Below are 135,313 nucleotides of genomic sequence, written 5' to 3'. Positions count from 1 at the left end.
AGCCGGTTTGGTAAAGTAGATAATGTTTACTTTTCCTGAATAACTGAGTGAAGTATGGGAGGGCCAGCACCTATGTTAACTCATTTAGGCTTCTATCTATTTTGAGCAAAAAGTTTTGCCTTAAAGAAACATAATGGATACGTTTGTTCTGCTAAAACTGGTAACATATTAATGAAATACAATTAGGTCAAATGTACACGTGCAAATATGCTTCATCGTGAAGTTGAAATCAGACAGAAACGTAGCGGACTAAGAGGCATCATAGCCGAGCCTATTCTTGTCCTTCCCCAGTGTTCACACCAACATGCTTTCCTGCAACAGTCATTTACCTGCCTTTGCTCCATATCCCTTGTTACATTTACTTAACAAAAATCTATCGATCTCAATGTTGAATATTTCAATTGACCCAGCATCCAAATGCATGAACCTTGATGTATAGGCTACTCGACTATACGGGGCATCACACCCAAGTTTGATTCTGCCCTCACCTGGACACATGCACACTTCCAGTAGAGGTTTGCTGGATAGTGATCAGGAAATCCTGGTTGATTTTTCTTTCCTTAATGCAGGGGGCTGCGATCAATTGTAGAGTCCTACAGGTTGCCTGGCTGGTGACAGCTAATTCAGCACAGACCAGAGACTGAGCCTGGGTTTTTCCTGGTCTTTATGGCTCAGACACTCATTAGATAAGCATGCTAAGCCATGAGGGGAAGATTGTATAAGGGCTTTATTGAATCTAAGCCTGGGTATGGGAGCGCTCTCTCCTGCTGGGATATAGTTCCACTCATCTTGTCCACCCTTTAATATCTCACTCAAGTGACATGCACACTTCCAGTTGTAGTGCTCCTATAGTTGTCACAGTTCAGATCAGCTAACGTTGTACAGTCCAAGGATCAAACCTGGTGCTTTCTTAGTCTGGGTGGCTTTGTATCAAACTGAGCATTTCATTTACTCATGTTGCTAATTTCATAAGTCCAGGGGACAAACACTGAGTTACACTGGGCTGACAGAAATAGTAAGAGGAAGGAAGTTGTATATTTGCATTCAGCATCACATTGTATCACCTGGGTATGAAGGCTTTGAATCCCACTCAATAGATTCTATAAAAAAGTCAGCAAATATCTCCATCACGCAAGAGATCGGGCCCAGTGCCACATGGGAACAATGATCCTGACTACAACAAACTGTACAGGAGCCCAACACTGAGACTGCAATTTGTAATTTAAACTTTTGTCTAGTCACAGACTAGGAAACACATCTCAATTGACTATGAATACTGTACTGACAGTGTTGCCTATAGAGTGGTCTGTCAGAGAGAGATGATCACAAGATAATTATGAATGAGGAAGATAATTTGCCCCATCTTAGTTCATCCATCCAGAGAGATTCTAATGCCCCAATTGCTTCTTAACTGATTCAGGGTTTTTTGCCTCCACTGCTCTATCTGGATATTAATTCCACACATTGATCACTCTGTGTGAAGAGGAATTTATTGATACCAGTCCTAGAATTACCTTTTTCTAGTTGCACCTGTGTCTCTTAGTTCTACTTTCGCAATTCAACTTAAAGTGACATTCCAGGAATACTTTTCCTATATGGTATTGTATTATGGTGCTAGACTAGCAACCCAGAGGTCATGAGTTCAAATTAAATTGAATACATCTGGTAATTTGTGGGCTAGTACCAGAAAATTACCATGCAAGCTGCTCTGTAATTGTTGGACATGTTAGCATAAAATCTATTGGACTCCTAACTCTCTTTCAGCTTTGTCCTTAGCTATTTCAAAACCATTCATGTTTATTTTTCTTTCTATGTGTAATACTTTACACTTTTGTGCATTGTTTCTTACCGTCAGCCAGTTTCTGACCAATTCCAAGGTTTACCCTGAATCCCCACAGCGTTGGGTACAAAAGAAAATTTAAAAGGCTAATGGAATGGTGGCCTTTATCTCAAGGGGGCTGGACTACAAAGGGGTGGAAGTTATGCTACAGTTATTTAAAGCTCTGGTTAGACCCTATTTAGAGTACTGCATTTAGTTCTGGGCGCTGCATCTCAAGAAGGATATATTGGCCTTGGAGGGGGTGCAGTGCAGATTCACCAGAATGATACCGGGGCTAAAAGGGTTAAATTAGGATAGTTTGCATAGACGAGGCTTGTATTCACTTGAGTATAGAAGATTGATATGTGAGCTAATTGATGTGTTTAAGATGATTAAAGGAGTTGATTAGGTAGATAGAGAGAAACTATTTCCTCTGGTGGGGGAGTCCAGAACAAGGGGGCAAAACCTTAAAATTAGAGCTAGGCCATTCTGGGGTGATGACAGAAAACACTTCAACACAAAGGGTAGTGGAAATTTGGAACTCTATCCCCCAAAAAGCTATTGAGACTGGGGGGGGTCAATTGAAAATTTCAAAACTGAGATTGATAGATTTTTGTTAGGCAAGGGTTTTAAAGGATTTGGAACCAAGGTGGGTAGATGGAGTTTACATACAGCCATGATCTAATTGAATGGTGGAACAGGCTTGAGGGGCTGAATGGCCTACTCCTATTCCTATGTTCCTTCCTATGTTCCCATTGAGCCTTTCATGTGGAACATTTTCAGAAGTCTTTTGGAAGTTAAGATAAATCTTGTGATGGGGCTTCCCCCAATCTGCTTGGGTTGTGACTTCCGCAAAAAAGTCAAGGAGATTGATCAGGTAGAATCTACCCCGTCTGAATCCGTGCCGACTGCTGATGACTAGGCTATTGTTTAATCCTGATAATCGATTCCATGATTTTATATGGAATGGAAGTGAGACTAATGATTCAGAAGTTGCCTGTGTCTGTTTTGTCATCATTTTTGAATGTGGGCCTGTTTCCAATCTACTGGTCCCTCTTCAGTGATTCCCTCATAATAATTGTCGGTGTCTTACAGATCTCCTCCCTAGTCTGTCTCAGCACTCTGAGATGATACCATCTATCCCCGAGGATCCATTTGTTTTGCGCACATTTAGCCTGTCTAGGACTTCTAACTCATTTATGGTGAAGTCATTGATTTTACTTGGCATACCTTTGTCAGGCGAGAGCATGTTGCTCAAGTCTTCCCTTGTGAATACTTGGAGGAAATAGTCATTCAGAATATTTACGATGTTGTGATCGTCCTCAATTTCAAGCCCGTTTGTGTCTTTTATTGGTTTTCTCTTCTCCCCTGACTGGCCTCTTGCCGTTGTGGTACTGAAAGAGAGATCTGAAGGTTGTTGACATCTGTGCAACTGCACACTGGTAAGAATCTACACCTGGAGGAGGGGAGGGGGGAAAATTGGAGGTGGGGTCTTGCAGGGATAATATTAGACGTCCCGTTATAACAGGAAGCCTTCTAAAGTGCGTTGTAGGGAGATCAGGTTTTTCAATCACAGCTGAGCTGCCACTTGTTTTGTTCTTCTGCAGTTATCCCTTTCCCAGCTAACTACAGAACCACCTTGGTACTCAAGCACAAGCCTTCCGAGGGGGGCAACAATGCAGCAGCAGCTTAGCTCCCAGCATTTACCCTTCTCCATGACTTCAATCCAACAGGGAGGAGCTTCAGCGAGTAACAAAAGAAAGTTTCCCATTTCCATCTCCAGGCTAATATTTTAGTTAGTTCAAGCCAATTGTCACGATGTGCAATTCTGAATTGGCTTTGATTCATTATTATTGGTTTATCCACTTCAGGCATATTTTCCTGTACAATTACATTTAGAGCTGGCGAGATCCAAATAAGCTCACTAAAATGGTAATAGCTGCATGGATGGGGAATCTTATTATGTTAATTTATTATTTGAAAATTAAATTCAACATTCCTCAATAAGACATCCTTTATAATAACATATTTATAATATGTCTGTTAAGTTTGTCAGGAGCTTTGAGACAATTTACTTTTTCCTTATTGGGGAAGTGTTCAAATCTCTGCCTTCTAACTGTTAGCTTCTACTTTTGTTATTCACCGATCCACATTTCTCTGCACATTCCACCAAAAAAATCTGCACAATTAGATTCCACCCAATCGCACCGCAGAAAAAAAGTTCTCCAAGATACAGTCACAGATGCCCAGCCACACCTTAAAAAAAAATAAAATTCACAACAATGTAAACATGTAAAAAAAAATCAACAATTTATCCATCCCATCTTCCAATTACTCCAATGACTTCCCCACTCAGAGACCCAGTGTACTGATTGGCCCTCATGCATATCCCTGACCTTGTGTATATCTTCCCCTGATCGTTCATTGACCACTTCACCCAGCTGAGGCCCAATATTCTGAGTTGAACCTCAACCACTTTGCAACTTGTATGAGTTACCATGTTGCCCTCAATCCTGGGCCTTTTGCCATCCTTGTCTCAGTGCCGCTGTAGCCTGGGGCCTCACCCTAGCCCATGACTCAATTCCATCCCCCTCATCTCGGTTTTATGCAAGCCTTGGGCTTTGCTCCTCATATCCTTCCCTCCTTCCCAAACCTACACAGGCACCAGAATTCGCTATGTGCTCCCTTCAATCTCCTTTTGAAAAAATATACAGTGAATTTGTTTATTGCTTTTAAGAAAAATTCACTTTTTTAAAATAAACAAGTCATACTGTTAAAGTGTAAGCATATCACTTAAAATACACACAGGTTGTTAAGGTAATTTTGTTCAAGTAAACATTTTAAAGCAATGGAAGGAATCACTAAAGAAGTATAATTGAGGGCAAACTAAGGATTGCAAGCCAAATATTGGAATCATAGAATCATACAGCACAGATGGAGGCCATTCGGCCCATCATACCTGTGCCGGTTCTTTGGAAAAGCTATTCGTCTCATTCCCCTGCTTTTTCCCCATATCCCTGCAAATGTTTCCTTTTCAAGTATTTACCCAATTCCTTTTCGATAGTTACTATTGAATCTTCTTCCACCACTCTTTCAAGCAGTGCATTCCAGATCATAACAACACACTGCGTAAAAACATTTCTCCTCATCACTCCTCTGCTTCTTTTGCCAATGACCTTAAATCTGCGTCCTGTGGTTACTGTCCCTGCTGCCAGTGGAAGCAGTTTCTCCCTATGTACTCCATCAAAACCTCTCATAATTTTGAGCATCTCTATTAAATCTCCCCTTAACCTTCTCTGCTTCAAGGAGAACAATCCCAGCTTATCTAGTCTCCACATAATTGAAGTCCCTCATCCTTGGTTTCATTCTAGTAAATCTTCTGTGCCCCCTCTCCAAGGCCTTGACAGCCTGTGGTGCCCAGAATTGGATACAATACTCTAGCTGAGGGCTAACCAATGATTTATAAAAGTTTAGTATAACTTCCTTGCTTTTGTACTCCATGCACCTATTCATAAATGAAAGGATCCCATATGATTTTTTTAAATTTTCAAGTTACCTGTCACCTTCAAAGATTTGGGTACGTAAACCCCCAGGTCTCTGTTCCTGCACCCCCTTTAAAATTGTACCATTTAGTTTATATTGCCTTTCCTCATTCTTCCAAAATCCATCACTTAACACTTCTCTGCGTTAAATTTTATCTGCCATATGTCTGCCCATTTCACCAGTCTTTCTATGTCTTCCTGAAGTCTGTTGCTGTCCTCCACATTGTTTACTATATGTCTGAGTTTCGTGTCATCTGCAAACTTTGAAATTATGCCCTGTATACCCAAGCCCAAGCCATTAATATATATCAAAAAGAGCAGTGGCCCTAATACCGACCCCCGTGGGGGGGGGGGGGGGGCGCCACTGTATACTTCCCTCCAGTCTGAAAAACAACCGTTTACCACCACTACTAGCTTTCTGCCCTGAAGCCAATTTAGTATCTACACTGCCACTGTCCCTTTAATCCCATGGGCTTCAATTTTGCTAACAAATTATGTGGCACTTTATCAAACGCCTTTTGAAAGTCCATATACACAACATCAACAGCACTATCCTCATCATCACTTCATCACAGAACTCAATAAGGTTTGTCAGACATGATTTGCCTTTAACAAATCCGTGCTGGCTGTCATTTATCAACGCATATTTTTCCAAGTGACAATTAATTTTGTCCCAGATTATTATCTCTAAAAGTTTCCCCACCACGGACACTAGGCTGACTGGCCTGTAATTGCCGGGTTTATCCATCCTTTTTTAAACAGGGGTACAACATTTGCAATCCTCCAGTCCTCTGGCACCACTCCCATATGTAAGGGGGATTGAAAGATTATGGCTAAAGCCTCCGCTATTTCCACCCTTACTTCCCTCAGCAACTTTGAATGCATCCCATCCGGACCGGGTGACTTTACTACTTTGACCGTTGCTAACCTTTTAAGTACCTCTTAATCTGTTTTTGTCCTATCCAATTTCTCTACTACTTCCTCCTTTACTGTGGAGATGCCGGTGATGGACTGGGGTTGACAATTGTAAACAATTTTACAACACCAAGTTATAGTCCAGCAATTTTATTTTAAATTCACAAGCTTTTGGAGGCTTCCTCCTTCCTCAGGTGAACGTTGTTGGAAATGAAATCCTCGAAATGAAATCGCATTTATAAATCACAGAACAATGCTTGGTGATTACAGACAGTTTTTTCAACTGCCCGTTGCCAAGGCAATCAGTGTGCAGACAGACAGGTGTTACCTGCAAGGTCTCCGAATATACAAATCACCAAAAAAAAACACAAAAAAAAACAGAGATAGAGAGGTAGAAACATAGAAAAGACAGCGTTATATTAAAAACAGATAACATTTGTTCGCTGGTGGGGTAACGTGTAGCGTGACATGAACCCAAGATCCCGGTTGAGGCCGTCCTCATGGGTGCGGAACTTGGCTATCAATTTCTGCTCGACGATTTTGCGTTGTCGTGTGTCTCGAAGGCTGCCTTGGAGTACGCTTATCCGAAGGTCGGTGGCTGAATGTCCTTGACTGCTGAAGTGTTCCCCGACTGGGAGGGAACCCTCCTGTTTGGCGATTGTTGCGCGGTGTCCGTTCATCCGTTGTCGCAGCGTCTGCATGGTCTCGCCAATGTACCATGCTCTGGGGCATCCTTTCCTGCAACGTATGAGGTAGACAACGTTGGCCGAGTCACAGGAGTATGAACCATGCACCTGGTGGGTGGTGTCCTCTCGTGTGATGGTGGTATCTGTGTCGATGATCTGGCATGTCTTGCAGAGGTTACCGTGGCAGGGTTGTGTGGTGTCGTGGACGCTGTTCTCTTGAAAGCTAGGTAATTTGCTGCGAACAATGGTCTGTTTGAGGTTGGGTGGCTGTTTGAAGGTGAGTAGGGGAGGTGTGGGGATGGCCATAGCGAGGTGTTCGTCGTCATTGATGACATGTTGAAGGCTGCGGAGAACATGGCGTAGTTTCTCCGCTCCGGGGAAGTACTGAACGACGAAGGGTACTCTGTTGGTTGCGTCCCGTGTTAGTCTCCTGAGGAGGTCTATGCGATTTTTCGCTGTGGCCCGTCGGAACTGTCGATCGATGAGTCGAGCGTCATATCCTGTTCTTACTAGGGCGTCTTTCAGCGTCTGTAGGTGTCCATCGCGTTCCTCCTCGTCTGAGCAGACCCTGTGTATTCGCAGGGCCTGTCCATAGGGGATGGCCTCTTTGACGTGGTTAGGGTGGAAGCTGGAAAAGTGGAGCATCGTGAGGTTGTCCGTGGGCTTGCGGTAGAGTGAGGTGCTGAGGTGCCCGTCTTTGATGGAGATTCGTGTGTCCAAGAAAGAAACTGATTCTGAGGAGTGGTCCGTGGGTACTGAGTTTTTGTAGGAAGCATACCGACAACTGGACACAGGGTCTGCTCAGATGAGGAGGAACGCGATGGACACCTACAGACGCTGAAAGACGCCCTAGTAAGAACGGGATATGACGCTCGACTCATCGATCGACAGTTCCGACGGGCCACAGCGAAAAATCGCATAGACCTCCTCAGGAGACTAACACGGGACGCAACCAACAGAGTACCCTTCGTCGTCCAGTACTTCCCCGGAGCGGAGAAACTACGCCATGTTCTCCGCAGCCTTCAACATGTCATCAATGACGACGAACACCTCGCTATGGCCATCCCCACACCTCCACTACTCGCCTTCAAACAGCCACCCAACCTCAAACAGACCATCGTTCGCAGCAAATTACCTAGCTTTCAAGAGAACAGCGTCCACGACACCACACAACCCTGCCACGGTAACCTCTGCAAGACATGCCAGATCATCGACACAGATACCACCATCACACGAGAGGACACCACCCACCAGGTGCATGGTTCATACTCCTGTGACTCGGCCAACGTTGTCTACCTCATACGTTGCAGGAAAGGATGCCCCAGAGCATGGTACATTGGCGAGACCATGCAGACGCTGCGACAACGGATGAACGGACACCGCGCAACAATCGCCAAACAGGAGGGTTCCCTCCCAGTCGGGGAACACTTCAGCAGTCAAGGACATTCAGCCACCGACCTTCGGATAAGCGTACTCCAAGGCGGCCTTCGAGACACACGACAACGCAAAATCGTCGAGCAGAAATTGATAGCCAAGTTCTGCACCCATGAGGACGGCCTCAACCGGGATCTTGGGTTCATGTCACGCTACACGTTACCCCACCAGCGAACAAATGTTATCTGTTTTTAATATAACGCTGTCTTTTCTATGTTTCTACCTCTCTATCTCTGTTTTTTTTTGTGTTTTTTTTTGGTGATTTGTATATTCGGAGACCTTGCAGGTAACACCTGTCTGTCTGCACACTGATTGCCTTGGCAACGGGCAGTTGAAAAAACTGTCTGTAATCACCAAGCATTGTTCTGTGATTTATAAATGCGATTTCATTTCGAGGATTTCATTTCCAACAACGTTCACCTGAGGAAGGAGGAAGCCTCCGAAAGCTTGTGAATTTAAAATAAAATTGCTGGACTATAACTTGGTGTTGTAAAATTGTTTACAATCCTCCTTTACTGTAACGTTGGCAGCATCCTTTGGTTTTGAGAAGACAGGTGCAAAGTACTCATTCATCCAAGCCCCCTGCCTCCACAAGAAGACCTCCTTTTTGGTCCCTAATCGGCCCCACCCATCCTTTGACTACCCTTTTACTATTTATATGTTTATAAAAGACTTTTAATATTCCATTTTATGTTACCCGCTAATCTTTTCTCATACACTCTCTTTGCCCCTCTTATTTCCTTTTTCAGTTCTCCTCTGCAATTTCTGTATTCTGTTTGATTCTCTACTGTATTATGAATCTGACATTTATCATAAGCCTCCTTTTTCTGTTTCATTTTCATCTCTACATCTAGAGTTATATGGAAAGCAAACCAAATGCAATTAGGTGAAACTTGATTATTTTTAATATTTTGTTTAATGCTTTAAAATTATTTGTCCATGAGCAAGGCCACAGCATATTAACCACTAAATTATTATCTAATAGGAGCCATCTATAACTGTCAGGAAATTCACGAAGGTACAAAGTGTATGCTTGAAGCAGAAAGGGATAACATATTATTTGTGTTTTATAAACAGTTTGAACCCAGTGGATTTTGATGCCAACCTTGTTAAGGCTCAGCAGGTATGAAAACTGAAACTTAGTGTTACGGAGAGAGCTGATCTGATGTCTAGTGTGGCATGACAGGCTCGGCAGTACAAGCACTGATTCCCACAGGTCAGCCTCATTTTACACAGTGCTGTGCAGTGGAAGCTGAAATCAGAGCAGAGATGGGAGGCAGTATGACAGTCTGAGCACATAATGACCTTCAACGACTCATGACTCGAAAGAGGGAAAAGACAGGGTAAAGTTTGCGAAGGAGTTAATGAGACACAATGGAATACGCTGAATGACAAATACTGCGAAAAAAGGAAAAGGGAGGGTGATAGTGAATGATAAGTGATCAAGGAGAGAAGAAAACCCAAGAGGAAACCTTAAATATCAGATATCAAGAAGCAGAAGGTAGACACTGAAGGATGGTGATCATAAAGGATTGAGAGTGAGAAAGATAGATGGTGGCAATATTTGGTAGAAACAAATAGACCAGGTCAGTTATAAAGGGAGAAGTAGAAAAAGAGATTTTTAAAAAAGGAATACAGAATCAGATAGTTTGGAATAAATAAAAGTGAGACATGCTGGGAGAGAGAAACTCTGGTAGCAAATTAGTGAAAGGGAGCAATTCAGACAGGTGCAAGCAGTTAGATACTGCGGGGTAAACATTCCTCATCTGTGCTTCCAATGTGGAGCCTTGCCCACCAAGACCACGTATTGAATCCGTGACGGCACAGCTCTCGATTTCCCATCCATTCATACAAACATTGACGGACAGGAAAACTCGCTCTGGTCCATCCAGCCTGTCGCATACAATCGTGATACCTTGTGCATCACAATATATACACTCTGCACCCGAAACCATGTGATCATTCGTTTTAATAGACACAAAATCAAGGTTGCAATTGTGCCATTTTCCAATCGTGCTTCTGGCGGGGAGGCCCTGTCGGGGGAGCACAAAGATGAAGGATTCACCTTTCTAGCACTTGATTCAACAGGGGAAAATCCTCATCTTTGTGATTGGAGTAGGAAAAAGAGTACTCTCCCGGCCTCATTATGTCGACAGTTGTGGATGAACCCTTAAAAAGGCAGATATTTAAAGCATTAGTTTATAAAAGAAGTGACATGACTAAAATAGTATTTGCATTGTATGGGTGCTACAATGAATAGACCAAACCTTATTGAGGTTGCAAATAAATACTAATCAAGCTGCAAAACTTGGTATAATTCAGTTCCTGAAAACTATGTTGAATACTCTAGAAACATAGCTCCCCAATGGATAAGTTAGTAAAAGAAGTATGTAATTGAACCATGTAACCCAGATCCCAGGGTTTCTCAGTGGTTTGCACTGAGTTAGCTGGTGTCAGCCAGGGCAGCAGAATGGGTGCAAAAACTGGCTTCACCACTTGGGCCTAGGAAGAGGAAAAATCCAACCAGGGTTCCTGCTGCTGTTTGCTGCCTATTGACCCACGCTAGCAAGAGCTCGTGTGTGGACTTTGGGCGAGGACAGGAGCAGGCTTGGCTGCGATGCCCTTATAGTCAAATAGCTTACTGACACTCTGCCTAAGCTCCCCTGAGTGAGGCACTGGAGAACAGTTGGCACTTGTGGAAAAGTATCCCAACATGCATCCATGCCTTCAGGAAAGGAGAAGAGAAAATTGGTTGTAAAATCTAATAATTCTTTGGAAACAATCGTAAGGTGAGTTTTTGCTGAGACTGTAGAGTCACTACTAAGTGATGTCTGCTTTGTAGAAATGCGAAAGTTGCAGTCTAAAATCCGGAGTTGGATCTGACATGACCCTATTTGGAAGCAGTGAAGGATCTCAAAGGTTGCATTCTCACATCACTTGGGTTTAACTCCAGTTAAATCTGGTGTAAAATGTGCTCGGTGAGTCTGTTGAACTCCTTGGGCACTTTCTAAACTTACCCAGAGTTGACTTAAATGTGTAGAGAGTGCAGATGCTCCCAGTCTCTAAACATATACATCTGAACTGTTGGGAAGGTATCTTTGTGCATACATATAGGCACGCACGCACGCACGCACATAGCGGCCTCCTGTGCAGGAGCCTGGCAGTAAAAAGGAGGTACTGCCCCGGGTGGAACTGATAATGCAGCTGCCAGTGTCAGACTGGTAGCTGTATTATAAATTCAGCACGAAAGAAGCTCAGCTTTTCAAAGATTGAGGGTCAGCTATGTCCAACGGAGTGACAATTGCTCATCCACTATCACCACATTGAATGTAATATAGCTTTGCCACAACGTATATCGGTCCTATTCCAAACCAAACACTCCCTTTTATTTAAAAGAATGATTTTTATTCAAGATTGTTATAGAAAGAAGATGCCTAACTATTTCCGATAAATAAAAATAATGAAGATTTTGTATAGCTCATTCAAAATGGTCAACCCCCATGAGCCAGTGTGTATATCACAATGGAGATATGATTAATGAGCTGGGAGTTGAATGTGTTTTGCACCATCAATCACCATTATGCAGTGGGGGATTGTTCATGTGGAAAACTGTTTGCAAACAGCACACAGGGAGTTGTTAATAATTCACTGTTTCCTTCGTACAATGTTACCTCTTCCTTTACAGAAACAAAGGTATGTAGAACTAAATTGTGTAAGAGCACCCTGAATGTGCACTTCTGATGGGTGATTAGTTGCAGTGACTTGTACTTCAGGACAACGATGTCCTTAAATTATTTGTTGGAAAATTTAAAGGGGCACCATCACCCAGAAACACTGTGTCTAGAAAAAAGTTGGAATTTCCTGATGTAAACAAACTACAAAACCACCAGCGTCCAACGTGATTGCAGGCTATTAGTGTGGCAAGGTCACATTGTCTCGACTCTTCAAAATAGCACTGTTTTAAAGATCGAAGTGAAGCTTCAGTCTGCTCCGGTGCCGAATACTCCTGAGCGAGTCGTGTATTTAACATTCAACCTTTTCTGGTGACAGTGCTTCTTCAGTTTTTAAGTATAGAGACTGGAACAATAGGGCTGGTGATCTCTCATTCAGTCTAAAGTAACACTCCCCTATTCAGAGCTTTTGTAAACAATTTTACAACACCAAGTTATAGTCCAGCAATTTTATTTTAAATTCACAAGCTTTCGGAGATTTTCTCCTTCCTCAGGAAGGAGAAAATCTCCGAAAGCTTGTGAATTTAAAATAAAATTGCTGGACTATAACTTGGTGTTGTAAAATTGTTTAGAATTGTCAACCCCAGTCCATCACCGGCATCTCCACATCATGACTATTCAGAGCTGACAGTGTTACATTGAGTTAAATCAAGACTACAGCACAGATACAGGCCATTCGGCCCAACTGGTCGATGCCAGCTGTTTATGCTCCGCACCAGCCTCCTCCCTCCCTACTTCGTCTAACCCTATCAGCATAATCCTTCTAATCCTTTCTCCCTCATGTGCTTATCTAGCTTCCCCTTTAATGTATCTATGCTATTTGCCTCAACCACTCCTGTGATAGTGAGTTCCACATTCTAACCACTCTTTGGGTAAAGAAGTTTCTCCTGAATTCTCTATTCGATTTATTAGTGACTATCTTATATTTATGACCTCTAGTTTTGGCTCCCCACAAGTGGAAATATTGTCTACATCTACCCTATCAAACCCTTTCATTACCTTATAGACCTCGATCAGGTCACCCCTCAGCCTTCTCTTTTATAAAGAAAAGAGCCCCAGCCTATTTAAAGATGGATGTTGGATCACTCCAGAATACAATTCTAAATACAGCGAGGTGACACAATATGATTGCACATGTTCGCGTTTGGCGAGAGTTTCCCGCTATCGGGGATGCCTTCCGCGAGTGCTGCTTCTAGCAGCTCCGGAGATTTTAATTTCCCGCCGGTGCACCACTCCCTCCACCCCCCGCTTTGTGATGTCACCGACTGCTGCTCAGAGAAGCCTCAGGCTCGGTGACGTCACCCGACCACTGCTGCAGAGAGCCACGACTCGCTGCTGTGCAGGGTACAGGCGGGAGGGGGCTGCTGGTGAGTTGGGAATCCAGAGGGAAGGACACAAGGGAATTGTCTTCTCACCTGAGGATTTAATATCCAGCATAATTGGGGTAACTGAAGCTCCAGAGGCAGGAGAGTTTTGCATTCATCAAGTGCTTCTTCTAATTCTTATGGACTATTCAGAGTTTCCCATACTTTAATATTATAGCTTAGGAGCAATTGAAATCCAATCATTATTGTTTTCTGTTGTATTTCTGAGGACCGGCTCAAGAGAGTCTTTGAAGCAGGTCATCTCTCCTCTATATTGGTGTGGAGATGGAGACGGGGGAATGGGGGCTCAGGGGATTGGGGGGTGAGAGGGAGATGGGATGGGAGAATCATTGGATGGAAGCTCAGGGGAGAGAAGGGGAATGGGTGAGAGAAAAGGGGACTGGGGAGTGGGGAGAAAAGGGGAGTGGGGTGGGGAGAGAATGGGGTGGTGGTGGGCGTGGGGACCAGCATTTCCTGCAGAACTGGGAGCAGCAGCAGCAACGTGGTGAGTGAGAGTGGCACTGAGAGAAGAGCAGCCAGTAAAGGGGTAAATGAAACCTGGGGACTTTACTGTGGGTAAATAGTGAAAGATTGTTTCCATCGGTGGGGGCATGTGGAACAGGGAATGGAAACCAAGGATACTCACTGGATGAACCAAGGGGAAGAGAGGAGGAAGGTTCTTGAACTCATAGAATCATAGAAAGGTTACAGCACAGAAGGAGGCCATTCGGCCCATCGAGTCCCCGCTGGTACTGAACTGAGAGCTATTAGACCGTGGGATCCTTCACTACATGTGGCTATTGAGGTAGAGTCTACAACTTCATTTAAAAGGGAATAGGATATATATTTGAGAAGTAGGAATATGAAAGGATCTGGAGGGAATGGGGTTACAGTAGAGAGTGCTGGCATAGACACCGGGGGGGGGGGGGGGGGGGCGAGTGGTCTCCTCCTGTGCTGTAATTTCTCTAATTCTATGAAAACTTCCTTTTATTGAGTCCGAACTCAGAGAGTGGTTTGGTGCTGAGCTCAGTTTAAGACGAAGTGCCCCAATGCTGAGCCCACTGCCCTTTGTGTGATCTCTCGGTTTGGTTCAGGTTGGTCTGTACCGGCCGGATTTGACGTGTGAAGTCCAAATACAGATCAGCTGTGAATGAGGCTCCCAGTTCAGAGTTGTCACCTTCACATGGAACTGGAGTCCAAGGAGACTGGGAGAGGGATCGGACCAGTTAAAAATGGCACGACTAAGGAGCCTGACCACACCTTGTGCAGTGCAGGGGATTCTGGCTATGGTTTCAGGGTGAATATCAGTGGGTTACAGGATTACTACAAGTTACAGGTAGCATATCAGAGCATTACATTTATTACTACCAGTTACATATAGACTACCATTGAGTTATTGTATTACTGTTGGTTATGAGGGGAATCTAAATGTTAACAGTATCACTATTAGTTATCAGTGCAATTTCAGTGAGTTACCATTAGTTACTAGTTGAATCAAAGTTCCTCCCACCTCTGGTTTTCCCTCTGCAAATCGCTCCCCCGCCCTCGGTTTCCCCTCTTCCCACCCTCGGTTTCCCCTCTTCCCACCCTCGGTTTCCCCTCTTCCCCTGCTCACGGCCTCCTGATTCTTGGAACTTGTCGCACAACATCTGCTGGTGCAAAACCACAAGCAAAAATACTTAACTACAGTGGACCCAACCTTTAGAAGGTAATGCAATAACATTTGTAGAAGTCACATAATCAGATCTCCAGGAATGCCTCCAACCAGAGTTGGCAAACCTAAATGTGGGTCTGTATTTTTCCAGATGATCCATCCACCTAAATTATTTTTGTAAGTGCCCATCAGGAAAATTCATGGATACCATGGAAATATTTATGTGATGACATTTTGCTGAAGAATATACAGACCTGTTAAGTAAAAATTTGAAGGAGAAAGATAGTATGGAGGGAGGGCTTTCAGTGTAAAGTACTCTCTCAGGTATAGAGCCTCAAAAAATAAATAATGAACTCCAAGCTTATAGAAGGTAGCGTAATTTAGATTTGATTTCCTTTCATTTGACTCACTTTTACAGCATTCCCTTGTGCCAGGGAGCGCACTCCAGCGATGAACTGTTACAAGTGTGTCTTGAAGCTGCTCTGTGGAGAATCCTCTGGGTTTGTATTTGAGACCAGATTGATAGTTGATCTAAGGTGCCTGATTTTGGAAAAGTTGGTATTGATTGGGTACACAGCAATTTGAAGTGGGTTCTAACTTTTCCCAGCTCAAGAACCTCCAGGCCAGATTGGCAACCAGGTCTGTTACAGTACCAGACTGGTAGATTCCCCATGGAACTGCTCCCTGACTGTCCATAACTGATGTCAGCAGGGCAAATTCCTGTGTGAATAGAGCCCAACAATGGTAGGTTGTTATGGAATGGGGGGAAGGAGGGAAAAGATGCTGTGAAATATTGGCCCAGATTTTCCTGCAACAGCGAGATCAGCGACTTAGACTGTAAATTTAGCCGTCTGGCACGCTGATCTCAGCGTCGATAAGTTCCTCCATATTTTCCTGCATTTGTAATTGGACTACGCCGCAGCGAGGAAGGCCATTTTCTACTGCCGATTCCATGAATACCTCAACAGGGTGGCAATTTTAAGTTTAAAACTGGTCTTTTAATGCAAGTCCGGAGTATGGCGCTCGTCCAAAGCACTACTCCCAGCAGGCCGATCTCTTCTGGGTGGAATTGGTTGGCCCGCTTCATTTAGGGCACATCATGAATTTGTACACGGAGATTCCACGGGTGGGGCAAGCCTGTTCTCTAGCCTCAGACCAACCCATGTTTAATCGTTCGAGCGAATTATGTTTTTGAAAAACGATGTGTTAGCTATAAAACACGCTGCTGCCAGGACACCAGCGCCATTAGTTTTAAGTTTAAGTGGCAGCGGCGTGTAAAATGGCGAGAGTTTAGTCAAATCGTAATCGCCATTGTTTTCAGTGGGGGCGGGGCTTTGAAAATGACCTTCCAGCTGCTATCAGTGGGACAATGGTGGGGAGTCGGAGAACTCGCAGGAAAATATGGAGCGTCGTAAGGGTTGGCGTAAGTCACTTACTCCATAATTGCCTCTTTCTTTTGCGCCATTCAAGAGTCCCGATGATGTAGCTGAGCCAATATAATGGTCCAAATCTCTCGGAAAATCTGAGCCATTATATATCCTACATTTTTTGAATATTGAAAACTGTTTTCAACAAGACCTATTTCCTGTGTGTTTCTAGGAAGCTCAGCATAGAGGCAGCATTGCTAATATGAACTTCAGTGCCGCTCCAGAGTCTCACATGGTTGAACAGTTGCAAGAACTGCCTTTCACACCAGTGCATGCGCCGATCATCGCTCTGGGAACAGAGATTGGAGGGTAAGAATCGAGTTCATATTGAAACTGACCTGGATGTTTGGAGAGTATACCTCCAGAAACAACATTGCAAGCTGAAATTTTGAAATATTTCGCTACATTTTGGCTGGGCTGTCATAGAGTTCTTCAGCAGTGATGGTCTAGTACATTTTGTGGAACAGACTCCTAGCTAAGGCAGTTGATTCAGGGGCAATTGATACCTTTAAAAGGGAGCCAGGCCGATACCTATCCAGAAGGGGATTGAGGGGTATAGAGGTATTAATAATACTGCTTGTTTCTTTTCAGGAGAGATGGGGGATCAACAAGAGGTGTGGAGAGAAATCCACAATGGAATTATCATACATGGAGTGGGCTTGGTGGGCCAAATGGCCTCTTCCCAGTCCAGACTTCCTTATATTCTTACATTTGTTATGCCATTAAAAAATAAAACTTTCAGATTAAGGATGTAGGAGAGGAAAAAAGACCATTCAGGCCAGATCACCTAGTCTGAACTCTACTCCACTTATTTAACAGTTATTTATTCAAAAGAAAACTTGATTCTCAATTATAAAAAAGAATCAAACAAATGGAATGAAGAGCAGCACCACTGCTGATGGACTAGATATGTTAATGGCTTCCGTTTTATGCTAATGTCTGTGGAAAATCTGCATCACCTTTTCCAGCTGCTCAGAATTTTATATTTACATTGTTTGCTAAAATGGTGAGTTGACTTAGACCATTCTCGTCAGATTTAATGCACAGATAGGTGTATCTGTATAATAATTCCCTTTATTTGTAAAGGGAAAAAAGCATGCCCTGGGGTTTAAATTAGTGTCCATCTAGCTCTCTTGAGCAAGAATCAGAGACTGAGTCCAGAAGACATTAACAACACTCTTGCAGAGTACGATGGATCTTCCATTACTTTTAAAAATGTTATATTTTCATCTATGTTTCCTTAGTTGTCACAATGGTGTCACATAACTAAGCCAATCAATATCTTTAAATGTTTTTCTCTGTACTTTCTTGCTTTGCAGTTTGTAAAGTTTACTGCAAGTCAATCTCCTCCCACCCAAAAGTTCTGCTACTGTACAAATAACTCATAGGGGAAATCATCAGTTCCTGTGCTTACATATTTTATTTGAAGCCCAATTTCTCAGGGTTTCTTAGGTTTACAGTCTGTCTGAGACCCATAACTGCTCTGCATCAGAACAATGCAATGTCAGCGTCTATTAGCAAGTTCCTTGCAATATAATTACAGTGTGGTGCGTCTCAATGCTTGCCACTGCATATACAGAAAAGGTGGAATTATGTTTTAGGTACATCAGACCATATTGAAACCTGTCAAAGGTGGAATAGCTGGAGGTCAAGATGTAAAATTTTGTACCAGTTGTTTAATGGAATATTTTAGAGTACATTGTTTCAGTGAGTTACTTTTTCTAAAATGGTGAAATGCAAAACTGAGAATTAATTTCTGGGTCATCTATTCAAAGACCATTAACAACTTTAAAAAAAAGCACAACTATAAAACTAGCAATCTTTAAAATTTCCTTTGAATTTGAAAAGGTACATAGTTTAATAATGGTCACAATAAATGACCCAGCAGGTTGTATGCTCGAGTTAGGGAATCTCATCTAATTAGGGCACTGAAATGTCACTTCATGCCTTAATTAGCCTGGGACATAACATAGAATCTGATGGATGGTCCATGATTGCTGAGTACTGTATTCATTATTCGTGAAGAAGCTGTAATAGAGAATTTTCTGTAAGTTCTACATACACAAGGGAGCAGTAGGATCCTCATTTATTCAGTGGTGAAGTAGGACTGATTGTTTAGTCCACGAAGTTGTAGATCCGTAATGTGATTTCACTCATTACTGGCAAAACCCATTATTCTATTGTTCATTTTTAAATGGTAAAATATTAAAAGCAGTCTAAAAATATCCATTTCCTATTTTATTGCATTTGTTCTTTGCTTAGAAATATATTGTTGCATACTCATAGTGTAGATTATGCAAGGTGCAGGGCATAGGGTATAGCCTGAAAGCGAATGAGCCACATGCTGTGGCTTGGCTTGTGGGTGACCCTGGGGCCTGACTCTGGGCAGCGGTGCTATTGGGAGGAGGTGCCACTGTGTTTAGATCTTTCTTTCCGTGAGAAGTATTTTATACAAGGTGATTGTTGTGTTAAGGCCCTCTTCCATATTATGTTATTGTAAGGTTCAGTGAACCATACTTGAGAAGGAAGAGTACCCGATGTGGGACTGGCTAGTTGAAAAGGGGCAATTGAAGATTGGTGTTGGGTTAATCAATTGTTATTTGATAGGAGCAAGACACAACATGAATGACGTCTTATAATCTCAAATGTTCTTATGTATAGTATTTCATAGGATTCTGAATCAAGAACAATTCTGTGCTTTGCGTACTAAAAGTAACTAAAATCTATTACTTTGGGAAGCTGGGTGCTGTGGGAACAAAAGCATCGGTGATTTTGTGGAAGGAGAAGCCTGGTTATTCTATCAGGGAGAGAAGTGTTTTATGTCCAGTGGAAAGACTGCTTGAGGTATTAAGAGGAAAGGAGTATCTGTGTCTGCTAGAGGGAGGAGTAATGAGGTAGGAAGACAGGTGGGGAATAGCATGCTGAGTGTGATTAAAATAATAATTATGGAGGCCTGTAGAATTGTAATTTGGTCCATATGTTCATTAATAACTCTAGTCGTATAATGATAACAGTGGATTCTTACACACCTGACATGGTAACTTTGGGACAAATGCAAAAAACATATTTTGGTCAGGAGGTCCAATACAGTTTTTCAATCTGGGATATAACTGAGTGATTTTTAGTTTGCACACTCTTAGTTGGTAGCACTCTCGCCTCTGAGTCAGAAGGTTGTGGGTTCAAGCCCCACTCCATAGAAACATAGAAAATAGGAGCAAGAGTAGGCCATTCGGCCCTTCGGGCCTTCTCCACCATTCAAAATTATCACGGCTGATCATCTTAACTCAGTACCCTGTTCCTGCTTTTCCCCATATCCCTTGATCCCTTTAGCATTAAGAAATATATCTATCTCCTTCATGAATACATCTAATGACTTGGCCTCCACTGCCTTCTGTGGTAGAGAATTCCACAGGTTCACCACCCTCTGAGTGAAGAAATTTCTCCTCATCTCGATTCTAAGTGGCATACCCCGTATCCTGAGACTGTGACCCCTGGTTCTGGACTCCCCAGCCATTGGGAACATCCTCCCTGCATCTAGTCTGTCTAGCCCTGTTAGAATTTTACATGTTTCGATGAGATCACCTCTCGTTCTTCTAAACTCTAGTGAATATAGGCCTAGTCGACCCCATCTCTCCTCATACATCAGTCCTGCCATCCCAGAAATCAGTCTGGTAAACCTTTGTTGCACTGTCTCCATGGCAAGGACATCCTTCCTCAGATAAGGAGACCAAAACTGTACACAATACTCTGGATGTGGTCTCACCAAGGCCCTGTATAACTGCATTAAGACATTGCTGCTCCTGTACTCAAATCCTCTTGCAATGAAGGCCAACATACCATTCGCCTTCCTAACTGCTTGCTGCACCTGAATGCTCGCTTTCAGCAACTGGTGTACAAGGACACCCAGTTCTCGTTGCACCTCCCCTTTTCCCAACCTATCACCATTCAGATAATAATCTGCCTTTCTGTTTTTACACCCAAAGTGGATAACCTCACATTTATCCACGTTATACTGCATCTGCCATGTTCTTGCCCACTCACCTAACTTGTCTAAATCATATTGGAGCCTCTTTGCATCCTCCTCACAGCTCACATTCTACCCCAGCTTTGTGTCATCTGCAAACTTGGAAATGTTACATTTAGTTCCCTCATCCAAATCATTGATATATATTGTGAATAGCTGGGGCCCAAGCACTGATCCCTGCTAGTCACTGCCTGCCACCCGGAAAAAGATCTGTTTATTCCTACTCTCTGTTTCCTGTCTGTCAACCAATTTTCAATCCATGCCAGTATATACCCCCAATCCCATGTGCTTTAATTTTGCACACTAACCTCTTGTGTGGGACCTTATCAAAAGCCTTCTCAAAATCCAAATACACCACATCCACTGGTTCTCCCCTATCTATTCTACTAGTTACATCCTCAAAAAACTCCAGTAGATTTGTTAAGCATGATTTCCCTTTCATAAACCCATGCTGACTTTGTCCAATCCCGTTAATGCCTTCCAAGTGTTCTGTTATCACATCTTTTATAATAGACTCTATCATTTTCCCCACTACTGATGTTAGGCTAACTGGTCTGTAATTCCCTGTTTTTTCTCTCGCTCCTTTTTTAAATAGTGGGGTTACATTTGCCACCCTCCAATCTGTAGGAACTGTTCCAGAGTCTATAGAATTTTGGAAGATGATCACCAATGCATCCACTATTTCCAGGGCCACTTCCTTTCGTACTCTGGGATGTAGATTATCAGGCCCTGGGGATTTGTCAGCCTTTAGCCCCATTAATTTCCCTAGCACTATTTTTTTACTAATACAGGTTTCCTTCAGTTTCTCCCTCTCACTAGACCCTTGGTTCCCTAACATTTCTGGCAGGTTATTTGTGTCCTCCTTTGTGAAGACAGAACCAAAGTATGTGTTTAATTGTTCTGCCATTTCTTTGTTCCCCGTAATAATTTCCCCCATTTCTGACTGTAAGGGACCTACATTTGTCTTCACTAATCTTTTTCTCTTGACGTATTTATAGAAGCTTTTACAGTCAGTTTTTATGTTCCCTGCTCGTTTACTCTCATACTCTATTTTTCCCCTCTTAATCAATCTCTTTGTCCTCCTTTGCTGAATTCTGAACTGCTCCCAATCCTCAGGCTTGCTGCTTTTTCTGGCAATTTTATATGTCTCCTCTTTGGATCTAAAACTATCACTAATTTCTTTTGTAAGCCACGGTTGAGCCACCTTTCCTGTTCTATTTTTGCGCCAGACAGGAATGAATAATTGTTGTAATTCCTGCACACGTTCTTTAAATATTAGCCATTGCCTATCCACCGTCATCCCTTTTAGTAAAGTTCCCCAATCTATCATAGCCAACTCGCACCTCATACTTTCGTAATTTCCTTTATTTAGATTCAGGACCCTAGTTTTGGATTCAGCTACTCCACTCTCCAGAACTTGAGCATGCAATGTAGACTGACACTTCAGTGCAGTCCTAAGGGAGTGCTGTCCTTCAGATGAGATGTTAAATCGAGGCCTCATCTGCCTGTTCCAGTGGATGTTAAAAATTCCACGACAGAGTTTGAAGAAGAGTAGAGGGTTCTCATGATGGGCGATATTTATCCCTCAACTTGCACCATCAAAAAATGATTAACTGAGCCATTCACATCATTGCTGTTTGTGGGGCCTTGCTATATGCAAAATGGCTGTCATGTTACATAGTAATATATAGCAATGTTTTGGACAGGGGAAGACTATAGATCCAATTCGCTTCCTCTTCAAATCTCCCATGAGTTTCCTTATCATGATTCTGGAACTAATAGCCCCATATTTCCTTTCCTGGTAGGAATTCCTCTAGTCTTTTATATGTTCACCAACATAGCAACTGCACCTCACAGTAATTCCTTGTATGTAATTTCATCCACTTTGGGATGCCGTGTGAGATGTGTTAAGATTCTATATAAATGCAGATGTTTCTTTCTGATCACTGAGGAATTGGCATATTCACTGCCTCCAGGATCTTTAGTACAAAATTGTGGTACCAGGGATACACGCGGTAATTGTGGAAATCGGTGTGACATGTTGTGGGATGCTGCACCACGCCAAGCCACCTGCTCTAGCAACAAGGAATACTGGTGTTGAGTATGTAGCTTAGCAGGAGTCTTCTGCTGTCGGGCAGGAGTAACTTGTGGATCAAGTTAAGAGAACTGACATAAAAGCAGAAAATGCAGGGAATACTCAGCAAGTCAGGCTGCATCTGTGGAGAAAGAAACAGAGTTAACATTTCAGGTCAATGACCTTTCGTCAAGGACCTGAAACGTTAACTCTGTTTCTTTCTTCGCAGATGCTGCTTGACTCACTGAGTATTTCCAGCATTTTCTGCTTTTATTTCAGAGTTCCAGCATCTGCAGTATTTTGCTTTTCATTAAGAGAACTGACAGTCTTATCCAAAAATCAAAGTCCTGACAAATTGTCAGCAATGCCTTTGAGGTACTTAATCAATCACAACTCAACCAAGTGAGCTAGTACCCTTGAATGGTCAATATGCCCAATGTAATTATTTGATGTTGTAATCTTTTAATAGACTTTTCTACTGCTTGCTATCTGTACACTGTGAGAGTGAAGAGTGCAAGATGCAGATATTCGGTAGTCTGGATCAGCTACAGTCAGTTCTTCCCTTCTATTTGGAAGATTGTAATCTCTCAAATATATGGTATAAGTACTGTTGTTTGCCTTGAACTTATGCATTGCTAAAATTATTTAACCCCACATTGCTTTTTTGTGAAGTTGAAACTAATATTTAGTTGCAGCATATGTTTGCTGTGGTATTGCTCAGGGTTTCCTTTCACACGCAGATGGAACGGAGATGCACAGTGAAGCAGAGAGTTAATAAAAAGGTTCAGTAATTTTAAATGGGTTTTTCTCACTTGCATCATAAACCATTGCTGCAGAAGACACACAAATCACCAGAGTCTCCCGTGTGGAGTATTTCAAACACTAGAAAACCTATTAACCAAGGATGTAAACTGAAACCTCTATCAAAGCCCACTTCTTGCACAGAGCCAGTGCAAGAGCATTTACAGTTGCCTTTAGGGTCTGTATTATACAGTTATGTTATGTAAAGTGATTACAATGAAAACAGCAGTGAAGAAATATCTGATTTGATTTCAATATATTATATTTACTATTTTCATATTACAGCTTGTTTATTCACCAGCCTTTAATCCTCGGGAGTAGCCAAACAAACATTGACTCAGTTGTTATATAAGGCTGACTGTGCAAAACTTTTTGTTTAAAAAGGCTGTAGAATTGATACTTGTGCGACCTTACCAGTTCTTTAATCCTTCAGCGTGCTTTGGCATGACCTGTCCACGAGCTGAAATACATTCACTACCATTCTTGTTAGTAGAACAGGACAGTTAAAATAAAACAAAAGATAAGAAGGAAAATGATTTAACACACTTCAGTTATCGGTAATGAATTTTTTTTCACCTCTGTACTATTGGCTCCATCAACAAAGTGAGTGAAAAATGATTGAATTGTTGGCCTCTTAGAACATCCTGTTCATTGGAATTATTATGCTGTTGAACCTTTACCTGAATTTTAGATTAAAAATCATATTAAATGTTAAGGTTTTCACCAAAAAAAGATGTGACAACCAACAACAACTTGCAACCTTTAATATAGTAAAAGGTTCCAAGGCACTTAATATATCAGTGGTAGGAAAAGAATTAAGTGGTGACCAAAGGAGTGGTCAAAGAGGCAGGTTTTGAGAAGGCTTTTGAAGCAGGGAAGATAGGTAGCAAGGTGGAAAAGGTTCTCTATCTTTTCAAACTATTCTGGACCTATATGTTCTGTTCAAGGAAACTGCAAGGTGATATTGATAACATGGCGCAATGAGCACAAAAGTAGCTGATGAAATTCAATGTCAGTAAGTGTGAGGTGATACATTTTTGGTTTTAAAAAAAGTAATAATTATGCTTTGACTGGGAGGAAGGCAGGAGGTGGAAGAGGGATTTGAGGGTTCAAGTTCACAAGACCTTAAAAGCAGCACCGTAAATGGATAAGGCCATAAAAAAGCTTATGGAATACTGGGTTTTATGGAAAGAGGTGTAGAATTTAAAGCCCCAATTTTAGCTCAGGGCGGGAATCGAGGATGCCTGGGGCCGAAGCAGAGAGTGTTCGGTCCGGCCCCCCAGAGCGTGAGGCCGGGAGATTTTAACTCCCGGGCCTCCTTTGAACGCCCCGACACTAACTCCTGGCTGAAGCTAGAGGTGTGGGGTGGGGGTAGCGGGGGAAGCCCAGGGCAAGGGAGGCCCAAGGTATTCTTGCTTGTGGGGCCAGGCGGAGCACTCCTGTTCCTCTTGGGCCACAAAAAACCTTCAAAAAGTTTTTTTAAAAACACTTACCTGGGCTTCCTATGTGCCGGATGCTACCTGGTGCCAGCTTTTGCTGGCGGTTCAGAGACCGCGCGGCCCTTAATCGCTCAGGGTTAAAATGACAGGATCTGACTTCACCATTTAAATTAGGCCCCACTTCTCTGGGGTGGGGGGCCTTCCTGTGCCTGATTTCAGATAAGTTATGATAGTAGGGGCGGTTATGCGTCGGGAACACAGCACAAACCCCACGCCCCCATCCCGCCATCTTAATACACTTAAATATCTTAAAATATTCTCTTAAAAGTCGACATGTAATGGCGAATCTCTATAAAACCTCAGTAAGACTGAAGTTGGAGTACTGTGTGCAGTTTTGGGCTCCACGTGATAGGAATGATATTGAGGCAAATGAGAGGGTGCGATGCAGATTCACTAGGATGCGGTATAGAATAAGGAAATACAAGTACAAAGAAAGAAATACAAAACTGAGGCCGTTTTCACTAGAACAGAGGAAATTATGGGCGAATTAGTAGAAGTGTTTAACAGTATGAAGTGATGGGACAGAGTAGATATAATTAGACTGTTTCCAGCGATTGAGGGGTCTAAAATAGGGAGACGTGGATATAAGATTAAATGTGAGACATTTAGGACACAGCAGGAAAAGCTATTATATACAGAGGGTAGTGAGGCTGTGGAATGCACTACCAGAGCTAGTGATTGAAGCAAAGACCATGGGGTCGATTTTCGGATGTCCAAGCGGGTGCATTCGTGGCGGGGGGGCTGCTAAAATTCGGGATTCCTGTGGCGGATCAGGAGCCCGGCTCCAACCCGCCCACTTCCGGGTTCCCCAATGATGCGCTTAGATGTGCGCGCAGCCCCCGCATGCGGGACTCCCGCGGCAATTAAAGCCGGCGGGATCTCACTTAAACCAACTAATTTGATTGTTCAGGTCATTTGCAGACCTGATTGGGAGGATATTTTAGGAGGGGTGGGATTTTCATCTCAACTGATCGTGTTCCCGTACTGGAGGAAACACTCCCAGTTGAAACAGACGTGTTGCAGCCATCAGCCTGTGGGAGTTGCAAAGGTCCATTTGACAGGTCAGGGGTGGGGGAGACCCTCACTCATTGCAGGAGGCCACTCTGCCACTTTGGACAAAGTTTGGCCTGCACCTCCCTCCTCCTGACAAGAAAATTCACAAACTTGGAACCTCAACTCCGGTGTGCAGAATCATTTATCTACCTTGCGGACCCCCTCAAACGTACATCTTCCGGATGGGGGCTGCCATTGCTGCAGTCATGACCTCCTCGGAGGCCACGCTGTCCACCTCTGACACGTGGAGCTCCACAACACAGTGCTGTGACACATCCACCTGCACAGCAGGAGGGAGGGCAACCGCAGAGAGAAATGCGTCGCAGAAGGCACTACCCTCGCCACAGGGTCTACAGACCGAGGCTCAGCTTCCTGGACCTCTCTGAGCAGCAGTGCACACAGCGGCTCAGAGTCACTCGACATGTAGTCGTGGACATCTGCAGCTTCCTTGATGCCGAGCTGCTCCCGGCTGGCCCGAGCACCACCTTCTTACCTGTCGCTGTCAAAGTCACCACTGCCCTCAACAACTTCTCCTCTGGATCCTTCCAGGGTGCCACTGGGGACATCGCTGGCGTCTCTCAGTCGTCTGCACAAAAGAGCCCTGCAAATACACCTACACCCAGTCTGCAGTGACACAATGGGTGGCATAAGGTGTGGGTCTTCATTGTGATCCTCAGGAAAGGGAGTTATTGCACAAACCAGACAAGATTTGCAAAGACGTGGCAGTAGAGGTGATAACAAATTTTAATGTGCTTGGCAAAACAAACAAAACTAAATGAAAAACATGACATTCTATCCTACACCCTTGTGCATCCCCTTTGTACTCACAAAACCGTAGCCATACGTTTACGGGAACCCCTACGTGGTGCTATCCCTGTGGCTTCAGCAGAGGTAGTGGCAGATTGCTCTTGTCCATGCCTTGACCGATGAGATGCTTTGCGCGGACGCCCTCTGGTTTCGGTGCCCGTGAGGGTCCCTCCAAAGACTGCTCCACCTGCACCTGTGCAGGGGCAGACTCGGCCACCTGGAGAGGAGGCAGCATTGTGGGTATTGGTTGAGAGGGGGGCAACAGGTGAGACGTGGAAGCACTTTGAATGGCGTCCCCACTTCCATGTCCCCTTTCTCCATCATCCCTCCCCTGGCCCAGGCCCACATCACCCCTTCCACCCTGCTGGACGACAGTTTGGAGGACTTGTGTGAAGCCTTGGAAGGCCAGTTGTAAGGTATCTGTCAGCCTGTTTAAGGCGGCAGAATGTTGCTCACCCTGAATCTGAATGGCTGTTGTCACGGCCTAGATGGACTCATTGTTGAGCCGTGCTTGAAACCCGATGGAGGCTAGCCTTTCCTCCATTGCAGACATTCACGCACCTACCTGCGACACTATCTCAGAGATGCCTTCACGTCCCTGTGACAGTATTCCACTCATGCAGGAGTTGGACTCCTCCATCCTCTGCACGATTGTGGAGAGTGCGCGTGGCAACTGTTCCAGTACCTCGGCAATGTGCTGCTGGCCCTCGATGACTCTCCTTTTCATGGCTGGCCCCCAGTGTTCAGCATCTGGGTCCAGCTGACCAGAGCCTGGAGAAGAGTGCTCCCACAGACGCAGACTCTCCACGTCTGCCCCTGCTACCAGGGTCTGCTCATGCTCACGTGTGTGGTGACTCACCATTTGCAAGCCCAACTAACTGAAGACGGGGACCCACCGAGGTGTGTGTATCTGCGCTGGTGGATGGCTGGCTCAGATATGACGATGCACCCTCAGAGGCCGGCAGATCCTCTGAGGAATCGCCTTCTGCAGTCACGGCGGTCACAGATGGCCCTGCAAGAGAACAGAAAGCAATATTAAGCATGTGGACAGATGTTGAGGTGCTGCAGATGCCAAGCGACGCTAAGATCATTCGCTATCTTGAGTGCTGAGTGTTAGATTTCTGTCACCAGCCGCTTGTGCGCTCCCAGTCTCGGCGTCCACCACGGACAGGCACTCCAACGTGTCTATTTTCATTGCCTGCTGCTCCGCATCCGTTAGGCCCACCTGGTGTGGCGGGCCCCCTCCGGTCCTTGCCCTCTCCCGGGCATTCTGGTATCTCTTCTCCTATCAAGGCAAAACACAGAGAGGCGTGATTGAGTGATGGTTGCATAGTGACCCGCTGCATGCATTGGTCTGGGTGGGGGTGACGTGAGGGAGATGCATGGGAGAGTGCGTTTGAAACATGACCATGAGATTGTATGAGGATTGGGTTGCGTGGTAGTGTTCGAATGGGAACTGGGGCGGTGAGTAAGTGCAGGCAAGGTGAGGATGATGGTTGAGTGGATGTGAGGAGTGATGCGAGAGCGTTGTGGTGGAAGTGCAGAAGGAGTTGTGTGGTGGTGGAGGTGATGTGGAAGACAGAGTGTGGGAGAATGCGTAAGTATACTCACTTTGGCTGACCTGGTTAGATCATTAAAGCGTTTCCTGCACTGGACCCAGGTTCGGGCGACATTGCTGCTGCTGCTGACCTCCTCTGCCACCTCAAGCCAGGCCTTCTTGGTGGCGGAGGGCGGCCACTTCCTCCCATCTGATGGGAAAAATGTTTCCCTCCGACTCCTGACCCCATCATTTCCCTCCTACTCCTGACCCCATTGAGCAGCACCTGGAGTGAGGAGTCAGAAAACCTTGGAGCAGCCTTGCCTCTGGCCTGCTCCATTCTATTATTTTGGTTCTTTGCTGCAGGAGGAGCATTGGAGGACGACTGCCCCTTTAAATAGGGCTCCTCCTGCTGACAGCCTGTGATGCGGGTGTGCAGTGCGCCCGCTGCGCAGGTCTGCAACGGGAAACCCAGAAGCACGCGTAAGTACCTTCAATTAGGTTGCGATCGCGTGCAGAGCACCCCGATTTCACTGGGCGTGTTACCCACGCGCCCAGTCGACCCCCGCTGCCAACCTGCCTCCCTCTGAATATCGGGCCCCATGTCACCATTTAAGAATAGGTGAGGTAGGTGGTTGAAGGCAAAGGAGATAAAGGGATATGGGAAGAGGAATGACATTTGGGATTAGGACTACTGCTTGTGTGGAGGATAAACACCAGCACGGACTGATTGGGTCAATCGGCTTGTGTTGTAATTTCTATGAAACTCTATATAATTCTATGAATACTGTAAAGACTAGGAAATGGCAAATGTGCCAATGTAATTTTTTTAATCCACTTACCAGTTGAAGACTACGAACATTTTCCACATCTCACTTTGGCTCATTAGTCTATGAGATTAGTAAATCATGTGTTTTGAAGAAATTCAAGGACTTGGGTATCATCAGGGCACACGACCAAACGAAATACATCCTGGAACCCTCAAGAGAACGAGGAAGGAAATGGGTGCGGTATTGATTGACTTTCTTAAGAGTTCCATAGATAGAGGAGAAAATGTTATCCGGATATTCAAAAAGGAAATGAGGCATGAACCTGGAAAGTATAGACCAGTTAGCCAAACACAGGTAGTGGAGAAAAGAACATTTCACATGATTGTAGCAATGTTGATTTAAAGAGGGATGAGGTCAAAAGGAGGAATATGCATTGATTTATAGATGCATTTTCTTGAGGATTCCAAGAAGTGGCAACTGAACTAGTGAAGTAGAATTATCCAGTGGGTAAAATTTACTTTTGTTTTGGGAAAGCACTTGATTGGAATTTTATTTTGAAGTCTTTTCAAGAAGATTAAGGCTCAGGAAATGAATGGCGAATCAGCTTGCTGGATTAAAAGTGGTTTGGCAGGAGAAAGCAGAAGGTGATAAATGGAAGAAACTCTTATCAGGGTTGGGCATGGATTAATGGAGCTCTACAGTGGTCTTTTCTAGGTCCCTTGCTATTTATGATATTCATAAATGATATTCAGGAAGCTACTTCTAGTACATAATTACAACGCTTACTGGTGCCCCAAGCTTTGTGACCCAGTGATGAGTATAAGAGAGATTGATAGCAGTCATAGGGGTCTGAACCAATTAAGTGGATGGGTTAATTAATGGCAGATGAATTTTTATGTGTATAATTTAAATCAGAGTGGAACAGGAAGCATGAATCATTTACATGATGAAGAAGTGTCCATTAACAAAGGGATTTGGTTGTGACAATGAATTCACTGCGTTTCAAAGTAACTCATATATAAAGTGCCTTGGAATGTTTCTGAGAGCAGTGATAAAGTGCTATATAAATGCAAGCCTTTCAAGTATTTCTTTTCATTTGATCAAAGTAATCAGCCTGGATGACACTACTTACAAGACTAATCATGTACTATGATGTCAAGGGCATTTGATTAAAAGTTACAATAGGTTATCCTAACCTTGTATCAATCATTCATGAGGATAGGCCATATCAGGTATTTCCTTGAGTACCTTTTTCACATGTAATTACACACAATTTACAGCACAGAATTAGGCCATTCGGCCCAACCGGTCTGTGCCGGTGTTTATGCTTCACATGAGCCTCCTCCCACCATACTTCATCTCACCCTATCGGCATATCATTCTAGCCCTTTCTCCCTCATGTACTTATCTAGCTTGCCCTTTGGACCGAATATCCAGGGGAGACCTTTTCGAGGGGTGGATGCACCTCTGACCAGGTCCCAAATTCTAGGGTCAGGGGCATTTACTTACTGGTGGCGGGTGGCTGTGCCACTTCAGGTGGGGGAGGGACATTGACAGTGGGGTCAGGCTAAAGCTTTCGAGAACAGGCTGTGCCAGCTGAAGATTTTTAAAACTTAAAAAAAAATCATTTACCTGTTTCTAAATAGCCTACTGCAGTCAATCACTCTGCGATCGATTCCCACATAGAAACCCTGGCTGTATAAATTTTAAATCCTCCCAATACCCTTAGTAACCTGGGCGCCAGGGACGCAAAGATATCCCTTGCGCCCAGTTGTGCTGGAGCGCAGATGGTGTGAATGACTTTGTATTATGCCATTTCTGCATCAGTACAGCAACATAACACACGTGCCCTACTGGGCATCCTTCTCCAAGTCGTTTGAAAATTTTGACATGCAGAAAAATGGGTGGGGACGTGGCATGATCTGATTCTGCCTCGATTTCTGCTCCCCCCCCCCGCCACCCCAGCTTAGATTCCAATTCTTGTATGGCCATAAGCCCCTGAAAAGTCTCCCCTTACTCTCCAAAAAGACTTTAATGCCTTGCCGAAGGATCAGAGAAGAATGACAACTTATTGGCACCGTTTTAATTTGGATTCCAGGAGACTGGTGCCTGTGAGCTGGCTCCCCGTGTTTCCATTGCTAAATTTGCCTCCCATCTGTTGGCAGCAGACTCATAAGAACAGGAGTAGGCCATTTCACCATTCAATCAGATCATGGCTGATCTGTATCTCAACTCCATCTACCCGCCTTGGTTCCGTAACCCTTGATATCCTTACCTAACAAAAATCTATCAATCTCAGTTTTGAAATTTTCAATTGACCCCTAACCTCAATAGCTTTTTGTTGGGGGTTGTGGTGGGAGGGTGGGGGGCGGGGAGAGAGTTCCAGATTTCCACTACCCTTTGTGTGAAGAAGTGCTTCCTGACATCACCCCAGAATGGCCTAGCTCTAATTTTAAGGTTATGCCCCCTTGTTCTGGACTTCCCCCACCAGAGGAAATAGTTTCTCTCTACCCACCCAATCAAATCCTTTGATCATCTTAAACACTCATTGAAAACTTTCTTCCCAAATCTGCCGCCAGGATAATGGAGCTGGATTTAGCAACGTAAATGGAGACAACCAGCTCACAGACGCTGGTCTCCTAGAATCCTAATTGAAATGCAGTAATGTAAAGCAGCTCGATGATTTTGGGTTGTAGAGTCCACCAAACGGAAAGTTTAATCAGGATCATGACTCAGGTCTTTAAGATCCTGAGAGGCATGAATGAGGTAGATGAGAAAACTGCAGTGTGACGTCACAGGTGAGATAGGTAAGTGATTGGTAGTGGCTGTGGGCTAAGTTTTAAGTTAACATATAACTAAATTTTAAAAACTAAACTTAATTAATCCAATAAATTAAACAAAGTAAATAATTTAATTAACACTAAATTAATTAATTAAATAAATAAAATAATGTGAGAACAGGAGATGTGTTGCTGCTGCAATATGTGGGAGCTTGTGGACATTTTTGTCCAGGGCGACTACATCTGCAGTAAGTGTCTGCGGCTCGAGGAACTTCGGCTCCGAGTTGAGGAGCTGGAGTCCGAGCTGCGGACATTGCGAGACATCAGGGAGGGAGAAAGCTGCCTGGACATTTTGCTCCAGGAGGCAGCCACACCCTTAGATTAAATACTTCAGAATTGACACGTGGTCAGGGACAGGAGGGTGTGACTGCGAGTGAGGCAGGTTCGGGGATCCAGGAGGTAGTATTGCAGGAGCCTCAGTCCCTGCACTTGCACAATAGATTTGAGGTTCTTGCAACCCTTGTGGACAAGTGCGGGGACTGCAGAGAGGACGAGCAAACTGACCACGGCACCATGGTACAGGAAGCCATTCAAGTGGGGGGAGTAAAAAGGAAGGTGGTTGTAGTAGACGACAGTATAGTTAGGGGGATAGACCCTGTTCCCTGCAGCCAGGAGCATGAGTCCCAAAGGTTATGTTGCCTACCCGGTGCCAGGGTTGAGGACATCTCCTCCGGGCTGGAGAAGAACTTGGAGATGGAGGGGGCGGATCCAGTTGTCATGGTCCACGTAGATACCAACGACATAGGTAAGACTAAGAAAAAGGTTCTGCTGAGAGAGTTTGAGCAGCTAGGGACTAAATTAAAAAGCAGAACCACAAAGATAATAATATCTGGATTATTACCTGAGCCACGAGCAAGTTGGCATTCAGTAAATATGATCTGAGAGATGAATGTGTGGCTCAAAGATTGGTGTGGGAGAAGTGGGTTTCGATTTGTGGGGCACTGGCACCAGTACTGGGGAAAGGGGGAGCTGTTCCATTGGGACAGACTACACCTGAACCATACTGGGACCAGAGTTCTAGTGAATCAAATAACTAGGGAGGTAGATAGGGCTTTAAACTAAATAAGGGGGGTGGGGGGGGGGGGGGAGTGTCCCAGTGGAAAGAAATCTAGAATGCTAAAGAGAAAAGACAAAGAAGCCGTGCAGGAAAGTGATTGGGGTAAGGATAACCAGATTGTGTCAGGAAGGGACAGAGCGAACAAACAAAAGAGTACACTAACAAATAGGGTCCAGGTAAGAAAAAATGGTAATAAGATAAATAGGGCCATAGTTTAAAAAATGTTAAGATGTCTAAAAATGTTAAAAAGACAAATCTAAAGGCACTGTATCTGAATGCACGATGCATTCGTAATAAGGTAGACGAATTAACAGTGCAAATAGATGTAAACGGATATGATATAATTGCAATTACAGAGACATGGCTGCAGGGTGACCAAGGCTGTGAGCTGAATATCCAAGGGTATTCGATATTTAGGAAGGACAGGCAAAAAGGAACAGGAGGTGGGGTGGCGTTGTTAGTAAAGGATGAAATCAGAGCAATAGTGAGAAAGGATATTGGCTCAGAAAATCAAGATGTAGAATCAGTCTGGGTGGAGTTAAGAAGCACCAAGGGGCAAAAAACACTGGTGGGAGTTGTCTATAGGCCTCCAAGCAGTGGTGGCAATGTAGGGGAAGGCATCAGACAGGAAATTAGAGATGCATGTAACAAAGATACTACATTAATCATGGGTGACTTTAATCTACATATAGACTGGCCAAACCATATTAGCAATAACACTATGGAGGATGAATTCCTGGAGTGTGGACGAGATGGTTTTTTAGACCAGTACATTGAGGAGCCAACCAGGGAACAGGCAATCCTAGATTGGGTATTGTGCAATGAGAAGGGGTTAATTAATAATCTTGTTGTGCGGGGTCCTTTAGGGAAGAGTGACCATAACATGATAGAATTCTTCATTAGGATGGAAAGTGAAATCCGAAAAAGGGTCCTAAATCTAAACAAAGGAAACTACGAAGGTATGCGGAGTGAGTTGGCTATGATAGATTGGGAAGCTTCATTAAAAGGCATGATTGTGGATAGGCAATGGCTAACATTTAAGGAACGAATGCATGAATTGCTACAATTATACATTCCTTTCTGGTGCAAAAACACAAAAGGAAAAGCAGCCCAACCATGGCTGACAAAAGAAATTAAGGATAGTATTAGATTCAAAGAGGAGTCATATAAAGTTGCCAGAAAAAGTAGCAAGCCTGAGGATTGGGAGCAGTTTAGAATTCAGCAAAAAAGGACCAAGAGATTGATGAAGAAGGGAAAAATAGGGTATGAGAGTAAACTTGCAAGGAACATAAAAGTAAAAGCTTCTACAAGTATGTAAAAAGAAAAAGATTATTGAAGACAAATGTAGGTCCCTTACAGTCAGAAACGGGAGAATTTACAATGGGAACAAGAAAATGGCAGAGCAATTAAACAAATACTTTGGTTCTGTCTTCACAGAAGAGGACACTAATAACTTCCCAGAAATGCTAGGGAACCAAGGGACAGTGTGCAGTTTCTGAGAATGTGATTTTTTTTTTAGCCGTCTAATGATTACAGTGTAAAAGGAGTGAACTTCGGTTTTAATTTCTGTTTTAATGGCCTCTCCTCGTGCTACCTCACGTTCTGAGCCACAGAAATTACGAGCTGTAGATGGTGCACTTTGCCTAATTTTCCTGTGACCCTTGATGTACCATCAATGAAACACAGCCAGGGAAAGGGATGTAAACACTGACATTTCTGATCATAATACAACAATTTTGAAGCCGATTCACCTCCCCAAGCACTAAATCTTACATCCTTCTCTAGTTTCTTCACTATCTTCCCTCACACCGTCAAGTGGTCGGTCAGCAGTACTCAGGTAGGCCCTGGGAAAGGGTGGAATGCGATCAGGAGAGAGGGGCATTCTGGAGAGGAGGGAAATGATTGGAAGAGAGGGCGAAGCAATCAGAAGTGGGGGGTCGACTGGGGGATGGGGAAGTGATCGGGAGAGAGGAGGGCAGCGTTCAGGAAAGAGGGGGACGATTTGTCGAGGGGGGGCGCAGTGATCGGGAGAGGGAGGGAGGCAGTGATCGGGAGAGAGAGGGGGACAGTGATCGGGAGAGAGAGGGGGACAGTGATCGGGAGAGGGAGGGAGGCAGTGATCGGGAGAGAGAGGGGGACAGTGATCGGGAGAGGGAGGGGGACAGCGATCGGGAGAAGGAGGGAGGCAGTGATCGGGAGAGAGAGGGAGGCAGTGATCGGGAGAGAGAGGTGGACAGTGATCGGGAGAGAGAGGTGGACAGTGATCGGGAGAGAGAGGGGGACAGTGATCGGGAGAGGGAGGGGGACAGTGATCGGGAGAGAGAGGGGGACAGTGATCGGGAGAGGGAGGGGGACAGTGATCGGGAGAGAGAGGGGGACAGTGATCGGGAGAGGGAGGGGGACAGCGATCGGGAGAGAGAGGGGGACAGTGATCGGGAGAGGGAGGGGGACAGCGATCGGGAGAAGGAGGGAGGCAGTGATCGGGAGAGAGAGGGGGACAGTGATCGGGAGAGGGAGGGGGACAGTGATCGGGAGAGAGAGGGGGACAGTGATCGGGAGAGGGAGGGGGACAGTGATCGGGAGAGAGAGGGGGACAGTGATTGGGAGAAGGACGGAGGCAACGATCGGGAGAGAGAGGTGGACAGTGATCGGGAGAGAGAGGTGGACAGTGATCGGGAGAGAGAGGGGGACAGTGATCGGGAGAGAGAGGTGGACAGTGATCGGGAGAGAGAGGGGGACAGTGATCGGGAGAGGGAGAGGGGAAATGATCGGGAGAGGGAGGGAGACAGTGATCGGGAGAGAGAGGGGGACAGTGATCGGGAGAGGGAGGGAGGCAGTGATCGGGAGAGGGAGGGGGACAGTGATCGGGAGAGAGAGGGGGACAGTGATCGGGAGAGGGAGGGAGGCAGTGATCGGGAGAGAGAGGGGGACAGTGATCGGGAGAGGGAGGGAGGCAGTGATCGGGAGAGAGAGGGGGACAGTGATCGGGAGAGAGAGGGGGACAGTGATCGGGAGAGAGAGAGGGACGGTGATCGGGAGAGAGACGGAGGCAGTGATCGGGAGAGAGAGGTGGACAGTGATCGGGAGAGGGAGGGAGGCAGTGATCGGGAGAGAGAGGGGGACAGTGATCGGGAGAGGGAGGGAGGCAGTGATCGGGAGAGAGAGGGAGGCAGTGATCGGGAGAGAGAGGGGGACAGTGATCGGGAGAGAGAGGGGGACAGTGATCGGGAGAAGGAGGGAGGCAGTGATCGGGAGAGAGAGGGGGACAGCGATCGGGAGAAGGAGGGAGGCAGTGATCGGGAGAGAGAGGGGGACGGTGATCGGGAGAGGGAGGGGGACAGTGATCGGGAGAGGGAGGGAGGCAGTGATCGGGAGAGAGAGGGGGACAGTGATCGGGAGAGAGAGGTGGACAGTGATCGGGAGAGGGAGGGGGACAGTGATCGGGAGAGAGAGGGGGACAGTGATCGGGAGAGGGAGGGAGGCAGTGATCGGGAGAGAGAGGGGGACAGTGATCGGGAGAGGGAGGGAGGCAGTGATCGGGAGAGAGAGGGGGACAGTGATCGGGAGAGGGAGGGAGGCAGTGATCGGGAGAGAGAGGGGGACAGCGATCGGGAGAAGGAGGGAGGCAGTGATCGGGAGAGGGAGGGGGACAGTGATCGGGAGAGAGAGGGGGACAGTGATCGGGAGAGGGAGGGGGACAGTGATCGGGAGAGGGAGGGAGGCAGTGATCGGGAGAGGGAGGGGGACAGTGATCGGGAGAGGGAGGGAGGCAGTGATCGGGAGAGGGAGGGGGACAGTGATCGGGAGAGGGAGAGGGGAAATGATCGGGAGAGAGAGGGGGACAGTGATCGGGAGAGGGAGGGAGGCAGTGATCGGGAGAGGGAGGGAGGCAGTGATCGGGAGAGGGAGGGGGACAGTGATCGGGAGAGGGAGGGGGACAGCGATTGGGAGAGAGAGGGGGACAGTGATCGGGAGAGGGAGGGGGACAGCGATTGGGAGAGAGAGGGGGACAGTGATCGGGAGAGGGAGGGGAACAGCGATCGGGAGAAGGAGGGAGGCAGTGATCGGGAGAGAGAGGGGGACAGTGATCGGGAGAGGGAGGGAGGCAGTGATCGGGAGAGGGAGGGAGGCAGTGATCGGGAGAGGGAGGGGGACAGTGATCGGGAGAGGGAGGGGGACAGCGATTGGGAGAGAGAGGGGGACAGTGATCGGGAGAGGGAGGGGGACAGCGATCGGGAGAGAGAGGGGGACAGTGATCGGGAGAGGGAGGGGGACAGTGATCGGGAGAGGGAGGGGGACAGTGATCGGGAGAGGGAGGGGGACAGTGATCGGGAGAGGGAGGGGGACAGTGATCGGGAGAGGGAGGGAGGCAGTGATCGGGAGAGAGAGGTGGACAGTGATCGGGAGAGGGAGGGAGGCAGTGATCGGGAGAGAGAGGGGGACAGTGATCGGGAGAGGGAGGGAGGCAGTGATCGGGAGAGGGAGGGGGACAGTGATCGGGAGAGGGAGGGAGGCAGTGATCGGGAGAGGGAGGGGGACAGTGATCGGGAGAGGGAGGGGGACAGTGATCGGGAGAGGGAGGGGGACAGTGATCGGGAGAGGGAGGGAGGCAGTGATCGGGAGAGGGAGGGGGACAGTGATCGGGAGAGAGAGGGGGACAGTGATCGGGAGAGGGAGGGGGACAGTGATCGGGAGAGGGAGGGAGGCAGTGATCGGGAGAGGGAGGGGGACAGTGATCGGGAGAGGGAGGGAGGCAGTGATCGGGAGAGGGAGGGGGACAGTGATCGGGAGAGGGAGGGGGACAGTGATCGGGAGAGGGAGGGAGGCAGTGATCGGGAGAGGGAGGGGGACAGTGATCGGGAGAGAGAGGGGGACAGTGATCGGGAGAGAGAGGGGGACAGCGATCGGGAGAGGGAGGGGGACAGTGATCGGGAGAGGGAGGGGGACAGTGATCGGGAGAGAGAGGGGGACAGCGATTGGGAGAGGGAGGGGGACAGTGATCGGGAGAAGGAGGGAGGCAGTGATCGGGAGAGGGAGGAGGGACAGTGATCGGGAGAGAGAGGGGGACAGTGATCGGGAGAGGGAGGGAGGCAGTGATCGGGAGAGAGAGGGGGACAGTGATCGGGAGAGAGAGGTGGACAGTGATCGGGAGAGGGAGGGGGACAGCGATCGGGAGAGGGAGAGGGGAAATGATCGGGAGAGGGAGGGAGATAGCGATCGGGAGAGGGAGGGAGGCAGTGATCGGGAGAGGGAGGGGGACAGTGATCGGGAGAGGGAGGGGGACAGTGATCGGGAGAGGGAGAGGGGAAATGATCGGGAGAGGGAGGGGGATAGCGATCAGCAGAGGGAGGGAGGCAGCGATCGGGAGAGGGAGGGGGACAGCGATCGGGAGAGGGAGGAGGGACATAATCGGGAGAGGGAGGAGGGACATAATCGGGAGAGGGAGGGGGACAGCGATCGGGAGAGGGGGGAAGTTCAGCGATCGGGAGAGGGAGGGAGGGAGGCAATCTGGATGGGGACAAGCAGTGGTTGGCAGCGGCCTGTCTAGTTTTAACATTGAGCTGGGTGGAGAACCCCTGCAGCCCCCGGCCCCACATTCAAATAAGTATTTTTGAAAAAATGTACCTTTTTGGTGGCTCCCCGCAGAGGCTTGAAGGACCACTGCTTTAGTCATTTGTAGATCACGTTTTCCCGATGCAACCGGCCAGGCCCAGCGCCGACTGTGTTCAGGGCAGCCCAATTTTACAAAGGGGCTTTAAACAGGTGTTAGGCCTCCTATTTGCATATGAAAAGGACCTATGTTTCAGGCGCAGGCCCTGTACACTTCTTTTCCTGCCTTCATCAATATGGCAAACAGCGTACTTCCGGCATGCAATGAGCGTGCTCATGCCGCCCGCCGTGTTGGATGCTTTGGCACCGTCTTGGGGCTGAAAAACAGGTGCAGCGCCATTGAATTTCTGGGCCCACATATTTCTATCATGAGGAATGAATTGAGAATGCAATAATGCAGGCAAACACAATGAACAGTCTGTTCATACCAGTATTATTTAAGCTTGAGAATTAGATTTCTTCAATGTTTACAAATAATAGATTTGAGTATAAAGAGTATTCTCATGACTATTAACACTAATGGATAATCAGTAGTGCTATTAGGCAAGCACTTCAAATAGACATATAAAATTTATTCTTTCCTCATAAATTAGTTCTTGAAAAACACAGAAGTTGACAAGTAAAAATTGCTTTTGTACTCAACCCCAGACAACAGTCTAGTCGTGTGGAGGTCTGCAGTTTTGGAGACCTTTGGCTCATTCAGAAAAACATCTTCAACGTGACCTTTTAATTTACTGAGACCTGGTGTGAGACTCAAAGAAAAACCTCTTTGAAAATGATCACTGACATTTTGTGTAGTTCCTTTGGGATTGCTTACACAATACACTGTTCGATCCCCTTAGGGGTATTGGAGCCCATACCTGGAGCACCCTCCCAAAGGACTGTTTCAGCCATTTTCTACACACCACTGAATAAGTATTCCTCATTGTTACATTTTTTTGGGTATTTTCTGCTTTGCTTACTCTAGATTCTATTCAACTTCTGTATAGATGAGTCATATGCACACATATATACTCATAGATGAGTACCAACTCCCTGTGACCTTGCGAATATCTCCATAGACTTGATATCAAGGTGAGCCCCAGGATAACAAACAGAAAAACCTTCCTGTTAAATATTTTCAGCCACTGGAATCATCCTTTGCCTTCATAAGATCTCTCTCATCTTCAGACTTAATTTTAAGTTTAAAACCATTAAGCAGATTTATTTAACAAAAGATGAATGAATAAATAAGTAACAATCATATAATAGTTATATATTTACAGTAAAAATCCTTCCATCTAATTCCTCAAGAAGAAAATAATAAAGAGGATTGCAACTCTAAAAACTAAGCCCACTCTTTGTCAATAACTTTTATGTTATGCATTGTTTCTTTTCTTATGTTTCTCATCACTGCGAGAGTATGAACTAATCTAGCCTAATCTCTTGGAAGCTTCAAACTGAATTCTTCTCCCTCTCTGGAGTTTCTAACTGACCAGTTCCTTCTCTCAGAGATTTTCATACTGACTCCTCAATTGAAACAGAACAGCTCTTTGTTTTTATATCCCAGAAAAGAGTTACTGGAACTCCCTGGATCTTGAATAATTGACCACTGGAATTTAAGGAAGAATTGTCAGTAATATACAAATGAAACCAATGACACAGCATTGTTTAAATTCAAATTATTCCTCTCTTGATCTGTAATTGATGATACTTACAACATTGTGTTGGGTTAAGCTTGGTAGAGGAATTGAACTGCAATCGGTTTTTTTAAGCTATTTATATACTATAAATTTAAAGGAACAGCCACCAAACCAGAACTAGACAAGAATAAGTAATTTTGGTCACGTTCATGTTGTCGCTGCAGATTTATGATGCGTTTTGTCAATTTTTGTCTGTTAACGCTCCTGTGAAGCGCCTTGGAACGTTTTACTATGTTAAAGGTGCTATGAAGAGAGATTACATAAACTAGGCTTGTATTCCCTGGAATATAGAAGAATAAGGGGTGATTTGATTGAAGTTTTTAGGATTTTGAAAGGAATTGATAGAGTAGATAGAAAGAAACTTTTTCTGCTGGTGAGGGAGTCTAGGACAAGGGGACTTAACCTTAAGATCAAAGCCAGGCCATTTAGGAGAGAAGTTAGGAAACACTTCTTCATGCAAATGGTGGTAAAAGTGTGGAACAATCTCCCACAAAAAGCAGTAGATGCTAGCTCAATTAATAATTTTAAATCTGAGATCGATAGATTTTTGCTAGCCAAGGGTATTAAGGGATATGGAGCCAGGGCGGTAAGATCTCATTGAATGGCGGAACAGGCTCAAGGGGCTGAATGGCCTACTCCTGCTCCTATACAAATGCAAGTTGTTGTTGTTTAAATCTAGAGGTGAGCATGGACACCTGGCTGAACATGTATGAATCCTGCAGTTGTTCCCCAGTATCTGCAAGCTCTGCCCAAAGACCTGTTTGATGAATACTTCCCACGTTGGACATAACCACAGCCACAAGTCAGAAAGCTTTACATTGATATCCGCATGTGCCTCTAGGGGATCAAACGCCCTCTTGCCTCCTTGTTAATATGCTGGATATTAATTATTGTGGCTGTGCCCTGACTGGACATTTTAACTTGCTACCAACAGCAAATTCAGTAATGCTCTTTATCAGAAACTGCTGCATTTCCATGAGGGTGGTGATCATGTGTAAATAGCATGTGAAATGTGTCCACAGAAGCTTAATATCTGAAAGTTGGAAAATGTTTTCCATTAAAACTTTTCTATTTAAAAAAAAAACCTAAATTAAGATAATGTTGTTGCTTTAGAATGTAAAGGTTTGGAGCTGTGTCTATAAAGACTCGATTATGCCATCTGTATTGGTTATTTGTGACTTTGATAGCATCTCCCGGCCCCAGGAACTCTGCCACCAAGAAGGACAAGAGCAGTGATAACATGAAATCACCATCACCTCCAGGTTCCCCATCGAGTCATACACCATCCTGACTTGGGCATAAATCGCGGTTCCTTCATCGTCACTGGGTCAAAGCCCAGAAATTCTCTGCTAGCACCATTGTGGGAGCACCATCGCCACTAGGGTTGCAGTGATTCAAGGAGAAGGCCTCCACCACTTCCTCAGGTCAAGTAGAGATGGACAATAAATGTTCCAGCGTTGCCCGCATCTCAGAACAAATAAATTGTCATGACAGCAGCCAACTCTGCCACTCGGCTGTTCCAGAACTAAAATTTAATTCCATTCACAAAATGGCACAGAGCCCTTTTAATATTTTTGTAGGAAATGCCCCCAAAGGGGACTAAAGTGTCGTGCAGACCAATATACGTGCCACCTTAACACAAATATGTTTGCCACGTAAACCAATCTCTATCCCACATTTGGAAGGCACAACAAAGTGGTGCACCATAATAAATGGAAAGGACAAGCTGAGAAAAGTGACGCCTTGCAGTGTACCTGAGGCAGTATTTGGCCATAGTTTTGCAGGGCATCATCAAGATGAGTTTTGATGGTGACTCCAGAGACTGTTGGTGCTGCCAGAACGACAGGTCACTATTGATTATCACCGCTGGTCCCGTGAGCAGCTGAGACCAGCCATACAGGTTACTAATACAATGTGTATTGACCTTCCCTATTCGTAAGGAAGGTGAAATTGCATGATTTGACTTAAAAAGGAACTGTGCAATCAGCTTTCCCAACTAGTTTAGCCCATGGTAGCTAAACCTTGCAGACCAGGAAGGTCCCTGGTTTGATCCCTGATCTGTGCTGAATTAGTTGATCTCAGGCAGGGCCACAGTAGGGCACAACAATTGTCCTTAATGCCTCTGATTAGGGGGTGTAACTCAGCCAAGGTTCCCATTTCTAATCAATACCCATTGACCTCTGCTGGAAGGGCACACGTGCGCAGGTCTCTGAGGAGAGGATTGGGCTCAGTGGTGATGCTTCCTATGGTATAATAACCTGCTGTAAGAAAATAACTTACTGTCAAGGCTGACGCGTGACTAATGAGAGGTCACTTGGGTGAAGTTACGTATCCCAGCAGGAAATCACTGCCTGCAGGAAGGAGAGAAGGGGAGAACATTTGCACGAATCCAACTACACACGCACAAGTTTGTGCAGAAGAGTTCTTTTCCCTTCTGTTCCTCTAATATAATCAATATGCTCCATGATCGAATTATAAAACTCTTTACTAAAGTCAATCTTTAAATATGAAACAGAAATAACTTTTTAAAGAATGCTGCATGGGCCAGGTTGTACTGACCTTTTAACCAGCTGTTGCACTTAAAAACTGCAGGTTGATCAATGTCAATTGAAAAAAAATACACACGCCACCACTACCTTCCCAGGTACAGGGAGTAATACTGTTTTTTTGTTGTTGATGTAGATGAAGATTGGTTAAAGGTTCCCTCTTACAAATCAATGCCACTTCTGAATTGTGACTGAATTTTTTGGTTTAGATTTTGGCTATGCTCTCAGATGTCACTTTGTTATTTATGTTGGTTTACAGTTCCTGTCTAGTCTTCATTGCGATTTCAAATCTACTTTGTACCAGAATGGGCCAGTCACTAAGAATTAGGCTTTTCAATTTGTTTTTATACTGCATACCTAATGACTGCATCAAATACTCTGAAAATATGCTTAAGGCAGCAGTTGTAGTTCAGAGTCCTCCCCCAGTATTGCCCTATGAACGAACACCAATTCCAACCTCCCACACACTGCATCACTGTGACACTTCCAGTTCCAGTCTGCGCTTACAATCGTTTTGAGCAGGTTGCCAGGTTGGTGCCAGTTACACTGCTGGACTCCAAGTCTGTTTTATGTAGTCTGCTCATCCTTGAACTAATTTCCCTGAGGATGCTTAAAATGAGAACTTTGCCTTTCTGGCTGGGATGGATTCCAACCCAGGTTTTGGTGGGGAAAGGGTGTTGTTCTAACACTGCCTGAATTTCAGCTATTTAATGATTGTTCTGTTTGATTCCCAGGACTACCACTGTGACTTCAAGAGCAGCTTTAGCGCAGATGAATGCATTTGGCTTCCCTGAGATCCTAGATGATAACAATGAGCTGGCAACAGTGATTGACCCTCATGACCTTTCGACCTATAATCTGCAGAAGGAACAAGCGGACTATCTTCAGAGCAACGAGATCATTCTGCAATTTCTGGCGTTCAGCAGGTAACACTCGGAGCGATGGGATGCCTAGATTCTCGAGTAATCGTTCCCTTGGGTGGATGACGTACGTTGACTTACAAAAACCTATAATTGCCAGCCGCATGATTCAAACATGTTGTTTGAAATTTCTGCAAAACCCTTATGGGGCAAATGTCACATCACTAGACCTTGGAGTCAAGGGAAAGAACTGTTGAGTGGCAGGAAGAGATCGCAGGTTCAAAAGACTTTCCTTAACACTTCATGAATACTCCTTTCGGTTTGGTGTAAAGTACAAGTAACACTAAAGTTGTAGGCTATTGGAAAATCTAACTTGTATAGGCTCCTGTTAATATTTCTCTTTTTAAAAATTTAGCTAAAAATTCTTTTCAACAACGTTCTATTTATTAGCCTTGTGTCAGAACTGTATTCAATTTTTGCTGTAGTGTCCTGCCGATGAGCTTTGGCCCTTAACTTTGGTTTCTCATTGTAAAAAAATCCCTGTAGGTGAATTATTTTACGGCTTACCTATAGTACAGGTATATGGGGCTACTTTTAATCATGCGGCGTGTGCATACCATTTCCCAGTATGAACTCCCAGTGCGTGAGGCTCTGTGCTTTGAGTGTCCATTCATTAAATCAGCCCTTATGTGTCACCTTTGAGGCAATTCCATAGGCAACAAGGAGTAACAGTATTGCTTCCAATTTGAACTTTTAGTTAAACTATAAAGTAAGATCAATAAAAAGGCAAAAGTTGATTTCAATATGGAATTAATCATAAGTGTATAAATCTTATTGATGTTTTCTTTTTATAAGTTTCTCAGTTGTTATGTCACTGCCCATAGCTATTTTGTGTAAATGTTTTTAACACTATGGCCCTAACAGTTGAGTTATGGGGGAAATTTTCATCTTATGGCCTCCCACTTCTTACCTGAAAAATGGGTGGCCAACAATTGAAAATCAGGAGAGGTTACCTCGGTCGCCACATTGATACCCAAGGCCCAGCTGATGCAATTTTCAGGCAGTCTGTAAATAGGTGAGCAGCCCACCTGACCTTGGGTCAAAAAACAGGAGGGAAGCTGCTTAAATATGCCTATCGGGGTCCCACACTGATTGTAGGAGGCCAATTGCAATTTTCAGGTATAAATGTGTGGGGCTTGTGCCGTGCACACTCCGCCTAGTTGTACCAAGCGTTAAGCAGCCTAACCAATGGTCCTTAAAGGGATAGCTGGAAGCCGCTCAAAAAACGCCCAGAAAGCTTTCAATTTTTTTTGATGGGTCCAGAGGGAGCAGGTGTGCACCTCCTGGTCCCCCCACCAAAAAAAATCTGTCCCGTCGAAGCCTCCCCCCGGGATCGTCTCATCCACCAGGCCCGACCTGCCGGACACTTCAACATGGGAGTTGGCTGATTTCCTGCCCTCCCAGAACTGGTGAACAGCAGCGGAGCGCCCACCTGGCCACCCGCTGCTCGCCCGCCTGGCCACCCGCTGCTCGCCCGCCTGGCCACCCGCTGCTTGCCCGCCTGGCCACCCGCTGCTCGCCCGCCTGGCCACCCGCAGCTCGTCAGCGGCATCCTAATGAGGCCTGGGTCTCAAAATGGCTCGGGCCTTATGCCGGTACAAATGGGCGGCAGAACAGCTCCTCTGCTGACTTCATGACAATTTTGGGGACTACTTGAAAATTACTGCCATATTGTCCAAATATTTAAAATGGTGCAAGGAGTCTGTGCAGATATTCTTTAAAAGAAAGAAGAAAGAAAGACTTGCATTTGTATAACGCCTTTCATTATCTCAGGACATCCCAAAGCACTTTACAGCCAATGAAGTACTTTTTGAAGTGTATTCACTGTTGTAATCTCGGAAACACAGCAGCCAGTTTGCGCACAGCAAGGTCCCACAAACAGCAATGTGATAATGACCAAATAATCTTTTTAGTGATGTTGGTTGAAGGATAAATATTGTCCAGGACACCAGGGAGTACTCCCCTGCTCTTCTTTGAAATTGTACCTTTGGATCTTTTGCGTCCACTTGAGACGGGGCATCGGTTTAACACCTCATCAGAAAGACGGCATCTCCGACAGTGCAGCACTCCCTTATTACTGCACAGGAGTGCACTGCACTCTCCCTTAGTAGAGAGGTCAATAACCGGGGGGCGTAGATTTAAAGTGATTGGTAGAAGGATTGGAGGGGAGCTGAGGAAATTTTTTTTCACCCAGAGGGTGGTGGGGGTCTGGAACTCACCACCTGAATGGGTGGTAGAGGCAGAAACCCTCAACTCATTTAAAAAGTACCTGGACGTGCACCTGAAGTGCCGTGACCTACACGCTACGGACCAAGTCCTGGAAAGTGGGATTAGGCTGGGTGGCTCATTTTTGGTTGGCACGGACACGATGGGCCGAATGGCCTCCTTCTGTGCTGTAAATTTTCAATGATTCTATGGAGTGTCAGCCTGGATTTTGTGCTCAAGTCTCTGGAGAGGGACTTGAACCCACGACTTTCTGACTCAGAGGCTAGAGTGCTATTAACTGAGTCATGCCTAACACCTAAACCAGGCTTTGGACTAAACCCGGAGCTTTAATTTAAGTTAAGGAAACTGCAAGGTTTGAGGAATTACTATGTATTTAAGGTTGTTAACTTATGGATCAGATTATGACTTAACGCATTGAAGGTGAATGTTGCAGCCTTCAAAAGAAATGAACTGTTATCTGATTTGACTAAATAGTGGAAGAAGTAGATGTAAATGTTCTTTGTCAGTATGAACATGCAGCTTTGCTGATGCAGCAGCAAGATGGGCTGAATGGCTATTTTTCATTCCTGTCTTCTTACATAGAGTAGTTTCTGTTAAATAGTCATTGTTTTAGCAGAAATTTTAGTGGGTCAATGCAAAGAAAAGCAGAAATCACCTCAAACAAAGTAAGAAATCTGAAATAAAAACAGAAAATGCTGGAAAAGCTCAGCAAGTGAGGTGTGTAGAGAAGGTAACCGAGTTAACGTTTCAGGTCGAAGACCTTTCGTTAGAACATTTCTTTCGAAAGATCTTCGACCTGAAACATTAACTCTGTTTCTTTCTCCACAGATGCTGCTGCACTTGCTGAGCTTTTCCAGATTTTTCTGTTTTTATTTCAGATTTCCAGCATCCGCATTATTTTGCTTTTGAAGAAATATGAAAAAGCTGTTTCTTTCTGATTTGTTCACCTCCTAACAAGGGACAAAACACTGGGGCTGCCAAAAAACATTTCATTCTGGAAGTATAGACATATTCTTTTTCACCCATTTTCAACAGATGTTCCTTCTGGATCCATCTCCACCATTCAAGGTAGTCATTGCAGATGACAATTTGTTCTGTTAATGTAATATTAATGGGAATGTATAGTAATATTTCTGAAGCTTTTGTTAGAAGTTATAAATTTTGTTCGACTACTATTATTGTCATCTTGTATTTGGAGCATTTTTTGTGATGAAATCTGTTGATGGAGGCCTGCATTGACTGTGTTGTGTTGGTTGACCAACATCTCTAGTCGGCGTGTCCTTGATTTTGGCCGATGCCATTGCATCATTTCTCAGCTAGATGTCAGCTGTGGCTCAGTAGTTGCACTCTTGTCTCTGAGTCAAAAGGTTGTGGGTTCAAGCCCCACTTCAGAGACTTGAGCACATAATCTAGGTTGACACTCCAGTGAGTGCAGCACTGTTGGAGGTGCCGTCTTCTGCATGAGATGTTAAACCGAGGCCCTGTTTGCCCCATCAGGTGAATGTAAAAGATCCCACAGCACTATTCGAAGAAGAGCAGGGAGTTCTCCCAGTGTCCTGGCCAACATTTGTCCCTCAACCAACACCTAAAACAGATGATCTAGTCATTTATTTCATTGTTGTTTGTGGAAGCTTGCTGTGCACAAATTAGCTGCCAAGTTTCCTACACTACAACGATGATTACACTTTGAAAGTAGTTCATTGGCTTTAAAATGCTTTGGAACATCCTAAGGTCATGAAAGGTGCTATATAAATGCAAGTTTGTTCTTTCTTCTTAGTTTCAAGATCCACACACCTTGCAGGGCTTGTTTTCGGTGCCTAACTCCTATCCAAAGTACTTGCAACTTCCAGAAGGGCACATTCTGCTGGTGTGTTGTGGTGTTTAGTCCACTGAAAGGAGATCTTGCAGAATAGGATGGCTTCACTTGGAACTCTATTGAATAAAAGGGCTCTGCTTCCAAGTCAGATAGCGAATACAGTATAGGTCAGGTTATTCTCGGAAACAAAACAAATCCTTGACTTTTTTTGATTTGCAGCTTTATAGTATCACTATTGTGTTCTTTGCTGTTCAGTAATGTTGCAGGATTTCTAGTGGTTTAACGTTTCATTGACAGCAGATAACTGCACAACAATCCTGAGCAAATTTTCTGTGAGGAAAACATCAGGAGCTGCTGAATGCTTTGGTGTTACATTTGCTTTTAACCCTTCATTCATTACTACAAACTCTTCAAATGGTCATGTTTGTGTTGAAAGAAAACAGGTTATTTTGTAATAATATAGAATTGCAGTTTGGAATTCAGGATGTAAAGTGTACTTTAATAATCTTCAGCAAAACAAAAAGAATTGCCATCTTGGGTTCAGTAAAATTTTTCATGACTGAGAACATATTGATGGTGGCCATAAGAGCTGGGGAAGGTTATGTTGCAGCGAGTGCCAAACTTGAACTCTCTGCTGGATATGCACTAAAACTGGTCGCTCAGCATAGATCAAATGTACACCAGTTTATCAGTTTTGCTTGTCAAGTAGCTGCCTGCTGTTTAAAGCAGAGAATACTTACAGACACTGGACATTGGAGAAAGTAAATTGAGCCAGCATGGAGCTGAGAAACCAAGCAGCAGTCCTGGGTCGTATTGTGAGATTCACCTTGAGACATTTCAGTTTAATATTCTTATAGGGGCAAGTAGAACAAATGACTCAATTTGGAGTGTTCCTGCAGGGCTAAACCTATGATACATGAAGGAGATCTGAAACAGAGGAGCTGTGGGACTTCAATTTAAGCCTTAATGTGCCCTCTGGCAAGATTTGCTAATACAAATGCAGGGATGTGTTATTGCAACTAATAAGCAGCCAAATTAGGTTCACTGCTGCATTTGTCACTGTAGCTGACTTTAAAACTACTTGGAAGCTAGAGAGACAGAATAGAATGATGATAAACAGCATGAATAATTTTTAACTTTAAATAAAGAAGAGCTGTTGTAACCACAACAACTTGCATTTATGTAGCCCTTTAATGTAGTAAAATGTCCCAAGACACTTTGAAGGAGCGATTATCAGACAAAATTTGACACTGAGCCACGTAAAGAGACATTAGGCCAGGTGACCAAAAGCTTGGTCAAAGAGGTAGGTTTTAAAGAGCAACTTAAAGGAGGAGAGAGAGGCAGAGAGGTTTAGGAAGGGAATTCCAGAGCTTAGGGCCTAGGCAGCTGAAGGCACAGCCGCCAATGGTGGAGTGATTAAAATCGGGGATGTGCAAGAGGCCAGAATTGGAGGAATGCAGAGACCTTGGAGGGTTGTAGGGCCAGAGGAGGGTTACAGTTCTGAGCTCAGTATCTTAGGCCTTTACGAATCCAAATACTCATTACACATAGCCAATTCATATGCATTTTTCTCACTCCCTCTACGTGACAATCCGCGCAATTCCGCATTACGCAATTATATAAACATTAAATATAATGAGAATTTAATTGACTTGTCAATAACTTTAGTTTTAACGAGTTATTTTCCCATGGACCGGCACAACTTCCCCTACTTTGTCATCTCTCTTATATATAATTGCTATTCCACCAAGTGAACCTTTTAATTCTATGTCTGTCTTAGATTCAGTACCATTTCGTACCAGTCAACTCAGATGTTTCCCTTTGCAGAACTAACTGTTTTTCCTGCACTTGTTATCAACTGATTAAAGTTCTCTGAGCTATATACCCTGGCATGTCTTTTAATTAGGTTTAGTGAAGTGACTAAACTGACCATTGCATTAAGGTCAGTCCTGGCTCAATAGCGCAGTGGTACTTTAAACTGACTGATATATCCCTGCTTAATAGGCAAAGGCTAAAGGTTACTATTACTGCAATATAAAGAGAAATCAATTGCAATATAACATTAGGCGACTTCAGGACAGTCTGATTAACCTTTTCCTTACAACAAAATGAAATAAAAGAATGGAAATGTTATTTGTAATTGTTTGCAACTCAACAACTTTATATAGCACCTTTAACGTAGTGAAATGACCCAAGACGCTTCACAGTCGACTGAGAAATAGTAAGGGGCTAGGGAGTGGTATAATGTGGGTTCACCACCATGATTGACCACAGCAGGAGAAGAATTACAATGGTCTCTATGTGCAGCAACATCATAAATGTGCTAATGAAGATTTCCTCTGTTCCGTACTTATAGCAAAATCGTAAGTATTTTGAAAGTGTCTGGGATTTCACTAGAATGACTGAACAGTAGAGGAATCTTCACTGACGTGTTTACGACATTGCTACAAATTGTGGTCAGAGGAATTCTCAGCCCAGTATTAGTCCCTGATCTCATCTCAACAACAACAACATTTATATAGCACCTTTAACATAGTAAAACATCCCAAGGTGCTTCACAGGCACGATTATCAAACAAAATTTGATACTGAGCCACATAAGGAGATAGCCGGACAGGTGACTAAAAGCTCGGTTAAAGAAGTAGATTTCAAGGAGCGTCTTAAAGGAGGAGAGAGAGGCGGAGAGGTTTAGGGAGGGAATTACAGAGTTTAGGGCCCAGGCAGTTGAAGGCACTGCCGCCAATGGTGGAGCGATTAAAATCGGGGATGCGCAAGAGGCAAGAATTGGAGGAGCGCAGAGATCTCAGAGGGTTGTAGGGCTGGAGGAGGTTACAGAGATAGGGTGGGGTGAGACCATGGAGGGATTTGAAAACGAGGATAAGAATTTTAATATCGAGGCATTCCTGGACTGGGAGCCAAGGTAGGTCAGCGAGCACTGCGGTGATGGGACTTGGTGCGAATTAGGATATGGGCAGCAAAGTTGCTCGGCCAGTACATGGTGCTGCAGTATTTCCCCACAGGAATGGAGGGAACATTGGAGAGCTGAGTCACTCTGGATTGCTCATGTACCTCTGAACACCCAGTCGATGAGTGGTAGATGCCTGTGTTGATGTCCCCTGGTAACCCCACAAGTTGGGAGATAAGAGAAAGGGCAGAAAATCCATTCACCCAGTCAACAATTGGAGTTTCATTTTTAAGTCTACCGTGAGAAATAGTAAGGGGTTATGCTTTCAAATGGAGACACTGGTTGATGAAGTCACTGAGGCTGCTGAATCAGGCAGTATGTCATGCCATAGACACTGGAGCAAAAATAATGAGTACAGTGGTCAACTTTTGGAGGCATTTCAGTTTTCTCTACTGAGACATAGCTCAAAAATTGAAAGTGAGACTTTTAGATGCGATGACACTGTTTGTGCCCAACAAATTACATATATGGTACCAAGATTTGGGTCTTCCTCATAGATACCCACAGACCAAAGCTCACGTGGGCTCTTTCACAATTGAGAAAATACCTCCCAACCTTGGGCCCGAATTCTAAAATATCAGGAAAAAACAGCAGAGGAAAGATACCAGAACATTCCCTCCAACACTTCATTGGCTGTAAATGCTTTGGGACGTCCTGAGGTAGCGAAAGGCGCTATATAAATGCAAGTTCTTTCTTTCTTTAACACAGTAAAGCTAGGTCTTACACCCTTCCGAATCAGAGGACACCCCCATAGAAAATAGCATTACTATCTTAACATTTTATGAATCCACAGTTAAGAAAAAAAACCTCTCCAATCTACAAGGAATTGATCAGATGCAATTTGTGTCAATAATTAACATGCTCTTTTTGTTGAATTGACGAAGATGTATTCTGCCACAAAGATCTGTTTGCTTGTTATTCAGTGGTACTTAGTAGACAGATTGCTCTAATAACTCAGCCCAGTAATCAACATCTAAACCTCTAGCACTTAAATGAATCATAAATCATCTTAAATATCAGTTTCTTCATTTATTGAAGTATTTTCTACGTTTTGTTGAGCAGTATAAAACAATCAGTTTTGAAAAAAAATTAAAGTTTAGTTACTTTGGTAACTATGTAATATTAGATTGTAAATAACCTAACTGTTAGATTTCACTCTGCCTGAAGACCGATGCGTCCACCTTGGCTCAGCTCTCACCTCTGAGTCAGAACGTCATGAGACTTGAGCGCATAATCTAGGCTGACACTTCAGTGCATACTGAGGGAGCCCTGCATTGTCTGAGGTGCTGTGTTTTAGATGGCACATTAAACCAAGCCCCCATCTGTCCTCTCGGGTGTAAAAGATTCCTTGGCACTATTCGACCAAGAGCAAGGGAGTTCTCCCGGTGTTCTGGGAAACATTTATCCCTCATCCAACACCACCAAAATCAGATTATTTAGTTATTAATCTCACTGCTGTTGTGGGACCTTGCTGTGCGCAAAAAAATGCCTGCTGCGTATCCCTACGTTATAACAAACTACGCTTCAAAAGTACTTCATTTGCTGTGAAGCGCTTTGGGATGTCCTGAGGTCATGAAAGGAACTGTACAAATGCAAATTCAGGTACCCTGTAGAGACTGAAGGAATGGACTTCATGTTAAATGTGTAACATAAGTCTGTTTTGCTGCAGTTCTCCAGAAGATACTGAGAGCAGTTACTGAATTAAACTATAGAGATAAGAAGTAAAACTGTAAACACTGGAACTACACAGCAGAGCTGTTAGCAACTGAACAAGGAAAAGATTTTTTAAGCCTCAGGTGGAGACCCTTTGTCAGTAAAGGGAGTTATACTGCTAGTTCAACATCGTTGTCTAATCAGGGAAAAACAGAGTACAATGCAGACATACTTTAAATGCATGCATACTGCTTTACTAATCAGTGTCCTAGTGTGAGGGAAATCTTTGAAATTAGAGAGCAGACTGTCGCGTCAGCCCATTGCAAGCATTAAAAAATGTAAAAACATTCAGGAATTGTGAAATAACAGAGTATTTTTACCCATCGTTTGCAGGTCTTCTCTATGTACTATGTTGCATTGCTTAAACAACAGGCTCTTCTAAGAGAGGTACCATCTTTAAAATGGCTTTTGGCTCTGCCTGAAGTATATTAGAAAGAAGCCAGTCAAGTTGTTGATTATTAACAGACATTGCATTTGAGGAAAATAATGACCCATTTCATGGGGGTGAAATTGGACTTGGTCGTGGACGGAAAACAGGCAGAATCACATTTGCTGCCCATTATACAACACTCGATATTCTTTCCATTCACTGGGACCGAGTAACAGGCAGGGCATGTAACAGGCAACCAATGCGATTCCGCCTATTTTGTCTCCCCTGCCCATGCCCAATGTCACACCTAACACATCACAGGGCAGTTCATCAACATCACAGTCTATTGAGGATAATCTTGGTTTAAGCACTCCCTTATCAACCCTCCAGGTGGCCTTCACTTGTGGAAGTGTTATTATCCTTGGCTGTCCGTTGTCATAATAACCCCCTTAGTCTCGCAGATTGGCTTTGCAGTGTCTGAGCTGCGTTTCAAAGAGTGTGAGAAGTATAAGATTTGGATATTTCTGATATTCCAGTAAGTTACAATTTTGACTGCAATGGATGTGGGGGCAAGATGCAAACTCTGTCGGTAGAAACATCTATGTACCATTTCTTGGGTGGTTTCAAATTATTATAAATTTCTAAACTGAAATAATAAATTAGATTCAGCCTATTTATATATAAGTATTTTTTTTAATTACAGCCTGTGGTTGAAATATTGTTGGCCCATTACCTGAAGATCCCTGGAGACTGGGAAATGTACCAGACACAACTTCTACACAGGATATTTTATGGGAAAAGCTTTTATTACAGTGCAGAGTTAGACTTTTGTGAAGTTGGATTTAAAGCTCACTTATGTTTATTATGTGACAGCAGCTGTTCGTGGTTCTTAGTCAGACTCTGATCTTAAATTGCTTCAACTTGTGCTTCCTATCTAGCGGTCTCCTCCAGTACTATGTCAGGTCTAACCAAACATCCCGCACTTACGTTCATTTCCAGTAGTAGCTTCGAGCTGTACTCTATAGCATACATTTTCAAACTCGGGTTCAGAAATTCTCAAGGAGTCTGCAGGGTCGTTACATTTGTCTGTCTGCTATCTCATTTCTCTATTTTCTGTAAATTTGACTTACTAACATATTGGGCTGGAATTTGCTGAAGCAGGGCATCTCGCGGCGTGCCCGGTTAATTAGACTTTTTCCTGCCCCCTTCAGCTCAACCATTTTTTGCCCTGTAAGTTGCTGGAAGTGCGAGCTGATAATGGCACGGCGAGGGCAACAGGGCATCTGGGACCATTGTGAACAACGGGACAAACAGTGTATCTCCTTAACTAATGAGATTTAAGGATTGAGAAATAAGCAGAGGAAGGACTGAGAAGGAGGGTGAATTAGAGTCAAATCAGCTACAGAAAGAAATAAATAGAGGGAAAGAAAGATTGGATTAAGAGAGAGAAGAAAAAGAGAATGAAAGGAAAAGTAAGAAAAAAAAATTAAAACATTTGACATTTTTAAAATCTGAAACAATTCACAACCTGATGGAATGAGATTCCACACTTTTAATTGTTCACTTTCTGGGCCAAAGCGGTAGATTGGCAGTCATTAACAATTATCACATCATTAAAAAGGTACTTATGTTATTTATTAATTACTAAACTTAACTTTCTGTGGCGAGTTTAATGAGCAATTAATGTGCAAATGCAGTAACTTTGTGAAACTCATGGGGAGGTTAAAGGCGAGATGCCGTTTCAGTGGAGCGGCGCAAATCGTCCAGCAACTTGTGGTGATTTGCAATTCACAGGGTATCTCTTCCTTGCCGCAAGTTTCTGGCTAATTTGCGCATTAATAACGGCGTGAGTCGTTCAGACAATGTTATTTTTTTCTGCAAATTCTGGCCCAGTATATTAGTCGGTATTTACTAATAAAAATGTTGTCTGCAATGAGAGTACTCTTTTCTTTTGCGTAGCTTTCACAATTTGGGGTTCTGAATCACTCTGCTATCTACAATGATGCTTATAAAAACTTCAAGAAAAAATTCAAAATATAAAATCTATTGCACTTTTTTTCTTTTTACTTGTTAACTCAGGAGTCTGTCGTTACATGAATAGTTGTCATTGGGCAAAAGCTTTTTATGTCTGTCTGCTATCTGATTTCTATATTTTTCTGTAAATTTGACTTACTAACATATTGGGCTGGAATTTGCTGGAGCAGGGCATCTCGCGGCGTGCCCGGTTAGTTAGACTTTTTCCTGCCCCCGATACTCGATATTTTGCATGTTTTAGAAGCAATCTCTGCTCACAATCACCTTCAAACAGTTCCTTCCTAGAACATGCTTAAGTCAATCACAATTACAGGATATTCTTCAAACACAAACATAAAAATTGATGTCTATCTTAAACTCAGAGAATGCCATTAATACTGAAGGAATGAAATTACTTTTGGAATTCACTTGAATTGGTTGTGAGATTTTTGATCAGTTTCCTTGGTGAATATATATGGTGTACCTCAAATCTAAGGAAGATATCCTATACGTATGTTAAAAAAAAATTAAAAATCTTTATTCTGCATCAGTTCATTCACGTGAACGTTATTTATAGATCTCGTCACTTGAAATTTTACCGCCAACTTGCGATGAGGTATTTTGTAGGCGTCTATGTCCCTGAAAGAGTTAGTATTGGTGCGGAGCTGGGGAGAGCATGGTGCCTGCTGGTCACAATCTCTAGGAGAAATGACCACCAAATGTAACAACTGTGGTTTTTAGATGACTGGATCTAGTCCCGCTTAAGAACTGTGACCGAGATCAGCAGCCAGAAGGTTTCAATTGCTTGCAAACACCTTGAGGGGGACTCCTAAAAAGAATGAAGCATGCTTACCTTCCTGTCTTCAGCTTGCCCCTGGACCCCTGCTGACCAGAGGACCCCCCGCTGACCGGTGGAACCCCGTTGACCCTCCAGTCTGCAGGGGTCCAGAAGCAGCCCATCGCACCAGGTTTCAGCGGGAGTTCACTCAGGAAAATAAGGCAGGAAGCTGGAGAAGCCCCCTCTCACCTCATTACCATACCTCCAATAGGCTTGCTCCTACTCCAGGCCTACCCCTCCCAGAGAAGCCCCAGAAATCCCGGGGTAACATAAAAGGGTCTCCGTCCCATTTTTCCTGACTCTTTGCACCTAAGGAAATGGGTGCTTCCCAGGGAAAAGGTCAGGAAAATCTCCAACACACACCACGGGTGGGCAAATGATTTGTTACTTCTCAGACCCACTCAGATAAATGCATTTTCGCTGCCTCTGGGACTTTTCATGCAAAATTGTGGTACTCAAATCAGCCAACTGCGCTAACTGCAGCAGATGTAGAAATCTGTGGCATTGTCTTGCCCTAACAAATTATTATACCCATTGGAGATTGTGTGTGCCTGCACCATTAAATTTTTCAAAGTGGAAATTCACAACCATATCAGGTTGCTCGTTCCATCGATGCCTTTTATATCTTCACTCACAGTAGCTTAATTCTATTCTGAACAGTTAGCATCTGGCCCCATTAGCCACAAAGGCGCAAAATGGATGGTCGCTGGTCATCGTATGTGTGCAAGAGACTGCTGTTTGAGGGGTAAAGTGTACTGTGCCATCAGTAAGTTTTTTTCTCCTTTGAATTTTTTTCCAGAGTTCCTCAGGGAAGTACCCAGCCAGGATCTGTCTATTTCACCTTCCAGTTTTATCGCTTTCCACCAGTAACAACACAACAGCTGCAGCTCGTGAAGATACGCAACTCAGAAAAGGGAACTTCAAACTCTACACCTTTCATCCTAGTGCCACTAAACAAAAATGGCACTGGTAATATAGGTGAGTGCGGCAGGTTAACAGAATGAATCCAGATGCCTTGCTAATTGTATTCCGTATAACTTGCTTAATTTACTTTGTAAATTGAACTCACTTATCTAGAATTATAAGCCTTCAGTGTTGAAATGAGATTATTATTATTATCACCACTGTTGATTACAAGAAATACCAACTTCAGGTGAAGAATGAGATGGCTATCAGCTTAATTTATCTCAAAAATATACCAATTTGATTTGGTGATTAGACCAAGGGGTAGATTTTGGTTTGGGTCCGTTTGCCGCCCAAACAGAGAGACCCGAGGATCGCTGGAAATTGGTCCTCATACTCGGCTCGAGCTGCTAGCGCTGGTCGTGCCACCACAGGCTGTGGCAAGAAAAGATAAATACATAGTTACGATATAACTTCTTCCTGCGGGGAGTGGCAAGCATGCCGAGGACCCTATCCAAGGAGGCAGTGGAAGTGGAGGATGTTATAAATCTTAAGGTGACAGTGAATACATTTTTGGCAGACAGGTCTGTTGAAGGTTATCAGAGGTGAAGCAGAATAAGAAGCACATAAATTTGGGACTAGCTCGATGGATAGAGACGCTAGTTTCCAATCTTGTATAGTCCTGTGTGTTAGGGCAATCCTTGACCTTTAACTCCAATATAGACACATGGACTCAGGAGACAGAGGGTCGTCTGATCAATAATCTTTATTTATCAAATGAATATAAACCCAACATGAGCAGTAGTTATGAGACAGGCATCTTTATACTCACAAGTAATGGACTCATCAGGGGTTCACTGAACTTAGCCCTCTTCAAGAATATTTAGAGTCCCAACTGTTTGCCCTATCTTTATATGGTTCAGTACATACTGTTAACATAAGGTTAGTATGCAAGCACCCCCGCAATATGTAAGGTTAATGCCAGCAGTCACATAGACAACTTCCCCATCTCACGCATGCGCATAGTGGTTCAAGCTGTTTATTGTTCTTCAGACATTTCAGACACTCGAGCGGTTAAGCCGGCCTTGAGGGTCAACAATTCCTTATCAACCCTTTCTCACACTCGATCATCTGCTTGGCCCTGAATTATCACCACCTTTGCAGACATGCTGGCAACTAGCTCTATCTCAACATTATACTCACAGCACTCAAAGCCCCCCCACCCCTCCACCGTCAACCCTATAATCACTACTATTACTACTCTACCTTACTTAATATTCTTAACGCTATGTTCCTAAGAAATTGGGGCATATGGAAGGGGGGGAGTGTGGGGTGTGGATTAGTTTAAGTATGTGTAGCAATGAGTCACAGGTAGCCATGCTCTCCCATTGCCTTACAGTGTTGAGGAGGAATATTCCAGAGGTGTCTTGAAATTGATCATAGGATTTTTCTTCTGCTCCCCCACCCGCCCCCCCGCCAGAGTTAGCGTTACTAGTGTTTGGGGAGACTGGCCTGATGGTTTTTTTCTGGCTTTTCTTTTCATATTTTGGACTGTATAAGCCAGGAAAGCTAAGGTATGCACTTTAAGGATCTGTCCATACACTGGAAAAAACACCTCAAAAGAAATGAAACTTATTATTGTCCCATCTTCTCTCTTTTGTGCGATAATTTCCAGAGTAAATTTTTACCGGATTTCCTTTTAAAACTGTTCATCCTTGATTTAACTGACCTTTAAATGAATGTGTACAACTTCAGCCTTGTCCCCATTTATTCCCTTTTCCATGTGCTGTAGATTCTCCAGGGTTGGAGCTGAAATTCATGGTGGAGCCAAGTTACCTGAAGGAAGGAGAACAGCGCTGGTTTATGCAATATCTGGCCCTGCAAATATTGCAGATTGATGTCTGGAACGCAGAATCCTTGCTTCTGATTGGCTCTGCTGCTGTGGAACTGAAGGTAATGATTAACAAAGCACAATAACTGGAAGATGCAGCAGTCAAAATACTTCACCAAGTAATACCAAACTACATTAACCCGTGAAATACTGACGCCCTCAGAATGGCAAACTTCCCCTGTTAATGCTTCTAAGCTGTGCATTGTAGTTATGCCGAGGCTTCTAAAATAAAGTATTTAACATACGTGGCGATATGCTGCACCTGGCCACTTTTGAACATTTCATCCGGTTTCAAAGCACCTGCATCGGTGACCAAGCTTTAAAAATTTTTATCGAGAAGGTAAAGCGAAGGGCCACGACCAAGGTTGAAAGAAGTTGATGTCAATCACAAAGTAGTGATTAAATGATAAGTAGCTCAGGTTTTAAAAGCCTAGGAGGAGGAAAAGACTGAAGGAGGTAAGGAGTCCATAGTTGGGAGGTCCTGGGAAAGTGAGTTTGAGGAGACGATGAGATGGGTCATGCTTTCAGAACGTCAAGATGTAAGGAGTCCATGTCGGAATGGTAGTATTGGAGAATAGAATGGACATTTCCAGCACAAGCTGGCAGTGTACAGGTATTAGTAGATGATTGTTACCGTAAGAATACGTAGGGATTTTCTAAGAATTGCTTTATCAGTTGTATTGGTCTTTGAAAAGGGGCTGCATAGAGGGACTCAGCCTGTGTTGACCAATAATATGCTCCAACCCTTCCACAGTGGCAGGGCTGAGATTGGGAACTCACCATACTGGGAAATTGTAACCATGAACCCAAATTTCACTGCTCCAGGGGCAGTGCTTTGGTATTCTGCTGCTGCACTGACCAGAACGTTTATTTTTAAATTTATTGGATAGATTTTGGTCAACAGGTGGCAATCTGTTCTAAATGGTTAAGAACTGATGATGCAAATCCCACCAGAATGGTGAAAATGCAAATAACACTCAATTTCCAGATTAAGCCTATTTTCATAAATATTCACAGTTCCAAGTGGAGATGTGGGCAAGTCCAAGGACCACACTAATGGTGAGAGAGAAAAATTGTGTGTAAGCAAAATTTAAAAGAATGGAGCCAATTAGAGTGACAAAAATATTGAGAGACTTTGCCAAGCCACAAAAGCTCGTTGCTAAGGCTGATGGGTCAGGATACTCAGAAGGAGCAGACAAAAATGAAGGGAAAGGGAATCCTAGCTGCTGGCGTGAGTCTGAAGGCCAGTGATGAAACAGTCCAGCACCCGACCCTTGCTTGATGGCTGCTGAAGTGGTGTTGCATTTGGTGGTTGCAAGGACGATGGTTTTCTGCCACTCCGCAGCTCCATTGCCATATGCCAGCAGCGCAGTATGACTTTCAGGCCACTGCTGCCTATCACTGTCACTGCACATGCCAACCCTACGCAGCATGGTAGCTGCGGGTGTCCTTGCAACAGCAGGCACAGCTCTGCATCTGCCTCTGTGCTGGCCCAGACCTTGAGAAGACAATTACCTGAGGTCATTGTTAGATAGGTGTGACAATGCTTGCAAATGTGGTTAGTGGAATTCTGGTGGGCACAGACATTCAAGGTTTGCTGGCTGATGATCTCCCTGGCATGCCTTCTTTCATGCTGTACAATGTAAAGTGTGGCATGCTGTGATTGGGATGTGGATGGTCTTATATTCATATGTCTTATCATCGCGTGTTGCACCTTCCTTTTGGAAGAGGAGCTTGGCCAGAACTCTGCCCACCAAAGTGCGGTAATTTGTTCTCTGTGGGCCGATGCGGGTATGCAGATACCTGCGGGAGGGCACGGAGCACCTTTTGGGCAGTCTGACTTGCCTGGAATCTCCCCACCCCCCCCTGCCCCCATAGACCCTCCCCTTCTTCCAAACAATTAGATTGAGAAAGCCAGTAATGCTGTTAAAGGTCAAAAATAAATAATTAGGTTCACCTGGCACCAAGGCTCCTGAGAGCCTAAGAGAGATCAGAAATGACCTACCAACATTTCACGATAGTATTCTGTGCCCATTAAATGAACTGCTGTTCGAGCTGTCAGTCTGTAGCAACACTAAATGCCTGGTTTCCTGGATGAGGGTTGCACGTGACGTTCTGCGCGCCTACACATTGAGAAATTGTGTGCAGGCCATTCTTGGCCCCATTTCCATATTTTAATGATGCTCCTGCTTGTTTTGGCCTGGAGCTTCCGCTGCCTTCTGCCAGCACTGATTTCCGCCGTCTTTTCTGTTCCATTATACCACATCTGTACCCTTTACAGGGCATAACAGACGAATACTGTGCTTAGTTGTTTCGGATGAATAGTTACAGTGTGCATTGCTATTACATGAGCGGGAATTTTCCTGTTGCCACGATCACTGATGTTAAGTTGGTAGGTGGGCATTGTGCCTATCTGACTAAACTGTGACCAACCATGGTGAATTTCCTGGGATCAGCCTATTTTACATTAGTTGACCAACGGCCAGCGACATTTCTGCATGCGCTTTGGAGTGTGCCATTGCTGGGTGGGGGCGGTGAGAAAAGCCTGTTCCTACAGATATTTGCCCCTTTATGGTGCCTGCTCCCTGCAGCACCTTAAATGGACAGGTAGCCTTAAAGAAACAAGACATCTTTGAACTGATGAAGTGACAGAATCTACCAATGTAGATTTGTCACTGTAATGTGCCACAGTCATTTTATCCTCCAGTCGTCATTTTAATTTTTTCCGTTCCGCCTCCCTTAGCAAGGTTGGACTCCTATTGTATACCGGCATTAGCATCCAATGTTGAAAAAGCAACAATAATGAGTGATTTCACTCCGTCATTGGAATACGACCTATTGCACGGGCCGCAATCATTTCTGGCAGGAAATCCGATGCACAGGAAAATGGGTGGTGACCTGACGTAATGATTCCTTCCTAATTCTCTGCCCCCACCCTCCCTTTAACCGCTGCTAAAGTGGCAGTACTACTGAGCGAAGTTACTGCCTCGGTCTGTGGAGATACAACAGTTTCACTGGCTGCAGGTGAATCAAACACACTTTTTGGGTGAAAGCAACAAATGCTGAAAAAAAAGTGTTGTGTAATGCTGAAAATAATTCTGTTGCTGTAATGATTATAAGAACATTTTCTTGCCAATCTAAAATATGTCTTCTTTGGAAAAATGACTTTAAATGATTTTTCATTATCTACTGTTATTCTTTTCAATTATTAGTGCTATAAATTAGGTTGGAGCTGTAAAATGATGTCAACAATTCGCACTAGTGTATAATTTGATCCTAATTGTTATGGTGTTCTTTCGGTTAAAAGCCAAATAAATCTTATTATTATGTTACACCGTAAATTGGAAGCACATATAGACATGCTTGAGGGTGCAGCTGATGCATTAGATTTTACAGTAACTGGTTCAGTTTTCTATATTTGGCTAGATGAAGGATGTTTGAAGTCTCAAAAGCTTTGGTTTAATAATATGTTTATAAATCCAAAGTCCCTCTGTAAGTGTTTTATTGCAACGTTAGGTACATTCGGGTAACAAAAGTATCTTACTGTTGCAGTATTTGCTACGTCAGGGTCGCACTGCAATCCAAGTTTCCCATGAGCTGGAGGTCATAACCACAGAATACGCACCAGATGTACCAATGCCCTTGGCTGATATCACAAAGCATGGCACTGTTAAACCGTATGGAGTGACGACAATAATAAAAGGAAGACTTCATCTGCGCTTAGGGAATGTTGGTGAGCAAACCTACATCTTCATTACCAATATCACTGTGTGATTCGGGGATAGAAAAGAGAAATGATTTAATAACCCAGGCCTGGAAATTATACTTGCAAAGATTAGCATACAGGAATTTAAGCTGGTTGATATAATGGATTAAGGAATTTAATGCAAGTACGTTAAGTGTTTGTGCATTAATATTTGTACAACATTAGTTTTGAGCCTTAGGCCTTAGTTTTGAGGTTTAAACACAAATAAGGATACAAGTAAAGAGGAGTAAAAGTTCAACTGTGACATTCACATCTTGGTGTTAATGGTTTCAAGGCTTTGAATGAGGCTTGTGCTCACCCTACAGAAATATACAATAATGATGAACTTTATAGGTCATTACATCACACTGACAAACTACAGTCGTAACTGGAGATCTGAGTGAGCTAATCCAAGCTTTTCCAAGTTGTTTATTGGTAATATGTAGAAGTAGTGATCCAAACAAACTTGTGATCAAAGCATAACATTTCTTGTTTTAGCTCTATTGAGGTTTCATCTTTATTGGATTCCTCTTTGTGGAGCAAAAACAGAATTTCATTCATTACTAGTACACGAGAATCACTGCAATGCTTCAACAAGTCATGAACTGAAAGTAGAAATTTTACCAAGTGAATTTTTGGAATTGAGAGCAATAGTTGTAGTCACACAAACGATGGGTAAAATCAGTCCAGTTATTGAGATACTTTGGCCTTTGATATTTTCAGGTGGCTTTTTTCAGGTACAATCATTGCTATTTTCTCTTGTCTTCAGGAATACTTTTATTTTACAAATAATTTTTGAAGGTACTGTTGGTGGCAGTTATTTAGAAGCATTTTATGTACAGATCGGGGCTGGGTAATGCAGTGTAGACAGCACATTTCTCTCTCAGTTCTAGGGCCTAGCTCTGAATCCAGGTTCAAATGATAGCATGGTAGCCTTGCTCTCTCTGCTGGCTGTTGGCCCCTACAGAGTATAAAATTCTGGAAGGGGAGTGGTTAATGTCCTGTTGATTTTCATCCATTTGGAAGGTGAGGCATATAGAGGATAAACTATAAAGAATGATTTAAAAAAAACATTATTCTAACATCTTCAATTGCTCTAAACATGCCGATTGTGTGTATCAGATCACATTACTGATGTCACAAATAATGTTGTGGAATTTAAAGACTGCCAGTCAAAGGGGCTACTCAATGCAATTTTCCTGTGGGCAATTTGGGGAAACCTGAATTCATTAATGGGAAGGACAGAAAACCAACCAACCAGGACACCTCTATTAATGTGCATTCCACACTCCTGACACAGCTAAATAGCCACTTAAATGGTATAACTGACAAAAGGTTCAGTAACCCGTCTGTGTTGTGTACATAATGACCCCACAAAAATAGAGAAAATAACAATTTGCTCCCAAGGCTGTGCATCTAGTGAGAATTCCAGTCTCCTTCTCTTCCCCTTTCATTGCCATCATTGATCTGTCCTCCTGCTCCACTGCTTCCACTAATTCAAACATTTCTGCTGAACTCAGACATGCAAACTTTGCAGTCATTTGATCGCAGTTTAGACATGGTCTGGAAGGATTAGAGCTGCTGACACAGCTCACGCTATCGATTTACCTGTATGCTGGCTGTGAGATCCTTGTGCTGGACAAACACTGACCTTGGCAATGGAACATATGGTGCAAATCAAAATATTCGATGAACACGCACAGAAATTCAACAGAAATTTATTTCCTCGTGTTCAATTGGCGAACGCACTCAAGCAAATGCAACGATAATTTATTTACACCGTGACATTTACAATGTCTCACCAAAGGGAAGAGAAGGAAGGAAAGAAATACAGAGACAGCGGCTGAAGACATATGTTTTAGGAGTCTTTTAAAGGCAGGTAGAGTAGACATATTGGTCTTGGAGAGGGTGCAGCGCAGAATCACCAGAATGATACCGAGGGTTAAAGGGTTAAATTATGAGGACAGGTTGCATAGACTGGGCTTTGTATTCGCTTGAGTGTAAAAGATTAAGGAGTGATCTAATTGAAGTGTTTAAGATGATCAAAGGATGTGATTGAGTAAATAGAGAAAAACTACTTCCTCTGGTGGATGAGTCCAGAACAAGGGGGCATAACCTTAAAATTAGAGCTAGGCTGTTCAGGGGTGATGTCAGAAAGCACTCTTCGCACAAAGGATGGTGGAAATCTGGAACTCTCCCAAAAAGCTGTTGAGGTTAGGTCAATTGAAAATTTCAAAACTGAGATTGATAGATTTTTGTTCGGCAAGGGTATTAAGGGTTATGGAACCAAGGCGGGTAAATGGAGTTAAGATATCAGCCATGATCTAATTGAGTGTTGGAACAGGGTCGAGGGGCTGAATGATCTTCTCCTGCTCCTATGTTATCAAGATGAAGTGATTTTTGAAGCAAATTCCACAATAGCGGCATAATGGCTGAATAATCAGCCTTTGATGGTGCAGTGGAAGGAGCAGAGAATAAGTATTGAACCAGAATCTGAAGAAGGAGGTTGCAGGTAGGACATGTGGCTGATATTTTCCAGACAGGAGGAGAAAGCCATGGAGGATATGAGGCACAGAGAGCCAGCATAGCTTGCCAAGGATGGAGTGATGGATGAGTGACTTGGCTTGTGACAGGACCTGGGTGACAGATTTCCTGATTAGCTGAAAGGTGGAGGTGGGTGGGGGCGGAGGAGGGGGGGGGGTGCAAAGGAATAGAGTATTTGAAACTTATTCCTAGAGGTGGCCAAGATAAGGGTTTCAGCAGTGGAGGGGTGTAAACTGGCGGTGATGCATATAATTGGAAGAAGGTGATCTTGGTGGTGGTTCAGGATTAAGCAGAGTGCTGAGGTTGTACACCACCAGGTTCAGCAAGGAGGTGGATGAAGTCAGAGCAGGATGCATGTGAGTGTTTATGAAAATCAAACAAGATGGCTTCAGCCTCTTGAACTTTAAGCTGTAGGAAATTTCAGTTCATCCACATAATGTCATAATCCACTCGATGTCATACATGGAATTGGGTCGTCCAGCAACAGCCCTGGTATCAGTGGTGGTGGAGGAAGACAGAGAAAGCCATGATTGTCGATACTTTGAAGTGCAGTAAAATGGGCTCCACCTGGGGTAACTTTCCTAAAGCTTTGAGGGGAGGACTAGAATACAAGGGGGCAGAAGTTATGCTACAGCTATAGAAAGCCCTGGTTAGACCACACCTGGAGTACTGTGTTCACTTCTGGGCACTGCACCTTAGGAAGGATATATTGACCTTAGAGGGAGTGCAACGTAGATTTACTAGAATGATACCTGGACTCCAAGGGTTAAATTACAAGGAGAAATTACACAAACTACGGTTGTATTCCCTGGAAATTAGAAGATTAAGGGTGATTTGATTGAAGTTTTCAAGATAATAAAGGGAACTGATAGGGTAGATAGAGAGAAACTCTTTCCGCTGGTTGGGGAGTCTAGGACTAGGGGACATAGCCTAAAAATTAGAGCCAGGACTTTCAGGAGTGAAGTTAGGAAACACTTCTACACACAAAGGGTGGTAGGAGTTTGGAACTCTCTTCCACAAACTGCAGTTGATGCTAGCTCAATTGTTAATTTTAAATCTGAGATGGATAGATTTTTGTTAACCAAAGGTATTAAGGGATATGGGGCTACGGTGGGTATATGGAGTTAGGTCACAGATCAGCCATGATCTCATTGAATGACAAAACAGACTCGAGGGGCTAAATGGCCTACTCCTGTACCTATTTTCCTATGTTCTGTAGGGGGTGGTGGGGTGTGTCAGCTTCACCTCTGACTTCTGAGCGGTTCGAATCGCTCCCACTCCCTGGGTTCTAGACCTTGGACTTATTTGGGGGTTGTGACAAAGTGCAGCAGACAACTGGTTTTGGTGCAAGAAACTTTGACCTTTATTCAAGAGAGAAAATACAACACAACAATCTTAACACTAATAAAATGGGGAACACTTCGGTACACACGAGGGAAATTACAGTCGAAAGATACCTCAACCCTCCCAATCCCACTGTACTAGCTAGGTTGGACTCTAAAGGGCCAGAGATAATGCTCACCAAACGAATCCTTGACAGTAATTCACCCAGAGGTAAGTCAGAAATAGATAGTAGAGTGGAAACTTTGCGGATCTTCGGTTTTCTCCCGAGTTGGTTTGCTTTGGTTGCGGTGGCCCAATATTACCCGGTTAGTTGGTGGCAACACTCGGTTGGTTGTTTCGTAAGGCCCTTGTTGCCGCGAGGTGTCTGATGGTCACTGGGGCTGTTGCTCTGGTTTCTTCTGGTGTGTCGGCCTGCTTCTAGAGCTGCTGACCTTCCCTGTCGAACTGCTTTCCTGTTGCCCCCTTGCCTTGTTGTTCGCTGGAAGCTGCTTTTCCTTCCAGAGACAGGCAGAACAAGAGAAGTAGAACACCAGCGCAAGCAAGAGCCAGAGAAAGAGCGCGAGAGAGGTTTCGAGTTTGTTAATTCCGATTTTTAGAGCTTGTCACACAAGGCTTCCTTTTGTATCCAACGTCTTAGGTGTTGATCGGTTTTGCTTTAAAACAAAGACATGGCCCCACCATGTCTGGAGCAGTTGCCTCTTTCAATGGCAGTGAGTGTTGACCGCCTGCTGTAGGTTTTGCATTAAAACAGAGACATATCTGAAGCAGTAATTCTCCCACATTCCACTGTGTGTTGTTGATTCGTCTGGTGACCTCTCACCTATCCTTCCATCTTAGGATTTTAGTCAATGGCCAAAGTTTTTCCATACTCAGGGAAACGGTGAATTCCCAGAATTCTTACAGTCGCCCCTACGAGGAAGCGAGTCCCTTAAAGGACGTGGATTCCTCGAAAATTACTTTTCCCTGGTTGATGCTTCCTGGTGTGGCACGTGTGTGAGTCACCCTGAAATGGTTAGAAAAGAGTCCAAAGTTCCTTTCTTTAGAGTTTTTCTCTGAGTTTTGGGGGATCTGTGAATTTTGAGAATCTTACAGTTCCTAGTGGCCTGTCTCCCTTCACCTGTAACGTTTGGCAGATTTGAGACTTTATGTACCTCCGACCCTCCATTCACAGCCTGTCCAGCTGTAGGATGTTGGCTCAATTGGAATTCATTGTTGTTCCTTCTCCTGTTATGCTCTCCACCAAAAAGAGGCAAGGAAATGCTACCAGGAGGCAGTGTATCCCAGATTCCATACAGCAAGTGAAATCAGAATCATATTAGTGCTATAGTTTTATTTTTTCTTTTGTTTCCTGTGGGGAAACGCTTGACCTCCAGGAACTAGTTACAGTGTAGCATTAGAAGAGGCCTGGAAGTAGGGCAACTTCTGGGCTGGAAATAGGCCACAGACTGGGGGCAACCTCAACTGAGGGAAGAAAATAGAGTCGCAGACTGGAAAATGTTTTCTGTCCTGACTAGTGAACTGTTTCTATGTTGAACAACAGTGTTCTTTCATAAATGCTGAAAAATAGAATACTCTTAGGAATGCTGTAATGGAATAGCACATTGTCCTTTGATCTGGCTTGAATCCAGCCCAGTGTGACTGGATGAAAATCTGCTCTCTCTACCGGCATGAAATAAAGGTTTAAAGCAGGCTTGACATTCCTCCTAATAGATGCAATCTGTCAGCAAATTGGCATTCCTACTCGGGGAGGTCATCAGGTGTAAAAGATGGAAAGTAAAGTTAATGGTGATGGATTGGGAGGGTGAAGCCCTGAGATTGAGGTACGATACATTGTTGGAGTAACGCAGCTTTACTCTGTATCTAATGTGGCCTGTGTATCCAACCTGGGAGTGCTTGATGCTGAACCATGTATTCTGTTCCCAGCACTAAGATACCTCACCGCAAAGAGCACAAAAATGCACAGAGGAACGAGAAGCTCAGTAACTGCATTACAAACGGAATTGATCCCACTTGGAATAATGGATAAGCCTGTCTCCTGCTGTGTATAGCGTTAATGTTCTGTTCATATTTGTTCTTTAAGAACTTTGGCTTCCGGTGCTGAGGTAACCACCCTGGTTATGCAGCAGGTGACAAACGAAAGGTGCATGAAGCCCTCCTGCCCTTGCCTGGTGGCTGGGGAGGGTCTTTACAGGGCAGTGATGGTGAACCTGCACTGCTGGTGTGTACGGGTGAGCTGAGCGCTTAAAGCTGCCGCAGCAGCAAAATCCCAGCCAGGGTTGTCAGAATTTCCATCACCGATCCACAGCCACTGCCTCAGGATGTGGCAGAGAAATCCGCCTCTTAACGTGGCTCGAGATGCCACTAAGTTGACTGAAAAGCCGGTAGATATTAGAACTGATAAATTGGTTCGAAGTAATAGCAGATGTGTGAAGCAGATAAAGGAGAGAGAAATGCCTGAGAAGCCAATTGAAGGATACATTAAAAAGATAAAGGGGTTGAGAAGCCAGGATTGAGAAAACAGGGCACATGGGAACCATTTCAAGTGGGAGTTGTAAATATGAGATTTATAGGAAAGTTGGACAGACTTTGCAGCTGTCAGTGAGCTTAAGTACAGAAACTTGTATGTTGACGATTTTGTGAATCATCCGCTGCTTGATCTTGAAAATACTCTACTTGGACACAAATTGATGTCTCCACCTACAGATACCCATTAAAATCAGATACATCGCTATCCGTGGAATCATACAAATTGAGTTCTTGATAAACCCGCTCCGGTGAGCTCGCCAAACTGAAACAGAATTGTCCAAGAACCGAAGTAAATTCCCCTGAATGACTGGTTCTTCAATCAGTAAAATTTCATTATGCAAAGGACTTGCGCTGTGATAGAAATTGTAAGACCAGCTGAGCCATGTTTCGAGAAGGACAACGGTGCTTTGTAAAACCGTTTTGTGTGCCTGCATTTGAATGCAGTGTAAAGCCACTTTTACGCTGGTGGTGTTTCAGTTTTGGATTTCGCGAGAACAGTTTTCAGTGGGTCTAAGAGTGCTACCCATGTAAGAGAGCCAGATTTAGTAATGCAAACTGCAGGAGCCACTCACAATTGCCTATCTACTGGAATCTGAACTAAACCAGTGTCAGTATAAAAGTCAGCTTCGTAGAGCTGAGCTTGAATGATTGTTACCCTATTGGTACACGTTGACAATAACTAGTTATAGCCGTGGCTCAGTGGTAGTACTCATGCCCCTGAGTCAGGAGGCTGTGGGTTCAGGCCCCACTCCAGAGCCTTGAGCACATAATCTAGGCTGACACTCCCACTGCAGTACTGAGGGAGTGCTGCACTTTCGGAGGTGATTTCAGATGAGATGTTAAACTGAGGCTCTGCCTACCCTCTCACATGGGTGTAAAAGAGCTATTCAAAGAAGAGCAGGGAGTTCTCCTGGTGTTCTGGCCAACATTTATCCCTCGACCAGTACCTAAAACAGATCTGGTCATTATCTCTGTTTGCGGGACCTTGCTGTGCGTGTATTGGCTGCCGCGCTTCCTGCATTACAACAGGATGACGTCACTTCAAAAGTACTTCATTGGTTGTAAAGCGCTTTGGGACGTCCTGAGGTTGTGAAAGCTGCTATAGAAATCCAAGTCTTTCTTTTCAGTGAGTCGGAGATTACGCTATTTTGTAGTGTCAGGAGTGTTCTATCATTTAGCACACAATGTATTATAATATAGTTGGTTTATTGTGGCACTATTTGTTGCCAAAATAAAAATACTCTTTTCCTGTAACTGTGTGACAGTGACACACTTCTCACGGTGTTGTCTGTGTCACTCTGTCCGACTATATTTCTCATTGTCTCTATCTCATTCTTTCTGTAATTCTCTCCCATCCCTTTTCTTTTCTCTCTTCTGTTTGTCTCCATTGTCGCTGTATGGCTCTCACACATGATCCTTTATAGATGTACTCAGTATTGTATAATTTTTAAGGCCTGAGGTATGCAGGAAGCTGGGAGGCAATATTTGGCTTGTTGGAGGAGGAGGCAGGGGGAGGCTGTCGGAGAGACACTGTAACATAAGCAGTTGAGAGGGAAGGTTCAGCCAGAGGGTTAGGCCCGGAAGCTGTATCAGAAAAGAAGCACGGTGGGATTTGAGCGTGGGAGGGAGCAGATGGAGGCAGCTGTGGCCTTGAAAGGAGTGATTGACCTATGAGTAATTGTGGGGATGAGGTACGGGAGTGCTGGGATCTGAGAACTTGGTGGGATTGAAGTCGGTGCACCCAGCCTGGGTGAGGGAGTCCATGGGCCAGCAAATATTTGGGGCAGGCAGACAACCCAAAAAGCAGCCAGCATTGGCGGGCAGACGAGCTGGGAAGCATTCAGCACAGGAGAGGGAGTAGGCACAGTGGGAAATACCTGGTACAGGGTGGGGAGTAGGCACAGCAGGAAGTACCTGGGACAGGTGGGGGAGTAGGCACGGCGGGAAGTACCCGGGACAGGAGGGGGAGTAGGCACGGCGGGAAGTACCCGGGACAGGAGGGGGAGTAGGCACGGCGGGAAGTACCCGGGACAGGTGGGGGAGTAGGCACGGCGGGAAGTACCCGGGACAGGAGGGGGAGTAGGCACGGCGGGAAGTACCTGGGACAGGAAGGGGAGTAGGCATGGCGGAAAGTACCCGGGACAGGAGGGGGAGTAGGCACGGCGGGAAGTACCCGGGACAGGAGGGGGAGTAGGCACGGCGGGAAGTACCCGGGACAGGAGGGGGAGTAGGCACGGCGGGAAGTACCTGGGACAGGTGGGGGAGTAGGCACGGCGGGAAGTACCCGGGACAGGTGGGGGAGTAGGCACGGCGGGAAGTACCCGGGACAGGAGGGGGAGTAGGCACGGCGGGAAGTACCTGGGACAGGAGGGGGAGTAGGCATGGCGAGAAGTACCCGGGACAGGTGGGGGAGTAGGCACGGCGGGAAGTACCCGGGACAGGTGGGGGAGTAGGCACGGCGGGAAGTACCTGGGACAGGTGGGGGAGTAGGCACGGCGGGAAGTACCTGGGACAGGTGGGGGAGTAGGCATGGCGGGAAGGACTCAGGACGGGCTCAGTGAGCAAGCGTGCACAGCGGAAGCACTGGCTCGGTGAACGAGTGTGCACGGTGGGAAGCACGGGCTCGGTGAGCGAGTGTGCATGGCGGGAAGCACGGGCTCGGTGAGCGGGTGCGCACGGCGGGAAGCACGGGCTCGGTGAGCGAGTGCGCACGGCGGGAAGCACGGGCTTGGTGAGCGAGTGCGCACGGCGGGAAGCACGGGCTCGGTGAGCGAGTGCGCACGGCGGGAAGCACGGGCTCGGTGAGCGAGTGCGCACGGCGGGAAGCACGGGCTCGGTGAGCGAGTGCGCACGGCGGGAAGCACGGGCTCGGTGAGCGAGTGCGCACGGCGGGAAGCACGGGCTCGGTGAGCGAGTGCGCACGGCGGGAAGCACGGGCTCGGTGAGCGGGTGCGCACGGCGGGAAGCACGGGCTCAGTGAGCGAGTGTGCACGGTGGGAAGCACGGGCTTGGTGAGCGGGTGCGCACGGCGGGAAGCACGGGCTCGGTGAGCGAGTGCGCACGGCGGGAAGCACGGGCTTGGTGAGCGCGTGCGCACGGCGGGAAGCACGGGCTCGGTGAGCGGATGCGCACGGCGGGAAGCACGGGCTCGGTGAGCGGGTGTGCACGGCGGGAAGCACGGGCTCAGTGAGCGGGTGTGCACGGCGGGAAGCACGGGCTCGGTGAGCGGGTGTGCACGGCGGGAAGCACGGGCTCAGTGAGCGGGTGTGCACGGCGGGAAGCACGGGCTCGGTGAGCGGGTGTGCACGGCGGGAAGCACGGGCTCGGTGAGCGGGTGTGCACGGCGGGAAGCACGGGCTCGGTGAGCGGGTGTGCACGGCGGGAAGCACGGGCTCGGTGAGCGAGTGTGCACGGCGGGAAGCACGGGCTCGGTGAGCGGGTGTGCACGGCGGGAAGCACGGGCTCGGTGAGCGAGTGTGCACGGCGGGAAGCACGGGCTCGGTGAGCGGGTGTGCATGGCGGGAAGCACGGGCTCGGTGAGCGAGTGTGCAAGCCGACAGATACCCCATGTGCAGGTGGCCCACAAAACACTCAGTGCATGCTGAGCTGCATCTACCCAATCTGACCTGGCCCGAGTCGTTCTCAGTCTCCCTGCCCCTCCTTACCCAAATTATTCTTGTCCTATTTCTCCCCCATGTGGTTGTTTTCTGCTCAGCTGTATCAGGACTATCTGGCTGCATAATTATTTTGACCGATGGAATGCTGTAAGAGATGGGGTAAAGTGTCAATGTGTTCAATAGCCATTCAGGTTTATTCAAATGGGGGCGGAAGAGAGCTAATACCTCAGACACTTAAATCTGGTCTACATATTGCAAGCAACAGTGTCAGCTTGACTTAGTTGGTAGCACTTGCACCACTGACCACAAAGATTGTGGATTCAATTCTCACTGCAAGACTTGAGCACATAATCTCGGCTGACACTCTCAAGCAGTACTGAGGGAGTGCTGCACTGTCGGAGGTGCCGTCTTTCGGATGAGACGTTAAACCGTGGGTTCAGGTGGATGTTAAAGATCCCACGACACTATTCAAAGTCCAAGGAGTTCTCCTGGTGCCCTGGCCACCATTCCTCTTGCAAACAATACCACCAAAATCAGTCCAACTGTGGTGGTTCATCCAATTGCTGTTTGTATTCCTACTTTGTGCTAATTGGCTGCTGTGTTTGCCAACGCTACATCAGTCACCACACGTCAAAGCTGTTCGTTATATGTGAAGGGCTAAGGACATTCCCGAGAGAGGCAAACAAAGTCATGTTCCCAAGAGAGGAGGACTGGGAGGAATCTGTCTCTGGAAGTGTAAATCATTACGTGACTGCTTTAATAAATATAAATTGCAGAAGTAAACAGCCCGTAGTATATGCATCCTTTTCTTGTTCAAAAATTATGTATCAGAAAGTTCAAATGTTCATTCTTTATGCTGTTTTCATACAAAAAACATGATCTTCAAAGCCCCGGAACTCGTTTTGTGAATTTGTTGCGATGGTAACATTCCATCACTTGGAAAGGAGGAAAGGGGGGGTAAGGGCTCGGGACTCACAAACAACAAGGCTGGCACCCTCTGTGAAAGGCCTCCAGTCATAGAAGTTTCAAGAAGTTTTAAGTATAGGTGCATGCTGGGGCCTGTAGACAGCTTCCTGTCTCTATAACTGACAGTGATGTGTCTGGGAACCTGCATGAAGGCCAGGCCAGGCTTCTCGCATAGGCAGAGGGCTTCAATGGAAAACATTGTAAGAGACATTTCAGAGAATGTGTGGGAATTGGGGAATTGGGGAATTGGCACGTCCTACCACCACCCACAGTGCACCTGCACTTGGCATTTTTGCGGGTAATAATCAATTTTCTTTTGCCTTAAAGAGAACCTGTATAACATTAGGATAAAAGATTGCCTGGATTTGTTGAGCGAAAGTGTAAAAGCTGGCCATCAGCAAATTAAGATAATTCATTATAAATGAAGGAAAAATGTACAATTTAACTTCCTCTGCTGGATAATCAAGAACTCCATTAGATTATCCAAACAAATTAAGGCTAGCACTTTAAGACTTTAGAAAGGAGATGTTCTTTTAAAGTGCCTATTGAATCAAATTGTCAGAAAGTCATTGATAATTCAGGTTAAAGCATCTCAAATCAATTGAAATTCAAGTAAAATTTATGGGTAATACCATTAATGGGGAATATTGGTCCTAAATCATCTCGATGGGTTTAGAAAAAACATGTTTCCAAAAATATTCACATTTACGGAGCTGCTCGATCGAACTCTGTGTATCCTCCATTCCATCCTGCAAAGCAGTGGGGCAGAGACCCTGGGGGATGTGTGTCCACTCTTTAAACACTGTAAAGAGCTGTATAATGGAGAGATCAGACACAACGTGAAACACAATGGTTCCTGAGCTGCCAGGACCAACCACGATAACATCAAGATTATTACTTTTGTTGCGATTTCTTTTGCATCTCTTTATGTCTGTTCCTAACCATGGAAATCTGAAACTACTTCACACAAATTAGAAAAGGTCAGGGCCTGTACGGAGTAGATTTGACAATTTCCTGTATTTCTGAGCAGAGGAGGACCCAATGACTTAATTGCAAAGTGGCAGGACATTTTACTCTGGCCATGGGTGAGCTGAGGTCTCCGACCGTACAGGCCAGCAGTATAATTCTGACCATGCAACTTGTGTGGATCTCTGTTGATGTTGGACTTAGCCTGTGGCCAATTCGGAAGACAGGGATATGTTACAGAATTTCTCCCATTAAAAGCATGATTCTGTCAGTATAATTGAGGATACCACAGTAATGTTTTTTGTCTACAAATCAGAAAGCAGTATCTTGTAAGTAAACAGCTCACATAAAAATTATTTACATGTCCCCAGTGCCCGTAGTATGATTGAGATATAAATGCCAGACCGCTGCAATATGTTCTGGGTAACTTTTTTTTTACTGGTAAATTGCCCAAGGGAGAATGCCAACAGAATTTGCTGAAGGTGCTGTTTTATCAGGTCCTCTCCTGGCAATGAGCCCAGCTCAGTTTTAAGCTGCCTCACTCATTCCCCATCCATGCCCAGCCATCCTCCAACAAGATTAAACAGTTTTTGGTGTCAAATTTTGTTTGTTAACGCCCCTGTGAAGTGCCTTGGAACGTTTTACTACATTAAAGGCGATTATATAAACGTACGTTGTTGTTCTTACATGCCTAGATTTTAACGTGCAGTGGGGGTGGGGGGGAGCGGTGAAGGTAAGCCGGGTGTCAAAACACACACCCCTTCCCCTCACCCCCCTGGGAGGTCTCGTCTGCAGGCTGGCCGTCAGGCACCTGCCTGAAGGGGACGGCAGGAAGCCTCCACCGGGGACCCGAAGGAGCGGTGCCCAGCCATCATGTAAGTGCGTAGGAACGGGGGGTCGGCAGGGCATTGCAGTTGAAGTTGGGGGGGAGGGAAGCCCAGAGGAGTCAGAAGCAGGAACCCAGGCAGATTTTTATCCCGCTCTTAGCATGGGGCGTTGAGGCAATTGTAGCATCCTCACTGTCCCTCCCCGGCTAACCCGACCCAGAGGAAGGAATGAATCTGGGAACGTCCTGTTCTGTATGGCTAATTGCCATGTCGACTGGTGCATTTATTAACTGGCCTACAAAGTCCTTCAGTGGTGTTGACTGCAAGCACGGTTCCCAGACACCTTAACTTCCATTAGTTTCACCAGATCCATTGGGAATGGAATGGAATGTAGTTCCTTAACTAAAAATATAAGCCGTTTTTCCACAAAGCAACTTGATTTCTCATATAAACCTACTCAAGTTAATGCAGGGCTTTGGATAACATTGTTGTGAGTTTTGTCTCCATAGGTCACCTGTCTGAGCGGACAGTGAAGACATCCCTGCCTGTTCCTCAGTCGAGGATCATCTCCTCCCATGACGGGACCAGCGGGTTCTCTGGGGGCAGCCTGTCTACAGAAAGTGTGAAGACCCTCAATGGTGAGTGGATTACTTTATGTTTTTGAGAACATTGTATATGTCACCCTGGTCAGTACCCTTGCCCCGTGTACTTGTACGGGCAAAGGATGGTGAGGTGAGGCCATTACCATTTTTCCTGTAAGTACCACTGCACTCTGTTCTGGGCGGTAAATGTTTGTTGCACTCCAGAATACTGGGCGCAGGTTAAGCAGTGGCATGTCCCCAGTGCCCACATCTCTCAGAAATGTCTCACACTGCTTCATATACAATGAATTGTTTTGAAATGCAGTAATTGTTAATGTAGCAAACGTGGCAGCCATTTTTGCACACTGCAAGATCCCACAAACAGGAATGAGATGAATGAAGAACTTATCTCATGTTAACTCTCAGGCCTCGTCTGCAGGCTGCCTGAAAGGAAAGCAGGAGGCCTCCACCGGGGACCCGAAGGAGCGGTACCCGGCAGTCATGTAAGTGCGTAGGAACGGGGGGTCGGCAGGGCATTGCCGTCGAAGTTGGGGGGGAGGGAAGCCCAGGACAGGGGAGGCCCAGAGGAGTCAGAAGCAGGAACCCAGGCAGATTTTTGGTTGAGGGAGGACTGTTGTTCAGGGAGAACTCCCTGCTGCTTCACAAATTGCCATGGGATCTTTCACGGCCTTCTGACAGACAAAACTGGGCTTTGGTTTAACATCTATGCTAGGAATCTCTCTTGCTGTCTCTGTCACACACACACACACACACACACTCCCACGCACACGCACACTAGCATGCGCATACTCGCACACACAAACTTTCACACACACTCTCTCGCACACACATAAACACTCTCTCCCTCATGCACACTCTTTCTCTTTCTCTCTCTCACTCTCCTGTCTTCTACATAAACAGAAATCAGGCAGGTTTTATAAAGAGTGTATGATTTACCACCCCCCTCCCTCCCTCCCAGGTTATTGCCTAGGTGGTGAAGTTGTAAATGACCCCCCACTACTGCTGAAATGGCACAGTTTGCCTGAGCTGTGTTCAGTGTTCCTGAATTTCACAAGGATATCTCACTGATCCAATCCCCTATGTTAGACCAGCTTGAATTCTCCATCACCTGGGTGGACTGACCTAATAATTCCTGAGTAACAGTCTCAACTTGGGTTAGAATATAAATCATATACTTTGTAATTCTTTTATACTTCATTTAAAAAAATAACTAGGTGAAGTTAGGTAAAAATAGGAAAGCTCGGTTTAAAGGTCTACAGTATTCCTTTGTGTAGTGGTTCCTCTGAACTAAAATTTATGTGATGTGGATTGAGAATGTTTAGGATTTAAATGTCCAGATTTTCAAAGGGGGAAATGATTCCAGTAATTATAATATAATGTGACAATGCCAGTCTCATGAAAAATATTGCATGGAAATTCACCCTTGTGAATGGTATAATAACAGTTAAAAGGTTGTTTGAGGTTCCCTCATCTCAGCTGACATATCAAACCTTGCAGACATGTCCTGGGTGCACCAATGATTTTGCCCCATCTGATGGGAAGCAGATATTTTGTGGACGAATTTCCTTGAAGCTTCTCCCACTCCATTGCTGAAAAGGTTCCCGTCAAACTTGTGCCAAACCTACGGCCGCAGAAACCCCTAGGAAATTTCCAACTCATCTTTTTTAACAAGGTCACAATTTGCCCTGATAATCCTATCATCTCTCCCCTTTTCATAAAATCATAGTATCATACAGCGCAGAAGGGGGCCATTTGGCCCCTCGTGCCTGTGCCGGCTCTTTGAAAGACCTATCTAAATAATCCCACATGCCTGCTCTTTCCCCATAGCTTTGTAAACTTTTTCCTTTTCAAGTATTTATCCAATTCCCTTTTGAAAGTATTGAATCTACTTCCACCACCCTTTCAGGCAGTGCATTCCAGATCACAATAACTCGCTGGGTGAAAAAAAAATCTCCTCATCTACCCCTGGTTCTTTTGCCAATTATCTTAAAATTTGCGTTCTTTTTTTTTTAGCTCACAACACATACAGAGCACAGCGTCTGGTGGACCTGGACAGTGAACTGGGCTCGGTCCTTTTCTCCAGAATGAGAGTTAGCAATTTTGAGCAACAACAGCTGGACAGTGAGGCAGACGTTGCTCGAAAACGGAAGCTGGAGAGGATGGTGGCTGTCCGACAGCATGAGGCCGGCACCGATCTTAATTCAAAAACCCACATTCTGGTAAGGTGCACAGACTGAAGTTTTGCCAACAAAAAAAAAATAACTTTCCTCTTAGGAGGAAATCTCAAGATTTTGTAAAATATACAAACACTCGGTAAAAGGTAAAATAATTCATTATTTATGGGATCTTATATCTAAAGGGTGATTCCATGATCTAGCACTCCCGACGGGGAGCCACTTCTAGGGACATTGTTTTTTTTATTCGTTCATGGGATGTGGGCGTCACTGGCAAGGCCGGCATTTATTGCCCATCCCTAATTGCCCTTGAGAAGGTGGTGATGAGCCGCCTTGAACCACTGCAGTCCGTGTGGTGAAGGTTCTCCCACAGTGCTGTTAGGAAGGGAGTTCCAGGATTTTGACCCAGCGACGATGTAGGAACGGCGATATATTTCCAAGTCAGGATTGTGTGTGACTTGGAGGGGAACGTACAGGTGGTGATGTTCCCATGTGCCTGCTGCCCTTGTCCCTCTAGGAGGTAGAGGTCGCGGGCTTGGGAGGTGCTGTTGAATAAATCTTGGCGAGTTCCTGCAGTGCATGAACATTTATAGGAGGTTCCAAGGAGGGTATTAATATTTGGAGGGTGTTCCAGGGAGGAAATGTGGGTGCACAGCCATTGATTTCCATCCATTACCCGTGTGCTGTGACTACAATTTCCAAAGATGTGCTTCCTGCAAGTCCCGCTCCCCAGTGGGAGGGTGGTACTTATTATTTTCTCCTCTCTTTTTGCCTTGGCCAGGCAGCCGAGCAGACAGGAGATGTACTATCAGTCTTGCAGTTGGCCACTAGGAGCCTGTCTGGGACTTGCTGCTGACTTTTAAAAACCAATTCTATATTTTCCGCTCCTTCCCTATTTGGCAACCCATTCCTCCGATGAATGTCCCATTCGGGCAGCCCCACTAGCGTTGGGCAAGATGTCATGTCTCACGACTGGGGGGCACCGCAGTTACCATACCAGAGAAAGCCGCCATCAGGTTGCCTTTATCTGTATTTGTACTTGGGAACGTCTGTTGAATGTGGGAACATCTCTGTCACACATCCAGAGTGACTGACATACTTGTACAGTTTTAATGGGCCAACATATCCTGATTGGCCCAAATATCTTATTCACTAAAGATGCAACAAATCACATTTAATGCTGCCTGAATTTTGTTTTGTGTATTTGGTTCCTTCCTTTACACTAGCAGCTCGATCAAGTAATGCATGGCCTCTGACCCAATGGTCCGTATGTGTGCAAGCAGTCCCAGCGGTTTAAAGCAGTCGATCCTTTGCCTGGAATACTTAAAGTGCTTTATGACAATTGTCATATTTGGAAATTTGAGACAAGACATAAAATTGCACCATACTCAGTCCAGTTTTAAGACAGATTTTGGTACACATTACACTAGTTTCCCTGTTGTCTAGAGCAGTGCATTTCAAACTTTTCTGTCTGGGGAGCCTACACTGTGAGCAAATATCAACTCCCTCCCAGATATGCCCTCCAAATATCAATACCCTCCTCCGAACCCCCTATAAATGTTGATACCGTCCCAGGGACCACCCTGTGAACATTGACGCCCTCTTGGAGACCACCCTATGAATATTGATGCCCTCTTGGAGACCACCCTATGAATATTGACGCCCTCTCAGGGACCACCCTGTGAATATTGATGTACTCTCAGGGACCACCCTGTGAATATTGATGCCCTCTCGGGGACCACCCTGTGAATATTGATGTACTCTCAGGGACCACCCTGTGAATATTGATGCCCTCTCGGGGACCACCCTGTGAATATTGATGCCCTCTCGGGGACCACCCTGTGAATATTGATGTACTCTCAGGGACCACCCTGTGAATATTGATGCCCTCTCGGGGACCACCCTGTGAATATTGATGCCCTCTCGGGGACCACCCTGTGAATATTGATGTACTCTCAGGGACCACCCTGTGAATATTGATGCCCTCTCGGGGACCACCCTGTGACTATCGATGTACTCTCAGGGACCACCATGTGCTAACTTATGAAAGACATTATCAGCTAAACAAAGGATTACAGCTCATGAGGTGTGAGCCTGACATCAAACCCGTTTGGTCCCTATCTGCCAAACAGATTAATGCTGTGTACATACTTCCAGTTTGAAAATCAATGATATACAAAATAGGATAGTTAAATCAAAGTCAGTAACAGGTAATAGGACAAATGCTAACTAAAGGTACAGCCTTTAGAAGTATTTACTTGTCATTTGCAAAGTAGGATCAAAGTGAATAATTTTCTTTCAGTATGGCAGTCATTTTCCCCCCACAATAATTGTTTAATACTTTGTTGTTTAAAAAACTGAGTTATAAAAATGTTTCTATATTTTTTTCCTTCTCTTCTCTCGCATGCTTCTTCCTCCTTTACCCGTTCCTTATTTGCTTGTGATTTGGGACTAGATAACTAATATTTATTATTTGTCAATCTTGAATATATTTATTTATTGTAGAAAAAATACCACCTCACCTGCTTCCAAATTAGCCACAGGCAAGAGAGTGGGTGAATGGACCGCTCACTGCTCCTGTCAACACCATGCCTGAGTTGCCCACTAGGGGGTGTGCTTGAGGTCAACATAAGCCCTCCTATGGACTGCGTGAGATTATGAACTCACCGTGAGAACAAAGACTGGTGTGAGCCCAACTCTTGACCCAGTTGGACCCTGTCCACCAAACAGAGGGGTGTTGTGTCTGTACTTCCACCAAATGAGGTGTGTGCTCTTTTCCAGGCAAAGCACAAGGAGTGGATCCAGCATGAAAGAGACTTACAGATCATAGAAGAATACCGTGAGCGGATTAAAGCGGAAAGTATCAGCAAGATGTTGTCCCAGGCCATCACCACGCAGTACACATTGTACGCCACACTTGGGAATGCTGAATTTTTTGAATTTTCCCTGAAAAATCCCTACAACGTTCAACACACAGTGACCATTGAATGTGAACATCCAGAACTGAGGTACGCTGCTCGCTTCCCAAGAGCATGAAGTCTGGGCCTTAACTTGTCACTGTATGATAGTCACAACAAGAACTGGGGGCCACTTACAGTCCATCTCCTCGTCACCTTTGATCATCAGCAGACCTGCTGCTCGATGGCTCTGGACTTTAATTCACTGCCCATAGTTATAGTTGGAAGTGGGATTGAGGAGGGGGAGAGACAGACAGACAGAGAGAATGTTTAAGAAAATGAAATTATTTTTTGAAAAAGCACGCAGTGATGATTGATCTGTGAGAATGGGCCGTGAGCTAGTCACTGCTCAGGATTGTGACCCTCGACCAAAGGTTGGAGTATCCTTGCTCTAAACATATTGAAAATTACTAGATCAAATTTTAATTTTTTTCCCCTGCCTTTTATTTATTTGTCCTTCCTTGTGTTACCCGACATTTCCCAGCCATGGGACAAATGGGCAGGTGGCCCACCCGCAGGCTTCTTCAAATGTCTCTCTTGTCCTGGGCACCAGGTAGTGCATAACATTGACTTGCAATGACTCCCTCCCTTTCCTTTTTCATGTGGAAATGCCTTCTCTCTAATGATGGGAGATCACAAGACTCACATCAACATCTGATCTGGGAGCACGTGATCCTGATACTAACAAAGTGGACTGTTTTTCCCTTGGACTTCAGGATGTTCAGTTAGTGCAGCCCCAACAGCACAAGATTTAGAATTAACCTTGTGGGTGAATTAGGGACACAAAGGTGTACCCTGCCACTGTGGAGCACCATGTTGTAAGGGCATCATATTATAGCTCCTACATAACATAGTGCTCAAGGGATGTCGGTGTTGGGGAATGGAAAACTTCCTTTTGCAGCCACCCAGCATTCAATCACTTCCAGATCAGGTACAATACAGTTGGGTGCAGACCGAAGCACCCTTTCCTCTGCCCCATCAATGTGCCCCCCCGCCCCACCACCCCTGCCACTGCACCAGTTTTCCTCATCCTGTTGATTTCCTGAATGAGACTGCCAGTTTAGTGCTGAATTCCGTGGCAGTTTTATGCTGTGGGTCATTGTCCCCACAAAACTGGATTGAGACTGCCCAACTCATTTTCATCCCATCATTCTGGGCTAGACCAAGATAAAAAAGCAAGTACCACTTGGCCCCCTCCCTCCCTTTCTTTTGTTTCCTACTCAGAATTAATGCCCTGCAACAGATTGTAGTTACTTTCTCCAGTATGAAGGTTGAGTGTGTGACTTGTATTTTTTCCAGCGTCATTGTGAACAGCAGAGAATGGAAATACTTCAAGAACCTCACAAGTGCCCTGACCCCGCTGGAGGAGGACATGTTCCATGTTCAGGGAGGCGTACAGTTCCCACAAATCTACCTGCGACCCAAGGAGACTGTCTATATCCCATTTAAATTCCAGAGCTTCAGTGCCGACCACTCCATCACACCACAGGTACACTCCAGTCCAAGGTCTGGTAGATTTTCATCTCTTCTGGTTTTCTTTCTTCCAGGTCCATTTCATTTTATTAAATTCAAAAACAATATTAAAGCTCCCCGTGTGACTCAGCTGGTAATCGCACTGCCTGATATCGATCCGAGACGTAAAGACCAGTATGGTCTCCGGTTTAGTTCCTGGTCTGTGATGAGTTAACAGATATTTTTTATGGCAGTATTGGGAATGCTACAATTAAGAAAGAAAGAACTTGCATTTATATAGCACCTTTCACGACTCAGGCCGTCCCAAAGCGCTTTACAGCCAATGAAGTACTTTTGAAGTGTAGTCACTGTTGTAATGTAGGAAACAATTTGACCGTAGCTCCACTGGGCTAGGTGGACGTGGGCAGGAGGGTACTCTGCCATTATTCCCACTCCTGATCACTATGCAGAGGCCTCTGCTGGGAGATATATGTCTGTGTGTGGATATTGGATGACGTCAGAACCAGACACTCACTGTCTGAGATCACACATGAACAGAGGCCATCTCAGCAAGATACCTGAGAATGACTGGTACCCAGGTAACTATACCCAGCAGGGAATGAGAACCTTTAGGAGAAGAGGAGGGGAGAGAAAACTAGAGGAAAAAAAATCAAATACTAGAAATCCTTGGCACCATATTGAGAAGCAGTGTGCAATAAGACAAATTAAAGCACTGAAGCATGGAAATCACTGTATAATATTCATAAACTAATTTGCGTAAAGGTGCATTTCCAGGGGAAAATAATTCTTCAGAGACCCATGAGAACACAAATTACACTTTGTATTTTCATTAATTTTCTCTTTTCCAGGGAGCCATTTGGGGCCCGCCTTCCCTTCACTATGACACTTGGTAGATCTGATGCTACATTTGTCTCTGAGCTTCCATTCATGGCCTGCCTGGCTGTGATATTCCTCCTCCTTTTCTTGTTCTCCAGCAAAAAAAAAGACTATCTCAGGTTTATGGTAGCAGGAGTCACAGGATAATGATCCCGAGTCGGAACACTGTCCTTTATAATTCCTGTCTCCTGCACCCAGAGGTACTGAGGACACTTGTTGCTCCAAATTGTTAGCTTGGTTACGATCAGCTATCTCAGCAGTGATCGGTAATTGAACCTCATGTAGTCTGTCTTGCTTCAAATCATAAGATCTTTGTATTGTATATTTTTCATACAAAGTTTTAGACAAGCCAAAATGCTGTGAATTTAAAATTGTCTTCTGTTGACTGTAATCTCTGAGTGGGGGGAGAAAAGAAATTCACAAGTCTGTCTTGCCATAGATATTACTTTCAGGCGGAGGTGGGTAGCTGGCTCCCTGAACAGAAGTCATTACCTACTCTCACAAGCTAATTGCATCAGAAACTCCCTCATATTTTTGAAGTGTTAAATGCATTGAAAACTTACACCCATCGGACACTCCATGATTCTTCTTGGAACCCATTTGATATACAGTTAGATATCCAAGACAATCAAACCACCAGATTGACAGGACATCTAAAATCTACCTGAATGATAAATTGATTCCCTCCTGCCTATTTAGAAAGAATTGCTTTGATCTAAAGTGTTGCAGCCTGCATGGAATATCCTTGTTTGCCTGACTGTATCAACATTGTGGCAGTGGCAAGGGCTCTGTGGAACTGAAGTGCGCATATTGGGGGTGATTTTAAACCCCAAGAACAGGCGGGTGGGAATTGAAAATGGTTGTATTTTTGGGTCGTAACCGCAAAATTTTCAGACTTTGCTTTCCCAGTGGGAAGCCTGTACTTTTCCGCGCCGATGTTAAACCCGGAAATAAAGCCGGGTTGCGGTCACAACCCAAAAAACAACTATTTTTAACTCCCACCCGCCCCCAACCCACCCGTTCTTGAGGTTTAAAATCACCCCCATTGTGTTCGATAAAGACTCAGTTAAAAGATTCTGAAGAAAAGACGTTGAGATTTTGGATTTTGGATTTTCATTATCTTTGGGAGAATTTTGTATGGATCGAGTATTGTATTACTGATTATTTGCCATTCACATAATGTGGGCGATGCTGACAAGGTCACATTGCCCGTCACTAGTTGCTCTGAGAAGGTGGTGATGGGCCGCCTTCTTGAACCACTGCAGTCCATGTGGTGACGGTGCCCCCACAATGGTGTTAGGTAGGGAATTCTAACATTTTGACCTGGCAACAATGAAGTAACGACAATATATACCCATGTCAGAATGGTGTGTGACTTGGAAGGGAACAGAGCTGATGGTTTTCCCATGATATTTCTCCCCTTATCCTTCTCAGGTTGCAGGGCTGGGAGATGCTGCCAAAGTGACCTTGGTGAATTGCTGCAGTGCGGCCTGTAGATGGTCCATACTGAAGCAACAATGCGCAGCAGTATGCTGGTGATGAAGGGAGTGGATATTGAGTCTAGGCAATTAAGCTTTTGTGTAAATTCTTGTAAATAAATTAGATTACTAGTTTTAGCCTGAATGATACTCAATGGTGTGATGTAGCCCGCCTTTTGGACTAGACATGAGCACAACGAGAGCAATAACACATGGGTCTCCAATACTTAACATGTTACAAAAAGGGTTATTATTAGTCAAGTGGCACATTATCCATGCACAACATGTATAAGGTTATATGTCTCAGGTTATGGGAGTTGCTAATCTGTTTATTGATGTGCCCTTTTTCAGTGAACCCCGGTAGATGGCCTAGCACCACACCAGTACCTTTACTTTACAGGGCACTGGGGAGCTCAATCTGATTCTTATATATTTTCTGTGATATGAGGTAGCTGAAGAATAACACCATTACCTAAATTATGAATGAGGCACAAGGTGCCCTAATGTTGGTGTTTACTCGATGAAAAATGAGTTAACAGTAACATAGAGAGGCTCATTTTATTCACCTTGAAAAATGAGTTTTTTCCCAATGCCTGCTAAGTATTGAATTTGTCATCATTTTTAGTCTAGTGATGTAGTAAAACAAATGCTGGGAGAAGGTAATTACTAAGCGCTGAACTGAACAGGTTGATGATGTGTGTAATTTGATGTGGGTTCGGGAACACATACGCAAAGCGCAGAAAACTCTCCAGAAATCAACATGGAAGGAAGCTACCCTGATGGTGCAGTGAGTAAATACAGTGCTACTGAGCTGTGCAGATCAGGCTCAGTACCACACAGGGTGATGTATTTAATCACCAAACCATCAGGGGAGAGAGTATTTAAATGTTAATCTGTAGTTTACTCAAAGGAGCATTCTCATTGCAAATTTCTGTTCAGCCAAGAATGCTAATTTATTGTATTCCTGCTTTTTTAAAAATTTTAAACAAACCTCTTGCTGAGCAATATTGAAGAACTCTGCGCTCTGCAGACTTTCAATAACTTTCAAGCCGTTTGGGAAAGTTTGGCAAGTTCAGTCTTTATATAAGCCAAGAGTTTCCGAATAGCATTACTTCAACCCATTTAAAATAAATGAATTAACACCCTCATTAAAATAATGTCAATTGGAAAATCTAGGCTCAGAGCCCTACAGGAAGGGAAAATCAGAGGTTCCAAATTACTGTGTTTGCTCATTTTAGCAAAGCAGTACACTTCAGAGAGCAGATTGTGACGTTCAGCCTTTTCTAAAATGATGTTCTTCAAACGAGCAGCAGGCTCACAATTTGCAGCTATCCCCCATTGTGCCGTTGGTGTTGACTCTTTATAAACTGCCAACATTTACACAGCTCATGGCGCTTTAATGGTGGTCTGACTCATAATCAAATTAAACACTAGTTGGGTGACCTGAAAGCTTTAACTTTCTTAATCTTGAGATTGTCAGCAGATCCAAGGAAATGGCTGACTTCCTGGGTCAGATGGCTTTCAATTCAATACCTTGATGCTAAAATGAACAGTGGTATTATGTTACTAGAGCTACTCAAATTTCTACAGTATTAACATCAAAGACCTAAAATATCATTTGAATTCAGATGGTGAGTGTTGGCAGGCTATTTGACTATGAGGACATCACAACTAATCCTGCCTGAGATTAGCTGACTCAGCAATGACCAGGTTTCAAATCTAGGGCGTGGCAGGGAATGATAAATTATACTTTAATTCTGTTTTCCACCTCATCCCTATTTGCTCTCTTATCCTCTATTCTTTCCCAATCTTTATCTGTTCTTTGTGCTCTCTCTGTCTCTCCTTCCTCGTGGCTTCCACTTTCCATTTTGGATGGAGGTGATCTAGTTTAGAAAAACTAGGTTTTTGTTGGCTGAAGACTGGTTTTTAGTAACTGTTTTTCAGATAATTGAAAACTGGAAGGATTAACTTCAACTAATCTTTGACCTGTTGGAACACAGAACAGACAGAGTAAACTGATCCAGAATGATCAGAGGGTTAATCTGAGGGAATTGTATGGAATGCTATGCCATGTAATAGGATGCAGGTTCCATCATTTCTACGGTGTAGGTTGTCAGTCTCACCAATGCCAGCAAGGGTAGAGACTGGGCAGAGAGCAGGAACTAGCCCCACAGAAAGGGGAACCGAGAGGTTCCAAATTACTGTGTTTGCTCATTTTAGCAAAACAGTACACATCAGTAAATTGTGCCTGCATTGCTTTCTTGTTGCTCAAATTAGCAAAGACAGGAATTTCAGCCTCCAAGTTATCCTGGGTCCATTATTGCTTGTGTCTAAGTCCCTGGTTATGGTGTTACACTGACAGAGGCCTGGGTTCAGGTCACATGCCTGCCCTCTTGGCAGGAAATGCTAAGTTGCATAGAGGAACCCCCTTCTCTCTTCCCTCCCAATATCAACAGACCAAAAAAAAATACATCGGACTTTACTTTGCTTACTGCCAACATCTTAAACTGTTGTTGTTATTTTCTTAGGGTCCGGCTGATTGGAGATTTCCTAAAAAGAACATCATTAATCAGCAGCAGCCTAACTCCACATCAGCCAAGAAGATCAAAGTACGTATCATCTCATCAACTGTGTGTCTGGGGATGAGCACCGTGGTTCTAATTTAGATTTGCATTTAATTTGACTTTTGATTTCCAGCTTGAAATAGTTTTTTTTCCAAAAATTCAAGATGTGGAAAGCTATTGTATTATAGACCAGTCCATGTAACATTCGTTAAATAAAAACAGAAAATGCTGGAGATACACAGTAGGTCAGTCAGCATCTGTAAAGAGGAAGCACAGATTACCATTTTGGGTATAATGCTGTGCTCAAATCAAAATGCTGGAAATCTGAAATTCTGTTCTACATGTACTGCTCATATTCCTGATAATTACCTTATTATCTGAATAGACCCACCTAAATACGGGCAGACATGTTCTACTTTGGCAGTCACTTCCAGCGGGTAATCTCAGAAGTGGAGGGCAAAGTCAGATATCTGCCAAAATAGCTTCCAGCTCCCCACTGAAATCGGCTACTAGCAGCAAAGAAAGTCCAAAACCCTGCCCACCCACTACTCCAATACCCAAGGACCCCCTTCTCCCACATACCAATACCCTTGTGCTCCTCCTATTACTCTCTCACACCTTAGACTGCCCTCTCAACTCAAATCACAACACTGTTTTAGTACTTCTGAACAACTCCTACATACCTGACACCTGTAACATCTTCCCTACCATCTTCCTTTCTATCCTGGACTTTAAAAAAGGATAAAATTCACCACCTAACTAAACATAATAATCAAGGCCACTGATTTACTTCTATGAAAATGTAAACATAATCATATAATTACCATGACACTTGGAAATAAAATGGCAATCCTATTTATTCAATCACCTAAAATCATTGGCTTTGATATATTATACATTACATAGCATAAAAAAGCATGAGCAGTGCCATGGGGATCTGTGATACATAAAGCAATATACATATTTATATCTTATATGTCTTGCATCTTGAAAGAAGGAACTGCATTTATATAACATCACACTGGACATCCCAAAGCACTTCACATACAGCGAATTACTGTGAAGTTCAGTTACTGTAAGCAAATGTCACAGGCATTTTGTGCACAGCAGGGTCCCTCAAAAAAGCAATGAGGTGAATGTCCAATTAATCTGTTTTTGGTAGTGTTGGTTGAGGGAAGAATATTGGCCATTGATCTTCTTCAAGTAATGCCGCAGGACCTTAAACACCGACCAGAAGAGGCAGACATGGCCTCAGTTTAACATTTAATCCAGAGGACTTCCAACAGTTCTGCTCTCCCTTAGTATTACACTGAAGATTTTATGCTTAAATACTGAAGTGGGATTTGAGCTTGTGGCCTTCTGACTCAGAGGCAGAAGTGCCATCACCTGAACCAAGCTGTGACAAATAATAGATTGTTGTCTGTGTTGGCGTTTTTAGCTTGTATTTTTTTTATTGCTGGAAACAGCTTGGGTAAAGTTTTCACCAATTACCAAAGCTCCAAACTGTATTTGTTGGAGGTTTACTGTATTTCCTTTCAATCGTAAGATTTTCTGTTTCAGGTGTCTTTTAAAATTGAAAATCAGAAGCCAATAGCCATCCTTCAGGTGAACGTCGAAGCTCAGCCCTTCGTTATAGATCAGACATTCCGCTTTTACCAGCCTGAGCTTACATTCCTGAAGAAATCTATCCGCCTACCTCCATTGCACGCTCTGTCAGGTATCACATTATTTGGCCCTTACAATGTAGTATTTCTATTTATTTCTGTATATTTTCCATCAATTGCACTGCCTTGCTGTATATTCCCTTACCGTGCTAACAAAAAACCCTGATACTACAATAGTACCAACTAAGTGATGTGTTATTACTTCAGATCCCACAGGGTCACAGTTATATTTGTTACCTTTACAACAGCATCGTGTAAAGCCTAGTTTTCCATTCCACATGGCCGGTGACGCCAGTGTGGAACAGGTGAGCAGGGCCAGGCAAACGGGCAGGGATCCATGTCGCCAGATCCATGTCGCCAGATCCCTGCCTGTTTTGCACGTGCCTGATCTATCAGCCGTTTTTTTTTAGGCCAAACTGTAGCGACCTCCCACTAAATGAGGGAGAGCTTCAGTCAGCATTTAAACATATGGTACATGTATAAGGAACACAAGTGCGATTGCCTAATCTTTGCTGTGCACTCGGTTTGCCCATACTATTAAATGGGTGATTAGGGTCAGCTCAGTGCGATTAAGTGGCTGCTCAAAGGCAGGTAACTGGGTTTGTCACATGATCACTTCCGAAAGTAGCCTTTAACAGTGGAATTTTGAGAACTTGAGTTCTAATTGGCCGCTGGACTCAGGTAGGAGCGGGAGGAGGCAAATTGCTGATTGTCAACAGGCGATGACATGGTAACCAGGCCCCCCAGAGGCTGACCTTCAGTGTGAAAGTCTGACGGTTGGCATGTATGAGCCTTTTGTTCATATAGCGACTTATCACATCTTTCAGAGATGTCTCAAAGCGCTTCATTGAATATAATGAATTACAGAGACTTTATTTTGTGAGCAAATGGAGCAGTGCACATACCAACTGAGCCAGTGGGGTTGCTGTTGAGCAGTCACCTGAGCTTTATGTCTTCCACAAACTAATTGTCTGCTCAAGATCATTTTCTGGATTTCTTTTTAGTTTGCTTCTATCAATTTGGAGCAGCTACCAAGGGTGACTTACTAGTGGAATGGGAAATGACCCAGATACGGTGCCCCTGGGAGGGTACACTCAGTGCCATTGCTAACAGTCCACAATTGCGATCCCCATTTACCTTGTCAAACAGAACAATTTCAGCACTTGAATCAGTTCATTTTCTGACTGATTGCTCTTGTAAATTGAACACCACTTTATAGCTTCTTTCTGTTACACTGGGTTGTATGGCATTAATTTATTTTTCATTGAGCCATTAGATTTTAACAGGGGCAGTTCCATTGCAACTCCTTTTGAACTTGATTGATAGATCAGAATGATTATAAATTCCTTATAAATTACTGGCAATAAACCACACTTGTGGTGTAAATGAGTGCTTCCCTGGCCATCAAATAGGATGAGTCTACCACCAGCAGAGCCTTAAAATCATGTGAGAAGTTTGTTAACTAACTTATACAAGCTCTGTTTTGTGTGGCAGTTTGGAGTGTATTTATGAGCCATAAACCTTTGTATAGAGCTGTTGCAATTGTTTAAAGTCATTTTATTCTGTTCTGACACTACTCATATTTCCTGATCAAGGGACGAGCAGGCAGTTGAGTGCCATGTCTCTTTAAATCTTTAGTCTTCAGCCAGGGAGAGATTGTCCTTTTGATAGGGACTGCTTACCCTCTGCGTTTTCTCTCCCCCATTGTGGGGAAGTATCTGTTGTTTGATTGGCACCATTCCTAGATGGCAGCGTGATCCTATAGTTCCTCTCCTATTGCAGCATCTAAATTTTTTCTCAAACGACTCTAGGGTTTTTGCCTCCACTACTGTGCCTGGGAGTTCATTCTGTTTGTTAATCACTCCTCCTGTGAAGAGCCACCCCCAACTTCAGTTCTAAATTTTCGTTTAACTAGCTCGGGCCAGTGCCCTCTTGTCCGACTCTCACAATTTAGTTTAAAGTAATATTCCAGGTTCACCGTTTCCATATCATTTACTATCTAATATAAAACAAAAACAGAACATGCTGGAAATACACAGCGGATCAGTCAGTATCTGTGAAGAGAAAAGAGAGGTTAATGTTTCCCTCCCACCTTTTCTTTCTGAAAGTGAAGCCAGTTCTGGGGAAGGACGCACACCTGAAACCTTCACCTGTCGTTTCTCTTTACAAATGCTGCCTCTAGCATTTGAATATTTGTCTCCTTTGTGTGTTGGTGGTCGGAACTGGACACAGTACTCAAGATGTGGTCTGGACACTAAGGGAATCAATGGGTATGGGGATAGGGTGGGAAAGTAGAGTTGAGGTAGAAGATCAGCCATGATCTTGTTGAATGGCGGAGCAGGCTCGAGGAGCCGTACGGCCTACTCCTGCTCCTATTTCTTATGTTAATATGTAGTGCACTGTACTACTTGAGCATGATTTCCTCTGACTTGTACTGTGCTGTTTTGATTGTGTAGTTTGGCAGTGAGTTTGTTTTGTTGATGCTCTGCTTTTGATTGAACATACGGAATATCAGCTCTGTTAAGGTCCCTAGATCTCTCTCAGTTTTAACCGTAGCTATTTCAATTTCATTCATGGAGTGTGCATGTTGCTTATTTTTCCTTCCTATGTGCAGTACTTTACACTTGGCTTTGTTAAATTTCATCTGCCATCATTCTGCCCACTCATTCTGTCCAACTCATTTATATTTCCCAAGCTGCCTTCTCCTCCTAGTTTGGTATCATCTGCAAATTTGATCAACTTGCAATGAGCTTCTAAATCCAAGTCTTTGGTGTAAATTAGTAACAGTAATGGTCCCAACACCGAGCCTTGGGTCACTCCACTCACTACTTCCCCCCACCCTGACATAGCTCCTGTGATAGTTTTCCACCCTTCAACCAATTTCTTATCCATACTCAAGAATTATCTTGAATCTGCACAGCTTTGAGCTTAATTGCTAGCCTTTTATGCAGAGCTTTGTTCAATGCATTTTAGAAGTCTCGATACACCACTTGGGATGTCATTAACTAAAAAAAAGTCTGGGGATTGGTCAGGCAAGATCTTCTCGTTGTGTTTTCCAGATTATTTTAGTACAGATAATCCCCAATTTTACTCCTGAATATTCCATCATTTTACATTCACTGAGCCTTTGAAGGAACTCCCCATTTCTGATTTTCATTAAATTATAAAGGCCTGGTAATTATATATAAGTTACAGTTTCTAGAAAAAGAAAATGGAGAGACAGAGGAGATTAAAATAAATAGCTTACTAATAGTCCAAATTGTGTTCGGATATTACGTTTACACTGTAGTGGTCTAGAGTGGAATTTCCCCTCCCTAGCCATAGGATGCCAGTTGTAACACAGCTCGTTCAGCTGAGATCAGCTAAATCGTCACAGACCAGGGATCGAACATGGGACTTTATGGCTCAGTGTCATACTGGACAGCATCTTTATCAACTGACTGGGAGAGGTAGGATTATGGCATAACAATTCACTGAGTGATGCTGGAAAGAGGCAACGTATGTTTCCTGGTAAATCCTGTAAGTATAGCTGTACCAGGCAGAATAGCCATAGTAAGCTTTTAAAATATATATCCACATATTAAAGATTGATTCTGCAGTGGCTGTAATGGTTACACAAGGTCAGGCCTGGCGTATAGGAGTCATTTCCTCATTAACCATCCATGAGAAGAGATAAGAAAGTAGGTATAATAGTAAATCAGTCTAGGAAACGAGGGATAATCTGGTACGAATAAGGGTTGAGTTATGGATGTACTGGGAAGAGATAAGACTTTGAATGCTACAGAGAACTAATGAGCGCTCAAGTGTGGAATGTCGGGGTGTAATAAACAACCTAAGACATCAAAGGCCTGTGCAACGAATGGTAGCAACTAACCTCACCACTAAATGAACTTACGTATCAACAGAACACACACAGAATGTGATGACGTAATTAAACCTATAAAAGATACAACACAGTGGAGCTCCTGGGGAACTTCAGTCTAATTTTGCTGAGGATAATGTAAGCAGTCAAGGCAACATGCTTGCAATCTCCTGAGGAGTTCTTGGTATATGAGTATTGGTACCTATATCTCATATGCACTGCATGTAAGGGATTGTGTTTTATTATCTCATTGACTTGATTTAATAAAGAGTATTAACCAGATGTTGCAGTGTTTCCTAGTCCTTGAACTTGTATTAGAGGTAAAGGATGTATGACAATATCCTATAATACCTCCACGTAAGGGCACTAGGGATCTATGACTTTCCTGTATAAACCCAACGACTCCTTCAGTGGCTCAGTTTCACAACGGACTGTGTCTTTGCCAGTTGAACCATTGAGGAAACTACCAGCAAACATATGGGGAGTGATTTTAGGAGGCAATTGTGGGGGCGGGGGTCTCTGAAAATCGCGGAAATCCCGTTCAGGTTTGGAAGCCAACTCCAACCCACCGACTTCTGAGTTTCCCAGGGACCCACCTGTGTGTGCACGGGCGACCCAAAGAACCAAATGTACCTCATTGAGGTACTTAAGGCACTTTACCTGTGACAAATGAAGGGATTAGAAAGATTTTTAACTTACCTGGGCGGCTTGCCCACAGCTTCTGATTCACACCTGGTACAACCAGGCATGAAGGGCCGGATCAGTGAAAAAGAAACTAAATAAATAAATTAAATAAAAAACCATGCAAGGAAGTGAAAACACTAAATGAACCTACCCTTGAAACCTGCTCCGTGTCCGATGTCTCCCGCTCCGATGTCCCCTTCTTCACCGTCCCGATGTCCCCCTGATCTTCTCCTCCCCCCCCCTCCCGTTCCAGTGCTAGATGACATCTGGCTCTCTCTCTTTCTCGCCCCACCCCCTCTCGCGTTGCAGCTCCTGACGGCAGCCAGCCTGTCAATCAGGCTAACCGCCGGGCGCGAAACCCGGAGAGGACGTTAACCGCCATCAATCAACGTGCGATCGCGTCTGAAAAGGTAAGTTTGGTTTAAGTGGGTTTGCCACGCGCACCTTCACCACCACACCCCCCCACCGGCTGCCAACCCACCACCATGGTAAAATTGAGCTCATGTCGTCTCTTTTCCTCATCACTTTCCAAGTTGTTTTTCATATTCCCACATCTTAATCTTTATACTATTCATGCTCATATGGAGAAGAGAGTGGTGAAGTCTGCGATGTGGGATGTGGTTGCGATTCCTTCATTTCTCCTTATTGTTCGTGTGAGGTATTTTCCGGTGTCATAATTTCATTTGAAATTTTCCAGATATTGCGGTGCAGTCAACAAATGCTGAGTTTCAGATCCACGTTCGCTGCAGTGATTTCAACATCATTTGTGAAACAAAGAAAATGGTACGTTTTTTGACTTACCCGTGTTAACGATGAACCAGTAATATTCGTTTGATCCAAATATTTGAATCCTTCTGACCTTTTAGAAACTGTGAATAGATTTTTGGGCCAATATTACGAACACACGTTACCAACAGTGAGCCGAGCTGGCCGGCCATACATATCAGGGAATCCTGGGTGCGATCCCTCAATTTTAAAGGCCAGAAACTCCTCTGAATTCTCAATATGCATGACGGGGGTCGGGGGGAGGGTTATGGGAGAAGGTGATTGGGGAGAGGATGATGGGTGGTGGAGGGGAGAGTGATGGAGGGAGGGTGATATGGGGGAGGGTGATGGAGTGGAGAGTGGTGGGGTGATGGAAGGGAGTGTGATGGAGGGGAGACTGGTGGGGAGAGTGGTGGGGTGATGGAGGGGAGGGTGATGGGGGTTGGGTGATGGGGTGGTGATGGGAGGTGGCTCACCTCCGGTACTCTGGATCATGGAATCTGCCCTTCAAACAATTCATGTGGGAGCAGTAGGCTTTTCACACAGTTTTTTGTGTCTTCAAAAAAAAATTACCATGCAAGTTTGTCTGGGTGCTGATTGAGTCTTGTAACAGGGATTCACCTTATGGTCACGCATTGCTCCCAGAACTCACGCATTGCTCCTAAATCACATGCTTTTCGAGGTTCTGATGAAGAATTTCACCTGAAACATGAATCTTTCCTCCTTTTTAGATGCTGAATACCTAATTGTGTATTTCCATCACTCACAGGTTTTCTTTCTCTGTCTTCGAAGATTCGGCTGTTTTCGTGCGCTAGAGTTTTGCAAAAGCTTTTTTGTTCAGTTGCCAGACACATGTTGAGAGGATATAAATTGTGTGAAAACATGTCATCATGATGCAAAAAGACCATCAAGATGAAACAGTGTTTGACTGTTCAGGCTCCTCGGGGGTAATTTTAACCCCCCAGGACGGGCAGGGGATGGGGGGGGTGGTTAAAAATGTAAAAATCCTAAACCCACCTCCAACACGCTCACTTTAACGGAGGCAGGGTGGGGGACGGTTCCGCCCTTAAAATATTTTAATGAGGCTGCTTGCCTCAAATTTAACCTGTTTCACATTAACTCCAGGAGGCTGGGTTTTCCTGGCCTCGGGAAACCCAGCAGCTGAAGGGAGGTGAGAACAGCCGGATGGAACAGGTAAGTGCCTTTCCAGCACTGCTGGTGGGTCAGGAGGAGCAGGATTGCTACCCCTGCACCCCCCCAAAGCTTACCTTTAAATCACCCTGCCATCAGGGCCTCTCAATCAGCCACCCCCTCCAACCCTGTGAACGGACCCCTCCTCACCGTTATTATCGGGACCCTACGCTCCGATGGTGTCAGTCCTCCTTTAAAGCAGAGACTTTACCAAGGACAGCATAATAACTTTCTAACAGTTACAGTAAACTCTTCTGGATAATTATTGGTTCGACATCTCTTGCACACATTCCTTGCCTACTTACAATGCTCGGAACCAAAAAATGACAAATTATCTAAGTCAGCTATTACTCCTATCAGGAACTTATATAAATATTATAGAGACAGTTTTTATAAAATCACACTCCTGGCAAGGAGCCTTGCCTGCTGGGATTACATATTGGGAGAAACAGAATGGGCAGAAATTGGAGCACGCCTATGATTCTCCTGTTACATGCTCCTAGCAAAAATTAAAATGACCGCAAAGTCACTGATCCATAACGCTGACCAGTATACTGTCTTTGAAGCAGTACTACCAGAATTCAGTGACCTGTAAAGTGAAAAATCTGGGTCTGTAAGGATTGTAGGTTGTTTTTAACTCTCTCTTTACTCTTTAGGGTACCAAGTAAGAATCAACCGAGACTGAAAACGTTTGTAAATAATTTGTTTTATTGACATTAAGACACAACAATTTTACAGATAGCAGATGCTTACAACTCTAGACGGTAGTACAATTCCTTCTGCTTCGGGAGACTGAGGGCTTCATTCTTCTTTGATATCTTCTTTGAACTGCTCCAGTTCTGTCTCTGAACAATCACTTCTAAAATTATCTGTTTTTATATCCCTCTTGCTGCTGCAAAAACAGCTTGCTGGTGTGTTTTTTTCCCCTTTCTCTCTCTTCATCACGATGTCATAGCTACCTTATCTCTCGCCTTGTTCTTCGAAAGTACGGCAAATCTTACCTGGCCTTTATTAAGGCTAACACAGCAAATTGTCTTCAATAATCTCAAGCAATCATGATACTTTCGAACTTGGTCAAGCTTCCCAGCATGCCTTCTGAACAGTTCTGTGTTTCTAGTCCTTTTAGCTTTAAAAGTCCGTATTGAAAAGTACAAAATCCTTCAGTAAGAACGGTAATAGATATTTTGATAGAGACGGAAAGGTAAATTAAATAGCATTTGACAGGTATAGGATTAGCCGCAGTTTAAACATTTTTGGGGGATTGTTTCATATATAAAAAAAGAAAAGAAAGACTTGCATTTATACAGCACTTTCCATGACCTCAGGATGTCCCAAAGCACTTTATAGACAATTAAGTACTTTTAGAAGTGTAGTCACTCTTGTAATGTAGGAAACGCGGCAACCAATTTGCGCACAGCAAGGTCCCACAAACAGCAATGTGATAATGGCCAGATAATCTGTTTTAGATGTAGGTTGAGGGATAAATATTGGCCAGGAAGAACTCCCCTACTCTACTTTGGATAGTGCTGTGGGATCTTTTACGCCCACCTGAAAGGACAGACATCTAATCACATTAAAGTCTCATCCAAAAGGCAGCACCTTCAACAGTGCAGCACTCCCTCATTACTGCACTGAAGTGTCAGCTTAGATTATGTGCTCAAGTCTCTGGAGTGGGGCTTGAACCCACGACCTTCTGACTCAGAGGGGAGAATGCTACCCACTGAGCCACAGCTGACACCATAAAAAGATTGGGGGTAATTTTCACCTTCACAGCCCAGGCAGTAACCTGGCGGAGCGAATCGCACGCACGTTGTAGAACCTGCCTGAGTTTCATCCTACTGATTTCATTGATTTCACCAGGCAGTGAAGATGAGAATTATCCCCGTTATTATACACGTAGTGAGGGAGAACTGCCCCGTGCTCCATGAGTGTGATTATCTTCACATTATCAGATGGGATGTTCTAAATTGAGAACAGTGCATTGTCCTGAAGTGGAGATGCCGGTGATGGACTGGGGTTGACAATTGTAAACAATTTTACAACACCAAGTTATAGTCCAGCAATTTTATTTTAAATTCACAAGCTTTCGGAGGCTTCCTCCTTCCTCAGGTAAATGTTCAGGAGCTTGGTGTTATAAAATTGTTTACCATTGTCCTGAAGGCATTCACATGCTGTATCTCTTTTGCTTATTGAAAATGGTAACACAACCTCTACATTCTGCTGAGAACACGGAGATCAGGCACAGGATCGTTCTGTGACACAGGATAAAGAGATGTCCATCAGTGATACATTTGTAAAGAATGATGAAAAGGACAAACATTTAAGTTAAATTCTAGAATTATAAATCAAAGGAGATTCTATTGTAATCTCAAGCACGGTAGAATATATACACAGGGGCATCCTAGTGTGGAGCCAAATCGCAGTGAGTATACGGTTCAAAGGAGGTCTGATAATTATCCAGCTGAATGGATTAACTGGTAAATGTGAATATTAAGCTCTGTAGTTGGCTCGCTGTTCAGGTCATTAATGCGAGCTACAGAAACATGACGATTTGTATTTCTCTTTGCTACGTGCTGCCAGAGAGCCCAAAAGTAATCGTAGGCCTCTTATTGGCTTCTAAAATATACCGAATAAAGAGCTATCCAGTATCAACTTCAGAATGTTTTTTGATACACCAGCCGTAACGGTGTCACAAAGTGATAACCTTTTCGCCCCCAGTTCTGCTGAACATGCAAGGGTACGAGTCCCACGATCATTGGCAGCCTTCCTGTACTCCATCTAAGTGGTCCTTCTCCATGTGTGAGCCTAGACAGTGAGTGTTGGCAGGCTGTTCAACTGTGTAGGGCATCACAGCAAGCCCAAATCTGTTTTTGCACGATATCTGCAGATGCAATATTTTCCAGCATTGAATGCTAAATATCGATTTAAAATAGGTTGATTTTGTTCCCTCCCCCTTCACCAGCCCAGGGGCACAAGGTTTAGAACCTGTTGGTCTGCATTAATGGTACACTGGGTGGTACCTGTACTCACTTCATGCTAATCCTATTGTATTAACATAGTCATGCAACAAGGACATGCAGAAAACTCCCAGTGTCTGCACTGAAATATACTGGCAGCACAAAGTGAGCTCTAACCAGCAGCCCCGAGCCCACATGCAGCAGGGTAGGAGGAGGTTCGTGTGGAGCATAAACACCGACATGGACCAGTTGAGCCGAATAGCCTGTTTCTATGTAATTCTATTAAGCAGTATATGGATATGGAGTGGTACCTGTTGAGGGATATAGAGATATGTAACAATGCTGGTTGATTACCCCAGGCAGGAAGTTGATGTTCCCTAAAGTACGGGCTCTGGGTGGAGCAGGCTTAATAGACCAAATGGCCTCTTCTCACCCTGAATTTTCTTATGTTCTTCTTGTTTACAAGACGCCAGTGAGTGATTTTAGCTCATTTACTCTAGTGCTACTCGCTTAACATTTTTAACAATCCTAACCAATTTCTTGCTCCAGGATGACTCTCCGCACAGAATGATGGGATGCACCTGGCATTCCACACACCCTGAGTTTCTAATTTCAATCATGCAGTTGCCAAATGAGGGCAAGGGAGAGAAAGTCAAGCTATGGGACCAATAGCCCTGCCCACTGATAGCATTTCCTTGCCTTGTTTTGTTGGCGAGCCAGAGAAGGAGAGAGAAGAGTGCTGAATTTCAGACTAGTCAATACCTCACAGCCAGCTGGGCCCCGATGACACTACACGTTTATTGAGGACCACAGAGGAGTGAGTGACTGGATGAAAATTCTTCAAACTGACTTTGGATGAGAGGTGATAACAGGCTCAGAAACGATTAAAGTTTATGATCTAATTTAAGTTCTTTGATGAGCTTACAGCCTTCGAATAACTTGCAGGCACTCGTTCGGTATGTAACTTACTCAAGGCTGTAAAACTTGATTTGGTGAAAAGGGCAGATAATACATCTGTTTCTGGAGCTGGGTGCCATTGTCTCTTGAGAGGCCATTGGGCTGCCTCTGGGAGCAGCACGGTTAGCAAAGTAGTGTTACAAAAAGAAACATCAAAGTACTAAGTAAGTCCAATTTTGCTTTTCAGCACCAACAACTGGTAATATTTGATTGCTGCACCACCTACTGGTGCAGTACTGTTAGCATCAGGCGACTACTCAGTGTTTCTAATATATTGCAGATATTATATATTACAGTAATACTTGATTGCCATGTCAATCAACTTTTAACTATCTCACCTTTGTTTCTTTTGCAGGCCCTCCATGAGCCGCAGGATGTTTTCCTCAAAGTGGCATGTGGCCCCAGTCCAGAGATCAAGAAGTTCTTTGTCATAGTTTACATGTGAGCAACTAACACTGAATCTATTCTAACGTACTTGCTTATGAGACGAGTCTCGTCATTGGACTATGTAGCCAGATCCAATATAATACCAGTGCTGATTTCTGCCCTTTGCATTTGCCTTGGGTAACTGATCTATGGACACACAGCGCAGTTTTTAAACCAAATATATACATGTGTATAACAATTCGAACCCCATTTGATGCCTTCTCATCTGCACACTACTGCGGAGAGCCAAGGTTTTAGAGTAATGCGTCTCTCTGGCTGCTGTTGGATGTGTGCTTTTGGGGATGGGTCTCCCCACCGACCTCTTCCTTACAGCCACGATGGAACATTTCACTATCACAGTTTGCTTCATCTGGGCGAGGTAAAAAGGAAACAATGAATGCTGGAAAACTGAAATAAGATTAGAAATTTCTCGGATTACAGTTGATGAAATGTTCGGCCAATCTTTCTCCTTCAAGCCCTGTTCATTTGCTGCAGTTTGCTCTGTCCAGGAGCCTGCCTGACAATCAGCAACGCTCACCTACTGAGGGTAATTTCCCAGGTACGTGCTGGTGCTGGTGCTGGTAAGCCTCGCCTGCCGGCAGTGCATATCGGCAAACTACGGGCGTGCTGCCAGCAGGTGAGGGTCCCCGACACTAGCAGGTACTCAGAAAATGACCCCCTTAGAATCCTGGCTGGATTGGGTTTGTGGCACGGTACAAGTGTTTCTTATTTTACCATGTGGATTCAAGTCCCACTCCAGAGACTTCAACATATAATCCAGGCTGACACTCCAGTGCAGTACTGAGGAAGTGCTGCACTGTCGGAGCTGCCGTCTTTCGGATGAGACGTTAAACCGAGGCCCCGTCTGCCCTCTCAGGTAAAAGATCCCATGGCACTATTTCGAAGAAGAGCAGGGGGGAGTTCTCTGGTCATTATCGCATTGCTGTTTGTGGGATCTTGCTGTGTGCAAATCGCATTTCCTACATTACAACAGTGACTACACTTCAGAGGTACTTAATTGGCTGTAAAGTACTTTGGGACGTTGTGAGGTCGTGAAAGGCGCTATATAAATGCAAGTATTTGTTTCTTTATCGGCCGATCAAAGATTTTACCCCCACATTGTGGTATTAGAGATTGATCAACTAAGGGGAGAGGGAAATGATTGTAAACAATTAGGAGACCCATTTCTTTTTCCATTATGCAGGGACCCCTGGCTGGCCGTGCCCATCCAAATATGGCAGTTCTACATACACTCCCTCCATCGGATAGATATCAACTGTGTGGTCGGTCAGCTAACCCAGCTCTCGCTGGTCCTGCGAGGGACACAAGCTGTCAGAAAGGTGGCTGCTTACACCTCAAATCCTGAAGAGCTTGAGGTAACCGCAAACTTATTGGCAAATTTTAAATATGGTTAGCATTTTCACATCTTTAGGGGTAGGACAGTTTATGGGCCCGACAACATCCCGGCTGTAGTGCTGAAGACTTGTGCTCCAGAACTAGCTGCGCCCCTAGCCAAGCCTTTCCAGTACAGCTACAACACTGGCATCTACCCGACAATGTGGAAAATTGCCCAGGTATGTCCTGTCCACAAAAGGCAGGACAAATCCAATCCGGCCAATTACTGCCCCATTAGTCTACTCTCAATCATCAGCAAAGTGATGGAAGGTGCCGTCGACAGTGCTATCAAGCAGCACTTACTCACCAATAACCTGCTCACCGATGCTCAGTTTGGGTTCCGCCAGGACCACTCGGCTCCAGACTTCATTACAGCCTTGGTCCAAACATGGACAAAAGAGCTGAATTCCAGAGGTGAGGTGAGAGTGACTGCCCTTGACCGAGTGTGGCACCAAGGAGCCCTAGTAAAATTGAAGTCAATAGGAATCAGGGGCAAAACTCTCCAGTGGCTCGAGTCATACCTAGCACAAAGGAAGATGTGCTTGTTGTTGGAGGCCAATCATCTCAGCCCCAGGACATTGCTGCAAGAGTTCCTCAGGGCAGTGTCCTAGGTCCAACCATCTTCAGCTGCTTCATCAATGACCTTCCCTCCATCATAAGGTCAAAAATGGGGATGTTCGCTGATGATTGCACAGTATTCAGTTCCATTCGCAACCCCTCAAAACTGAAGCAGTCCGAGCCTGCATGCAGCAAGACCAGGACAACATCCAGGCTTGGGCTGATAAGTGGCAAGTAACATTCGCGCCAGACAAGTGCCAGGCAATGACCATCTCCAACAAGAGAGAGTCTAACCACCTCCCCTTGACATTCAACGGCATTACCATCGCCGAATCCCCCACCATCAACATCCTGGGGGTCACCATTGACCAGAAACTTAACTGGACCAGCCATATAAATACTGTGGCTACAAGAGCAGGTCTGAGGCTGGGTATTCTGCAGCGAGTGACTCACCTCCTGACTCCCCAAAGCCTTTCCACCATCTACAAGGCACAAGTCAGGAGTGTGATGGAATACTCTCCACTTGCCTGGATGAGTGCAGCTCCAACAACACTCAAGAAGCTCGACACCATCCAGGACAAAGCAGCCCGCTCGATTGGCACCCCATCCACCACCCTAAACATTCACTCCCTTCACCACCGGCGCACAGTGGCTGCAGTGTGTACCATCCACAGGATGCACTGCAGCAACTCGCCAAGGCTTCTTCGACAGCACCTCCCAAACCCGTGACCTCTACCACCTAGAAGGACAAGAGCAGCAGGTACATAGGAACACCACCACCTGCACATTCCCCTCCAAGTCACACACCATCCCGACTTGGAAATATATCGCTGTTCCTTCATCGTCGCTGGGTCAAAATCCTGGAACTCCCTTCCTAACAGCACTGTGGGAGAACCTTCACCACACGGACTGCAGCGGTTCAAGAAGTTGGCTCACCACCACCTTCTCAAGGGCAATTAAGGATGGGCAATAAATGCCGGCCTCGCCAGCGACGCCCACATCCCCATGAACGAATAAAAAAAAAGGAGGTCTGAAAACAAGGTCTCGCTTGACAGGAACTTGTATTGAAGAAATTGGGTGCAGAGGTCAGCCATTCAATTCATGGCAATCCTGACTTTCTTGCTATTGAAATGAATGGCCAAGAAATCGGGTGAGCTGAGAGTCGGGTGAGAGCTGGGAACCGGGCGAGCTGGTGAGCTGACCTCTACACCAGCACTGCAGTCCCACAATCTGAGGGCCCGTATATTTAAGCATCTTCTGACAGTTCACTGTCCAGTGTGCAAATGAGCATTACAGACAAGATCCCAGTTTTGATCAAGAACTATGCTAAGTTAATTGGGCACTATGATTACACTCAGCGCCCTTGAGCTAAAGAGAAGCCTGACCGCTGCTGCAAAGTATGGCAGTGGACTGAGGACAGAGTGAGATGTGGCTGTGGAGGAATTTGTGTTCTAAAGAAGCTCACATTTGACCAGTGGCCACTCGGATGGGGTAGCAGAAACAGCTGGCACCAATGGAACCATACCTCATCAAGAATAAGCATCAACAAGAGAGGACGGGAAAAAAACAGAGAGCTGTGCTGTTAGCATGCTCGGTCTTTGTAGGAATCTTTTTAAATCAATGTTTGGAAATATAACATCATAAACTAATGGCAGTGAGTTAAAAGCTGTTTAATATTATTTTAATTATCACGTAGATTGTACCGTCAGATGTCTTCCTACTTCCACCACACGCTGTCAAGGACCTGCACATTAGCGTGAGGCCTCAGAAAGAAGGAGATAGGTGCATCTACCTGAATGTAGTGGATGTAGATTTCCATCAGTTGGTGGCGTCCTGGCTCATCTGCTTAACTTGTGGACAGCCTTTCATCTGCAAGGTAATGAGAGTTTATACAGTTGCATCTTTATTAGGAATAAATAAATTGATAGGACATTATTCTCTTCACCATTCCACTCTGCTCATAATGAATCTCTTCTTATAATTGAGGACAACATTTCTTGCCCATCTTATGTTCTTATGTTAATAACTGCCTGCTTTGGTTTTCCCGCTCATCTTCGTGTCCTCTCCTACAATGTCAAGTGTGAGCAGCTCTTGGATTTCTTTGCATCCAAAATTGGGACTATCTCGTTAGCTGCTTCTGCATTCCTCAGCCCCAATACCTCCTCAGCCCCAATGCTCCTGTGCCCCAATGCCCCCTCAGCCCCATACATCTTCTGCCCCAATACCCCCGTGCCCCAATACCCCGTGCCCCAATCATCCTCAGCCCCAATACCCCTGTGCCCCAATACCTCCTCAGCCCCAATACCCCTGTGCCCCAATCCTCCTCAACCCCAATACCCCTGTGCCCCAATACCTCCTCAGCCCCAACACCCCTGTGCCCCAATACCTCTTCTGCCCCAGTACCTCTTCTGCTCCAATACCCCTGTGCCCCAATACCCCCTCAACCCCAATACCCCTGTGCTCCAATACCCCCTCAGCCCCATACCTCTTCTGCCCCAATACCTCTTCTGCCCCAATACCTCTTCTGCCCCAATACCTCCTCAGCCCCAATACCCCTGTGCCCCAATACCTCCTCAGCCCCAATACCCCTGTGCCCCAATACCTCCTCAGCCCCAATACCCCTGTGCCCCAATACCTCCTCAGCACCAATACCCCTGTGCCCCAATACCTCCTCAGCCCCAATACCCCTGTGCCCCAATACCTCCTCAGCCCCAATACCCCTGTGCCCCAATACCTCCTCAGCCCCAATACCCCTGTGCCCCAATACCTCCTCAGCACCAATACCCCTGTGCCCCAATACCTCCTCAGCACCAATACCCCTGTGCCCCAATACCTCCTCTGCCCCAGACAATTCCCAGCCCTCCCCTCATCTCATATGGTCAGCAATTTCTCAAATATTTTCCCCAAGCCCACATCAGACTCATCTCCTCCATGAGTCCCATCATCTCCCTCACCCCCCCTCCCACCCAGTTCCTGAACATTCAACTATCTTTCCTCAGCCCAGTACTTTCTCCCATTCCTTTACGTGAGCATTATTTCTCCACTTTCACCCATCTCCTTTAAAAAAAAGCATAGCCTCAAACACGGCGTCATCCCTAACTACCCCCTTCCCCGTCTTTACCCTTCTTTTCTTTTCTAAAAGTCTTGAATATGTTATCTCTACCCAACTGTGCTCCAGTCCACCTCCTTATTACTGCCAATGCAAATGTCAAAAAAGTACAGTTCCCTGCTTTTAGTACTTCTATGTAAAAATATTTCAAACATTCCACGAACTAATGGAGAAGTACAGGCTTTCTCATCTCATCACTACTCACTGAAACAGATAACATTGGAGAACTCACCGCATGGCAGGTAATAGACATGGACTTTGTGACCTCGCATTCAATTCGACATATCTTGGGATTGAGGGGGCACGCACTTGAACTTTGCTCCTTTCGGTTTATGACATTTCAAGCACTACATTATATTCAGTTGTACCACTACCCTCCAACCTGTGTGTTTCCCTATATATAACACATCCTGCACCATAGAGTCCTTTGTGCATAATACAGGCTTTGGAGCTCAAACATGCAGTGATAATACAGAGGTTGAAGCCCTCCAGGCATAGTTGATAAAAGACTGAGGTCCATTTAGTTCGCCTTCTACCATCCTGGGAGTCGCATGATACTTCAAAAATGGGGTTATCTACTAATTATGACAATCAATCTCCATCAATTAGTCTACAACAGACCCAGACACGAGGCAAGGAAAACCCCAGTGGTGGAGAGCTTTGGGAACCAAAGGTCCAAAGTCATCTGTTCCTCCCAAACATGTTACACTTGCCACATCCTGTCTTAAATTACTCATATACCGTATCCCAAAATGTTATTTTCTGAAAGAAATCTAATTAATTTGCTTTTGAATGAATCAACACTTTCTGCTTCCACCGTCTCCCTCGAGAGCCTGTTCCATAGATTGACCACTCGCTCCCTGAAATATTGTTTCCGCAGAATAGTTTTGAATTTACCCCCTTTTCAAGCGCAGGCCGTGTCCACTGGTTCTACTGTTCTGGTCATGGTGAAACGGCTTGTCATGGTCTATATTATCTAGTCCCTTTAGAAACCCCTCAACCTTCTCATTTCCAGTGAGTACAAAACTAATTTACATAATCGCTCATCATAATCCAATCCCTCCATCTCCACTGTTCCCAAATAATGAATGTGAAGGAACAGTGTGTGTTCTATGTAGTGTTTACCAATATCCTGCTCGCATTGCACATTTGAGCTTTGGTCTTCTGATGTGCTGTGTTGCTCACCCTAACTCTGGGTTTGAATCTCTGCACACTAGATCCACCTCAGGAGATGGTCTCACACTGCGCCAATTCAAACACAAACTGAGCGCACTGTGTATAATCGGAGCGAATCCACCGCTCAGCATTTCCAGTGTCAACCGCATGTGCTGTTCATGTGCAGCTTTGTGTCGGCAAATCTTACCAGCGAGTTTCAAGACCAGATGCCAATTCAAATGGCAATATCCTTCGGATCCCTGAATTTGATATATTTACCCATGTTCTACTGCAGAGCAGATTGGGAGACTGCCGGCAACATCAGGCAAGACTCCGCTCGGGCAGTTGCTTTCAAGTTGCCTTTGTGCCTTCACCGTTCTTCCAGCAGAACTTCCCTTATGTTGGAGGAAGGTCTGCACAAGCCAGCCGTGTGTAAATTTCAATGCAAGCGTGCACAAGTGGGCTAGGACCCGCAGCCAGCATCAGAGAGTGGCCTTGATGGTAAACTCAGGCATTAGCCATTTACCTTTGCCGCTGGCAGTGCTGTAATAGGGAATTAAACGAGAAGTTCCACGAACACTCACTGTCATCACAACACAAGGCAATTGTGTGCAAATAAATTGTCAGTGTCAAAGTAGCACTGATCTGCTGTGTGTACTTTAAGTCACTGTACACAATGTGCTTACTAATTACTCACTTTCTGGAGGTAAAACTGCTTTTAGAAAATGTAAAAAATGAACAGGCTTCATTAGTTTTAGATTGTACAATTACGACACTGAGTAATTTGTTGCATTTGCTCACAGTTATTTTATGTGGTTGTCAATATTCTGCTCATCAGACTGAGGTTGTAGCACCCCGGGCTGTGACCAGTTAACTCATCGTAAACCAGGAAACCCTCGCCCTCCTTTGGCGAGAGCTGCCTGCAGAAAAGAACGATGCCAGGAGCTTGTGTATATCGGGGTAGGGTTTCTGCTTTGGGCACAATCGGCAAATTGGGCGCAAATTGCGCTTGAAATTGCACTGGTTAGGTTACAGATCAAGTTTCCACGAAAATTTATTTGCATAATCACAAGCGTAAAATCTTCCATGAACTAGCGCAATTGTTTTTTTTTGCATTAAAAAATATTCATTGATGCATTTAAGAGATGTATTTAAGAGTGGTAACCTGGTGCAGCTTTACTAATACAATTAAAAATGGATTAATCACAAAAAATAAACAGTTTTAACTAGAGTTTCTAGTCCTCCACCTGTGAGCAACCTGATTTTAAATCATTGAAAATAACTTTGAAAAAAACTATGCTGAACCATTTTACTAGTTTCATTGGTGTACTCTAGTCAGTTTTTTTAGTAAATGTAATATGTAAAAATATTTAAAACGTTCCAACTAGTACCTGTGCGCCTAAAAAAGTGACTTAAAGGAGAGGTAGAGAGACGGAGAGGTTTAGGGAGGGAATTCCAGAGCTTGGGACGTAGGCAGCTGAAAGTACGGCCACCAATGGTGGAGCAAAAGAAATTGGTTATGTGCAAGAGACCAGAATTGGAGGAGCGCAGAGGTTCAATGAGGTAAATCTATTATCTAGAGTAAAAGAAGGAAAGGTTGGAGATGTATAGTAGGTCTTTCAGCGAGTGATGGGAGTACATCGTTTGGTGTATTTCCATCATCTGTCTCTAATTATAATGTGCCCACTGGGTCAATGTTTGGTGCTCAACGTTGCTATGGGCAACAGAGGACGATTTAAAAGTTAACGCCCTTGAGAGGTAATCGATTTAACTCTCCAGCCCTGCCAATGCAAACATTCTTTTAAAAAATCGAACCCCCTCCTGCTGCCCCAGAGACCACCCGCCACGCTTCGCTGCTATAAGCACCTGAGGTCTAATGGCAGCCATTCTCCACCCATCTCCAGGCAGAGGCCACGGAGCCCGCAAAAAAACATTGAAATGACCGAGAGCCCAGAAACTCAGCCGGGATCAGGATCACAACCCTCCAGCGGGCGAATGGCTCCCCCCTCCGCACATCTGCCGATGTAACGGCTGAGCTGAAGATTCAAAACAAAATCCTCTTATTGAACCGCCTCTGGCACCTGCTGTTCATTCACTGAACGCTACACAGATGTGAATTGTTAATTATGCAAAAGGAAGTTGAGCTTTACCAGCCTAAATATAACCATTGGAAGTCATGATGTGGAGATGCCGGTGATGGACTGGGGTTGACAATTGTAAACAATTTTACGACACCAAGTTATAGTCCAGCAATTTTATTTTAAATTCACAAGCTTTCGGAGACTTCCTCCTTCCTCAGGTCATTTACCTGAGGAAGGAGGAAGTCTCCGAAAGCTTGTGAATTTAAAATAAAATTGCTGGACTATAACTTGGTGTTGTAAAATTGTTTACAATAACCATTGGAGGCATTTCATTCAAATTAATTTATGCCAGCGAAAGGTTTCTGCTGCCAATTTGTTTGTATTGATGAAACATTTTTCAGTCAGGATAAATAATTCAGTCATCAACTCAATAAAATTTAGAGAGTGAGTTTTCTTCCATAAGGGAAGAGGCATTAGGTGTCAGCACAATCCACTGTGGTCAGGGATTCAAGTCCCCTGAGGGGCTGATTCTGAAACCCACTGACAATATATGTGGGCGAGTTATGTTGGCTCTCAGGTGAAGCATCCCACATTGGGGAAAACCTGACAGAGGTAGAAATTGGGCAGTAGCGCAAAATGGAGCGAGCGTATGGGACGGGCTGCCTGTTATACACCCCGCCCGACGATCAGTTCATTGATTTCAATTCAATACGCTTCCCCTGTTTTGCACTACTGCCCAAAACAAATTTCTACCCCATTGGAACTGAGCTTCTTGGACTGCCCTGACGCCTCAGCTGTTAAGTGCACTGAGTAATGTGGAACTGAGCTATAAAGACCAGGGAGGTCTGAGGTTCAATCCCTGGTTTGTGCTAAGTTTGCTGACCTCAGCTGAGGCTGTGTCAGGGGTGCTACATTTGTCCTCCGTGCCCCTGGGCTCAGTAAGGGAGAAATGGACCAACGATTATGATGTGAGGAAAGGAGGAAAATTGGAGGGAGGGGAGAAAATAATGAGCCTGATGGGCGAGTAATGGAGAAAGTCCTCAATCTTCTCCTTTAGAGCTTTTGATGTGGGAATGTTGACAGGCAAGGAGTAGAGAAATGGGATCAACATACTGAACTTTCTGACTTCCCTCTGCAGTTTGTATTAATGCTCTTTTCCTTGTTTAAAGGCTTTTGAGATCACTATTCCCATCGGAGAGGGGAAAGGTAGCAACAAACGCATCAGTTACACCAATCCCTACCCTACCAAGCGAGTGTACTTCCTGAGAACCAATCGGCCCGATTTACTCCAATACAAAGAAGATTCTTTTGAGGTAAGTGTTGTACATAATTCAGTTTAACAGACTTTTTGTGTTTCCTACAAGGGTTAGGTGGAAATATTAAAAATAAATTCCTTCAGGAAAAAATGTGAAATAATACCAGGAATTGTTTCTTTGTGAAGTAATTTTGCCTGCATTTTGTAGGCAATGTACGCAGTATTCCATAGGTGACCTTACGGTGCACAGGTCATACCGCACCGGGAGTACCGTACTCCATTCTGCTCATCGACCACAAACAGGACGTACATATTGTGAAGTGGGTGCGAGAAAGAGCCACAAGATGATCCCAATTATGAGGGAAGGTCAGAGAACCTTAAGTTCTACATTCTGAAGGGAAGGTTGAGAGAGGGCACCTCGTCAAAGTAACTAAAATATTAGATGGTATTAGGAACATAGGAATTGAATTGCTAGACGAGAAAAGACCAAGGTCCATCTAGTTCGCCTTCTACCATCCTGGTAGTCGCATGATACAATGATAATGGAGTTGCTGACTAATCATAGCAATCAATCTCTATCAGTTAGTCTACAACAGACCCAGAAATGAGGAAAACCCCAGTGGTGGAGAGCTTTCGGAACCATAGGTCCAAAGTCATCTGTTCCTCCCAAGCCTGTTACACTCACCACGTCCTGTTTCAAATTACTCATATACTGTATCCCAAAATGTTATTTTCTGAAAGAATCTACCCAATTTGCATTTGAATGAATCAACACTATCTGCTTCCACCATCTCCCGAGGGAGCCTGTTCCATAGATTGACCACTCGCTCGCTGAAATATTGTTTCCGCAGATTACTTTTGAATTTACCTCCCTTTCAAGTGCAGACCATGTCCTCGGGTCCTACTGTCCTGGACAAGGTATCATGTGTCAGCTTGGCTCAGTTGGTAGCACTCTTGCCTCTGAGTCAGAAGGCTGTGGTTTCAAACCTGTTCCCAAGAACTGGAGACAGATCTAAGCTGAGATTTCAGTGCAGTATTGAGGTTCAATCTTTTGGATGAGATATTAAAGAAAGTCCCCATCTGCCTGCTCAAGTGGATATAAAAGATCCCATGGCATTATTTAGAGAAGAGCAGCCGGTTTTCCTATGTCCTCGCCAAGGTTTGTTCCTCAATCTACACCACCGAAAACAGATTAACTGCTCATCCATTCATTCACTCACTGTTTGTGGGATCTTGCTGCATGCAAATTGGTTGCCACATTTATCTACATAACAAGTTCACTTAACATAACGTTTCACAAACACACCATTGGTCGTAAAGTGTTTGGCGTGTCCTGAGGAAGCGCTATATATAAATTCCTTCTTTCTATATATAAGGTAAACCCAGACTATTACTTCCAAATAAACCAGGATAGTCGGACTAAAGGTTGTAAATTTAAATTAGTGAAAAGTAAACTTGGTACAAATACTGATAAGAATGTCTTTATTTAAATTAATTTTTGGAATAATCTTCCAGACAAGGCAGTAGAGAGAAAGACATTAGGGATGTTCAAAATACTGGTAATTCTAGTATGCTAGAAGGTGAACTTTGATGAGCCAAATGGCCATTTTTCATCCTTGTCTGTTCTTGTGTTCTTACCAATGAGTTATACAGGGCTAAGATGATCTGTATTAATAATCAAGTACTGGCTGAACTTAGCACAGAGGCAAACCAATGACGGAAGTGCCAATTAAAATATTAGAGGACTGCATCCAACTAACTGTAGTATCAGGGCTGAGAGGTGTTGTTGGGGCAGAGCGTGACTCTGTGTCTAATGAAGCTAAATCATGACCTGGGAGTCCTGGGTGTTGACACTGGGTGCCTGAAGTGGAAAGGGTTTCATTCTGCAGCACCAACATCCCTCGGCTAGATGAACACAGAATTGACTGGGGGGTAGAATTTCCACGCAGATTCCCCAATCTCCCGCTGTAACTTTTGGCGGAAGATCGGCAGGAATGGCAGTTTAGGCCATTTCTCCAGGTTTGCACTGAAGTCACGGTGGGAGGTGGGAAGAACCACTGCGGAAATTCCAGGAGAGTCATTTTTAAACTTGCTTTTTAACTCCAAAAGCCTGCCTGTAGTACATTGTTCCTGAGTGCAAAACTGTAATATTTTTACACAAACTCTTAATTTGTTTCAGCTTGAAGGTGGTGAGACTTACCATATAGGCCTGCGGTTTGCACCAGGCCAGTATCCCGGAGTGGAGGAAATCCTGATTTTAATTAACGACCAGGCTGAAAAGAATGAAGCAACTTATTGTGTGAAAATTACATACCAATAAAACCATACTTGAGTGCCTGATAGCCTGGCATGTGTGAAGTGACTGCATTTTGAAAGAGACGAGACCCTTTTCCTTGGCCTCCACAAGCTCATTGGAAGATCCATCACTGCTAAAGCTGATGTGCACATCCTGGAGAATCAGTAGAATATCTCTTGGATAAGGTGTCACTGCTGCATAGGAAAAGGTTTCAGCTCCACTTGAAAGATCCGGACAGGTGACTGCTGCTTGTCAGGCCTTTGCTCTGCTTCAGACTCTATATAATGATTGATATTGTTTCATGGGTCCCAATCACTTTGTTCACACTTCAATCTCCTGCTCCAATTCCAGAAGGATTTTCTCCCCAAATCTCAAAATGCACTGTGGACTTGCCCCTCGAAGCCTCATCCCTCACCAAGACTGCTTACTTCTGCTTCCATAACGTTGCCTAGCTCTGCCCCACCTCACTCCCACCACCACTGAAAGCCTTATCTATGTTTTGGTTACCTCAGGGTCCTCCTTCTCCAACACCATCCTCACAGGTCACCCAGGCTGTATCCGAGACAAACTCCAATTCATCCAGAGCTCCAACCTCCACCTCCTGTCCTGCACTGAGGCCCTTTCACTCATCACCCGTCTCCCCCAACCCCCATTGCTGTCAGTTCCCAACACACTGAATTAAAATCCTTGTTGTCATTTACATTCCCCTCCGAGGCCGCGCCTTATCCTGCCTCTGCAACCTCCTGCAGCCCAGCTCATGCCCTGAGGCCTTTCATCTGTGGTCTTTGTGTCTCTTCCCTTCCAATGCTCCTCACTCGAAGGTGGAGCCTTTACCTGTCTTGACCCTATTCTCTGAAGCTCCTTCCCTAAAGCTCTCTGCTTCGCTCCTCCTTTCCCTGCTGTTAAAGGCCGCTTCAGAACCTGCCATCGCTTAACTCTTCTAATTCTTCTACTGCTGCTTGGTGCGTGCTCGCCTCTGTGAATCTCCTTGGGACATTTTTTTTATGTTGACGACGCGAGACAAATGCAAGCTGTTGTTCCTTCCAGTGTTTTATTTAAACAAACAAAGGCAGAAAATTCTACTGGTGGACTAAGCCTGATCAACAGCACCTCACCATCTGGCCACACTCTGAATATTTCCTGTCGGTCCACTGACTCCCCACACAGACTGCTCCTGCTGGTACTCATCCCCACACAGACTGCTCCTGTTGGTGTCCTTACCCCCACACAGACTGCTCCTGTTGGTGTCCGTATCCCTACACAGACTGCTCCTGCTGGTGTCCTTACCCCCACACAGACTGCTCCTGCTGGTGTCCTTACCCCCACACAGACTGCTCCTGCTGGTGTCCTTACCCCCACACAGACTGCTCCTGCTGGTGTCCGTATCCCCACACAGACTGCTCCTGCTGGTGTCCGTACCCCCACACAGACTGCTCCTGCTGGTGTCCGTACCCCCACACAGACTGCTCCTGCTGGTGTCCGTATCCCCACACAGACTGCTCCTGTTGGTATTCACCCTCACACAGAATGCTGCTGCTGATACTCACCTCCACACAGACTGCTCCTGTTGGTGTCCGTATCCCTACACAGACTGCTCCTGCTGGTGTCCGTATCCCCACACAGACTGCTCCTGCTGGTGTCCGTACCCCCACACAGACTGCTCCTGCTGGTGTCCGTACCCCCACACAGACTGCTCCTGCTGGTACTCATCCCCACACAGACTGCTCCTGTTGGTGTCCGTATCCCTACACAGACTGCTCCTGCTGGTGTCCTTACCCCCACACAGACTGCTCCTGCTGGTGTCCGTATCCCCACACAGACTGCTCCTGCTGGTACTCATCCCCACACAGACTGCTCCTGCTGGTACTCACCCCCACATAGATTGCTCCTGCTGGTATTCGTACCCCCACACAGACTGCTCCTGCTGGTACTCACCCCCACACAGATTGCTCCTGCTGGTATTCGTACCCCCACACAGACTGCTCCTGCTGGTACTCACCCCCACACAGACTGCTCCTGCTGGTATTCGTACCCCGACACAGACTGCTCCTGCTGGTAGTCCCCCCAACACAGACTGCTCCTGCAGGTGTTTTCAGCCACTGTGGTTAGTGTTCCTTTTTTACTTAATTAGTAGCAGGTATTCTTTACAGCAGCAGACTACTATCCACATTCCTGTTGTGTTTTGAGAACCTGTTCGCTTGTTTGGATGATAACACCACAGAAATCAGTGGCGAGTGCGAAAATGAAGGATTTTTCGAGTATCTCAATCAGCCTCTTCAGATAGGGTGACAATACAGTAATTACATGCTAACAAGATGGTTAGAGGCGTAGTCCATATTGACACAGAAAAAGGGGAAACTTATTTCTGACTGTAAAACATGTAACTGGGCCAGTCAGGAGATGCTGTTGAAGCAATGGCAGCTCGAGCTGCCTGGAATCCCCAGATACAGAATGCTGTATGAACAGGTGGCCCGTTTGGAGGGATGCTAAAAATTTCATTCTGGGTTTGGTGCGTAGACTTACAGGCAGCGTCCGTATTGACAGGCGGTGTCCCTATTGACAGGCAGCGTCCGTATTGACAGGCGGTGTCCCTATTGACAGGCAGCGTCCGTATTGACAGGCGGTGTCCCTATTGGCAGGCGGCGTCCGTATTGACCGGCAGTGTCCCTATTGACAGGCAGCGTCCGTATTGACAGGCGATGTCCCTATTGGCAGGCGGTGTCCCTATTGACAGGCAGTGTCCCTATTGACAGGCAGCGTCCGTATTGACAGGCGATGTCCCTATTGGCAGGCGGTGTCCCTATTGACAGGCAGTGTCCCTATTGACAGGCAGCGTCCGTATTGACAGGCGGTGTCCCTATTGGCAGGCGGCGTCCGTATTGACCGGCAGTGTCCCTATTGACAGGCAGCGTCTGTATTGACAGGCGGTGTCCCTATTGACAGGCGGTGTCCCTATTGACAGGCAGTGTCCCTATTGGCAGGCGGCGCCCGTATTGATAGACAATTAATCAGCCCAGAAACACACACAGGCACAACATGAATAAAAAACTTTTTTTGTGTGGAGAATCTGCGAATCTTTAAACATTTATTTTCAACTTTGTGCTTGTGTGTAGCACACTGCTGGCATGAGTATCACAGGAACCCCTGTGGGCAGGTCCCAGGCTGTGAATTTACTATTGAAACTTTCTGGATAATTTGACCCTTTTTTTTTGTTATGAATAAACTGTACAAAAGATATTTTTTACTTCCAAAGATTTTTTTAAATGAGAATATGCCAATTCACTAAAATCAAACTGGGATGTGTACAAAATGTTACAATATTATTTGTAGTAATTTATTTCTTATATATTTCAATGTTACTGATTAGCACTTTATGGAAATCTGTGTTATTTTCATGTAATGTTTTAAAGAATAAAATCAAACTTTGTTTATTGATGTGTGACTTTCTTATCCGAGGAAGGCAGGAAATAAGAGAGATGTAACATTGAACATAAAGGTAAGTTGGACACTGGCCTTTCACATCTGGGTCCTGGGTTTGAACCTAGTCCAGGACAATGGAGGTTATTTGTTGGCTTTGAGAGTCCCATGAAAAATACGTTTGGGTAGTTCTTAGTAGACATAAGCCCATAGCACAAAATGGCTCCAATCTGGCACTAATTGGCAAACCAATCAGAGAGGTCACATAGGATGGCTGGTGTGTGATCTATTCTATGGAAGTAAACTAGCAAGAAATATAAAAACAGATTGTAAGAGCTTCTACAAGAATGTAAAAAGGAAGAGAGTAGCAAAAGTAAACGTTGGTCCCTTAGAAGCTGATACAGGAGAAATTATAATGGGGAATAAGGAAATGGCAGAAACGTTAAACAAATATTTTGTATTCGTCTTCACAGTAGAAGACATAAAAAGCATACCAGAAATAATGGGGAACCCAGGGGCTAATGAGAGTGAGGAACTTAAAGTAATTAATATCAGTAGAGAAAAAGTACTTGAGAAACTAATGGGACTAAAAGCCAACAAATCCCCTGGACCTGATGGCCTACATCCCAGGCTTCTAAAAGAGATGGCTGCAGAGATAGGGGATGCATTGGTTGTGATCTTTCAAAATTCCTAAGATTCTAGAACAGTCCCAGTGGATTGGAAGGTAGCAAATGTAACCCTGCTATTCAAGAGAGGGAGAGAAAAAACAGGGAACTACAGGTCACTTGCCTGGATGAGTGCAGGTCAGAGGCTGGGTATTCTGCGGCGAGTGACTCACCTCCTGACTCCCCAAAGCCTTTCCACCATTTACAAGGCACAAGTCAGGAGTGTGATGAAATACTCTCCACTTGCCTGGATGAGTGCAGCTCCAACAACACTCAAGAAGCTCGACACCATCCAGGACAAAGCAGCCCGCTTGATTGGCACCCCATCCACCACCCTAAACGTTCACTCCCTTCACCACCGACGCACAGTGGCTGCAGTGTGTACCATCCACAGGATGCACTGCAGCAACTCGCCAAGGCTTCTTCGACAGCACCTCCCAAACCCGTGACTTCTACCACCAAGAAGGACAAGAGCAGCAGGCACATGGGAACAACACCACCTGCACGTTCCCCTCCAAGTCACACACCATCCCGACTTGGAAATATATTGCCGTTCCTTCATCGTCACTGGGTCAAAATCCTGGAACTCCCTTCCTAACAGCACTGTGGGAGAACCTTCACCACACGGACTGCAGCGGTTCAAGAAGGCGACTCACCACCACCTTCTCAAGGGCAATTAGGGATGGGCAATAAATGCCGTCCTCGCCAGCAACGCCCACATCCCATGAACGAATAAAAAAAAAGTTAGCCTGACATCAGTCATCGGGAAAATGCTGGAATCCATTAGTAAGGAAGTGGTAATTGAGCACTTAGAAACTCATAATATGATTAGGCAGAGTCAACGTGGTTTTATGAAAGGGAAATCATGTTTGACAAATTTATTAGAGTTTTTTAAGGATGTAACTAGCAGGGTGGATAACGGGGAACCAGTGGATGTAGTATATTTGTATTTTCAAAAGGCATTTGATAAGGTGCCACATAAAAGGTTGTTACACAAGTTAAGGGCTCATGAAGTTGGGGGTAATATATTAGCATGGATAGAGGAATGGTTAACGGACAGAAAACAGAGTAGGGATAAACGGGTCATTCTCAGGTTGGCAGGCTATAACTCGTGGGGTGCTGCAAGGATCGGTGCTGAGGCCTCAGCTGTTTACTATCTATATCAATGACTTAGATGAAGGGACCCAGTGTAATGTATCCAAGTTTGCTGACGATACAAAGCTAGATGGGAAAGTAAGCTGTGAGGAGGACACAAAGATTCTGCAAAGGGATATGGACAGGTTAAGTGAGTGGGCAAGTAGGTGGCAGGTGGAGAATAATGTGGGGAAATATGAGGTTATTCACTTTGGTCGGACGAATAGAAAAACAGAATATTTTTTAAATGATGAGAAACTATTAAATGTTGGCATTCAGAGAGATTTGAGGCTTTGGTGAGACCTCACCTGGAGTACTGTGTACAGTTTTGGTCTCCTTATCTAAGGAAGGCTAAACTTGCCTTAGAGGCGGTGCAACAAAGGTTCACTAGATTGATTCCTGGGATGAGATAGTTGTCCTATGAGGAGAGATTGAGTAGAATGGGCCTTTAATCTCGGGCGTTTAGAAGAATGAGAGGTGATCTCATTGAAACATATAAGATTCTGAGGAGGCTTGACAGGGTAGATGCTGAGAGGTCATTTCCCCTGGCTAGAGAGTCTAGAACTAGGGGGCAAATTCTCAGGACAAGGGGTCGGCCATTTAAGACTGAGATAAGGAGGAATTTCTTCACTCAGAGGGTTGTGAATCTTTGAAATTCTCCATCCCAGAGTCCTGTGGATGCTGAGTCGTTGAATATATTCAAGGCTGAGATTGATAGATTTTTGGACTCTTGGGGAATCAAGGGATACGGGGATCGGGTAGGAAAGTGGAGTTGAGGTCGAAGATCAGCCATGATCTGATTGAATGGTGGAGCAGGCTCGAGGGACCGTATGGCCTACTCCTGCTCCTATTTCTTATGTTCTTATTCTATCGCACTAGTGCAGTAAGGTACTCTGTTCGAGTTTGGGACAGAGTAGAGAGACCTTTGCTCTGTATCTAACCATTGCTACACCTAGTCTGGGAGTACCTGATGCTGACACTGTGTGCCCAACATGGGAAATTATTGACCCCTTCATACCCCTCACCAGCAAAAGCGATAGTTTGAGATACTGCACTTTCCCACTGGACATCCAGCTTTGAATGCAGCCCAAGGAAGGAGATGGAGTTCAGCATTTGATGGCTGTTAACCCTTTTAAGTTCTAAAATACCTTTTCAGTTTTCAAATTGTGCACAACTTCCACTTGGATAATTCCATGTTGAATTTTAATGTTGAACTTTTAAAAAGTGGAGTAGAGAATTAATGCTATTATTTTTCAGTAACGGTCTACAGATTCTTTCTTGACAGTTGTGTTTATTGAGCTGTATTCAATAATCCTTCATGAAATAATTGGTAATTGAACACCAACTGATTAGAGTGCCCTAGCCAGCTTCCCACAATAGTCAGCACCGGCAAAGAAAATGGCTAAATAAAAATCCCCCAGTGTAAAGATTGCATAAAAAGTACACAGACATCGGGGAGGTTTGAAGATAACAGACGGTCGGTATCCACACTGATAGTCGGTATCCACACTGATAGTCGGTATCTGTACTGATAGTCGGTATCCACACTGACGGTCGGTATCCACACTGACGGTCGGTATCCACACTGATAGTCGGTATCCACACTGATAGTCGGTATCTGTACTGACAGTCGGTATCCACACTGACAGTCGGTATCCACACTGACGGTCGGTATCCACACTGATAGTCGGTATCTGTACTGACGGTCGGTATCCACACTGACGGTCGGTATCCACACTGACTATCAGTAACCGTATTGAGAGTACATGTCCATACTGACGGTCGGTATCCACACTGACGGTCGGTATCCACACTGACAGTCGGAGTCTGTATTGGCAGTTGGAAAAGTAGGGTGTAATGCAGGCGCCCGATCCGCTACCGCCCATTTTGCGCCCCCTCTGAAATTGAATTTCACTCCGTGTGTGTGGATGCGTGAGCATGAGGGCACGAGGAAAGTCCGTCATTAAAATGTATTCTTCATTCACATCCTAAGGTGATGAGACCCATTTTGGATGATGAAGTCACTACTAACCTTTCCCTCTTCTTTGGGAAGGCTCAGTGACAGTGCTTGATTCATCAGTTCTTCTGTAGGGAAGGTTCTATAAACTGCCGCTGGCCTCTGAAGTCATGTATCTTGCTGGAGCTACTAGTCAGGGACCCACAGTGTTTCTGATTATTCTGCACCATGTTAAACCTCAGGCTGCTGTAATTCAATGTGACAAATGACAAACTAATTCAAGTTTAAAAAAAGACCTTTAAACTAAATAGCAAAATATATGTATATTCTAACAGATCAGGTTAGGTTGTCAGCCGTGTCTCAATGGAAGCACTCTCGACTCTGAGCCAGAAGGTTGTGGGTTCAAGTCCCACTCCAGAGACTTGAGCACAAAGTCCAGGCTGACACTTCAGTGCAGCACTGAGGGAGCGCTGCACTGTTGGAGGTGCCGTCTTTCAGATGAGATGTTAAACTGAGGCCTCGTCTGAACGTAAAAGATCCCATGGCTCTTTATTCGAAGAAGAGCAGGGGCGTTTTCCCCGGTGTCCTGGCCAATATTTATCCCCCAACCAACAGTCATTATCACATTGCTGTTTGTGGGATCTTGCTGTGCACAAATTGGTTGCCGCGTTGCCTGAATAACAACAGTGACTACACTTCAAAAAAGTACTTCTTTGACTGTGAAGTGCTTTGGGACATCCTGAGGTCGTGAAAGGCGCTATATAAATGCAAGTCTTTTTTTTAGATCAAGCTGCTGGACTCCTGACAATTACTGATATTTATTTTGATTCACTTCAGTCTACCGATCTCCATTCTATTTACCCTTGCTGCAAAATATCTAGCACTACATAGAGTTTTGTTAGGACACGGAATGCCCAGCAGTAGGAGCTGAATCCATAACAGCTTTAAAAAGGGGAAATGGATTCACGTTTGAAAAAGAACAATTTAAGAGGGTCTGGGAATAGGGTCGGGCAGTGGACGTAATGGACAGCTCTTTCGGAGAGCTAGCACAGACGCTATTGACCAAACAGCCTCCTTCAATGCTGCAAAATTCTACAACCACTGTGTTTCATAGGTGCCAATTCCCCTTTGATACATTGTTGGTGAAAGGGTATCATTACAATTCAATTTATATCATGCTACTGATCAAGTACAACACTGCACAATTTCAAAATCTGCAATTTCAAAATTTCGAAAACTGCGTGAATAATGGTTTTCTGTCTCCGTAAAAGCAGCACGGTGTGCCGGCAAACTGTGGAATGTTTGCACGCAGAAATTGTTTTGGGAAAATGGACCTCTTAATCTCCAGCTTAAACGACCCATGGAGGAGTTCTTTCTTTTGCCCAGTCTACAAGACCTGCAGGGATCCAGCTCACAGCACAAAGGGGTGAACATTGATTCCTTCTATAACTGTAATTAATACCAAATAATGTTCATGGAGAATGTGCCACATGTACAAAGTGGGCACATTAGCAACACTTCCGAACGGTGCGATTTGAACAATCACTTTCCAAGCTGCCCTTTTTCAAAGACGAACAGAAACCCACTTTATTTTGAACAGTAGAAGACCACAGTGGACCTTAGAGAGGTCAGAAGAGGTTCAGAGTGAACATAAACCACATTTTGCGATTCTTTTAAGAGAAATTGTTATATGTAATAAAAGGAAAAGTGGAATCACTGTAGCACTAAAGAATTATCAGGTCAACTTCTTGTGCTTTACGTTTTTCTTACCTGATAACCCACAACCCAGAAATAAAAACTCCACCGGAAAAGTGACCCGCCCGTGGCTAACTGAAGAAGTTAAGAAGAGTATTAGATTGAAAGAAGAGGCCTATAGTGTTGATAGACGAATAATAAGCCTGGGGATTGGGAGACTTTTAGAAACCAACAAAGCACAACCAAAAAATTGATAAATTGATAAAAAGGGAAAAAATAGAATATGAAAGTAACCGAGCAAGAAATATAAAAATGGATTGTAAGAGTATGTAAGAAGGATGAGATGTGAAAGCGAGGCCTTGTCTGCCCTCTCAGGGCATAAAAGATCCCATGGCACTATTCGAAGAAGAGCAGGGGAGTTGTCCCGATGTCCTGACCAGCATTTATCCCTCAACCAAAACCTGGGTTTGAGGAAGTCTCCTTTTTAATGGGTGTAATTTGCATACCAAGTCTGCTAACCGTAATGCAGTAATTTGTTTTTTTGACCCTGTTCCAAGTTTCATTAAGATACGTCTTAGGGTTTTTGAACTACAGTCTACTCTCTATTCAAAGTGCTTCATTCAAATTATCTAGCAATTCAATTTTTTGTAGCACTAAATTCTTGCTTTGCTATGTTATTTAGATTGCTTAATTCAAATTATTGAATAATTCAAAGCTTTTCAGTGCACAAATGACTGAATTATCAGGAGTAGCCATATTGGTAAAAAGCCTATTAACGTTTAGTAATTTTCTGCTGTACTCTCCGACTTTAGCACAGATAGGATCAACTTCAATCGAACGAATAAAAAAGTGTGAAGGTTAATTTCAATGCTGCTTATTCCTACATTTTGCCTTAATAACAGAAAAGGCAGATAGCAAAATATGTGAGTGAGTGTTAACGTTTAAAGTACATTATTTTTTTTAAAAGAGCAGGTTATCTCTCATATTTCCAACACTTGTGAGTTCATTAGCTTTTATTACTCATGAAGTTAAGAGCAGATATGAACTGCTAATGATACAATACCATTCATTTATAACATAAGCTTTTAGATAGAAGATATCACATTTTCTAATGATAACGTTATGAACCAGAACTCTCTGCTACACTACACCATGAATAAAACCATACTTAGTAGGAACTGATATTCAGAAATGAAAAAGCAAGGGAATCACTTCATTCTGTGGGTGATAATCTAAAGGCATCTTTTACAATTTTTTTTTGTTTCTTTCAGTTGTGTCACTGATCCCAACCATTTACATGATCTCCAGGACCAACCTGGGAACTGGTACCTGAGACTGAGATGGCCCTGTGAATGTAAATCTTAATCCCCAGCTAAGGAGATCCTCAGGATGGTGAACAGTTGTGTCTGCAGAGAGATCTGAGTCAGCTTACTTGGCGTAATTGAGGCACCATCCATTCTTATACAAATTACATTTAAAATCTGGTTATCACCAAGGATTACCAAAAGATCTTGTCATCACATTGTTGCCTTTTCTGGCCGTTGTCACTGTTTTCCCATTATCCATCGTCTGTTCAGGCCTTTCCATACAGAGTCCTCCCTCTTGTCTTTTCCCAGTTGAAGCCCATTCTTTTTATAAGACCATAGGACCATAAGGGATCGGAGCAGGATTAGGCCATTTGGCCCTTCGAGCCTGCTCTGCCATTTAATGAGATCATGGCTGAACTGATTTTTACCTCAACTCCACTTTCCTGCGTTTTCCCCAAATCCTTTGACTCCCTTGCTGATCAAAAATTTGTATAACTCAGCCTTGAATGTATTCAATGACTCAGCCTCCACAGCTTTTTGGGGTAAAGAATTCCAAAGATTCACGACCCTCTGGGAGAAGAAATTCCTCCTCATTTCTGTCTTAAATGGGTGACCCCTTATTCTGAGACTATGCCCCCTAGTTTTTGATTCCCCCATGAGGGGTAACATCCTCTCAGCATCTACAATATAGAGTCCCCTCAGAATCTTGTATGTTTCAATAAGATTTCCTCTCATTCTTCTAAACTCCAATGAGTATAGACCCAACCTGTTCAATCTTTCCTCATAAGAGAACCCTTCCATACCCGGAATCAACGTAGTGAACCTTCTCTGAACTGCCTCCAATGCAAGTATATCCTTCCTTAAATAAGGGCACCAGAACTGTACGCAGTACTCCAGGTGTGGTCTCACCAGCACACTATACAGTTGTAGCATGACTTCCCCCTAGAAATAAAGGCCAATATTCCGTTTGCCTTCCGGATTACCTGCTGCACCTGTATGTTGACTTTTTGTGTTTCATGTACGAGGACACGCAGATCCCTCTGTACCGCAGCATTTTGTAGTATTTCTCCATTCAAATAATACTTTGCTTTTTTATTTTTCCTCCCAAAGTGGATGACTCCACATTTTCCCACATTATATTCCATCTGCCAAATTTTTGCCCATTCGCTTAACCTGTCAATATCCCTTTACAGACACTTTGTGTCCTCATCGCAACTTGCTTTTCCACCTATCTTTGTATCATCAGCAAATTTGGCCACAAGACACTCTGTTCCTTCTTCCAAGTCATTGATATATATTGTTACTAGTTGAGGCCCCAGCACTGATCCCTGCGGCACCCCACTAGATACAGATTGCCATTTTGAAAATGAACCTTTTATTCTGATCCTCAGCCAAACAGCACTCATGCCTTGGCCCTCACCAGAACACCTTCTGTTCTTCCGCTTTCTTTTTCTTACTACCAGCATGTTTTTGTTCCTTGGTAAACTGATGTTACTTCAGCACCATCTCCTTAGTCGCCATGTTGACAGAAAGTTAAATCCTGGGCTAGGGGCAAGTCAGTCACTGACAGCAACCAAGGATCCAGTGAGAGTGGCAACATCACCAACATGGTCCAAATCCTTTACTTGGTCCTTATATCCTAATGTTCACTATCTTTTGTATCTCTATTTTCTGGTGGCTTTCTCATATGATCAGTAACGCAAGGGTTCAGATATCATTGCAATGCTCTTTTATCTATTACAACAACAACTTGCAGTTACACAGTGCCTTTAATGTAGTAAAATGTCACTAGGTGCTTCACAGGAGCATAATCAGACAAAAATTAACACCGAGCCAAAGAAGGAGATATTAGGACGGGTGACTGACAGCTTGGTCAAAGAGGTAGGTTTTAAGGAGCATCTTAAAGGAGAAGAGAGAGATGTTGAAGTAGAGAGAATTCCAGATATAGGGCTTGGACAGCTGAAGGCACAGCCACCAATGGTGGAGCGAATGGGAGTAGGGGATGCACAATAGGCCAGAGTTGGAGGAACGCAGAGCTCTTGAAGGGTTGTAGGGCCGGAAGAGGTTACAGAAATAGGGAGGGGCGAGGCCATGGAAGGTTTTGAAAACAAGGATGAGAATGTTAAAATAATGAATATCCACCAACACTGTGTACACTTGGCCCACTATAACCTGACCCTAGTCCAGAACTCACCACTGATAAATATAAATATTAAAAATTAACTTTGCGAAGAATGTAGTAAGGCCCAGAGGCCTTACTTTGAATGCACAAGCCAGGCCCAGAAGGTTGAGAAACATTGTTACATTGTATGTCTGTCCCCTTAATAATAGCTGTTGCACTCCGTGCTAAACCCTTGTATGCAGCATCACCATATCATTTGTCTTTACCTCTTATTCTTGATCTCACATTGTAATTTTCTAGGAGTCAACTTTAGTTATAAATTACATTAAAAACCACGGAGGCATAATTGTTGCAATTATGTAAAACATGGTGTTGTACTTAGTAAAGTTGAACTGAATATTCATCGAGCTTAAACAGACAATAAATACACAGAATACCTTCATCAGGTGATTAAACAGGCATAGTTTTGAATATTTATGATCAGCACAGTTAACTAAAGTCAGATTGAATTTTTTCCCAATTTATTCTTGCCTGCCACAACATCATTTCAACATTCACATTTGGTGTTAATTTTCTTGAAGTAAATTTCCAATCTAGTGTCATTGTACCTTTCAATTCTGACAACTAATGAGTCTGATAATAAATCTCAATATTCAGAAGTTCAATTTTCTACATCTACAGTTTAAATTTTCTTGGTAAAATCAAAGCGTCCCCTTCCCCTTCTTTGTGTTAATTACCCTGGTTGGTGTAGTAAATTGACCAGATAATGTATAATATATATAAAAGGAAAAGGCGCAATGTAGATTCACTAGGCTGTTACCAAGAGTGAGAAGATAAAGTCATGAAGAGAGACTTGAGGAACTAGGGCTTTTTAAAATCTATAACTGAGAAGGTTAAGGGCTGACCTGATAAAGGTCCTGGAAATTATAAAGGAATAAACGGTTAAACAGGAGAGTGGGATGAGATTTGGTATGTCATGTGGAGAAAAACAACAGCACAGATTTGACGGGCTGAACGGCCTGTTTCTCTGCTGCAACATTCTATGGTTCTATAACTCACTGTGAACAATAAACCTCCAAATAAGAGCAAGCTTTAATAGAAGATCTCCTGTGGCATTATTTATAGAAAATCAAATGATATCCTGTTTTATTATGCCAGGAGTATTATACCGTATAACACATATCGTATTATTCTGCAATTGTGGCTCTGTGTTCAAGGTGGCCTGTCCCTTTAAGGCAACCAAGTTTAATTGGTAGAAAGTAAACACAGCTTAAGGTCAATCAGAGTTTAACTGTTGTTTGATGAGGGAAGTCTGAAAATTGGAAGGTGCTTCTAATTTCCAGCTCCGGTCAGGAAAAAATTATCATGAAATGATTGACCTTTTTAAATTTAAAAAAAAACTTTTGACGCTTTGGAAAACCTTTATATTTATAGATATACAGAATTTTAAACTTTTGATGATATAATTTTTAATAAATTTAAATTCATTCCTTGTCAAGATTTTGAACATTTATAGTAGTAATATACATTCACGTCAAGAGCATAATGTATAGAGTTAAGAGGCATATATGAGGGCCTGTTAGTGATTTTACACATACCTTCTTGCAGCAATTGGGAATCTATGTATAAATCCACTTTGGGCATGGTGTTATTTTTTTGCCCCAATTTCTTCCCTCGCGAAATCACTGACTCCTGGTGGAATATGGTTCAATGGGTGGCAACCAGTGTCCAGCACCTCACCCAACTGCTCATTTAAATGTATGAACCTAGACAGCGAGTGTACGTGGACTGTAAGAAGGTTGTGGGTTCAAGTCCCTCTCCAGAGACTTGAGTACTGAGGAAGTGCTGTGCTACGGATGAGACGTTAAAACAAGGCCCCGTCTGCCCTCTCAGGTGGATGTAAAAGATCCCATGGCCCTGTTTAAAAGAAGAGCAGGGAACTCTTCCCGGTGTCCTGGACAATATTTATCCCTCAACCAACATCATTAAAAACAGATTATCTGGTCATTTTCTCATTGCTGTTTGTGGGATCTTGCTGTGCACAAATTGGCCACCGTGTTTCCTACATTACAACAGTGACCACACTTCAAAAAGTGCTTCATTGGCTGTAAAACGGTTGGGAGAGTCCTGAGGTCGTGAAAGGTGCTGTAGAAATGCAAGTTCTCCTTTTTCTTCCTTCCTTAGGATGCATCCCCACTAAGCCTGTCCTCGTCTGCCATTGACACACCCACACATTTCAGCACAGATCACTGGGTAGTAATTAGGAGCAGGAATCTTAACGGTAGATGTACTAACTCCACTGAGTGAGCTCTATATTGGAGAATTCTTGGTAGCCCAGGGTGAAGGTGATCATTCATTTCTTTTAGTGTCAGGGGTTGAGCCACGCTGGTCTGCTCTGGCTGGATTGTTCTCATTCACAGGTCCAGGAGTAGTGCAACCCATGGAGGGAGGGTCGCTCGCCCTGTCTGCCTCTCTTCTGCGGTATTGTCCGTGCCTGGGTGGTCCTGGAGAGGGAACATACAGTGTCCACTGGTACACTGCGGGCCTTCTGCCACCAATGGGCACCGTACGGTACAGAGTGTCTAATTGACATGGATAATAATATTTTGATTTGGCATTATAAATTGCTTTTAGTTTGATTGGACGTTATGTTCAGATTATTACATTAGTTTTTCAGTTAGTGACACTGGGGCAACCCCTTATTGGTCTAACCAAAAATATTGCTCTTATATCTGAGTAGTATTAAGTGTCAACCACATAATATGGACTTAAGACCAGGTTGGAGCCTTGAGAGAAGGCTATTGGTGAACTAGTTGGGTTTTAACAACAATCCAGCAGTTCCCATGGTCACCTTTTCTGGTGCTAGCCCACAGCTCGTGATGTGAACTCATGACCCCTAGGTTGCTGGACTTTAACCACTACTCTACCCTGCCCAGTGAAACAGAGTCACTTGGTCAGGTCCCCATTGGCCACATTTTTCCATGTTTATCACATCTTCAAGATCACCTTTCACATACTTCAGTGTTTTCTGATTGTGAACGGGCTCCACTGGGTAAGTTCAGATGGGGTTGATGCTTTGGGAACAAATGTATTAATCATCAAGATTGAAGATCCAAAACTCTTAAAAAATGTAATTTTCAGGGTAATCTTAGTTTGGAAACAACTGCAATGGAGAAAGCAAAAGGCTCAAACATTCATATGGAGAGTGTTTGATTTCTCTAATGGCTGTTAAAGTTTATTGAACAACAGAACCATGGGTATTTACAATGCGGAGGGAGGCCACTCGTTCCATCATGTTTGTACTGGCTCTTTTCTAGAGGAATCCTAAACTAATCCCACTGCCGTGTTCTCTCTCTGTAGCATTTCATCTTCCTCTGCTTCGTGTAGTTACGAGGGAAGACGCAAAATTGTTTTTTGTCTCGCTGGAAGACATGGCAACAAGGGGGCATGGACTCAGGATTATCCTAGAAGACTGAAGAAATTCTTTTCACATAGAATGTTATTGAAATATAAAATGCTTTACCATTGCAGCAGAGACCATAAACATCATTTAAAAGAGAATTAGTGAAGTGTTTCAAGGGGAAGAATATGAAAAGATATGGGGAAAGGGCATGGAAGTAATACTGGAAAAGTTAGCTCCAATTGAACAGCTAGCACCAGCATAGGCACTCTCCTTATGAATGGCCTTGACTCAGTGGTAGCACTCTCACAAAATGAGCACAAATCACTTGAGCACAAAATTTAGGCTCACATTTCAGTACAGTACTGAGGGAGTGCTGCACTGTCGGAGGTGCTGTTTTTTGGATGAGACGTTAAACCACGGCCCCATCTGTCCTCTCAGGTGGACGTAAATGATCCCATGGCACTATTCAGAGAAGAGCAAGGGAGTTCTCTCGGTGTCCTGGCCAACATTTATCCCTCAACCAACACCACCAAAAACAGATTATCTGGTGGTGCATCTCATTGCTGTTTGTGGGAGCTTGCTGTGCGCAAATTAGCTGTCACTTTCCTACATTGGCTGTGAAGTGGTTTGGGGGGCGTCCAGAGGTGGTGAAAGGCACTATATAAATGCAAGTCTTTCTTTCTCCTTCTGTGCTGTAATTTTTATGGTTCTATGAGTTGGTGCTGCCTCAGTCTCTCTGGATATGGGACAATATTAATGTGCTCACATTCAGTGCCAAGTTGATATTAATTTGGCAAGGATTGTTGGAGCCCATTTCAGAAGATGGGAATTTCATACCTGTGAAATAAAAGATGCATTTTTAATTAGCATAAATTCTCAGGAGGAGAATGCACTGGATTTGACTCATGGCACAATGGCCTAGGAGCACTTGATACTGTGATTGTTTCCAAAGAGGAGGAAATTTGGCTGAGATCTTGATGAGACTATTTAATGCTTCATTGGTAGATAAATTATTGAAGTTATGTTGTGTGACTGGCTGTTAATCAACCATTAATCCCTATTAAAATCTTCACTCTTAGAAGATAGACTCTGCAGCAAGGTCCTTAAAGGGGTCATGTGCTGAATTAATTACTAACGCTTGTTCTATTGGTACTGCAATGGTCACTGCCTCTGGCATTGATTTATGGTCACTGAATGAGTCAGACTCCACTTTTACTATATGAGATTCCAGGATTTTCACTGGTGCTTTGGGGATCAGAAAATCAGTCGTTCTGCCTATAGAATCCCAATAATCAGGGCCATTGATTTCTGGTCACTCAGTGAGTCAAATTCCGTTTTATCAGATGAGATTCTGAAACTTTTGGGGATTGAGTGATTCCAGTCATTAAACCGTGAAAACCAATATCTTGGTCATTGCTCCTTTGAACTTTCCACTCATTTTCCTCAAATTAATGGAAGTAAAAGATATTTGTAGTACTAAGAACGTGTGCATGGTAAATCCAATTTCTTCACCCGGTTAGTATGTTCTCAGATGTTGGAGGTAATTTTAACTTTTGACGGTAGTGTAAATTGGGCGATATTGGCTCGGCCACCCATTAAACACCTCTCCTGATTTTCATTTCCACTGAAGTCAATGTTTAATGGGCGGCAGGGCCGATATCGCCCGTTTTACACTATCGCCAAAATTCAAAATGATCCCCGTTGTGTCTCAAATGAATGTTGATGGTGTCTCCCCAGCTTTTGATTCGGAGAATTAGCTGAGGGGGAGGATGAGGGTTTATAACTGGTCATAGAAGAGAAGAGCGACTTTACTCAACTTAAATAAAGAGGGGATCGCAACTAACCATCACCTCATTGAAACACCATATTAGCTGAAGGAGAAAGATCCTCTGCAACAATTTCTGAAGTTAAAAACCGTGTTAAACATTTATTCTAGTCAAGCCATTGGGCCAACAGGAAAATACAAGTAATTATTGTTATTTTTCTTCTCTCCCCTTCTCTCCTGAAGCTAGTGACTGATGCGGGGATAAAGTTCGATGGATGCCGGCAGCCTTCTAGTGCCTCAGGTAGTCATGCCTTATGTATGAGCCTAGATAGTGAGCACTGGCTGGCTATTTGAATGTGAGGGCCATCATAGCCCAGCCTCAGCCTATGCTCACCCATTGTACATGCACACCCACTTTTCAATATGGGTCAATGGGAAGCCTATTTTTAATAGACCTATAAGGGTGATGCTGGGTTATCCCAATGACATTAGCAAGAAACATTTTTCACAAGTGGCCCCTCATCAGGTGGCACAATTAATATAATAATTCAAACATAAAATCTAATTTAAACAAAAGGGAAATGTATAAATCTAAGTCATAATGTTGTTATTTGTGTCGACCCTGCGGTGCCCACCGGTCGCGGAAGGCTTCAAGTGTACCGGTGGACACTGTGAGCTCCCTCTCCAGGTCCACCTGGGCACGGACAAGACCATGGAAGAGAGGCAGGCAGTCGGAGCGACGCCCCTCCCCCCCTTTCGTGGCACTGTACTCGTCCTGGATTTGTGAATCTGTGAATGGGGCGTCTATTGTCAAGGGAATGTAATTGGGAGCGCAGAGGTCCAAGTAGAGTTTTCAGCTCTCCACTGAGGTCCATTGTCACACCGTGTAATTAATTTTCTTGCCGTCACTATTCCACATTAGCATTACAAATGGCTGTGGCAGTTCCAAAGGAAACTGGGACCATTGCAGAAGGTTGTAGAGCCTTTGGTTTTTAAAGTTCTCCCTCTCACAGGGCCGTTGCTCAGTTGGTAGCATTCTCGCCTCTGAGTTGGAAGGTTGTGGGTTCAAGTCCCAACTCCAGAGATTTGAGCACAAAATCTAGGCTGACACTTCAGTGCAGTACTTTATCCCTCAACCAAGGCCTCAAACAAATTACCTGGTCGTTTATCTCATTGCTGTTTGTGGGACCTTGCTGTGCGCAAATTGGCTGCCGTGTTGACTACACTTCAAAAGTATTTCATTGGCTGAAGTTATGAAAAGCGCTAGAATAAATGCAAGTTCTTTCTGTTCTCGTGACATTTCCCCAATGTTGACCCCTCTGACTCAGACTCCTAAACAGTGTTCTGTACCCAACGTGTGCACAAATCTATGAATCTACTCCCCAACAAGTACTGGGTGACAAACTATACAGGGAGTTCACAACATTGTTTCGAATGAGCGTCTGAGACTCCCCCAGTCCCCACAATCCTTGCCGAGGGCATGTTCATGTAAAAGTACATGTTAATGTAAATGTGCAGTGATCAGAGCTGCTCTATTAGCAGTCTGTTGTAAGCTAGCACTTCTACTGCTGTCTGCTCACTCAAGTGTCCCTAAACCTTACAACTCTAACCCTTTAGGTTAGGCAAGTGCTTTGGAGGAAGAATTAATTATCACTGGACCACCTGGGCTGTGTGCTGGGTTACCATTGGTAGTCACACAGGAGAGGCTAGTTGCTGAATAAAGGGATGTTTGCACAGCCTGAAGCTACTGTAGAGGCAGGGAGAGAGTGACTGAATTCATCAAAATCAGCACCACCAAGAACGTTCCTTCATCATCGCTGCGTCAAAATCCTGGAGCTTCCTACCTAACAGCACTGTGGGAGCACCTTCACCAGACGGACTGCAGTGGCTCAAGAAGAAGGCCCATCACCACCTTCTTCAGGGCAACTAGGGATGGGCAATAAATGACGGCCTTGCTAGTGACGCTCACATCCCGAGAATGAGTAATAAAAATAAATGTACTTACCGACTATTGGGAATTTGTGAGGGAACACTGAGAAATAGCAAGGAAGGAAAAAAGAGCAAATGATAGATGTGGAACAAGAAGGAAGGGTGAACAGACAGGTAACGAGACAGATAGGCTGATAATTGCTATGTGACAGATGATTTATAGATGGACTCAGGCAGACAGAAAGAGAAGGAAAGTCGAGTTCAGCATTTCTCACCTAAATCATTTCTCAACATTTGAGACGACAACGTAAAGGCAACTATTTGTAAAAGTAGAATTAATTATTGGTGGCCAACGAATTTACTAAGAAATATGAGGGCCGATTTTAACTGCCGGTGGAGAATGGGCAGAGCGCGCTCGCTCGTTCTTGCCAGCGGAAGGCCTGAGCTCTTTAGAGGCCCTGGTCTCATTTCCATCCCTGCCTCAGTGGACCAAGTTAAAATCGGCCTTATGGAATAGAAATTGTTATTTTTCCGTGTTGCCACTGAGGGTGATGCACTGTGTACTGGGGTTGTGGAAGTGCTCTCAAAGTAAATACAGATGAGGAAGCCCATATCACAACCTTAGCTTATCCATCCATCTAAAGCAAAAAAATCTACAGTCCTCTTATCACTCCATCCAAGAGTCTATTAAATGATTCCATACACCCTAACTGGAAGATCTATTTGCTCACCATTTTGTCGCAACAGCAATAACTTGCATTTATATAGCGTCTTTAACGTAGTAAAATGTCCCAAGGTGCTTCACAGGGGAGTAATTGGACAAAAATTGACACCGAGCCAAAGAAGGAGATATTAGAATGAGTGACTAAAAGCTTGGTCAAAGAGGTAGGTTTTAAGGAGGAGAGGGAGACAGAGAGGTTTAGGGAGGGAATTCCAAACTTAAGGACTAGACGGCTGAAGGCACGGCTGCCAATGGTGGGACGAAGGGAGTGGGGGATGCGCAAGAAGCCAGAGTTGTAGAAGGTGAATTCCAGCACAAATCTACAAAGGAGGTAACAAAGAGCAGCCTCTCTCACTAACTTTGTGTCGCCCAAAGGCTTTTGGACATGTGGGTTTAGAAATTAGATCATGCTGTGTGTGTTTTACAGGAAGGCAGCAGGTGCGGACTCATTCTGTGCCGGAAGTGCACTGCCCGCCATATTGATTAGGGATCCTCCGTGGGCCTCTAGGGTGCATGCCTGAATCTGGTATTCGGCCCATTGCTTCTGTAAATAGAGGGTGCAATGCCTGTTAGACCCCCTTTGAGAAATTGGGTCCTGACGGAGCGCAGTACGAGCCATGCAGACTACGGTCAGCTTTATCAGGAGCCCGGCAGCCAAACCAGTGTTCCTTAACGGCACCGCTGGAGGCTGCTACCCGAAAGGTACTTTGAACATTCTTACCTACCTTAATGTGGAGCCAGGAGGAGCAGGAGTGCTCCACATTAAAATCGTCGGCCGCCACTCAGTCCCCAAATCACTGGAGTGTAATCAGACAAAAATTGATACTGAGCCACATAAGGAGATATTAGGTCAGGTGACCAAACGCTTGGTCAAAGAGGTAGGTCTTAAGGAGCATCTTAAAGGAGCAGTGAGAGGTGGAGAGGATTAGGGCGGGAATTCCAGAGCTACGAAGAGATCTCAGTCAGGGCCCTCTGCTGTGATGCCCAGAACGAGGTGTGATTATATTTTAATAGCCAGGTTATGCTGGACGAAGGGGTAATGAGCAAGTCACTGACTTCACAGAGTGATAGTGACACAGAAAGCAACGTTCAGACACAACAAACATAAAATATCACAACAGCTGTATGAGTATGCGCTGAAATTCCAGACCCTGATGGTGGGTAAGTAAGACTGTCTGAATTCTGAGTGCAATAGTAGGCTGTGTTAATAATCTAATAGTGAGTGGTTGAAGTTCGCAAAGTACCTTGGATGAAAATTTCCGTTCCCCCGTGTCACCACAGGCTGGCAGAGAATAGTTTCTTGCCCTGTTGTTAAGACAGCAGATGGCTAGTGGTAGCTGCTAATTGGTTACAACTAAGGCACACAGGAAGCCCCAGGCTCAAAATTTCTAATATAATGTCTTAGGCATAGTACAAACTAAACGATCTTAACCTTTCTGAGGGTCAGAATGCAGAGCTGCATTTTGTTGACTGTGGTAACGTTTTTACTTCAGAATGTTTTGAATCCAGCCGAGTTGCCGCAGTGCATCTAAAAGCTGTCTTTTCACTGCTGACATTGGCTGGTTTATCCCCCCCAAGATCATTTACGATCTCGCAATGCTATGTGAAAAATCTCACCGAGGTTCAGGACAATGTACTTTAATGGTGAGTTTTTTGCACCCACGCTGCTCGGACAGTGTTACTCAGTCATCCCCCAAGTTCAGAGATCTTATTGCCCACATCCTTCTCCTGCACTCAGCCCAAAACTCATTTAGAAAAAGAAATCAATGTTTTCAACCTCTGCCCGCTGACACCTTCCCTCCTACCATCACCTGCCCAAAGGCTCTCAATGGATCCTCCAGGCCTAGGCCAAGGGGAAACGTCTCCACACAGAGAGAGTTGTGAGGCTGTGGAATTCCAGGGTTAGTGGTTGAGGCAGAAACTATGTCAATATTGAAGATTAGACTGGATAAGTAGGTGAAGGAAACGGAGTTGAAGGGACTTGGGAACAGGGTGGGCAAATGTGACCTATTTGCTCACACGGAGGGTAAACACTGATGGTGCCAAATTGCATGTTTCCGTGTTGTAGCTTTTATGTATTTCTACGTCGTGACTTTAAACAATGAAATCTGGCTTTTGCTGCTTTATGCTGTTTCTTAAACAAAAATAAAAACAGGCAGGAGGCTGTGTTGAAAAGAAGATTGAGATGCAGGAGGTGGGGAGCCACCTGTGGTTGTGTAGGTGGTCATGTTTAGGCAAATGTAAGGAATCTTACAACACCAGGTTATAGTCCAACAAATTTATTTTAAAATCACAAGCTTTCGGAGATTATCCCCTTCGTCAGGTGAATGAGTGAGTGAAAGGTTCTCAAATCGCATATCTTATATTAGGCTGGGACACCTTCACACCAATCAAAAGGTGTCGTTGGTGTTCAGACAGATTAGCCACGGAGAACAGTACGTCCCAGTACACTGAATATACATTGTGTCAAATTATACAGACAGAGAGAAAGAGACCCAAATGGCAGAGAGAGAGAGAGAGAGAGAGAGAATTTCCAGTTGTATTAAAAACAGATAACTTTTTTTCCCCTTGCTGGTGGGGTTACGTGTAGCGTGACATGAACCCAAGATCCCGGTTGAGGCCGTCCTCATGGGTGCGGAACTTGGCTATCAACTTCTGCTCGACGGCCTCAACCGGGATCTTGGGTTCATGTCACGCTACACGTAACCCCACCAGCAAGGGGAAAAAAAGTTATCTGTTTTTAATATTCTCTCTCTCTCTCTCTGCCATTTGGGTCTCTTTCTCTCTGTCTGTGTAATTTGACACAATGTATATTCAGTGTACTGGGACGTACTGTTCTCCGTGGTTAATCTGTCTGAACACCAACGACACCTTTTGATTGGTGTGATGGTGTCCCAGCCTAATATAAGATATGTGATTTGAGAACCTTTCACTCATTCACCTGACGAAGGGGATAATCTCCGAAAGCTTGTGATTTTAAAATAAATTTGTTGGACTATAACCTGGTGTTGTAAGATTCCTTACATTTGTCCACCCCAGTCCATCACCGGCATCTCCGCATCATGTTTAGGCAAGGAAGAGGGGAATTGTGTTTTCGTATTTGAGGATAAATTTGAATCCTAAAGCAGTATGGGAATTCAGAGGGTCTGTAGTAAATGCACAGGAGGTGTCTCTTTACCTCAGGATTTTTGTACCTTGTGGGTTGGCAACACTGATGGTATAGTTATACATATCCATATTGTTGACCGGAAGTCACCGGTTAACGGTTTTGGCTTAGTACACAGAGGAAGAGTCAATTCTCTCTTAATTCTCAATTCGCTTTATTAACGTTATTAGATCATGTACATACCGCTTATACGTCTAGTTAGATATAGGCATGCAGTTTACAGCAGGTTATACAGTTTTATACTCAAACTAGGATTTAAACGCACACCCACTAGGTTTCCCTGACTAACACTCCCTGAGTATTAAGATTTAAATGCACACCCACTAGGTTTCTCTGACTAACACTCCATGAGTGGTCACAGAATAGAAAGGATATTATATTACCTGGAAAGGAGAGATAATGCTGGCCAGGCAATTTGCTCTCTCACTCTCGACGTCGTCTCTACGTCCCTGACATAGGGTCCCTCCTTCCACGATGGTTAGTCTCCGGAGT

At 44.4% G+C, this 135,313-nt stretch overlaps 1 protein-coding gene across 1 annotated transcript; it reads left to right on the top strand.

Moving 5' to 3' along the window:
- Positions 1 to 16,750: 16,750 nt before the first annotated feature.
- Positions 16,751 to 112,691, top strand: nphp4 (nephronophthisis 4). The gene is made up of 17 exons (XM_067970653.1): positions 16,751 to 16,881; positions 43,607 to 43,798; positions 56,532 to 56,710; positions 58,428 to 58,588; positions 62,079 to 62,259; positions 75,571 to 75,699; positions 77,677 to 77,882; positions 80,619 to 80,845; positions 82,094 to 82,283; positions 87,150 to 87,230; positions 88,746 to 88,902; positions 94,093 to 94,178; positions 99,621 to 99,706; positions 100,896 to 101,067; positions 103,341 to 103,520; positions 109,159 to 109,302; positions 111,424 to 112,691. The coding sequence occupies exons 1-17, from the start codon at positions 16,775 to 16,777 to the stop codon at positions 111,562 to 111,564; spliced, it is 2,619 nt and encodes an 872-aa protein (XP_067826754.1). The 5' UTR covers positions 16,751 to 16,774; the 3' UTR covers positions 111,565 to 112,691.
- Positions 112,692 to 135,313: the final 22,622 nt, after the last annotated feature.

This window comes from Heptranchias perlo, chromosome 32 (genome assembly GCF_035084215.1).
Source record: "Heptranchias perlo isolate sHepPer1 chromosome 32, sHepPer1.hap1, whole genome shotgun sequence".
NCBI classification, from domain to species: domain Eukaryota; kingdom Metazoa; phylum Chordata; class Chondrichthyes; order Hexanchiformes; family Hexanchidae; genus Heptranchias; species Heptranchias perlo.
This window is presented reverse-complemented; position numbering and strand designations above follow the sequence as displayed.

Coding starts and splice junctions, on each gene's coding strand:
- nphp4 (XM_067970653.1), top strand. CDS start 16,775: ATGAACTTCAGTGCCGCTCCAGAGTCTCACATGGTTGAACAGTTGCAA. Junction 62,260..75,570: donor TCTGCGCTTAGGGAATGTTG/GTGAGCAAACCT, acceptor TTGTCTCCATAG/GTCACCTGTCTGAGCGGACA. Junction 77,883..80,618: donor ATTCAAAAACCCACATTCTG/GTAAGGTGCACA, acceptor GCTCTTTTCCAG/GCAAAGCACAAGGAGTGGAT.